Source organism: Peromyscus maniculatus, chromosome 3 (assembly GCF_049852395.1).
Source record: "Peromyscus maniculatus bairdii isolate BWxNUB_F1_BW_parent chromosome 3, HU_Pman_BW_mat_3.1, whole genome shotgun sequence".
Lineage (NCBI taxonomy): Eukaryota > Metazoa > Chordata > Mammalia > Rodentia > Cricetidae > Peromyscus > Peromyscus maniculatus.
The window spans coordinates 88,983,183-89,127,361 of NC_134854.1; the positions used below are offsets into that span (position 1 = coordinate 88,983,183).

General features: G+C 38.7%; 3 pseudogenes and 1 gene segment (V, D, J or C); all 4 read left to right on the forward strand.

Annotated features, from left to right (window-relative positions):
• The first annotated feature begins 1,663 nt into the window (after positions 1-1,663).
• Positions 1,664-29,478, forward strand: LOC143272220 (serine/threonine-protein phosphatase CPPED1 pseudogene; annotated as a pseudogene).
• Positions 29,479-30,286: 808 nt separating this feature from the next.
• LOC107399958 (immunoglobulin kappa variable 2D-29 pseudogene) lies at positions 30,287-56,798 on the forward strand (annotated as a pseudogene).
• Positions 56,799-57,047: 249 nt separating this feature from the next.
• Positions 57,048-71,881, forward strand: LOC102910224 (immunoglobulin kappa variable 2-112-like). The segment is given in 3 exon segments: positions 57,048-57,124; positions 71,043-71,178; positions 71,550-71,881. Coding segments are annotated over 3 exon segments (507 nt in total).
• A 22,032-nt stretch (positions 71,882-93,913) lies between these two features.
• On the forward strand, positions 93,914-94,418 carry LOC102913135 (immunoglobulin kappa variable 1D-13 pseudogene; annotated as a pseudogene).
• The last annotated feature ends 49,761 nt before the right edge of the window (positions 94,419-144,179 follow it).

Consider the following 144,179-nt stretch of genomic DNA (forward strand, 5'->3'; position numbering starts at 1 on the left):
TTTAATCCCAGCACTTGTGAGGCAGAGCTAGGCATATCTCTGTGAGTTTGAGCCCAGCCTGGTCTACAGAGCGAGACCCAGGACAGGCACCAAAACTACACAGAGAAACCCTGTTTCAAAAAACCAAAAAATAAAAAGTTTAAGTCAATGTACAAAACCATGAGAAATTAAATAAAAAGATGATTAGACATGTAAATTCATATGGAACAAACATATAATAATTTAGTTATGTTGTAGATTGGTGACACACCAGAGCTCATTGTTAAGTAGCACAAGAAAATTAATTTATTCAATACAGAAAAAAAGGATTGCATTCAATATGTGTGTTAGTTAGTGTTATTATTACTGTGATGAAAGACCCTGGCCAAGCCCAAGTTGGGGAGGAAAGGGTATATTTGACCTATGCTTCCATATCACTGTATACCATTGAAGGAAAAAAGGACAGGGACTCTATCAGGACAGGAACCTGAAGGGAAAAGCTGATAATGTAGCCATGGGAGGCCTTTATTCCTTATGGCTTACTCAGCCTGCTGTCTTATAGAAACCAGGACCACCAGTCCAGGGATGGCCTTACCTACAGTGAGCTAAGCCCTTCACCATCAATTACTAAAAAAAAATATCCATAGGATTGTATATAGCATTATCTAATGGAGACATATTCTCAATTGAGGTTTTCTCCCCTCAGATGACTTTAGCTTGTGTCAAGTTGACATAAAACTAACACCATGGTGTGAAATAAAACAAGAAGACATATTTGATGGGGAATTTGTAGGTTTGTAGATCAGAGTTACTACAAGGATAGACTTTGTTGTGTATAACATGCCTTTGCTTCTAACAAGGAAAAGCTTGAATAAGAAAGATAATGAATGGTTATCCCAGAGTGTAGAAGACACTGATTTGGGAATTATTTAGTGTTCTTAGAGAAAGAGACATGACAGAGTCTTCCAAAAGGCAGAGGACAAGTAAGTTCCCTAAACTGGCTGAGTGAAAAAGGTTCTTAAGAAATAGAGGACAACACTTACGTGAGGGTGACAATTTAGTTATGACACTCAGTATCTAGGCCCTCCCCAGCAGATCATTAAACTATGTTTATCAAAGGGTATTTTTACATTGTGTTACTTTACCATAGAGCTATAAATGTATGCATATATGCTGACCTCCTTTTATTACCTTTATACATCTAACTTTCAGTCAAAATTAAATCTCTGTCCATCACTTGTCCTGATGATTTATCACATAAAACCCCAGAGAAGAAAAAAGACAACACTTGGCCTCAACTTAAATTTGTTGCAATTTCCAAAGAATTAAATCTCCAACTGTCCATCTTATATTCAAAATTAAAAAGAAAAATATTTCATCTGTGTAGTGAGACACAAAACAAAACAAAACGAAACCACTCTATTTAAGGGCACTGGACTAATTATATCCTGTAGTCCCCATGGGGAAACACTTTCTCAGCACCCAGTATGTGTCTCCCAGGTCTGGTGGAGGGTCCCTATAGACTGTAACTTCCTGTGTTACTGAGCTGAACAAAGCCTGCAGCTGTGCCTAGACCTGAAAGACTTTGCTGATTTGCATGTGCCCAGAGCATATCCCACTTAACTGACAGATTCTTAGCTGGCTGTTCAGTGTCTGAAGGAGTCAGTCCAAGTCAGGACACAGCATGGCCATGAAGGCTCCTGAACAGATCCTGGCAATTTTGCTACTCTGGCTCTCAGGTAAGTTGCACAGCATAGAAAATTTGTTCAGCCTGGAGTAGCCATCACTTCCCTACTAATCAAGGAATTCCTACTATAACATTGTTAATTATGTTATTTTGTTTGTTTGTTTGTTTTTTTATTGTCAGGTGCCAGATGTGACATTCAAGTAACACAATCTCCATCCTCCCTGTCAGCATCTATTGGAGACAGAGTGACAATCACTTGTCTGGCAAGTCAGGGCATTAGCAATAACCTAAACTGGTACCAGCAGAAATCAGGACAAGCTCCTACACTTTTGATCTATTATGCAACTAGTTTGCAATCTGGTGTCCCATCAAGGTTCAGTGGCCAATACTCTGGGAAAAGCTTTACTTTAACCATCAGCAACCTGGAGCCTGAAGATGTTGCAACCTATTATTGTCTACAGCATTACAATGCTCCTCCCACAGTGATACAAGCCATGACATAAACCATGGGGGGAAGTAGAAGTTGGAGGCTGTGCTACCCCAGCTGCTGCTCCTTGTTTGAGTGCTCAGACTGCTTGCATATCAAGAAATATTTGGCCGAGCGGTGGTAATCCCAGCACTTGGGAGGCAGAGCCAGGCAGATCTCTGTGAGTTCCAGGCCAGCCTGGGCTACCAAGTGAGTTCCAGGAAAAAGGCACAAAGCTACACAGAGAAACCCTGTCTCGAAAAACCAAAAAAAAAAAAAAAAAAGAAAGAAAGAAAGAAAGAAATAGTTTGCTTCAAAGTGCCCAGATATCTGCATAGTAATCCTTCTCTCTGTGGTCCTCTTCCAGCACTCAGTGTGCATCTACCACAACAGGGAATAAACTGCCTAACCATGTGGTCCTTGGATAGGTCTGGGAAGTTCAAGGAGACACTGTTGATGCTTCAATCTGCATGTGACATAACACAGGAGAGGCTCAATCCTTGTCTCATATGATTTATCATAGGTGCCTATGGATGGGAAAATCCTTTCCTTTGACTTTACATTTCAGCAAGGGTCTTTATTGAGCAACTCTACAGGAAACCAGAGGAAGTAAAGACTAACAGACAATACCTCTCCAGAATTATTCTGAGGTCATTTCCAGAGATGAACAGGTCATGAGACATCCATTGTAATTAATGGAGTAATCCCTTAGTTGTTTTATCATATGAAGGCCTTGTGGAGAGCTGGTGAAATGTACAGGACTGGGCTTGGTTGGAACATCATTTCCCTACTTTGGGGTTTTATTCTTGATTGATGTGTGTTGACCTGACTAGGATCAGAGCTCACAGCCTCTTTTGTGTCATGGAGTTTATTGCCTCTACCAGGTGCTTACACAATCACAATATTCTGCCTCAGAATGTGTCCAAATTTACAAATCCATTGTAGGTTGAAAATTTTAAAGTGCTTTTGGTCATGTTTTTGCACATCTGGAGGGTATATTAACATGTAGTCCACTTGTGCTGTCTTCTATCCATTTGCTCAGAGAATGAACCTCAAAAACATGGTTGTTTTTGCTCATCTGCATCATTAAGGATATAATTGTTTGCCAATTTATTCCTTATTTATTATTTGTGTTAGTAATTTATTAAATATTCCTCACAGGAGGCACCAAAATGTGTCTCTTAACAGATCAAAGAAAACTCAGAGGGCAACCAAAATGCATTGTTGACTCATTAAGGAATGAAAGTAGAAACTTCCTTTTTGGTGCAATCACTTATCAGACGTACCAGGGCCAGGGAAAGGTATAATTCTCTCACCTGTATCCCACTAATGAGTGAACGTCTAACACCTTAAAGACAACAGAACCCACCAACCTAGCATCTGAGCATTTTGTTTGTGTGTAAAGGCACTCACCAGCAAGCAAAGAATTTGGCCACATTTCAGAATACAAAATCAATATCCAAAAATATGCAGAGCATTGCTACATGACAGCAATGATGGAATGAAAGAAATAAAAAAACAAATAAACAAACTATAGGATTGAGAAAAAAGGGGCAAGGGGAAGAGTAGAGGGAGGCTTAGAAATATATTTAATCAAAGGAGAAAATGCCTTGTTCCAGCTATATTCTGTTCATGTGATAAAAATACTGACTGACCAAAATCATTTTCGAGAGGAAAGTGTTTATTTGACAAATATATTTAGATGGGCTTATGGCTCATCATTGAGGGAAGTAAGGGAGAAAATCAAGACAGAAACTGAAATAAAACAGGAATTAAAGTTGTGACCAGGGAGGAATGCTGCTCACAGCCGTCCCTCATTGCTTGCTCAGGTTTCTTTCTTGTACATTCCAGGGCCACCTCACCAGAGACAGTACCGCTGCCAGTGAACAGGGCTCTCCCACATCAATTACCAATCAAGAAAATGTTTCATAGACTTGCCCATTGTTGTTTTTCATTAAATCTCAATCGTTTGATTTTATCAATAAAGACTCAGGAGCCAGGTGCCGGGGTGAAAGCCTGATAGCAAACAGGGCAGAGCAAGCACCCAGGTGCTTTCTCCTCTCCTGCCATCACAGAAAAAGCTTTCTCCTATGGCAGTTCAAAAGTCTTCCAACTGACAGGATGTCCCTCCCATCTACTTCCTCTCTCTCCCTCTCTCTCTCTCTCTCTCTCTCTCTCTCTCTCTCTCTCTCTCTCTCTCTCTCTCTCTCTCTGTGTGTGTCTTCCTCTCTCCCTCTCTCTCTCCCTCTCTGTCTTCCTGACTCCCTCTTACATGATATTCAGGCACAACCTGGCAACATATTTACCCACCCCAGCTCTGAGAAGTTGCTGATGGCATGCTGTGGTACGCATTTCCATTTAGACTCCCTCCAGGTAGCATGCCAGCTACTCTATGCTTAGATATATGTACCTGATCTGGGACACCAAATGTTGTTTTTAACTAAGTCATTCTATTTATTAATAAAGACTCAGGAGTCTGATGTTGGGGTAAAAAACCTGCTATATCAGAGAGGCTGAGAGGAAACCAGCTGACCTCCCTGTTTGGCCAGAGTGCCCAGAAGAAAGCATCACTCCAGCCATCCCAAACCAAAAAAGCCTGTGAAACTCTAAGTCCATCTGTAATCCTTCCTGGGCATCTCCCTACCCTGTTTCTGGCTCCTCCATACTCTCTAATGCTAATTCCTGCCAACTAGTTGCTGGCCCCACCCCTGGTCCAAGGTTGATTTTATTAACACAGTCTTGGAGTTTCACAGTGTGATCAAATATCCCACAATAAATGGTACGAGAAAAGGGGGAATTCAGCTTCCAAATTTCCCTTCCTGCACATACCACAGATAAACAAGGGTAAATGAGGCAGAGGGGTGGCAATGTCTAGAATGAACGAGTCAGCTCTGAGTTCCTGGGAAGGGAAGGATGAGGTTGAATCAACTTGTACAGGGAGCACTCAGTAATTCTCCTTACACACTACCTCATCCATAGTGTCTTCAGACCTTCCTCTATTTGCTAAAGTCACATCTTTGCCATTTCATGAGGATCATAAATCTCAGACCATTAATTTGGAGAGGAGTGGGTTTACTCAGCTTACAGTTTATAGTCCACCACTGAATTAAGTCAGGGTAGTAATTCAGTGCAGAAACCTGTAGGCAGGAACTGATGCAGGGACAATGGACTATTACCTAAGACCACCTTTCCAGCAGTGGCACCACCCAGAGTGGGCTGAGCCCTCCCACATCAATCATTAATGAAGAACAAAGTTGCTCATAGGACAATCCAATGGAGGTAATTCTTAACCAAATTTCTCTCTTCTCATATATATCTATGTTTGTGTCAAGATGACAAAATATAACCAGTACACTTAAGCATTTGAGTATGCTTAGGTCTACAAACGGGTGGAAGAAGTAATAATTGCATTTTTCATGATTATACCTGCTTATCCTCTGGCTTCTGGAATCCATTTTATGCATAGTTCTGGGGAATTAGAAAAGGATAAAAGATGTAAGAAGATATATTGTTAGTAGATATAAGAAATATCATGGTAAATGGTTGTGCACACTGGATGAAAATAAAAGGGCTGCTAATTAGCACTAAGGAGACAGATTTCTGTTAAGCTTGCATAAAGGCTCATTCTGTCATCACTTTGACCATGTCTCCAGCAGGGGTCGCCATGAACACACCAGTTAAAGGTTCTCCAGCAGATGTGTCTGTCAGTGAGCACAAAGGAGGACACAGTACACATGGGGAGGGACTGAATCACAGCAATACAAAGAGCAGCTTGCATTTAGCTTTCTTGAAGTCTTTCTCTCTGGAATTATCTTTTATGTCAGTAATCTCTTTAATGCATATACATATAAGTTGAAGATTGTCTGTGTGTCCTTTTGAATACGTATTGATTTAAGTGAGTATATTTTGGTCATGAGATTGGAAACATTTCCATTTCATTTCTCACACTGCAACATAAACAAAAACTTCCAAGGAAAAATCATGATTTAAGATAAATCTATTCATAGTCTAGGGTGTAATAGAAAATGCAGGGGAAATTTTTATATAATCATGTTCCTTTGGTGTGAAAATATTTTTTTTACAATATTCACAGAAATATTTGAGATTTGAAATAATTAAGTCATCTTTCTCTTACCTTTAAGTGCAAATAGTTGTCTCTGCCACAACTCTCACATAAACATGAACTTGATATTCAGTAAGTGCAGAAGAAAATTGATTTTGAACATATATGCAAACATTTTTTAGATAAAAATCAGTTCAAAATTGATGCTAATAATGATCCATTCAGTTGTCATAGCAATATTTTTTTTATATTATGCAAGCACTTCTCAGTGTAGTTTTCTTTGTGAGACATACAATACTTCCTTAAAGGAAAATATGTTGCCTTTTAATGGAGCTATTAGTAATAAATTTAAAATACAGAAGTTAAAAGACAACAAATTAGACTTGCTTACCTAAGAGATAGCACTTGATTTATCACTAACACACAAGGCAGAGTATAAGCCTAGAAGCCCAGCTTTCCTAATCTAGGCTGTGCACACAATACAACAAATGTTTGAGGTCAGCACTTGAGGATTTGGGTACTGGTAACGTTCTATATCCTGATGTCCTGTTACAAATCAAATCAATATCCTGCCATTCAGTAAATGGCTTTGATATTAAATGCCCTTTTAGACAACTAAGTCTCAGGGGAGCATTTCTGAACTGAGATTTCCTGTTAATCACAATCCAGGTTTAGTTTCAAAGCTGCATTTTTAGGTCAGTGGTAAAAAATGATAAATTTTATCTTCTTGGGGATATTAAAATAGAAATTTCTAGCACAGGATTGTTATTACGGAACTCAAACTTTTAAATTTATTTCTAGAGGTTCATCATATATATATATACATACATATATATATATATATATATATATATATATATATATATATATATATATATATACATTTCCATCGAATTGTCCCATGACTAGCCAGGGATAATCATTACTTTATTTTTATGAAGCATAGATAATCAATGAATAACTATTGATGTTTCAGTAGTAGCTTGTATAATATTAATAGAAATGGCAGTTTTGGTACAGGATCTGGCAGGTCCTTAAATCAAGAATTGATTCTCTCCAGTGGCAGTTGTTGTTAATGAGCCCTATGACTTCAGACCCTGGTGTATCTGGATATTACTCACCCACAAGGCAAGGTTTTCCTGTCCACTGACAGTAACTTTCTTGTTCTTATAGGGTAAAGAAGGATACTTAGTGTCATCTGAGAGCCCTGCTCCTCCTTCTTCAAGGTTCAATCCTGTACTTTGAATGGAGAGCACACCCATATGCTCAACTGCCTTGCAAGGACACTCTCCTCAGTCCATTGCTGCTTCACATTCTATGATCTGTTTATCCCTCCACCTCACACAGAGGATGTCTCTTCACACACTGATCAAATACTCTTTCTTGGATTCCCAAAGAGATCTTTTCCAAGCTGTTTGAGCCTGGCTGATGTTAAGAACTGGATTTGCTGTAGTTTTCTGAGACCAAAGCCTTGGAATACTCAATATTGTTGTCATGCCTTGTCAACAATATACAGTCACTCATTACCTTGCTAACTCAGGGTTTCCCCTGCTTTATATATATTTTTACAAAATTCTACTTTGTGAACTGTTGGAGGGTCAGTCACACACCTTAGTCTGGCATTAAAAACTGCTTGTATTATTATAAGGCATGGGCCACAGAGTGATGCACAGCTTTGTTGAACAACATATTTTCTAGCATTGCTGAATCCTTGCCGTGAGTACATCAACTTCTGAGAAGGTATTGTGGTTAGCAGGAAGAATCACGAACAGCCCCATAAGAGCTCATGAGTCATTAAGACAGGACATTCATTGTGGCCACAGAGCTAGAAAGTAGCTTATACATCTTTCAGGCCTAATGGCAGAAAATCCCTGATACTGATTACCTCAGCCAAAAGGAGTGGGAAAGAACATTTAAATAAGAAGGGCAATAACCAGTAGTTATTAGAAAATAATAAGTGGACAATGGTATATGTTCTTATGGCTGGTCCCTACTGGGAATGTATAGTACAGTTCTATATATATTACTTGTTCACATATTTTTATCTATTCAAAATTTAAAAGCATATTTTTATCTTATTAATAACTAAGTTATTCTATTATCTTTATATAGGTTTTTTGACAGGGTTTCTCTGTGTAGCCCTGGCTATCATGGAACTCACTTTGTAGACCAGGCTGGCCCCGAACTCAGCATTCTGCCTCCCTCTGCCTCCCAGTGCTTAAAAATTAAAATTAAATTAAAAGCCTGTGCCACCATCCCTGGCTCCTTTATATATATTACAAGACAAGGTTTCTCTGTGTTGTTTTGGTGCCTATCCTGGATCTTACTCTGTAGACCAGACTGGCCTTGAACTCACAGAGATCTGCCTGGCTTTGCTTCCTGAGTACCGGGATTAAAGGCATGTGCCACCACTGCCCAGCTTATATATTTTTTCTTATTATTATTATTAAGAAATTTTCTATTTACTTTATATACCAACCACAGATTGCCCCCTTCTCTCTTCTCACACCCCAGCCATCCACCCAACACCCTTCATGCCCACATTTCCCAAGTCAAGGTCTCCCATGGTCAGATATTTTTAATGTAATTTTTAAAGTACCCTTTGGAATTTCTTGCATGCTACAATGTATTTTGATTGCATTCACCCCCACTCCTTCTCATATTCTTCACCCTCACTCTCTTCAGACTTTATAAACCCTCCCCCCTTTTATGTAACCCACTGAATCCAGTTTGTACTTCCCTTATTTACATTGGTGTGAGACTAACCTACCAGGGACCAACCCCTAAAGATTCTGATTCTCTCCACTCTAACAAACTTATTGAAATTTTTTTTTTAAAGATACAAAGCAGGTCTCAAAAACATAGGAAAACTAAAGTAACATTACATTCTGTTTCACCTGAGGAGGTATAATAATGACCAGTCTTATAAAGCATGCCAACTTTAACAATAGTGGCGTAAAAAATCATGGAATAACCAAATACTTTCTGATTGGAATTAAGGCCAATTAGGTAAGACAAAACCAATACTTGACACAATCATGGGGCGAGAACCTGTAGCTAGAAAAGTCATAGATCCTATGATAGGAATTGTAAATGAAGACACTTGGGCAAAGTAGTGAACAAAATAGACAACAAACACCACAGTAAAGAAACCTTGTTCCTTAGTTACAGTGCCTTCCCAAGAAAGTATATAAAAGAGTGCAGGTAACTAATGATTGCAATTTTGTAACTTGTTCAAGAGCTGAGAGAATAAATCCAAATATTTATTCATACCTTAATCAATGGAAAACAATTTCTTAGAAAGTAAAAGTTTTCTTTACACTCATGGCCACTCTTTTATGGTTGATGTATGTTTAGTACCAGGAGCAGGAAAACTCATTTCTATTTGCCTATTTTGATACTAGAAGAGCTTCAATTGAAAATCATTAATTTTAGGGCTCAACTTGATAGAAATAAATTGTAAAGTCCTAGTCTTGTGAAAGCTGCTAACATTGAAAACTGTTAGGGAACACAAATTGATAGTCATTCATACCTAATAGAGTCCTCAAATACTCAAGAGATCTGAGAATATGGCATTTAAAATGTTTAATAAAAAAGCTTTTCATGAGACACAGACATGTTGGCTCCTGGTAGCTCCATTATTTCCTCCAAAGAAGATGAGTGGGCACAGAAAAACCTGCACCTGAAACTTGCTCCAGAGTGGCAACACCAGCTACTGAGCAAAAATTGCCTTTCACCTCAACTGCTGCCAGGGCACTCTTTAGACCATGGACAACAGGACTCTGGGGAATCCATTGCCTCACCTTTGCCTAGACAAGGTAGTCTGGTCCTCCCCACAAGTTCCTACCCCACAACTATTGGATCTGCTGAGGCCTGGCAGGCCTAGGACTGGCAGCTGAAGACTGATGTTGTTGCCCTGAGACCTCTGCCTTCAATGATCATGGAATTCCCTGGGATGACTGTCTAGGTAGCCAACAAGTAACTTTCCATCTCTTCCATTGCCAACTCAGTGTAGCTTTAAAATGCTTATTAAATAAGCATTGTTTTTAAATTCTATCTTTTCTATTCCTAGCAAAGATGGCTGCCAGACATGAAACTGACTAAAAATGGTGACAATCCAAAATGGAATCGTGCCATATGTTTCCTTTAATTTAAATCCATGCATAGATTTTTAATTATCAATTATTTGGCTGAGTTAAAGATTTAATAGTCCCTCCTCTGTTGTATATTCATTGTCAGTCAGATATTGGTCTATATTACCATTAATATATATTTGAAATATATGATTCCAAAAAGAGCTTATGTACAATAGAAATTTTCAAAGAAAACTCCAAAATATAATTTTAAAATAAAAACATGAATTCTCCATAGGAATATGTGTGGTCTGACCATGGGCATCTGGAGACACAGAACTTGTGCTCAGTTACTGAGATGAGCAAGCCTTGCAGCTGTGCCCACCCTAACTGGTTCCCAATGATTTGCATGCACTCACTACACAGCCTTGAGGACTTCTTCATATACCAGTCACACCCTGTACAGTTGTCACTGCAGTCAGGACTCAGCATGGACATGAGGGCCCCTGCTCAGCTCCTTGGGCTCCTGCTGCTCTGGTTACCAGGTAAAAAACAAATATAATGAGAATTTTGCTGTAATACTGTAATTGTTGTTGACAGAAATTTGGGTGTAGTCTTTTTTTTTTAATTTCACTTAACTATGTGGATATATATTATGTCTCCATTCCTAGGTGCCAGATGTGACATCCAGATGACCCAGACTCCATCCTCCTTGTCTGCATCTCTGGGAGACAGAGTCACTATCACTTGTCGGGCCAGTCAGAGTATTACCAAATATTTAACCTGGTACCAGCAGAAACCAGGGAAAGCTCCTAAGTGCCTGATCCATTATCCAAATAGCTTGGCAGATGGGGTCCCATCGAGGTTCAGTGGCAGTGGGTCTGGGACAGATTTCTCTCTCACCATCAGCAGCCTGGAGTCTGAAGACATTGCAACTTATTACTGTCTGCAAGTTTCTAATGATCCTTCCACAGTGATACAAGTCATAACATAAACCTCCATGGAAGCAGAAGTGAGAGGCTAGACTGCCTCAACTGCTGGGACCTCATGACTCACTCACTGAATCTGTTTCTCAGATGTCACAGGATTGTTACAAAATCTCACAGAGAGACATTTGTTTTTGTAGAAGAGGCTAAACAGTCCTCTCTGTACCATATCATCTTTCCTTTTTATTTCCAGCACAACAGAATAACAATGCCTTTTCTGCCATACCAGAGGACACAGTCATTCCCTGTGAAGAGTCTGAATTGTGTCTCCAGAACTTGGACAAAAGAGTAGAAGCTTCTGTGGACATTCCAAGCACACATTATTTAAATGCAATGAATTTGCTTCTAAGCATCAATATTTAAATGGCAGGGAAATAGTGAGAGAAGCTGAGAGTAAAAAGAATTCCTGCTTTTCTCAAAAAAGCTAGAGCACCTGTGTCAGAGAAAGGGAAATTGGCTCACCATGATCTTCTGTTGTGCCTTGAAATTGGAGGCATGGGTGCTGATACTCTCAGGTGTCTTCAGCACTTCACCTAGGATTCTTCTGGCTCCAGTGTCCATTATTCTGCTTACAAGTATCAAACAAAATTGAATCACCCTCATATGACTCTCAATCCCACCATGTGAAGTGCAATGTACATTTGTTTATATGAAATTATATAGAGTAAAGGGTTGTGTAGCACAAATATTAAAGAGTCTTATTAATAAAAACAAACCCAGAGCCAGGTATTGGAATGAACGCTGAATGGTCAGAGAAACAGAACAAGCCACAGCTTCCTCACCTCGCCAATTCCTCAGCTGATCCTGTTTCCTCAGACTGGAAGCATTTGAGTCCTCCTCCAAATGGATCTCAGCTGAACTGCTGCTCAAAGCCTAAAAGCTTAACCAGCTCTAGTTCCTGGTTTTCATGCCTTATATACCTTTCTGCTTCCTGCCATCACTTCCTGGGATTAAATGCGTGAGTAACCATGCCTGGCTGTTTCCAGTGTGGCTTTGAACTCACAGAGATCCAGCTGGATCTCTGCCTCCAGAAGGCAAGAATTAAAGGTGTGAGTGCCACCATTTTCTGGCCTCTATGTCTATCTAGTGGCTGTTCTGTTCTCTGACCCCAGATAAGTTTATTAGGGTGCACAATATATTGGGGGAACACAATATCACCACAGGGTTGTTTTTCTTTATTTAAGAAAAAATTTATTCATTTTACATATCATCCACAGTCCCTCCTCCCATCCTTCCTCCTGCTCTACCCCTGCAAACTCCCCGACTCACCCACCATCCTCTTCTCCAAAAGGGTAAGGCCTCCCATGGGGAGACAGCAAAGCCTGGTACATTCAGTTGAGGCAGGTCCAAGCCCCTCCCCCATGCATCAAAGCTGAGAAAGATGTCCCACCATAGATAACTGGCTCTGAAAAGCAAGCTCATACTCCAGGGATAAATCCTGATTCCACTGCCAGGGCAGGGGCCCCTCAAACAGATCAAGCAACACAACTGTCTCCTGCATGCAGAGGGCCTAGTCTGGTCCCATGCAGTCTCCACAGCTGTCAGTCTAAAGTTCATGAGTTTCTTCATGCTTGGTTCAGTTGTCTCTGTAGACCTCTGTGTCATGATCTTGACACCACCACTCCCATATACTCATATAATACCTTTCCCCTCTCTTTGATTGGAGTCCTGGAACTCAGCCTGGTGTTTGGCTTTGAATCTCTGCATCTGCTTCCACCAGTTCATGGGTGAAGGCTCTATGATGGAAGCATATTCATGGGGACTAAATGTTGTCCTAACAATATTCTAACTTCTCCACATCAATGGAGTTCTAATCAGTTGTCTGTATTTGTAGACAAAGCTTCTTTTCAGGACTTTTTTGTCCATACCTTGTCTTTGTTTCAACATCTGGAATGCAGACATGTCAATTTGATGGCATTTTGTTATTACTATTTTTTAATCTTCCATATATATGTGTCTCCAAAGTCAAAATTCCAGAGGCACAATATTCCAGAGGAGTTTCCAGGGATGTAGCTGCTGTGTCTATAACAGACGTAGTTCACATAGTTTACCCCATAGCTTGGTGTAGTGGATGTGAGACAGACTCCAGGCTCACATTTCACACCTTGGTTGGCATAGTGATAAGGCTAATGATCATCATTTTGTCAAACGGTTTAATATGGTAAATGCTAAGAGTATGGTACTAGAAAAATAGAAGATAAAATTAAATATGTAGTTCTTCACTTACACTGGTTATATTTTTAACATCATAGACATATGTGACTAAGACTGAGATATCACATGGAAGAAGTGTAGGCATTTTTAACATTTTAAAAACTGAAGGGAGAGAGAAAAGCTCTCTATCTAGGACCCTGGTTTCACTGTGGAGGGGAAGTGTAGAGTTCTTTTTGCTGACTTTACATCCTTCAGCAGAGAGAAAACTGGCTTGTCCCTCAGCTGTGAAATCTTCCTCCTATTTGAGGATTCTCACAGTTGTCAAAAACATTTCAGGCACTTCTGTTGCCCAGATGGAGACAAACGTTGATCACACTTGTGCTGCTTTGTTAACCCTCAACGTCAATACCCATTTTGCTGTGAACAGATTTTGCTGAGGGTCATTTAGTCACTTAGGTCACCTAGGGGATTATGTTACAGTCAAAGACAGAAATTTTTACTTAGTAAATTATTTCTCATATTTGTGGAAAATAGAAGTCTGATATTGACATCTTTCTGCATGTGACCCAACATCCTTTTACTTATCAGTAACTGTAAGAAGATACTAGAAAACATCAGTCATGGTTATGTAGTGCAGTCACACGTTAAAAACATAGTTCTTGCTGTTGTAATGCACTCCTACCACGTCTACTTTCTCTTAGTGTATGCCTCCCCTTCTGAGTTTAGTTTCCGCTTTTGACAAGAGCTAAAAATTAGAAGAAAATGAAGAGGTAATGAAAGACAAATGCCATAGGAACTGATGTGGAAACTAAGACAGGTAGTCTCCTAGAAGTTAACCTTGTAATGGTTGTCATCAATGCAGGTTCCTGGGTTGGGAAGAATGGTTGAAGATTTATCAATAGCAACTCGATTGCAGTTTAACAGGAAGAAAGGCACTGCATAACTCCTGAACAGTGTGTTAACAACAGTCAGTTATTACATATAAATGATCCTAAAAATATAGAATAGAGAATCTTTGACGTTTTTTATCACTGAGAACTGTGGATAGATGAACAGAAATTATGCCTTACTCATATATTTATTTAATTTTGTGCTCCTATAGAGACAAATTCAATAAACTTCAGGAAACACAGCTCCTAACTTCTACATTTACCATTAGTAAAAAGAGGCATTTCTCTGTAAAACTGATGAAAGAGGAACAAAATCATAAATATTCAGCTCATAGGGAATGATTGTGTACATGTCTTCATTTTCACTTCTTCTAGTGTTTCTGTAATGCAACACATATTGAATGTCTACTGTAGTACAGACTGACATTTTAGCATGTTTTTTTTCCTATCAAGCCCTGCATTTTGTTTTATTATTGTCACCAGGACACAGAAGATATGTTATATGACTTTTGCAATCATGAGAAGCCTCCAGGACTCTTTCCTATATCTATATTGAAACACTAACACAGGACTTTTCATATTGCTCCCTAGGGAGAGACTACCATTGCGAGTCTGAGATAAAAGATCAGTTGGCATCCTGTGACCACTGATCAGTCTCCAAACACTGCCTCCTCAAAATGACAATGTCTTTCAGCTGCTGGTGCTGCTGGTGTTCTGGATTCCTGGTGAGGACAGGGGGAAGTGAGAAGTGAGAAAGGAGAATGCATATGAACGATGAGCTCAGGGAACCACTGCTGATTATATGTATTTTGTCCATTTATAAGAAGAGAGAGGGGTCTTGTCCTCCAGGATGGGGACTGTGAGGTTTACATCTATTAGAGGGAGGTTTCAGATAGAAGAGAACTTGTTTTATAATGAAGATTATGGCACAGAAGTAATGGGATGGTATAATTCTTGCCTTGAATCATCTTAGAGTTTTCAATCCACTTGGTTTGCCAATAAGGAAATTTAATGTATGAAGAATTGTATATAAAAATAAACATCACATTTGAAATAAATATCCGAAAAGAATACTTAAAGATTGTTCATGAAGTGTGTTCTTAACTTTGTACTTCTCTGTCTTTATTTTAGCTTGAAGAAGTGACATTGTGATGACACAAACTCCAACCTTCCTTGCCTGTCAGCCTTGGAGATGAAGATTCCATCTCTTGTAGGTCTAGTCAGAGCCTCCTACTAAGAAGTGGAAACATGTTTTTGGAATGACACCTGCAGAAGACAAGACAGTATCCACAGCTCCTGATATACAAGGTTTCCAAGAGATTTTCTGAGGTCCTGGACAGGTTCACTGGTAGTGGTTCAGGCACAGATTTCACACTCAAAATCAGTGGAGTGGAGCCTGAGGATGTAGGAGTATATTACTGCTTCCACGGTTCACATAATCCTCCCCCAGTCATGCAGACCCTAATAAAAACAGCTGCTAAATATGTTACTTATCTCTGTGAAAGATTACTGCTGAGGAACTCAAGATTATTGCTTGCAGCTGAGGCACTTGGAGCATGAGCACCTGTCTTGGCTCCACCTCAAGGGTCACGAATCTCAGTTGTCTTCAGCTGCAATAACAATGAAATTGCCTCCCAAGAATGGTGAACACATGCATTTTCAGCAATGAGGCACGATGGGGTAAAGCTGTGTGAAAACCCATTCTGATCCAACAGCCCTTGTCTGCCTTCATCATTCAAAATTATCCCATAAAATAGACAAGAAACTAAGGCATTTTTCTTTGTTAAACTGTCTCCTTTACTGTATAATTATTTCATTTGTCACATTTTATTTTATTTTTTTTCTTTTTCTTTTTTTTTAGTAAATTTATTTTACAACATCATTAATATCATTTAGTTCAGCATAATAGCCACAGATTCCCCTGTTCTCCCACTCTCGCCCCCCTCCCCCTCCCCCCACCCCACCCCCCATTCCCACCTCCTCCAGATCAAGGTCTCCCCCGAGGACCGGGATCAACCTGGTAGACTCAGTCCAGCCAGGTCCAGGCCCCCTCTCCCAGACCAAGCCAAGCGTCCCTGCATAGGTCCCAGGATTCAAACAGCCAACTCATGCAACGAGCCCAGGACCCGGCACCAACACACAGCTGCCTCCCAAACATATCAAGCCAAATGACTATCTCACCCGTTCAGGGGGCCTGATACAGTTGGGGGCCCCTCAGCCTTTGGTTCATAGATCCTGTGCTTCCTTTCATAAATTCTGTTTTATTAATACAAATATTATATATTCTACGTTCTTTTTTTTAGTAAAATATGTTCATTGACTCCCTAAGTTCAGGTTATATTATTCATGAAGTCTTTCTTTTCTAATGAGCAAATAGTTGTATTTATCTCCATCCAACTTTTCTTACTATTTTGACTCCATATTTTATTCAAAGTATATACACAGTTAATGATGGGTAGGAACATATCCATTCTAGAATTTTCTGGTTGTTTTTAATATTTTCCTTTCATTGTTCCAAATTGTTTTTTGTTTTGGTGATTTTAGGTATTGATAAAATTTTATATTTTGGACTTCCTGAGACTTAGAGACCGGCCCCCAGCTCCCATCCTGCTCCGGACTTCCCTTCTTGACCAGAGGTGAGTATCCAGGTCCAACCCGGACCCCATCCCTGGGCACCAGCCACTCCAGGAAGACCCACCCAACTCGGCCCCAGGCTCTGGCCACCAGGCAGGTCCCCTTCTAGCCCCATCAGGAGGGATTCCCTTTTCCAAGCCCCCCGGCAGCCCCTGCAATCTCCACGCCTTGCCCCCACGCCCATCTGCCCGAGACCCCAGCCACTTCCTGAGACTTAGAGACCGGCCCCCAGCTCCCATCCTGCCCCCGACTTCCCCTCTGGACCAGAGTTGGACAAGAGAACTCCCTTTTGGACAAGAGATAGAGTCTTCCTGAATTTGTCAGCTCTTTCTGAAACAAGTACACTGATAAGACCAAGAAGGAACCACAAGGAGATGGGCAGACGTCGAGGCAGAAGTACATACAACAAAATGAAGAGCAATACAGCATCACCAGAACCTAGCCCGCCTCCAACATCTAGACCTGAACACCAAAAATTGGAAGAAGCAGAAGAGAGTAGCCTTATGAGTAACTTCATGAAGAAAGTACATGCTTGTGTAGAGGAAAAGACAAGAAAATTGGAAGAACGCTGTAAACAACTAGAGGAAAGGGCAAACAAATTAGAAGAAAACACTAAAGCCCTCCAAGAAAAAAATAAAGTCCTGGAAGAAAACAATAAAGCACTGAAAGAAAATCATGAAAATGCAATGAAACAAACAAAGGAAACAGTCCAAGAACTGAAAAGGGAAATTGAAAAAATAAAGAAGACACAAACAGAGGGAATGCTGGAAATAGAAAACCTGAGTAAAAGATCGGGAACTTCAGATGCAAGTATAACCAACAGAATGCAAGAGATGGAAGAGAGGATTTCTGGCATTGAAGACACAGTAGAAGAAATAGTTTCATCAGTCAGAGGAAACACTAAAGCCACCAAAGTCATGAACCAAAATGTCCAAGAAATCTGGGACACCATGAAAAGACCAAACCTACGAATTATAGGGATAGAAGAAGGTGAAGAATACCAACTCAAAGGCACAGAAAATATATTCAACAAAATTATAGAAGAAAACTTTCCCAACTTAAAGAAGGAAATGCCTATGAAGATATAAGAAGCCTATAGAACACCAAACAGACTAGACCCCCCAAAAAAGTCCCCTCGACACATAATAATTAAACAACTAAATGTACAGAATAAAGAAAGAATATTAAGAGCAGCAAAGGAAAAAGGCCAAGTGACCTATAAAGGTAAACCTATCAGAATAACACCCGATTTCTCAATGGAGACTTTGAAAGCCAGAAGGACCTGGACAGATGTAATGCAGACACTAAGAGACCATGGATGTCAGCCCAGACTAATATACCCAGCAAAACTTTCAATCATCATAGACGGAAGGAACAAGACATTCGAAGACAAAGCCAGATTTAAACAATACCTATCCACAAACCCAGCCCTACAGAAAGCACTAGAAGGAAAATTCCAACTGAAGGAAGTCAGATACACATTCGAAAACACAGGCAATAGATAAAGGCACAACAGTAAACCCCAAAGAAGGGAAGTACACACACACTACCATCAAAAATAACAGGGATGAACAATCACTGGTCATTAATATCCCTTAATATCAATGGACTTAATTCACCTATAAAAAGACATAGACTTACAGAATGGATACGAAAGCAGGACCCATCTTTCTGCTGCATACAAGAAACACATCTCAAATTCAAAGACAGACACTACCTAAGAATAAAAGGCTGGGAAAAGACTTTCCAATCAAATGGTCTTAAGAAACAAGCAGAGGTAGCCTTCCTGATATCCAACAAAATAGACTTCAAACTAAAATCAATCAAAAGAGATCAAGAAGGACATTACATCCTCATCACAGGAAAGATCCACCAAGATGAAGTTTCAATTCTGAACATTTATGCCCCAAAGACATGGGCACCCACATATGTAAAAGAAACATTACTAAAGCTTAAACCACATATAAAACCCCACACACTAATAGTGGGAGATCTCAACACCCCACTTTCACCACTGGACAGATCTCCCAAATCGAAACTTAACAGAGAAATAAAGGACTTAACTGATGTCATGACCCAATTGGACCTAATAGATATCTACAGAACATTCCATCCTAATAAGAAAGAATATACCTTCTTCTCAGCACCCCATGGAACTTTCTTTAAAATTGACCACATACTTGGCCACAAAGCAAATCTCAACAGATACAAAACAATTAGAATAACCTCCTGTGTTCTATCAGACCACCATGGTTTAAAGTTAGATTTCAACAACAACAAAAACTACAGAAAACCTACAATCTTATGGAAACTGAATAATGCTAAACTGAATCAACAATGGGTTAAGGAAGAAATAAAGAAAGAAATTAAAGACTTCCTAGAGATCAATGAAAATGAAGACACCACATACCCAAACTTATGGGACACTATGAAAGCATTGCTAAGAGAGAAATCCATAGCACTAAATGCCCACATAAAGAAGTTGGAGAAATCCCACACTAGTGACTTAACAGCACATCTGAAAGCTCTAGAACAAGAAGAAGCAAAGTCTCCCAGGAAGAATAGATGCCAGGAAATTATCAATGTGAGAGGTGAAATTAATAAATTAGAAACTAAGAGAATAATACAAAAAATTAATGAAACAAAGAGTTTGTTCTTTGAGAAAATCAACAAGATAGACAAGCCCTTATCCAAACTAACCAAAAGACAGAGAGAGAGAATCCAAATCAACAAAATCAGAAATGAAAAGGGGGACATAACAACAGACATTGAGGAAATCCAGAGAATTATCAGGTCATTTTTCAAAAATCTCTACTCCACAAAACTGGAAAACCTAAAAGAAATAGACATTTTTCTGGATAGGTACCACATATCTAAGTTAAATCAAGACCAGATAAACTATTTAAATAGCCCAATAACCCCTAAGGAAATAGAAACAGTCATTAAAAGTCTCCCAACCAAAAAAAAAAACAGCCCAGGACCAGATGGTTTCAGTGCAGAATTCTACCAGATCTTCAAAGAAGAGTTAATACCAATACTCTCTAAATTGTTCCACATAATAGAAACAGATGGAACATTACCAAATTCCTTCTATGAGGCTACAATTACCCTGATTCCTAAACCAAACAAGGATGCTACAAAGAAAGAGAACTACAGACCGATCTCCCTCACGAACATTGATGCAAAAATACTCAATAAAATACTGGCAAACAGACTCCAAGAACACATCAGAACAATTATCCACATGATCAAGTAGGCTTCATCCCAGGGATGCAAGGGTGGTTCAATAGATGAAAGTCCTTCAAAGTAATGCACCATATAAACAAACTCAAAGAAAAAAACAACATGATCATCTCACTATATGCAGAAAAGGCATTTGACAAAATCCAACACCCCTTCATGATAAAAGTCTTGGAGCGATCAGGAATACAGGGAACATACCTAAACATAATAAAGACAAAATATATCAAACCTAAACATAATAAAGGCAATATATTGCAAATCAACAGCCAACATCAAATTAAATGGAGAGAAACTCAAAGCAATTCCACTAAAATCAGGAACGAGGCAAGGCTGTCCACTCTCCCCATACTTATTCAATATAGCACTTGAAGTTCTAGCCAGAGCAATAAGACAACATAAGGAGATTAAGGGGATACAAATTGGAAAAGAAGTCAAGCTTTCCCTATTTGCAGATGACATGATAGTATACTTGACTGACCCCAAAGATTCCACCCAGGAATTGATAAAGCTTATAAACACCCTCAGCAACATTGCAGGATACAAGATCAACTCAAAAAAATCAGTAGCCCTCCTATAAACAATGGTAAAAGAAGCTGAGAAGGCAATTAGAGATACATCACCCTTTACAATAGCCACAAATGACATAAAATACCTTGGGGTAACACTAACCAAGCAAGTGAAGGACCTATATGACAAGAACTTTAAGTCCCTGAAAAAAGAAATTGAAGAAGATGTCAGAAAATGGAAAGATCTCCCATGCTCATGGATAGGCAGGGTTAACATAGTAAAAATGGCAATCTTACCAAAAGCAATTAACAGATTCAATGCAATTGCCATCAGAATACCAACATAATTCTTCACAGACCTGGAAAGAATAATACTCAACTTCATATGGAAAAACAAAAAACCCACGATAGCTAAAAGAAACCTGTACAATAAAACAACTTCTGGAGGCATCACAATCCCTGATTTCAAGCTCTACTATAGAGCTACAGCAATAAAAACAGCTTGGTATTGGCATAAAAACCAACAATTGGACCAATGGAATCTAATTGAAGACCCTGACATTAACCCACACACCTATGAACATATAATTTTTGACAAAGAAGCCAAAAGTGTACAATGGAAAAAGAAAGAATCTTCAACAAATGGTGCTGGCATAACTGGATATCAACGTGTAGAAGGCTGCAAATAGATCCATATCTGTCACCGTGCACAAACCTTAAGTCCAAGTGGATCAAGGACCTCAACATAAATCCAGCTACTCTGAACCTGCTAGAAGAGAAAGTAGGAAGTAGTCTTGAACGCATTGGCATAGGAGATCACTTCCTAAATATAACACCAGTAGCACAGACCCTGAGACAAACAATCAATCAATGGGACCTCTTGAAACTGAGAAGCTTGTGTAGAGCAAAGGATATGGTCAACAAGGCAAAGCGACACCCTACAGAATGGGAAAAGATCTTCACCAACCCCACATGTGACAGAGGACTGATATCCAGAATATATAAGGAACTCAAGAAATTAGACATCAAAACGACCAACAGTCCAATTGAGAAATGGGCTTTAGAATTAAACAGAGAATTCTCAACAGAGGAAACCCAAATAGTTGAAAGACATTTAAGGAATTGCTCAACATCCCTAATCATCAGGGAAATGCAAATCAAAAAAACTCTGAGATACCACCTTAAGCCTGTCAGAGTGGCTAAGATCAAAAACACTGAAGACATTTTATGCTGGAGAGGATGTGGAACTAGGGGAACTCTCCTCCACTGCTGATTTGAATGCAAGCTTGTACAACCACTTTGGAAATCAATATGGTGCTTTCTTAGAAAATTGGGAATCAATCTCCCCCAAAGTCCAGCTATACCACTCCTGGGCATATACCCAAGAAATGCTCAATCATACCACAAGAGTACTTGCTCAGCTATGTTCATATCAGCATTGTTTGTAATAGCCAAAACCTGGAAACAACCTAGATGCCCTTCAACTGAGGAATGGATAAATAAATTGTGGCACATATACACAATGGAATACTACTCAGCAGAGAAAAACAATGACATCATGAGGTTTGCAGGCAAATGAATGGATCTAGAAAAAATCATCCTGAGTGAGGTAACCCAGACTCAGAAAGACAAATATGGTATGTACTCACTCATAGGAAGATGCTAGATGTGGAACAAGGATGACTGGACTGCTACTCACATCACCAGTGAGGCTACCTGGAAAACGTGACCCCAAAAAAGACACGGAGAAATGGATGAGATCTACATGAACAGCCTGGTCATGAGTGGGAACAATGAAGAGCAACTGTCGAGGGAAACAGAGTGGGAGATCCTAGCTGGATCAAGAAAGAGAGGGAGAACAAGGAATAGGAGACCATGGTAAATGAAGACCTCATGAGAAGGGGAGGAAGCAGAGAGCTAGGGAGGCCCACGGAGATCCACAAAGATACCCCTGCAAAAGACTGCTGGCAATGGTCGAGAGATGGCAGGAACTGACCTACTCTGGTGATGGGATGGCCAGACACCCTGTTAGTTGTGCCATAAACCCCATCCAAGGACTGAGGAATCTGGATGCAGACATCCATGGCCGGGCCCCTGGTGGAGCACTGGGAGTCTAATTAGTGAGAAAGAAGAGGGTTTATATGAGCGAGAATTGCTGAAGCCAAGGTTGGATAAAGCACAGGGACAAATAAACAAATGAATGGAAGCACAGGATCTATGAACCAAAGGCTGAGGGGCCCCCAACTGGATCAGGCCCCCGAATGGGTGAGACAGTCTTTTGGCTTGATCTCTTTGGGAGGCAGCTGTGCGTTGCTGCCAGGTCCTGAGCTCGTTGCTTGAGTTGGCCTTTTGAATCCTGGGACTTATGCAGGGACGCTTGGCTGTGTCTGGGAGGGGGGGACTGGACCTGCCTGGATTGAGTCTACCAAATCGACCCCAGTCCTCGGGGGAGACCTTGATCTGGAGGAGGTGGGAATGGGGGGGTGGGCTGGGGAGAGGTGGAGGGGGGCGAGATGCGGAAAACAGGGGAATCTGTGGCTATTATGTTGAACTGCATAGTGTTGTAAAATAAATTTAAAAAAATTTATATTTTGTTCTATAGTTGTGTAAATTTGGTGAATTTAATGCAAACCTATTTTCAGCTTAAATTACCTTTCTTTTGTTCCCAGAGAGTTCTTATTTTTCTTTCATTTGTGAAATTTATTGCTAAATGTATTTGGGTGCGGCAGGAAACAAATTTTGCTATTGTTTCTTGCTAGAACTTTGGCTATGTTACCCAGTTACCTCCTACCGCTTATATTTTTATTAAGAAATTAGTGTCAGTGTAGTAGGATTTCCTTCAATGTAACTTATCTCTTCAATGTAACTTCTCTGTCTCTGTCTCTCTGTTTCTCTTCCTTTTTTCCTGAGAACTGGTTTTTAGACAGGTGTTTTTCATTGAATTTATTTGAGAGTCTTTGATTTCCTGATCTCTCTAAGACCTTTATCATGAAGGAGTGTTGGATTTTGTCAAAGGCTTTTAGCTTGTAGGACCTTTGTGTTCACATAGAACTTTATTAACTATGTTTTCTGTATGTTCACTTTTCTTTCCTCTTTCCATAAGCCCCAAAATGTAAGTTTCTATTTATTCAGTGGTGTCCTATATATATTTTAAATTTTGTTTTATTTTAATTCATTAAATACTTTGGAGATTTTAAAATGATTATTTTATATTTTTATTTTTATTCCCAATTATCTTCTTCCCTCTTACACTGAAACTCTTATTCTCAACAACCTCCTCAAACTGCAATGATTTTTTTGAGTCAGTGAGTTCATTTTCTTTGCTTGCATGAACCTGAGCTGGGTCTTATATACTGGAACAGAGCAGCTTGTTAATGGATAACAGCAATAATGGCTACACACTGAAGAGAAGGGCACAGCCTTTCCCAGAGACATTAACTGTTAACAGTCTGTTAGTGAAGAGTAGGAACTCGTCAGGCTCTCCTCCATTCATGATAAAATGTTGATGGATCCAATCAACATTTGTGCAGGGAACCACAGCAATGAGTTCACAAGTACAATGATCATGCCCAGAACCCTCTGTTTCACAGAGTTCCTTGCAATCCTTTTGTTGTTAAAATGACGGGGTGATATATACATTCGTTGAGGATAATTGTGAACACACCATAGTTATTCTTAGCACTTGCAAAATCTGTGAGCTTCTAGAATAAGTATCACCCACCACATAACAGAGTTTTTCTGATGAAGGTGATAACATCACTAATCTATAGTTATAAACATAATAATTAAGAAGACAATTTGACACAATGTCTATTCAGAAAAAAAAGTTGTGTGTTATCTCATTATTTGTATGCCATTCCTAACCATGGACTCTGGAGTGGATTTGCAATATCAGACACTTGATCTCTGCCAGTGAGTGGGTCACAGATCTAACCAGAAAGTTCTAGATTGGCCTTTGATAAGGATCATTGAGGCAGTTAGCATCCTGCCAAGCAGAAGGCCATCATTCCAGGTTATGAAGTACAAGCTGAGCAATACATTTGATAACTTGTTTCTACATCAGGGCTTTGCCGAGCAATCCAGAACTGAAAAATATAACCTCCCAGGAGGAGCCTTACAGCTGAAGTCCATCACCAGTTCTCTATGTTCTGCACCCAAAATGTATAGTGTCTTTATCAGTAGTATTTGTCATCTAATTTTAGTGGGCAAGAAATAAAAAACTGACAATGGCCTGTATTGTTTTGTGGTCTGGGGCCTCTCTCATGATGAGCATTCTTATACATGGACACTAGGATCTTTGTTTTATAACTTGTGTTTTATAGAGAAGGATTATCTGCCATGCATTGTGCTTCCTTGATCATTGAATTTCCTTTTTAAAATAGAGTAATAACATACGGTCTTTCCATAATTTTTTCTCATATATATATATTCTCTTATTTTTGGTTACTCAAAATCTTCTCGTTTGCCCTAATTCCTGCCTTATTCTTATTTAAACTTTTTGGCTTGTACTATCCTTACTGTCTTCTTTCACACCACACACATTCTACTATTTTCTCCCCTTATGTTCTCTTCTCAATCATTCTCTGATGTGACCTTTCTAATTCCAACCTTACAGTCTCCAGTTTAATCATTCAAATCTGACAGTTCAAAGTTAGAATTCACTTATAAGAATGAGCATGTGGTTTCATAACAACTAGTTGTTCATGGCTGCACATATTTGTTTGTGGGAGTCACTGACTCAGAGTTACTGGGAACTGATTTTCTTTAGGAACTGGAGTCAGCGGCAGATGACTAATGGGTGCCAAGGTGGATGCTGTATTGACTGGTTTTGTGTGTCCACTCAACAAAAGCTAGAGTCATCAGAGAGAAAGGAGCCTTACTTGAGGCAATGCCTCCATGAAATCCAGCTATAAAGCATCTTCCCAGTTATTGATCAATGGGAGAGGGCCTAGCCCATGGTGCCTGGTGCCATCCTTTGGCTGTTGTTGCTGGGTTCTATAAGAAAGCAGGATGAGAAAGCGAGAAAAAGCAAGCCAGTAAGGAGCCTCCCACCATGGTCTCTGCATCAGCTCCTGCTACTAGGATCCTGTAATGTTTGAGTTCCTGTCCTGGCTTCCTTCAGAGATGAACAAAAGTTGAAGTATAAGCCAAGTCAACCTTTACTCCCTAATCTTGCATTTTTATCACTTATTTTTGCCACAATAGAAACCCCAGCTAATACAGTTATCTAGCATAAAATGGGTTTTGAGACTCCACCATTGCTCATCCATGATCTGGGTCATGTGTTGGATGAAGTCTGGATCATTTTTAGATTTTCCTGTTGTAACATTTCCTATGCAGTAGCTCCCTTCTTAGAAGGGTCTAAATGTGGTATTGACACTCCTCATTTCTCTATCATTTAATTTCACCTGGCCCTTCACAATTCATTAGGGATCACACCATTCTGATTATCTGCAGACATTTGTCTTGTTTCAGTCACCACCCCCACAACCCTCTCTTTCTCTCTCTGTATTTCACTGTCTCCTTGAGATGCTATTGTTGGTGGTGTTTACTTAATTCATGTTCAACATCTCATTTCCTTGTTTTGGTAGTGTGAATCCTGTTATTTCTAATGGGTTTCTCATTATCTGCCCTTTTTTCTCTCTACAAGTCTTAATTATGTGAAGCTAGAGTCATGAATACTGAATTGAATTTAAATTAAAGGAAAGTACTTCTATGGAAACTTGAAACCTTATTGTTACTAATTCCAAAAAGTTGTTATTTTCATTTGGATTGATCATCTAGAATGTTATTATGTACAAGGAAACAGGTGTATTAATTTATCTGATAGTATTAATAATTCCTCATTTATTTCCTTGAAGTTGTGGAATTTTGGAACAAACTTGTTGTCATTGGAAGATTATATGCACTGTCACAATTATCTGATTTTTCACTTTTTTTTCCTTTGGAAATGTTGTTTTAAAAAATCAAAATACTCTCAGCTTAAATCTTCTTTGCAACAAGAGAAACCCATTAAACAAAATTTTATGGAATGCATACCTCTCAGCCATTGCCTTTTTCATGGAGCCCATGAAAGTGAAATGTTTGTAATTTAGATGCTACTGATGGAGGAGAAAGGTCTTACATTTGTATTTAGCAATTTGAGCCTTAAGGCAACTCTAATTAAGATTAGACAACCATGGACTTCAAACGTTATTTAAGAAATGCAACTGTGGTCCAAGAGGAGCAGTCTCCATCCCTAGCTGACAGGAAAACTTGACAGCATCATTCATATGACAGTGTGGAAACCAAGAAAATACAGGATTTGGGGGGACATGGATTCTTCTCTGCAGCTTCAGAAAGCTTCAGAAGCCAGATATCCCTATGACAGGGTTAGATTCCCTGTCATGAAGCCCTGAGGGGCCCATCATAAAGATGTAAAAATGAAGCCTGATTTGCAACAGAGACCTCAAGATGTTGGACCTGGACTAACAATACAATGTCTGAAAGGCAGGGCTAGCATACAGGGAACAGAACTAACATTAGTGAGAGGAACTTTAAACACTAACTGCTGCACCCCAGTGGTGAAACCTCTGCATTTTGAAGGCTTTACTCTTCATGACTAGTCCACCCCCTTAGTAAGATTTCTTAATGCTGACTTCATAAAAATGTCCCAAGAAAAAACGCTGCCCACTCTTGTGGCTTAGCTCCAATCAACTCTGTGAAGAAAGACCCTGAAACCTCAAAGCTCAGCCATATTCTCTTTTCTCCTGAGTTCTGTCTGTATTTATCCACACAATTTGTGTAATTACAGTAGGATAAAAATGGCTGTCCATGCTCTTAACTGCTGAGCCATCATTCCAGTCCCTTTTTAATGGTTTCTCTTAAAGTTTTTTAGATTGGTCTTATAGTTGAACTATTTCATTGCTTTTATTTTCTGCAACATGTGTTACAATGCTTTAAATATTATTCTTTTTTTTTGTAGCTGAAATTTTCCTGGTCCTGCCTGGCCCACGGTCAGGACAAATCTCTCCCACTCGAGTCCCCCTAACACACAGAGACTTATATTACTTATAAACTCTATGACTGTGGCAGGCTGCTTGCTATCTGTTCTTATATCTTAAATTAACCCATTTCTATAAATCTATACCTTGACATGTGGCTCATGGCTCACTGGTGCTTTACATCCTGCTTCTCATGGTGGTGGCGGCTGGCAGAGTCTTCCTGACTCAGCCTTCCTGTTGCCAGAATTCTCTTTTCTGTTGTCCTGCCTATACTTCCTACCTGGCTACTGGCCAATCAGCATTTTATTTATCAGTCAATCAGAGTAACACATTCATAGCATGCCCAGCACTTTTTATTGATGTAATTTGTTCTTTGACAATTTTATACATGCATATATTGCATGGTTATTGCTCTCACTCATATCTTGTCTTTTCTCTTCACCCCACAATTCCACTCTCAATATTCATATCTATTGTTTATTTGTTTTATTTTGTGACCACTGAGTTTAATTAGGATGTTTCTTTGATTTTGAGTTTAGTTTGTAATTATCTGTTTGAGTTTAGTGGACTCACTGTTGAATACACAACTAAAGACAAAGACAGTATTTCAGTAGCCAGTAATTCATCCTGAACTCCCATAGTGAAATATTCTCTTCACAGTATTCTACCATACACAGTCTTTTGTCACTTTCTCATGTACCCAACAGTGTGATGTTCTTCCCCATACTCCATTGCTCATGCAGTACCCTGGCTGCTTACCTTCCCAAGTACATAGTTACTTGGAATTGCTTCTGAACTTTCTTGGATGGCATGTTCAATATTCAGCCTTTAAGGACTGCTTTCAGGACCCTAAACTTTTCCAGCTCATGTGCCTCCCTCTCCCAATTTCTCATTCCCATATAAGCCTATTATTTTGGTCATGCTTTCTCTTTTGTCTTCTCCCGTGATCCTTTCTCTTGTCTCTGTCTCTTGGTTTCCTTTGTATATACTCTCTTTGTATTCCTCTCTTGTTACCCCCACCCCATGACCTTGTTTAGTCTGCTGGCTTGTTTAGTCAACTACTTTCTCTCCTTATTCTGGATATTCCAGATGACTCTTGATGTATTTTTCATTAATATACAATAAAAATATTCTCCTCAGTCATTAAAAAACATTGCTTTCATGGACACTGTTCAGGTGGTGTTACAGGGTGCTGTGGAGTAGGTCTGTTCTCCCATACAATGTGCCCAGGCAAGGCTAGAAAGTCGCTAGCCATCACAACTGCTCTATAGAGGTGGGGAATGTTTTTCACAGAGCCTGGGGCAGGACCCTGAATTCATTTTCCTCAGAAAAGGAGGGGAATGGAAAGGCCCATTCTATCTCATCCAAGGTGAGGGTACCCAGTTTGGGTTGATGAAGGCCTGGTCCACTGGGGATTGAGACAATGTCAGTGATGAGTGGGAGCAGGAGATCCATCTCCTGCTTTTAAGGCCACTAGCAAGCTGAACCAAAACCCCAAATTCTTTGTTCTCTGTGGTGACCACCTCCAACCATGCCAAGAACTCGCTGGCAGAAAGTACAGACTAAGGACCTGCAGCAAGTACTAAAGGCTGTTGACCAAGATATTGCATTGGTGCTGGTCAGTCACAACCATGCCTTGGGTAATGTTCCTACTGCTAGACCATGGAGGAGTTCTGCCAGATGTGCAGAGATAACTACTTCAGCTTCTGGTTAGGGGATTCATGCTCCTGGTGCCCAGTTCCTAGTTCTTCTATGATGCCTCTACATGTCCTGCACTGAACTGCATAAACTGGCTGAATGAAAAATGTCCTTGAGAAATAGAGGACAACACTTATGTGAGGGTCACAATTTAGTTATGACACTCAATATCTAGGCCCTTCCCTACAGATTATTAAACTGTGTTTATCAAAGGGTATTTTCACATTTTGTTACTTTACCATTTAGCTATGAATGCATGTATATATACTGACCTCCCTTGGTTGCCTTTATGCATCTAACTTTCAGTCAAAATTATGTCTCTGTCCATCACTTCTCCTGATGATTTATTAAATAAAACTGCAGAGAAAAAAAGACAACACTTTGGCCTCAACTTATATTGCTTGCAGTTTCCAAGGAATTAAATCTCCAACCATCCTTCTTATATTCAAAATTAGAAAGAAAAATATTTCATCTGTGCAGTGCAAAACAAAACAAAGCAAAGCAAAGCAAGGCAAGGCAAGGCCAGGCCAGGCCAGGCCAGGCAAGGCAAGGCAAGGCAAGGCCAGGCAAGGCAAGGCAAGGCAAGGCCAGGCAAGGCAAGGCAAGGCAAGGCAAGGCAAGGCAAAGCAAAACAAAATGAAACAAAACAAAACCACTCTACTTAAAGGACACTGGACTAAATATATCCTGTAATCCCCATGGGAAACACTTTCGAAGCAGCAAGTGTGTGTCTCCCAGGTCTGATGGAGGGTCCCCATAGACTGAGACTTCCTCTGTTACTGAGCTGAGCAAACCCTACAGCTGTCCCTAGGCCTGATAATCTTTGCTGATTTGCATGTGCCCAGAGCATATCTCCCTTTACTGACAGATTCTTAGCTGGCTGCTGAGTGTCCCTGCAGTAGTCAGTGACAGTCAGGACACAGCATGGCCATGAAGGCTCCTGCTCAGGCCCTGGCAATTTGGCTACTCTGGCTCTCAGGTAAGTTACACAGCATAGAAAATTTATTCAGCCCAGAGTAGTCATCACTATCCTTCTAATCAGGTAATTCCTACTATAACATTATTAATTATGTTATTTTTTGTTTGTTTGTTTTTCTATTGTCAGGTGCCAGATGTGACATCCAAGTGACACAATCTCCAACCTTTCTGTCAGCATCTCTAGGAGAAAGAGTGACAATCAATTGCCTGGCAAGTCAGGGCATTAGCAATGACCTAAACTGGTACCAGCAGAAATCAGGACAAGCTCCTAAACTTTTGATTTATTATGCAACTAATTTGCAATCTGGTGTCTCATCAAGGTTCAGTGGCCAATATTCTGGGAAAAGTTTCACACTAACCATCAGTAGCGTGGAGCCTGAAGATGTTGGAACTTATTATTGCCTGCAGCATAACAGTGCTCCTCCCACAGTGATACAAGCCATGACATAAACCACTGAGGGAAGTAGAAGTTGTGCTGCCCCAGCTGCTGCTCCTTGTTTTTTTTAATGTGCTCAGACTGCTTGCATGTCAAGAAATAGTTTTGCTTGAAAGAGCCCAGATATCTACATAGTAATCCTTCTCTCTGTGGTCCTCTGCCAGCATCCAGTGTGCACCTAACACAATAGAGGCAAAAAACCCCTGCCTAATCATGTGGTCCCTGGATAGGTCTGGGAAGTTCAAGGAGACACTGCAGATATTTTAGTCTGCATGTAACATAACACAGGAGAGGCTCAACCCTTGCCTCATGTGGTTTACCACAGGTGTCTATGGATGGGAAAATCCTTTCCTTTGATTTCATATTTCAGTAACGATCTTTATTGAGCAGCTCTACAGGAAATCAGAGAAATTAAAGACTAGCAGACAACACCCTTCCAGAAATATTCTGAGGTCATTTCCAGAGATGAACAGATCATGAGACATCCAGTGTAATTAATGGAGTAATCCCTTAGTTATTTTATCATATGAAGGCCTTGTGGAGAGCTGGTGAAAAGTACAAAACTGGACCTGGTTGGAACATCATTTCCCTATCTTGGGATTTTATCCTTGGCCTTGATAGGATGAGAGCTCAAAGCCTCTTTTGTGTCATGGAGTTCATTGCCTCTACCAGGTTCTTACACCATCATAATATTCTGCCTCAGAATGTCCAAATTTACAAATCCATTGTAGATTGAAATTTTTAAAGTGCTTTTGGTCATGTTTTTGCACATCTGGAGGGCATATTAATATGTATTCCACTTATGCTCCCTTCTATCTATTTGCCCATAGAATGAATCTCAAAAACACGGTTGTTTTTGTTCATTTGCATCATTAAGGATATGATTGTTTGCAAAGTGATTCCTCATTATTTGTGTCAGTATTTTATTAAATATTCCTCACAGGAGGCACCAAAATGTGTCCATTAACACATTAAAGAAAACTCAGAGGGCAACCAAAATGCATTGTTGACTCATTAAGGAATGAAAATAGAAACTTCCTTTTTGGTGCAATCACATATCAGACGTACCAGGGCAAGGGAAAGGTATAATTCTCTCACCTGTATCCCACTAATTAGTGGACATCTAACACCTTAAAGACAACAGAACCCATCAACCTAGCATCTGAGCATTTGGTTTGTATGTAAAGGCACTCACCAACAAGCAAAGAATTTGGCCACATTTCAGAATAAAACTCAACATCCAAAAATACACAGAGCATTACTACATGACAGCAATGATGGAGTGAAAAGAAATAAAAAAAAACTAATAAACAAACTATAGGATTGAGGCAAAGGGGTGAGGGGAAGAGTAGGTGAGGGAGGCTTAGACATATATTTAACCAAAGGAGAAAAATGCCTTGTTCCAGTTATGTTTCTGTTCATATGATAAAAAACTGACTGTCCAAAACCATTTTGGAGAAGAAAGAGTTTATTGAGGTTGCTTGTCCAGATGGGTTTACAGCTCATCATTGAGGGAAGTGGAGGCAGGAACTCATGTAGTAAACTGGAAACAGCAATTAAAGTAGTGACCACATAGGAATGCTGCTTAAGGGCTATCCCTTGTGGATTGCTCAATTATCTTTCTTTTTTGGAGAGGGGGTGGGGGCTAGGAATGCTACTTAAGGGCTATCCCTTGTGGATTGCTCAATTATCTTTCATTTTTTGGGGACGGTGGGGGCTATAGAACTAAATAGAGAATTCTCAACAGAGGAAACTCAAATGGCTGAAAGACATTTAAGGAATTGCTCAACATCCCTAATCATCAGGGAAATGCAAATCAAAACAACTCTGAGATACCACCTTATGCCTATCAGAATGGCTAAGATCCAAAACACTGACGACACTTTATGCTGGAGAGGATGTGGAACTAGGGGAACTCTCATCCACTGCTGGTAGGAATGCAAGCTTGTACAACCACTTTGGAAATCAATATGGTGCTTTCTTAGAAAATTGGGAATCAATCTCCCCCAAGATCCAGCTATACCACTCTTGGGTATATACCCAAGAAATGCTCAATCATACCACAAGGGCACTTGCTCAGCTATGTTCATATCAGCATTGTTTGTAATAGCCAAAACCTGGAAACAACCTAGATGCCCTTCAACTGAAGAATGGATAAATAAATTGTGGCACATATACACAATGGGATACTACTCAGCAGAGAAAAACAATGACATCATGAGGTTTGCAGGCAAATGGATGGATCTAGAAAAAATCATCCTGAGTGAGGTAACCCAGACTCAGAAAGACAAATATGGTATGTACTCACTCATAGGAGGATGCTAGATGTGCAACAAGGATGACTGGACTGCTACTCACATCACCAGGGAGGCTACCTGGAAAACAGCACCCCAAGAAAGACACGAGGATTGCCCAATGACGGAGAAATGGCTGAGATCTACATGAACAACCTGGACATGATTGGGAGTAATGAAGCGCGAAGGTCGAGGGAAAGAGAGCTTAGGGGAGCTGGAGATCCCAGTTGGATCAAGAACAGAGAGGGAGAACAAGGAATAGGAGACCATGGTAAATAAAGACCACATGAGAAAGGGAAGAATCAATTATCTTTCTTATACATTCAAGGGCCACCTGACCAGAGATGGCACCACTGCCAGTGCACAGGGCTCTCCCACATCAATTACCAATCATAAAAAGGTTTCACATATGTGGTCTTGCCCATATGTTGTCTTCAATTAAATCTCAATCATTTGATTTTACCAATAAAGACTCAGGAGCCAGATGCTTGGGTGAAAACCTGATAGTTGACAGAAGCAGAGAAAGCACCCAGCTGCTTTTTCATCTGCTGCCATCCCATAAAGAACTTTCTCCTATGTCAGTTCAAACAAAATTCCTCCCACTGACAGGGTGTTCCTCCTATCTACTTCCTGTGCATCTCCCCTCTCTATATATATTTATATGTATATTCAGACTCTCTCTAACATGTTATGTTTTTTTATTTTGTCAACTGGTTGCTTGCTTCTCTTCCTAATTGATTTTATATAATCCTGTTTACAATTTTCAGCTGTAAGCTTTTGGACTAAATGCGTGTGCTAGGGCTGAACCACACCACAAATAGAAGCAGGTTTTTCCAGTAAATAATGCAATCTTGGAATTCACAGTGTGATCAAGTATTCTGCAACATGGATAGGTAAATCTGATGGAATCAAGTCCATTGTCCAGGCTCTTTTCTCCCAGATAAGCCCAGCTTGTTTTAAGTTGATGATTAACCAGCATATGACTATACCATTTAATACATGGATGCAAAATCCTAAAGTATAAAGATAGAGGAAAGACATGTATAGCTAGAGTTTCCCTGTGTCTCAGCCTGCCTATTGTCAGAACAAATCTGTCACACCTACCAGACCTGCAGCTGCTTGGACCCAAGTAAACACACAGAAGCTTATATTATTTACAAACTGTATGGTCATTTGCTCAAGCTTATTACTGACTAGCTCTTACACTTAAATTAACCCATAATTCTTATTTATGTTTAGCCAGTTGATTTGGTATGTTTTCCTGGTTCTCCCTTCACATCTTGCTTCTCATGGGGGTGACTGGCAGTGTCTCCTGATGCAGCCCTCCTGTTCCTAGAATTCTCCTCTCTCTTTGTCCAGCCTATACTTTCGGCCTGGCTACTGGCCAGTCCGCACTTTATTTATTAACCAATCAGAGCAACACATTCATAGCATACAGAGATCCACAGCAGACATGTGTTATTAACAGATTGGAAGAGTCAATACTATTAAAATTTATGTACTATCCAACATTATTTACAAATTCACTGCAATTTCTTTCAAAATAATAATACTATTTACAAGACTTGTTAAAACAAGCTAAAATCATACATAATTACAAAACACTCTAAATGTTCAAAGTAATTTTGAGTACAAATAACATACCAGGAGACCTGATTTACTGTACCTGTAAACATACTGCAAAGGTGTAGTAAGTCAGTATTGTACTGACATAAAACAAACACATAGACTAATGGAGTAGATTAGACAGGCTAGAAGTATTCTGTCACATGATTTTTGTTTAAGACCCTAAGACCTCACTGTTGGGGAATGGGCAATCTTTTAAAAATGAATTAAATTTAAATATTTATTATCTTTTAGATTTTGAGCATATGTCTCTCTGTGTGTGGGAACACGGGTGTGAAAGTACCCACAGATGCCAGAAGAGGGCACTGAATCCATTGTAGCTGTTGTTACTGGTAGGTGTGAGCCACCAAATGTGGGCTCTGCAAAACAAAATCAGGTGTCTTCTGGAAAAGCTTCAAGCACTTTTAACCACTGAGTCATCTCTCCAGCTCATATGCATTCACTTATAAATTATATTAACTTATTGTGTGTTTGAAGGGTACACATGTCCCAGCACATATATGGGTATCAGAGGACTCCTCTTTCTAGCTGAGCCCGTTCTCTCCTTTCACTTAGTTCCAGGTATCAAACTCAGATCTTCAAACTTGGCAAAAGTGTTCAAGTTACTGGAAACTTATCTTTCAGGGACTGGGGTCATGGACAGATGGCTAATGGGTGCCAAGATTGATGCAGTACTGACTGGTTTTGTGTGTCAACTTGACACAAGATAGAGTCATCAGAGAGAAAGGAGCCTTAGTTGTGGGAATGCCTATATAAGATCCAGCTGCAAAGCATTTTCTCAGTTAGTGACCAATGGGAGAGGGCCCAGCCCATAGTGGGTGGTGCCATCTTTGGGTTGATGGTCCTGGGTTCTATTAGAAAGCAGGATGAGCAATCCAGGAAAAGCAAGCCAGTAAACAGCTTCCTTCCATGACCTCTGCATCAGCTCCTGCCTCCAGGATCCTGCGCTGTTTGAGTTTGTGTCCTGACTTCCTTCAGTGATGAGTAACAATGTTGAAATATAAGCCAAATGGAACCTTACTCCCTAAACTTTTTTTTTTTGGTCATTTTTTTTGCAGCAATAGAAACACTAACTAAGACAGGTGCTTAGCATAAAATTGGCTGTGAGACACCACTGCTCATCCATGATCTGTCAGTGTGTGAGATGGCAGCTAGTGTTCCAGTATGGTTCTGTGGGTTTACATATGTGACTGAGAGAGAAGACAGAATGAACCAGAATTTGTGTTCTGGTCATAAATCTGCCATGGATAGAAGACTATGATACATGTTAATTCTGGAGCATGCTTTATAATTTGTAAATCTCTGTATTTTCTTCTTTTTGAATGAACTACTTTTTAGAATATGAATCAAAGCTTTGAGCATAATCAGTAGGAAATAAAGAATAAGAGCAAATAATTTGTAAATATTTTCTATGTCTGCATATTAAATAACATTTTTCTCTTATTATACTTTTAATATCCAGGGCTAATATCATGATAACCCAGATTGTGCTCACTCTGCCCTGGAGAAGCGGTTTCCATATCTGTGTATCAAGTCAGTCATGATCTTCTACAGATTAATGGAAACACAGTTTAGATTGGTACATGCTGAATCCAGTCCAGTCTCCCTAGCTCTATAGAGTCTCCTACCAGTTTCTTGGCATCACAGACCACTTCCATGACAGCAAGTTAATGACCAGTTTCATACTGCAAATCAGCTGAGTGAGCCTGAGTTACTTGGAAGTATATAGTCGGATGCATACTATGTCTGTTTCTACCACTGTGATACAAACTCCAACAAAAATCTTGCCTTAGATGGCTCAGGTACCTAATGTGTTTTTAGTTTGGGTAACAGTACAGCAGGATGTCCAAGCATGTATAGGAGGATCAGACTGAAACTTCCAGGGAGTAGGTTAAACTTGAGACTGGTATACAGAACAGACATGGCTATTCCTTAGGAACCACCTGCCAATACCCACATTCTTTCATTATGTAAGAAGCAGCAACCTGATGAGGGATCAAGGGCCTTCAGATCAGCTGAGCATGAAGAGAGAAAAGCTGACTTTATGTCTGTTCGCACCCTCTCTACCTGTGTAAATACAGTGACAAATGTGTACAGTGAGAGCAAGTGGGGACCAAGTATTCAAACACTTGAACTTCTGGAGTACATTCTCATTCAAACCACTGCAGTTCCTAAGAACAATAAAAATCACCCTCACTCTTTTGGGGCTCTTCAGTATATCTCTGACCAATGTCTTGAAGAGAAGTATCCCAAACTTGGCTCAGGGTTTTTTTTTCTTCAATCTACAACTTCTGGGATGAGCATAATGTCCAGTGTAGGCTAAATATACTGAAACCCTTTTATATTAGTAAGGATACATATGTAAATTATCAAATAATAGATTATATTATGGCTTTTTTTTTGTTTTTTCTCGACAAGGTTTCTCTGTGTAGTTTTGGTGCCTGTCTTGGACCTTACTCTGTAGACCAGGTTGTCCTCGAACTCACAGAGATCCCCCTGGTTCTGCCTCCCAAGTGCTGGGATTAAAGAAGTTTGCCATCACTGCCAAGGCATTTTATGGCTTTTTAAATAATTTTGATTAATGATAGTTTTCCCTTCCCTAACTCCCTCAATAGCCTCATCCTCCCATGCATCTCCACACTTCACACTGTCTATTATTTCTTTTCCCTTTCATGTCACCTGTGCACTCTCTCCCCGACTTAGCATCTTCCTTTCCCTTCCCCACCACAATGGTTTCTCAGATTCTTCAGTACTTCAAATTAATCACACAAATCTAAGGATTACCTTACATGATATGATCTTTCCAGCTATGTCTATTTTCCTAGAAATTTTATAATTTTCCATTCCTTTGTATCTAAATAAAGAAATTGATTTTTAACAATAAAGAAAATGAAGTTATCGTGATTGCAGGAAACTGAATGCAAATGAAGATAATCATATTACTTGAATTAAGTGAATACTAGAATGGAAACCTTCACATTCTTGCTCTACTTCGAGTTTACCATTTTTATATAGATACGTATCATCACACGTGTGCATATGACACAAATTGGACATCAAACTTTCTAGATGAACAAGTTTTTAGGTTTTGGGTGTGGCATTATGGTTTTAGAGTAAACTGAGATGAAGAACTGAGGTCTAAGTTATTTATTATACTAGTTATTCATGCTGCAGACAGACAAACCAAGGGAAATAGCATGGTGGAGTATTGCAGGGAGAATTTAGTTCCCAGGACCAGAGACAAACACCATGGCAGGGTCTCTGCAGGGAGTCCCACCTGAGAGAAGTGGGACTTGTTTCTGAAGACTGGGGGAGGTTTATAGCAAAAGCCTGCAGCCAAGCTCTGATTCACAGGTAAAGAAGAGAGTGAGGACCAGCATGTGCCTGGTGCCAATACTTTAAGACCAGCATCATTTTATTTTATCCCATTTCCCTGCTGAGAGCTCCCATCTTCAACGACCCTGTAGAGCACAAGGTCAGTATCCACGAGTGTTTAGAGCGCTGCTCTAAAGCTGCCACTGGATTCAAACATCACATGTTTGTAGAAAAGAGACTAATGGGAATGGGGAGAAAAGGTTATATGGAGGAGACATAGTACGAAATAACCTCAATGATAATATGTGCATGAATGAAAATTTATCAACTTATCTATAAATTTCGTTTTGTCCCTGTTAACAAATGTCACACTACCTTCTCTCAAGGAGCTATGTAGTTCTGAACATCATATATTTTCCCCTAGGGAGATCCATCCAGGCAGGTCTAAGAGCAAAGCTCAGCTTTAGACTTGACTTAACCGTCCATGGCTCCTCAGTTTCAATATTAAGATTGAGGCATTCAGCCTTGATTCTGGGACTGCTGATATTCTGATGGTTGATAGAATCAGCAAACAGGACCAAGGAGAATACAGAAGGAGGGACTCCTCCTTAATGGGACATTGTATTTTTGCCCTTCCCGGACTGCCTACTGTAAAATCTTCTGCAGAGGTCTCCATGGAGTCCCTGCTATCTCCTCTTAGAGGAGAAGAAAAGTACAACTTGCCCCTTTCTCTTTCTATCTCTTTCCTAAGCCTCCATATACTCGTTGGCTTTTCTCATTACTGTCTGAAGTTCCTTTCTTCCTTTTGCCACATAGCTGCTAGCTGACCTCCCTGGAAACTTGAAGGGCTTGGCTTCCTCTCCACCTTTTTTCCATTTCTCTCTTGTCAGCTACTGAGACATACAATTTACTTACTGTGTTGATGGAGTCTCCAATTCTAACAAGACTTCTTTCCAATATATTTAAAAGTATTTTATTAACAAGACTTTGAATACAAAGGAAAGACTGCAGATTTCACTAGTTCACAATACTGGATATTCTATAGTTTCTATTTCTGATTTCTTGTAGCACACATAAATTCTCTAGTAGGGTGCTTTTACCACTACGTAAATCATTCAACGGCATCACTTGTTTTTCAATATTTTAAGTGTTCTTTGACATTGGAGTTTTTTAAAAGCTACAAAAAATATTGTCAAAGAACTTTAAACATTCTACACAACAACATATTAATATGAAACATTTTCTAAAATTTCTAAGAAGGATTTTTAAAATGAAAAATCAAGTCTGTAAGTCTGGTGTGGTAATCAGACTTACACATCAAATCTTTAGTGGGCAATAAGAAAAGTGCGGATTTATTTTTAAGAAAAAATGAATCAGAAAACTGGATAGGTTTTTAATAAGTGAGACCACGGTATACACCTAGTCTGGCATTGTTTAGTACCGAGCCTGTAGCTTACATGTTTTGATGGGAACCAGTGCTGCAGAGCCTGCTCTTCACTGTGTGGTTCTCACTGATCTTCAAGGTCCAAATCCAAAAGGCCAGGAAATGATACCAGGCCAGAATAAGGTCTCAGCTCAAGTGTGTTTCACTTAGGGAGGACAGCAATTGTGAAAAAGAAAAATAGACATTAGGCCCACTGTAATCAAACAATTATTAAATTATTACATTAAATAATTATTTTATTGTTCTTATAACATATTATTACTAATTCTAACAAAATGTGCATCATGATTAGTGACCCACAATAGTGACATCACCACGTATTGTCCCACTGAGCCTAAGTTTTAAGAAGGGGACACATGACCTTTTCCCCCTGTGGACAGACCAGGGAGTAGCTGTTCATTGCTGAGGAGTCAGAGACTAACAGGGACATGCACTGAAGCTGCCATCCCTTGATTCCTCCCAAACCTTGCCCTCTGTGAGGCACATATCCAGTGTTTCTCTAGTTCTTTCCTCCATCCTGAGACCCTCCACTTGTGTCAGTGTACACATATACCTGTATCAAACAACTGAAATAAATCATTACCCTTAGAAAACCCTTATTTGCTGGGTGGTGGTGGAGCATGCCTTTAATCCCAGCACTTGGGAGGCAGAGCCAGGCATATCTCTATGAGTTCGAGACCAGCCTGGTCTACAGAGTGAGACCCAGGACAGGCACCAAAACTACACAGAGAAACTCTTTATTCAAAAACAAAACAAAAAAAAAAAGGAAAAAAGAAAACCCTTATTTTATCCTGATGATTTGTACATGTCTACGTACACATCCAGAGACCAAGAGAGATGGACTGGTCTGAAACAGCTCCTGTTAGTCTATGTGCAAGAAGGCTGATTCTCCTCTAAGTGAACTTTTAGGGAGAATCTCCTACTTACCATCTTATGCTCATTTATAACATCTGTGACATTATTGCAGTTTACAGGTCATCAGGAGACCCAGAGACTTCAGTCGTCAAATAATGAAGCAGATGCAGATTCCCAAAGCCAAACATTAGGCCCAGCTCTGTTAGTCCTGAGGAAGATGGAGAGGAAATATGAGAGGAACCAGAGAGTTCAGGGACACCATGAGAACATGGGCCACAGAATCAACTGACCAGGATTCAAGAAGGCTCAGAGAGATCAGGGAGCCTGTATGGGTCTTACATAAATCCCCCACATATATGTGATGACCGGTAGCTTGGTGTTCCTGTGGGATTCCTAACAGTGGAAAGAAGGGCTGCTTCTGACTCTTTTGACTGCCTGTGGTACTTTTCCTCATACTTGGTTGCCTCATCCATCCTTGATGTGATGGTACATGCCTGGTCTTATTGTAGCATATTGTGCTGTGTTTGCTTGATGACCATGGGAGGCTTGCTCTTTTCTGAGGTGGTAGGAGTAGACTGAGGGGATGGGGAGGAAAACTGTGGTTGCAATGTAATATATGAGAGAAGAATAAAATCTAAATGGTTCTGATAAATTTTTCTTCTAATTTGTAGAAATGACCACTCCTAGCAAACAAATAGTTCACAAGGAGGACACAGCATTTTTTAACTGGTAGGAATTATTTGAGTAAGTTAAAGCTTTAATAGTCCCTCCTCTGTTGTATATTTATTGACAGTCAGATATTTGTCTATGTTACCATTAACATATATTAGAATTATATTATTAAAAAACTGATTATGTACAGTAGAAAATTTCAAAGAAACCTCCAAAATTTAGAACTTAAAAAAGAAATGCAATAAAGCAACCCTTGGAGGCATCACCATCCCTGACCTCAAACTCTACTATAGAGCTATAGTAATAAAAACAGCTTGGTACTGGTATAAAAACAAACATACGGACCAATGGAATCGAATTGAAGACCCTGACATTAATCCATGCACATATGAACACCTGGTTTTTGACAAAGGAGCCAAAACTATACAATGGAACGAAGAAAGTATCTTCAACAAATGGTGCTGGCATAACTGGATGTCAATATGTAAAAGATTACAAATAGATTCATATCTGTCACCATGCACAAAACTCAAGTCCAAGTGGATCAAAGACCTAAACATAAATCCAGTTACACTAAACTTAATAGAAAAGAAAATAGGAAGCACTCTTGAATGCATTGGCACCGGAGACCATTTCCTAAATAAAACACCAACAGCACAGACCATGAGCACAACAATTAATAAATGGTACCTCTCGAAACTGAGAAGCTTTTGCAGGGCAAAAGACACAGTCAATAAGACAAAAAGACAGCCAACAGAATGGGAAAAGATCTTCACCAACCCCACATCTGACAGAGGATTGATCTCCACAATATATAAAGAACTCAAGAAACTAGACATCAAAGTAAAAATTGGAAACAGTCCAATTAAAAAAAATGGGCTAAAGAGCTAAACAGAGAATTCACAAAACAAGAACTACAAATGGCTGAAAGACATTTAAAGAAATGCTCAACATCCTTAATCATCAAAGAAATGCAAATCAAAACGACTCTGAGATACCACCTTACACCTGTTAGAATGGCTACGATCAAAAACACCAATGACAACCAATGTTGGAGAGGATGTGGAGCAAAGGGAACACTCCTCCACTGTTGGTGGGAATGTAAACTTGTACAACCACTGTGGAAATCAGTATGGCGGTTTCTCAGAAAATTAGGAATCAAACTACCTCAAGACCCAGCCATCCCACTCTTGGGCATATACCCAAGGAATGCTGATTCATACCATAAAGATACATGCTCAGCTATGTTCATAGCAGCACTATTTGTAATAGCCAGAACCTGGAAACAACCTAGATGCCCATCAACGGAAGAATGGATGGAAAAAATGTGGTACATATACACAATGGAGTACTACTCAGCAGAGAAAAACAATGAAAGCATGAAATTTGCAGGCAAATGGATGGAACTAGAAAAAATCATCCTGAGTGAGGTAACCCAAACCCAGAAAGACAGTTATGGTATGTACTCACTCATAGGTAGATTCTAGATATAAAATAAAGAACAATCAGACCACAACCCATAGAACCATAGAGGCTATATATATAGCATGGAGGTCCCTAGGACGACTGTGGCTTATAACAAATTTCAGTTTTACTCAATTATTGAAAAAAAAGCCAAATGAATGGAAACACATGAACCATGAACCAAAGGCTGAGGGCCCCCCAGCTGGATCAGGCCCTCTGAATAGGTGAGACAGTTGATTGGCTTGATAAGTTTGGGAGGGTACTAGGCAGTGGGACCACGTCCTGTGCTCATTGCATGAGTTGGCTATTTGAAACCTGGAGCTTATGCAGGGACACGTGGCTCAGTCTGGGAGGAAGGGACTGGACCTCCCTGGACTGAGTCTACCAGGTTGTTCGAAGTCCTCAGGGGAGGACTTGTCCTGGAGGAGGTGGGAATGGAGGGTAGGCTGGGGGTAAGGGGAGGGGGTGGGAGGGGGGAGAATAGGGGAACCCATGGCTGATATGTAGAACTGAATGGTATTGTAAAATAATAATATATATATATATATATATATATATATATATATATATATATATGAGAAATGCATTCTCTGTAGGCATATGTGTCATCTGGCCTCAGGCATTTGGCAACACAGGACTTGTGTTCAGTTACTGAGATGAGCAAACCTTGCAGCTGTGCCCCACCCTAACTGGTTCCCAGTGATTTGCATGCACTCACTGCACAGCCTTGAGGACTTCTTCATATACCAGTCACACCCTGTACAGTTGTCACTGCAGTCAGGACTCAGCATGGACATGAGGGCCCCTGCTCAGCTCCTTGGGCTCCTGTTGCTCTGGTTACCAGGTAAAAATGGACTAAAATGGGACTTTCACTATTACACTGTGATTAGTGTTGACTGTCATTTGGGAGAGGTCCATTCATATCATGCTTAACTATGTGGTTATTTATTATGTCTCCATTCCTAGGTGCCCGATGTGACATCCAGATGACCCAGTCTCCATCCTCCCTGTCTGCATCTCTGGGAGACAGAGTTACTCTCACTTGCCAGGCCAGTCAGGGCATTAGCAATTATTTAAGCTGGTACCAGCAGAAACCAGGAAAGTCTCCTAAGCTCCTGATCTATGGTGCATCCAACAGGGAAGAAGGGATCCCATCGAGGTTCAGTGGTAGTGGATCTGGAACAGATTATTCCCTCACCATTGACAGCCTGGAGTCTGAAGACATTGCAACTTATTACTGTCAACAATATTATGATACCCCTCCCACAGTGATACAAGTCATAACATAAACCTCCATGGAAGCAGAAGTGAGAGGCTGGGCTCCCTCAGCTGCTCCTCATGACTCACTCACTGAAACTGTTTCTGAGATGTCACAGGGTTTTTACAAAATCTCACTGAGAGACATTTGATTTTCCAGAGGAGGCTAAACAGTCCTCTCTGTATTTTATCTTCCTCCCCCTTCATTTCCAGCCACACAGAGCGCCAATGCCTTTTCTGCCTTATCAGAGGACACAGTCATTTCCTTTGAGGATTCTGAGTTGTATCACCATCTGGAGCTCCTACAGAAGAGTAAAAGCTTCTGTGGACATTTCAACCACTCATCATTTAGATTCAATGAATTTGCTTTTAAGCACCAGCATTTAAGTAGCAGGAAAATATTATTGAGAGAAACTAAAGTAAAAAAGAATTCCTGTTTTTCTCACAAAAGCTAGAGCACTTGTGTCAGAAAAAGAGAAGTTACCTAACCGTGATCTTCTGTTGTGACTTAAAATTTCAGCCCTAAGTGTTGATACTTGCAGCTATCTGTGACAATTCACATAGGATTCTTCTGGCTCATATGCCCATTCACTTCCTGTATGAAACAAAATAGAACCTCCCTCCTCTGACTTTCAATCACACTGTGTGTAATGCAATGTAGATTAGTTGACATGAAATTATAGAGAATAAAGGGCTGTTTTGAACCTGCCTCCAAAAGTGGTATTATTGAAGAATTTATATCCCATAGCAAAGGTTTAGAAACAAAACAAAACACCAGCCCAATAATGGTGATCTATCTTCAATTCTGATTTTTTTTTTAAATTGTGAGTGGGTAAGATCTATTTCCTGTCCTTTAATGATGTCTCATTCATATATGCGTCTATTTGTGCATGTAGAGTACCCACAGACTTAATTACTTTGATTTTGAACAAAATAGAACAAGTCACAAGATATAATCCCACATTTCTGTACTTCATATTTTCCGTTTTATTGTCTTTGTATTTTCTGCATAAATTGTGGACTGAGTTAATCAACTTTAGAAACTCCTTCATGAGTATTAGTTTCATTACATTGAGTTTATGTGCAAATTGGAGAATAGATACATTTAAAAGTGGTTTAATGGAGCTGGAGAGAATGGCCAGTGATTAAGGGTACCTGATGCTCTTGAAAAGGACCTGGGTTTGATTCTCAGCACTCATATGGTGACACACAGCTATCTTTGACTTCAGTTCCAGGGGATAGAACACCCTCTTCTGGCCTCTAGGAGCACCAGACAGGCAAAGAATGTTCTTATAAACATGTAAGAAAAACATTCAGGCATGTGAAAATATTTTTTTAAAAGTGGTTCATGTTATGACACAGATAAAGTCTATATTAACTTGTATGCCTGTTAACATACAGGAGCTATTCCACTACCCTTTGTGTATGTATAGATTTTATTGTACTTATTTCTAAATATTTATTTTGAGACTCCTTATTTATAAATTGTATACTAATCTTATCAGCAAATATTTTATCTCATGTCCTTCATTGCTCATTTACCAATAGGATTGATGTATCTGTGCTATTATTTTATATACAAGTGGTGAGAGTGACATTTTGATCTTTTCTGTAATTTGAGATAAAAATGCTAATGCTCAATGTTCTTTCTCTCATTATAACTAAGATATTTGCCTGACCTTTATAGACAATACATGACAGTAAGGTATTTTTTGTGAGTATGTCTTGCTTTCTTAGAAGTTTATCATAAATATTGATTGACTCCAATAGAAATGATTTTGCAGACACTATAGAGATAATTGTATAGTTTTTCTTCTTAATTGTCAGAAGGATGACTATATCAATACTTTGTTAAAATGACTTTTGTCTTGTGAAATACATTTGACTAGATTATAATGCATCATGGGAGATGAAGACAGGGAGGAAAAGGCAGAGGCTAGGAGGAGGAAGAGAAGGAAGAAACACTAAAATAGCATTAACTTTGTTCTTTTCCTCTACATCCCTGTCTCACCTTACACATCCTTCAAAAATCTTTGTTATAAGACATTTTCAATAAATTATCAAAATTTCTTTATGGTGTCAGAGGTTTAGTGCTGACATCACTTCACCTCTGTTTACTGTGTGCACTCTCTGTGGTCCCAAACCATAACAACCAAAGGCTCACAGAATGAGCCTTTCCTTCTTCCAATGTTTCCATCTTAGTTCATAGTCATTGTTTTAATTCTTTAGCTATTTTGAAAGATTTGTGGTAGCCATCATAATAACTATGATGCTCATAATAGAATATCTTTTAAAGCAGATTCCAGAAAGAGATTCTTTTTCTGTAAGCCTTCATTGTTATCTTTACAGCAGATTTTAGAAAGAGAAGCTTTTTCTGTAAGCCTTCATTGCTATCTTTGAAAGCAGATTCCAGAATAAGGTTCTTTTTCTGTAAGCCTTCATTGCTATCTTTTAAAGCCTGTATCAGTCCCAATAATGACTCATCTTTGTTCTTATTATTAAACCAGTGTTTGAACACTGTGTGAATTATTACGATAAATGCCAAAATGGTACAGGCCAAATATGCCTGAGGAAGGTTGTATATTTCCAGGAGAATGTCATTCATCATACAGGCAAAAAGGTTTTTAAATTCTTGTGAGTTAATGTTGTCAGCCATATTACAAGAATTACTCAAAATTTGTTAGTCAATTTTAAAATATAAAATTATCAAGTACTTTTACTTGAAATAAGACACTAGCTTACCTTTCCGCGGTTCTGGGGATGTAGGACTTTTCAGTCAGAAGGTGGTGTTGGTACAGCTCCAAAGCTGGGCCTGCTGGCAACCTTGACCAACAACAGATGAAAGCAGGAATCCAGAGGGTGGGGAGCTGGAGCCGGTACGTGGAGCAGAGGAATGCCTCACTCACAGAGGTTTTTTTCCCTGGTCTTGGAGCTAAGCTAGGGAACTGAGATAGGACTAGTTGCACCCTTTTTTGGGAATGGAACCGTGTAGGCGTTCCCTGGTTATATGGAACTTTGCAGGTAGGTTTAGGTACCCACCAGCTGGGGAAGGAGCTGAAGGTGGGAGCCACCCAGACCTTTGTAATTTGCCCAACGTTGGGCGCCAGATATTGGTTAAATTATTATGGTCACTCCACGTAGTTAAAAGGAGATTTACTTAATGACATAACTTACAAATGAAGGAATAGGTAAGTTGAGGGTTCTGGGAAAGATGCAGCAGTAGTCCGACGATGCTCTCTGGAGAACTCTCCTCCATCCACCTCTAGCATCTGGGCTCCCAGCAGCAAGAGAGCACAGCACGTCCTGATCTTGGGTCTTCAGGCCCTCCCTTGGCCCTGTCTTGTGTGCGTGATAGTTACCGAAGCCTCAATGGGTGTTGGAACTTCTACACCAAAGCTGGAATGGCTACCCACTACAATTTTTTGATCATGTTTTTTTCTGAACTTAAATAACCTTCCTTGGATCATTGCTTTCTTTGTTTCATTCTTGTACAAGAGTACACTAAACCTGAAGCAAAGGTGTCTACATCATTGGACTGTAGTCTGCCCAATTCTTTGAGGTCCTCGGATCCCAGGTGCAGCAGACAAGATCTGTACAGGTCTATGAAAGCCTACATTGATGGGATTGAGAACTTCACAGGGAATTACTACAGTGAATCTCTATGTGGGGCTTGGAGGATTAGAGTTTTATTAATAATGGGTGTGGGAGGCTCTGATATAACACATACATTGAGGGATTTAAAATAAAAAAAATAAAAAAGAGAAAACATTGGGAGGATGTGGAATGGGGGAAAACATAGTCCAGTATGAGGAAGTTGTTTGTTGGAAGCCTGTTTCTGGGGACTAAGTATTGTCCTAACAACATTCTAGCCTCTCCACATCACTGTCATTCTTATCAGTCAGTCTGTGTTTGGAGACACAGCTTCTTTCAGGAATTTATGCTCATACCTTTTTCAACATCTAGAATGCAGACATGTCAATTTGATGACATTTTGTTATTACTATTCTTTCAATCATATATATATATATATACATACATATATATTATATATACATATGTATATTATAATATACACATATCTTCAGTGAAAAATCCTAGAAGCACAGTTTCCAATGATGTAGCTGCTGTGTCTATAACAGATACAGTTCATTCCTTAGCTTGGTGTGGTGGCTGTGAGACAGGCCCCAGCCTCATATTTAACACCTTGGTTGGTGTAGTGATAAGGCTAATCATTATGTTAAATGCTATAATATGGTAAGTTCTAAGAGTATTGTAGTAGAAAATTAGAAGTTAAAATTAAATATTTAGTTCCTCACCTACACTATTTATATTTTTAACACCATAGGCATTTGTGACCAAGATTAAGGTATCACATGGAACAAATATAGGCATTTTAAACATTTTAAAAACTGAAGGGAGAGGGAAATGCTCTGTGGCTAGGACCCTGGTTTCACTGAGGATGGGGAGTGGGAGTTCCTTTTGTTGACTTTACATCCTGCAACAGAGAGAAAACTACAGTGTCCCTCAGAAGTAAAATCATTTCCTGTTCAAACACAAGATGTTGGCAAGACCTACAGGAAACTCAGGAATAATTCATTCAGAATTTCATGAAGCAGCAGAAATCATGACCTGAATTGCAATGGGAGAACAGCAAACATCATGACAATTGTTGAGACAACAAGGCAGCTAGACCACCAACAAGGCTTATTAAAAACGACATGATGCCCATTTGAAGGAGAACCAACATCTTGGGGCAGGTATCCAAAGAACACTCCAGTTGGAAGATTATAAAATACCACAGGCCCTGGAAGGAGCAAGAGGGAGGCCTTTGGAGAAGTGCCAATTGTAGCTCAACTGGGATACCGAGACCCTGCTAAAGAGAAATGAGAACGAGAATGCAGAAGAAATCAATGTCTTTTAGAAGACTTGACTCAGCAAGATTTAACTACTCCAAACATAAAGTTGGTAACCAGGAAAATAAAAGAGCTGTGAGTATCTATTCTCCAAATCTCAGAATTCTAAAGTATGGGAAAGAACCAATGGGATAACCAAGCAGAGATATATACAATAAAACAATAATGGTAGAGAATTTCTGCATTTTACTTAGAAGTGCACAAAATACATCAGTAAGGGAAAGTGTGACATCATTATTTCTTTAACACTTTAGACCATTTAGACCTAACAAACTTAAAATTAAACACTCTGTCTGCAAGAGCTGGGTGCACATTTTCCCCAAGAACACATGGGCTATTCTCTGAGATATAGTATGCATCAGTCACAAAAAAATCTCAAACAACTTTAAAAGTTTTAAAATGCAAATCATATTCTTTTCATATGCACATGTAGGGTGCAACTAGTGAATATGTGTGTGCACACATGTGGGTGTACCAGCAAATTTGGAGGTTCAGTTCGACATTTTGGGTTGATCCACTGATGTATTTTACATTATTTACAATTTGTATTGTTTTTGAGAAAGGGGCTTATACTTGTCTAGAGCTTGCTGAGTAAGCTAGATGGGTGGCCAGTGAGGCCCCTGTCTGTTTCTTCCTGTTTCTTCCATGCTACAGGCTGGTATTATGATCATTTACAACTGTCCTTGGAATGTTTTTAGATGTGTTATAAGGATCAAATTCATGTGTTCATGTTGTACAGAAAGTTTTTTATGACCTGAGCTACTCAAATCTTCTTTTTATCAATGATAAAAATGGGATGTAATTGCAAGGGAAATCAGAAAGACACCTGAAAAACTAGTAAAAATAACAGAAATACTCCAGGAGCTCCACTTGGGGCCTGGCCGTGGATCTCTGCATCTGCTTCCATCAGTCATTGGATGAGAGTTCTAGAACGACAGTTAGGGTATTTGGCCATCTGATCACCAGAGTAGGTCAGTTTGGGATTTCTCTTGACCATTGCCACACAATCGGTGAGAAAGAGGAGGGATTGTATGAGTGATAATTGTTGAGACCATGATTGAAAAAAGCACAGGGACAAATAGCCAAACTAGTGGAAACACATGAACTATGAACCAATAGCTGAGGATTCCCCAACTGGATTAGGCCCTCTGGATAAGTGAGACAGTTGATTAACTTGAATGGTTTGGGAGGCCCCCAGGCAGTGGGACTGGGACCTGTCCTTAGTGCATGAGCTGGCTGTTTGGAACCTGGGGCCTATGCAGGGACACTTTGCTCAGCCTGGGTGAAGGGAGGAGGGGACTGGACCTGCCTTGACTAAATCTACCAGGCTGAACTCAATCTCCAGGGGAGTCCTTGCCCTGGAGGACATGGGAATGGGGCGTGGGATGGGGGAAGGGAGGACAGGGGAATCCGTGGCTGATATGTAAAATCAAATTAAATAAAAAAATAAAAAAATAACAGAAACACACACACACACACACACACACACACACACACACACACACACACACACACACTTCTTAGTAAATGGACCTGAAGAAGAAATAAGCAAGGAAGCTATAAAATATTGGAACACAGATGAAAATGAAAGGACTAAATATTAAACCTTATGTGAATAACGCAAAGGGCAGCTATGCAGTTTATATTAAGACAGTGCAACATTCTTAAATGAGATTCCGATTTGGAATTAAGTGCATTGTTATTGAGAGATATCAATGATTATTGATTGTTAATTCCTGTTATTTTGTTGTTGTTGTTGTTGGTGGTGGTGCTGGTGTGTGTGTGTGTGTGTGTGTGTGTGTGTGTGTGTGTGTGTGTGTGTGTGTGTGTTTGTGTGTGTGTCTGTAATTTCCCTTCTTTGCTTTTGCTGCTGTGAGATCATTTTCTGTGTTTTCATGGGGGTAGTTAACCTCCTTGGTTTGGGTAATCCCTTCTAGCATCTTCTGTAGGGCTGGATTTTTAGGTAGATATTTTTTAAATATGACTTTATCATGGAATACTTGTTTATAGTTTTGCTAGTTATGGCAATCTGTGCTGGCACTTGTGGTCTCTTACAGTCTTCAGGATGTCTGTCTAGGCCCTTTTGGCTTTTAGTGTCTCCATGGAAAAGTCAGGTGTAATTCTAACAGGTCGGCCTTTATATGTTACTTGGTCTTTTTCCTTTGCATCTTAATATTCTTTTTTCATATTGTTTAGTATTTTGATTATGTAGTGGGGGGGGGGCTTTCTTTTCTAGTACCATACATTTGGTGTTCTGTATGCTTCTTGTATCTTTAAAGGTATGTTCTACTGTATGTTAAAAAAATTTTCTTCTATTGTTTTGTTCAAAATATTTTCTGAGCATTTTAGCTGGGATCTTTCTCCTTTCTCTATTCCTATTATTCATATGCTCCAGATTCCCTGGATGTGTTGTGTCAGGAACTTTTTATATTTAATATTTTCTTCTACCCATATATTCATTTCTTTTATTGTATCTTCCATTCCTGTCCTTATCTCTTCCATATCTTATATTCTTTTGGTGAAAGTTGTCTCTGTAGTTCCTGTTTTCATTCCTAAATGTTTTATTTACAGGATTTACTCAGTTTGTGTTTTCTTTATTGAGACTATTTCCATTTTTATGTCTTGTACAGCTTTATTTGTTTCCTTCAATTGTTGTTAATTTTTTCTTGGCTTTCCTGAAGGTATTTATTCATTTCTTTCAATTGTCTATTTGTTTTCCTGGATTTCCCTGAGTGTTTTATCATTTCCTCTTTATATACCTCTATCATCTTCATATAGTTGGTTTTAAGGTACTTTACTTGTGTGTCAGGTATATTGGTATATTCAGAGCCTGCCTTGGTAGGATAGATGATTTCTGGTGGTGACAGTGTCCTGGGTGTTACTGATTGTGTTCTGTTGCTTGAAACTAGGCATCTGGGTTTTGGGTGATTATAGGTTTAGGTTCTGATTTGGGGATTTGTGTTGTTTGGGTGAGAGTTTTATTCCTTGGTTTCTGTTTTTATTCTGGAATTTCAGACAGTGTTGGTTGATTCTTGCCTGCTTTACTTGCATGCTATTCTTGTGTTCAAGGTGAAGGGGAAAGCAGGGAGGATAGTTGCTGGTTTTGGAGGCTGGGGAAGAGGAGACCAGGGAGAGATATGCAGATAGCATGGGCAGAAGTGAGGGGAAGCTGGCCCTAGTGTTATTTTGCATAGGTAGGGGTGACCCTGAGAATTGGGTTTGAGGTAATATAGAGTGGGGAAGGTCTTCTTGAAGCCTGCCTGGTCTTCAGGCAGGCTTGCTTGTGGTTAAGCAGGGGTTTGGGGGCTAGGACACAGAGATGAGGCCAGAAGGGAAAGGCAGTGGGAGATGGTCTGTGGGATCCACAGGAGATGTGTACAGGTGGGATGGGAAGCTTCTGCTGGTGTTCTTTTGCTGAGGTAGGTATGACTCTGAGAACTGGTTCTGGGGTAATAGAGTCAGGTTGGTCTGAAGGCCCTATTTGACTTTTCAAACATAAGAATCCTGAATAATTGTTCCTTTCTAAACTGCTGAATTCACCACTATATTTTCATATTGCTTCACAGGGAAGACCTTCCCTTGCTGGTCTGAGATAAAAGTAAATCAGTAATCTTGCCTTGACTGTTCAGTCTCCTAAGATCATCTTCTCACAATGAGGTGCCCTCTTCAGTTCCTGAGGCAGCTAAGGCTATGGTTCCTGGTAAGAAGAGAAAGAGGATACAGAAGAAAAATGGGAAGAGGGTGAACTTTCAGGTAGCCACAGTCCAAGTCTTTACTGTGGGAATATGAAATGTCAGATCCCATCTTCTAAGATGAACATGTGAGGCTTAGATCTGTGAAAATTATATGTTAAATGGGACAGTATCTGTGAAACTCAGAAGATTTGACACACATGTAATTGAATGGTCTGGTCTACATTACCTTGAGAATTCCTTTACAATGATGTACTAATATTTTTTTTTAAAAGTGTTTGCTGCACTGACAAAAATTTTATCCACAACCTGTAAAGATCTCACTTGAAATATATAATATGAAGATAATCTTAAATTCTGCTTATGCATTTTGCACATGATTTTGTACTTTCCTCTTATTATTTAAGCTTCCATTATTGATGTTGTGCTGACTCAGGCTCTAGTCTCCCTGTTGATCACCCACGAATGGACAGCCTTCATCTCCTGTAGGTCTACTCAGAGCCTTCTAGGTAGTGATGGTAACAAAAATTTGAACAAATACCAGCAGAAGCCAGGGCAGTCACCATACATCCTTATCTATGAGGCTTCTGTCTGGGAATCTGTGGTTTACAACAGGTTCATTGACAGTGAATCAGAGGCATGTTTTACATGGAAAATTGGCAGAGTGGAGGCTGAGGATGTTTGAGTTTATTACTGCAAGCAAGCTTCCCATTTTGCACCCACAGTGAAGTGACAAGACACTAACAAAAACTTTCTTTCTTGGTGTGTTCCAGCTTTCAAGTGTGTTGCTTTTCCCGAAAGAGAAGTGCAGCACATTTTAGATGTGCAAACATATTATTTTTGTCACAATTTGTTTTAATTTTAGTTTAGATTCACTGAGTTATTTAAAAGTGTTCTTTGTAATGTTAGTAGTTATTGTGTCCATTCATATATATATATATATATATATATATATATATATTTTCATTGCATTTTAATGATTATTTTGTCTATAGTTTAATATTTATTAATATGAAAGAACTGTCACCTATGTTAATTGTATTGGTTAGTTTTCATGATGAAAAAATTTCCTTTGCAAATGTTTTGGGGATAAAGCCTGGATACACTAGATTGGATTAGGTTAAAGCACAGTAGTCTATGCTACTCTTTTTTAATAATAAGTATTAGCAATATTGATGGCTGATAACTAAAAATTATTACAGACTATTGCATCTTTTGCTTTATAATACTTTTACATTTTTTTTGGGTCCTAAGCACAAAACCCATGATGTATACAATAAATTAAAATTTATATTTGAATATATATTTATACTTATACTATATTTTTATGTTATGGATTTGTGTTTTATACAATAAATTAAACATATATGTTTAAAAATATGACCATTTTGTTTTTATACTGAAAATTGTATATGCTATCTCCCTATTGTTTCAATTAATTTGTATTTTGTAATTAAATTATTCAATATTTTACACAGTTACACATTATTCTTGTTTCATCTGTTATTATGGTTGTTGGCCAGTAACTGTCCTTCTAAGCCACATGAAGTTGAAAAAATTGTCTAGTTCTATTTAGTTTGAAATGACCTGTATGGGCTTGAGTATCAATTGATTAACATGTTTTCCCCATTTGACGAGGGTAAAGCAGCAGACTCACTCTACTGAGTAGCTCTGATTCACCATCAAAATTCCAAGTGACTTTTGCCAAACGAAGACCCAGGGGACAGGGACAGGACACTCACAGATAACCGAGAGGCATTAAAAGAGTAGATTTAGTTTTTATTCACCTTGATGTAGACAACTGTGAACTTGGAATCCTTTGTTGTGGCTACAGAACACAGAGGCCTATAAGGGAAAAGAATCTCACTCAAAGTTAACAAGAATCTAACAGAATTTCATTTTCCTTATAGAGAAAACCTCTGGAGGGGAAGAGTTTTCCTAAGATTCAATATGGAAAAAATATGAAACTGTAACTGTTCATTCTTTCCTGTGCTCCTAAGAGAGTTGTCCTCTTAAGAAGCCTCTCTTACTAATTGGATATAGGAGACAGACGATAACTATGGAGGGCTGTCCTAGATGACTTTTTGTTGTGATAAACACCCTGACCAAAAGCAACTTGGGGAGGAAAGTAGGTCAGTTTACACATCACAGTCCATCATGAATGGAACTCAGCAGAACAGAACACATCAAGCAGGTCATGAACCAGGAGGCATGAACTGAAGTGGAGGATATGGAAGAGTGCTGTTTACTAACTTTTCACCATAGTTTGCTCAGCCTAATTTCTTATACCACCCAGGACCATCTGCCTAGGGGTGGCACTGTTCAAATTGGGCCAGGCCTTCTCACATCCATCATTAATCAAGACAATAACCCAGAGAATTGTTTAGAGGTCAATAAGATAGAAGTATTTTCTCAACTGAAGTTCCTTCTTCACAGATGCCCCTAGCCCGTATCAAGGTGATAAAAACAAGCAGGACAGGAGCTTTTATCAGACTGTAATAACAGCCTGTCCTGAACTCTATATTCCATTCATGAGGCATAAAAACTTTCCTTTACTCTTGTGTTTGCACAGAACTATTAGATTTCTATCAGTGAGAAAGGATTTTTCTTTTTTAAAAATTAAAAAAGTGTATACTTGCTGATATCTTTTTCTATGGCTTAACACACATGCATGTAGATAACTACATAGGACAGAAGGGTGTGTAGGGCCCCGTAGCTAGACTTATAGGCAATAGAGAGCAACTTGGTATAGGTGTTAGTTACTAAACTCAGGCCCTCTGGAAGAGCAGCCAGGATTCTTAACTGCTGAGCCATCTATCAAGCTCCAGAGAAAATTTTCTACTCTCAAAATATGATATTAAAATCAGTTCACTGAGTGAGCTGGTGAGATGTCTCAACAAAAGCTCCAGCCATTGAAGAAAACAAGTTGATATTTTCCCTGCATCATTATGGTAGGTGAGGACCATATTGACTTTCACATGTTGTCCCCTGCCCCCCTGCCTGTGTTCTAGGGAATGAACATTCCTTCAAACATACATACAAACATATAACAAATAAATAAACAAATGTAAAAAGATAATTTCACTCAGGTATAACTGCTGAATGAAAAGTTATATATATTTAATTAATAGAAAGCAAATGAGTTGAAATTCACCTATGAAATATCATTAGCCAAAACACCAGAGATCCATACCTCCATTCCAAAGTTTCATTAACTCATATTTCCTATGACAATTATATTTATTATCCATCAGTATACATTTTTCATGACAAACACTTAAGCTATACCTTCCTAGTACATTTATTTATTTTTGTGATTCCACAGAGAAAATTAAATAAACCACAGGAAAGACAGCTCCTAAATTCTACATTTAACATTCATAAAAAGGCATTTCTCTGTAAAATTCATGAAAGAAGAGCAAAAGCATATTTTTTTTACTCATAGAGAATGATTGCATACATGTCTTCATTTTCACTCCTTCAAGTGTTTCTCTAATACAGCACTTATTAAGTGTCTAATGTTATTCAGATCGACAGTCTGCAGCATTTTCCCATCAAGTACCACATTCTGTTTCAATATTGCCATTCCTGACATAGAAGATATTTATGTAGTTTTTGAGCATAAATATCCTTCACAACTCCTCTTTCTATCTGTATTGCAGCACTAACCCTTTCCTTTGCATATTCCTCCCTAGGGAGGACACACCCTTGCTACTCTGGGATAAAAACTCAGTCATCATCTTGCAGTGACTTACCAGTCTCCTTGGGTTACCTCCTCAAAATGAAGTTGCCTCTTCTGCTGTTGGTGCTGCTGTTGTTCAGGATTCCTGGTGAGGACAGAGGGAAGAGAGAAAGGAGGATGGGTAGGGAGCATGAGCCCTGGGTCCCACTGCTGATCACATGTGTTCTGTTCATGTATGAGAAGACAGAGGGGTCTTATCATCTAGGATGGTGCCTGTGGGGTTTACATCTGTAAGAGTGAGATTTCAGGTTGGAGAGAACCTGGGCTACAATGAAGATTATGACATAGATGGAATGGGATGGTCTAAGTTATGCTTAGGCTTTCAATTAAGTTATCCTTATGGCTGTCAATTCAGTTAGCTTGTCAAAAAGAAAATTTTGGTGCATCAACAATTGTATGTAAAAATAAACATCTCAGTTGAAATGAATATCAAAAAAGAATACATAATGTTTGTTCATGAAGTATGTCCTTAAGTTTGTTCTTTTCTGTCTTTATTTCAGCTTCCAGAGGAGATGTTGTGATGACCCAAACTCCATCCTCCTTGCCTGTCAGTCTTGGAGATGAAGCCTCTATCTCTTGCAAGTCTAGTCAGAGCCTCAAAGATAGTGATGGAGACACCTATTTGGAATGGTACCTGCAGAAGCCAGGCAAGTCTCCACAGCTCCTTATCTATGAGATTTCCAACCGATTTTCTGGGGTCCCAGACAGGTTCAGTGGCAGTGGATCAAGTACAGAATTCACAATCTAGATCAGCAGAGTGGAGCCTGAGGATTTGGGAGTTTATTACTGCTTCCAAAGTTCACATTTTCCTCCCACAGTGATTCAAACCCTAACAAAAACACCCTTACTTGGCATGGTCCAGTTGCTAAATATATTACTTATCTCTGAGACAAAGGGAGGTGCTGAGGAAGTCCAGATTATTGGTTGCAGCTGAGAGCCGTAGAGCATGAATGCCTAAGTTATTAACAGCTAACTAGCCATGCATTTCAGGCTTCATCAGGACAATAATAATGATATTGCATCTGCCTCAGGAGAATGGTGAACAGGTGCCCTCTCAGCAGGAGGAATGATGGGGTAACCTGAGTGAAAACCATTCTGGTCCAAGCATCCGTTTCTGCCTGTGTCACTAAAAATTAGCCAGTATGGAAGACAAGAAACTGAGACTTAATCTTTAACTGTCTCCTTTACTATACAATTACTTCATTTGTCACATTTTATGTTTTGACTTAAATTCTATTTTATTAATGTAAATATTGCATATCCTACTCTATTTTGTTTCCTATTTGTGTAAAGTATGTTCATTGACTCCCTAAGTTCAGACTATGTTTTACTAATGAAGTCTCTTTTTACTGATGAACAAATGGTTCTTTTTATCTTCATGCAGCTGTTGTTACTCTTTTGACTCCATGTTTTATTCCAAATTACATGCACAATTACTGATGGGTAGGTACATATTCATGCTAGTATTTCCTGGATGTTTGGAATATTTTCTTTCCTCTGTTCTTATTCATTTATAGTGTTTTTATGGATTTATAATATTTTAATTTTTAATTCTTCATTTGTGAAAATTTAGTGAATTTGTTGCAAACCTGTTTTCAGATTAAATTACCTTTCTTTTTTTTCCAGATAGTGTTTGTTTTTCATTTATTTCTGAAGTTTTCTGGTATTGGGGTGTTTTTTGGTGAGCAGGGAAATTTTGCTGTTGTTTCTGGTCACAACTTTGGCTGTTTTACCCAGTCATCTCTTACCTGTTAGATTCTTATTGAGACATTGCTGTCATTCTATCAGGATCCTCTTACATGTAACTTAGTGCCCCTTTTATATCCTGTTTTATTTTCTTTCTAGAATTTTATCTCTTGGAGAGGTGCTTTGCATTGAGTTTATTTGAGAGACCTTTATCTTCCATGACCTGGATCTTCATTGAACTTCATTAAATATGTTTTTCTCTATGTTGTCCTTTATCTCCTCCTGCTAGAAAGCCCAAAATATAAGTTTGTGTTCATTTAATGGTGTCCCATATACTGCCTATGTTGTTCATTCTTTTAATTTTGTTTTATTTTAATTCATCATATACTTTGGGAATTTAAAAACATAAAATAATGATTATTTCATATTTTTGTTTTTACCTCCAATTATCCTGTTCCCTCTAGCACTAAAACTCTTATTCTCAACAATTCCCCTTTGACTGTAAATTTCAGGATAAGTTTTATTAAACTTGCTCAAGAGTGAAAGCCTAGTGTGTAAATGTTTAGAGCAGTATCAGTCACAGCATGCTGAAATAAAATGGCTGTTATAAGAATTTCAAAGTAGGAGTTGGAAAAGGACAAGATTAGGAAGTAAGTGGAGACAGAATAGAAACAAGTGTCCCATAGATAGTGTCCTGGATAGATCTTAAGGAAAATAAAGAGTTTGAAGACTTTGGTTGAAGGTAGTAAAGAGACTATAAAATGCACACGTGGGAGTCAGTTATTCACATACTGAGTCTAAAACACACATTGGGTTTTGGAAGCAGGTGAGTCAGTGATAAGTGATGAACCAGATATAAACTGAGGTGTATTTCCAGTGGAGAATCCCAGAACTGCAAGTTATTTACTCTTGTAACTGTATGCTCAGGGACAGGTGACACATCACACATGACTTTGACTCTTAGTGACTGTGGTGGCAAAAACCTTCGCTTTCAGCCTCTAGCCACTCACTGATTTTTTCAGAGGAACTTTTACAATGTCCATTTACAACATGTACATTCTATAGGTGTATTATATTTTACCTTTAATATTGTAATATACTCTGTATCAATTGATTGTTTAGATATGCTTAAATCTATAGTTGTCTACATTGTACTATTACTGTGGCCAATAGCCAATATATTCATTTTATCTACAGGTGCCTTGCTTAGGAACAATGGCATGTAACCAAAGCCTGGGTGGGTAGAGAGCTTTATATTTTAGGCTTATATAAGTTACATCTGTGATTTACACAATTAATAAATTGTCTCACTGCCCAGACCCCATCCCTGGGCATCAGCCACTCCGGGGAAGACCTGCACAACTTGGCACCAGGTTCTGGCCACCAGGCAAGTTCCCTTCTAGCTCCACCGGGAAGGATCCCCTTCTCCAAGATCCCCGGCAGACACTGCAATCTCCACGCCTTGGCCCCATGTACATCCGCCCAAGACCCTAGCCAATTCCTGAGACTTAGAGACTGGCCCCCAGCTCCCATCCTACCCTGGAATTCCCTTCTGGACCAGAGAGGGCTCCCATCCTGCTCTGGACTTCCCTTCTGGACAAGAGCGCCCACCCTGCCCTGGACTTCCCTTCTGGGTAAGAGCATCCATCCTGACCCGGACTTCCGGTCTGGAAAAAACCTCCCCTCCTGTCCTGGAATTCCACTCTAGATAAGAGCTTCCATCCTGCCCCAGAGTTCCCATTTGGACAAGAGAGCTCCCACCTGGACAAGAGAGAGAGACTTCCTGAATCTGTCAGCTCTGTCTGAACCAAGTGCGCTGATAAGACCAAGAACGAACCACAAGGAGGTGGGCAGATGTCAAGGCAGAAGTACATACAACAAAATAAAGAGCAATACAGCATCACCAGAACCTAGCCTGCCTCCAACATCTAGACCTGAATATCAAAAATTGGAAGAAGCAGAAGAAAACAGCCTTATGAATAACATCGTGAAGAGGGTAGAGGCTTATGTAGAGGAAAAGACAAGAAAATTGGAAGAACACTGTAAACAACTAGAGGAAAGGGCAAACAAATTAGAAGAAAACAATAAAGTCCTGGAAGAAAACAACAAAGTCCTGGAAGAAAACAATAAAGTATTGAAAGAAAATCATGAAAAAGCAATGAAACAAATAAAGGAAACAGTCCAAGACCTGAAAAGGGAAATAGAAAAAATTAAGAAGACACAAACAGAGGGAATGTTGGAAACAGAAAATCTAAGTAAAAGATCGGGAATTTCAGATGCAAGTATAACCAACAGAATGCAAGAGATGGAAGAGAGGATCTCTGGCATTGAAGATACAGTAGAAGAAATAGATTCATCAGTCAAAGAAAACACTAGAGCCAACAAAGTCGTGAACCAAAATGTCCAAGAAATTTGGGACACCTTGAAAAGACCAAACCTACAAATAATAGGGATAGAAAAAGGAGAAGAATACCAACTAAAAGGCACAGAAAATATATGCAACAAAATCATAGAAGAAAACTTTCCCAACTTAAAGAAGGAAATGCCTATGCAGATACAAGAAGCCTATAGAACACCAAACAGACTAGACCCCCAAAAAAGTTTCCTCGCCACATAATAATTAAACAACTAAACATACAGAGTAAAGAAAGAATATTAAAAGCAGCAAAGGAAAAAGGCCTAGTGACCTATAAAGGCAAACCCATCAGAATAACACCCGACTTCTCAATGGAGACTTTGAAAGCCAGAAGGACCTGGACAGATGTAATGCAGACACTAAGAGACCATGGATGTCAGCCCAGACTAATATACCCAGCAAAACTTTCAATCATCATAGACGGAAGGAATAAGACATTCGAAGACAAAGCCAGATTTAAACAATACCTATCCACAAACCCAGCCCTACAGAAAGCACTAGAAGGAAAATTCCAACTGAGGGAAGTCAGATACACACTTGAAAACACAGGCAATAGATAAAGCCACAACAGTAAACCCCAAAGAAGAGAAGTACACACACACTACCACCAAAAATAACAGGGATGAAGAATCACTGGTCATTAATATCCCTTAATATCAACGGACTTAACTCACCTATAAAAAGACATAGACTTACAGAATGGATACGAAAGCAGGACCCATCTTTCTGCTGCATACAAGAAACACATCTCAAATTCAAAGACAGACACTACCTAAGAATAAAAGGCTGGGAAAAGACTTTTCAATCAAATGGTCTTAAGAAACAAGCAGGGGTAGCCATCCTGATATCCAACAAAATAGACTTCAAACTAAAATCAATCAAAAGAGATCAAGAAGGACATTACATCCTTGTCACAGGAAAGATCGACCAAGATGAAGTTTCAATTCTGAACATATATGCCCCAAACACAAGGGCACCCACATATGTAAAAGAAACATTACTAAAGCTTAAACCACATATAAAACCCCACACATTAATAGTGGGAGATCTCAACACCCCACTTTCACCACTGGACAGATCTCCCAAATCGAAACTTAACAGAGAGATAAAGGACTTAACTGATGTCATGACCCAATTGGACCTAATAGATATCTACAGAACATTCCATCCTAACAAGAAAGAATATACATTCTTCTCAGCACCCCATGGAACTTTCTCTAAAATCGACCACATACTTGGCCACAAAGCAAATCTCAACAGATACAAAACAATCAGAATAACCTCCTGTGTTCTATCAGACTACCATGGTTTAAAGCTAGATTTCAACAACAACAAAAACTACAGAAAACCTACAATTTCATGGAAACTGAATAATGCTCAACTGAATCACCAATGGGTTAAGGAAGAAATAAAGAAAGAAATTAAAGACTTCCTAGAGATCAATGAAAATGAAGACACCACATACCCAAACTTATGGGACACTATGAAAGCAGTGTTAAGAGGGAAATTCATAGCACTAAATGCCCACATAAAGAAGTTGGAGAAATCCCACACTAGTGACTTAACAGCACATCTGAAAGCTCTAGAACAAGAAGAAGCAAAGTCTCCCAGGAAGAATAGACGCCAGGAAATTATCAAAGTGAGAGGTGAAATTAATAAATTAGAAACTAAGAGAATAATACAAAAAATTAATGAAACAAAGAGTTGGTTCTTTGAGAAAATCAACAAGATAGACAAGCCCTTATCCAAACTAACCAAAAGACAGAGAGAGAGAATCCAAATCAACAAAATCAGAAATGAAAAGGGGGACATAACAACAGACATTGAGGAAATCCAGAGAATTATAAGGTCATATTTCAAACAATCTCATGGAAACTGAATAATGCTCAATCGAATCACCAATGGGTTAAGGAAGATATAAAGAAATTAAAGCCTTCCTAGAGATCAACAAAAATGAAGACACCACATAACCAAACTTATGAGACACTATGAAAGCAGTGCTAAGAGGGTAATTCATAGCACTGAATGCCCTCATAAAGAAGTTGGAGAAATCTCACACTAGTGACTTAACATCACTGAAAGCTGAAACCTGAAAGCTCTAGAACAAGAAGAAGCAAAGTCTCCCAGGAAGCATAGACACCAGGAAATTATCAAAGTGAGAGGTGAAATCAATAAAATAGAAACTAAGAGAACAATACAAAAAATTAATGAAACAAAGAGTTGGTTCTTTGAGAAAATCAACAAGATAGACAAGCCCTTATCCAAACTAAATAAAAAACACAGAGAGAGAATCCAAATCAAGAAAAACAGAAATGAAAAGGGGGACAGAACAACAGACATTGAGGAAATCCAGAGAATCATCAGGTCATATTTCAAAAACCTCTACTCCACAAAACTGGAAAACCTAAAAGAAATGGACATTTTTCTGGATAAGTACCACATACCTAAGTTTAATCAAGACCAGAAAAACTATTTAAATAGTCCAATAACTCCTAAGGAAATAGAAACAGTCATTAAATTCTCCCAACCAAAAAAAGCCCAGGACCAGATGGTTTCTGCGCAGAATTCTAACAGATATTCAAAGAAGAGTTACTAGCAATATTCTCTAAATTGTTCCACATAATAGAAACAGAAGGAACATTACCAAACTCCTTCTATGAGGCTACAATTACCCTGATTCCTAAACCAAACAAGGATACAATAAAGAAAGAGAACGATAGCCAATCTCTCTCATGAACATTGATGCAAAAATACTCAATGAAATACTTGCAAACAGACTCCAAGAGCACATCAAATCAATTATCAACCATGATTCATCCCAGGGATGCAAGGGTGGTTCAACATACGAAAGTCTGTCAATGTAATACACCATATAAACAAACTCAAAGAAAAAAAAACACATGATCATCTCACTAGATGCAGAAAAGGCACTTGACAAAATCCAACACCCCTTCATGATAAAAGTCTTGGAGCAATCAGGAATACAGGGAACATACCTAAACATAATAAAGGCAATTTACAGTAAGCCAACTGCCAACATCAAATTAAATGGAGAGAAACTCAGAGCAATTCCACTAAAATCAGGAATGAGGCAAGGCTGTCCGCTCTCCCCATACCTATTCAATATAGTACTTGAAGTTCTAGCCAAAGCAATAAGACAACATAAGGAGATTAAGGGGATAAAAACTGGAAAGGAAGAAGTCAAGCTTTCCCTATTTGCAGATGACATGATAGTATACTTGAGTGACCCCAAAGATTCCACCCAGGAACTGATAAAGCTTATAAACACCTTCAGCAACATAGCAAGATACAAGATCAACTCAAAAAAAATCAGTAGCCCTCCTATATACAATGGACAAAGAAGCTGAGCAGGAAATCATTGATACATAACCCTTTACGATAGCCACAAATGATACAAAATACCTTGGGGTAACACTAACCAAGCAAGTAAAGGATCTATATGACAAGTACTTTAAGTCCCTGAAAAAAGAAATGGAAAAAGATGTCAGAAAATGGAAATATCTCCCATGCTCATGGATAGGAAGGACCAACATAGTAAAAATGGCAATTTTACCAAAAGCAATCTACAGATTCAATGCAATCCCCATCAAAATACCAACACAATTCTTCACAGACCTGGAAAGAATAATACTCAACTTCATATGGAAAAACAAAAAACCCAGGATAGCCAAAAGAATCCCGTACAATAAAACAACCTCTGGAGGCATCACGATCCCGGACTTCAAGCTCTACTATAGAGCTACAGTAATAAAAACACCTTGGCATTGGCATAAAAAACGACATGTGGACCAATGGAATCGAATTGAAGACCCTGACATTAACCCGCACACCTATGAACATAATTTTTGACAAAGAAGCCAAAAGTGTACAATGGAAAAAAGAAAGCATCTTCAACAAATGGTGCTAGCATAACTGGATATCAACATGTAGAAGGCTGCAAATAGATCCATATCTGTCACCATGCACAAAACTTAAGTCCAAGTGGATCAAGGACCTCAACATAAATCCAGCTACTCTGAACCTGCTAGAAGAGAAAGTAGGAAGTAGTCTTGAACGCATTGGCATAGGAGATCACTTCCTAAATATAACACCAGTAGCACAGGCACTGAGAGAAACAATCAATCAAAGGAACTTCTTGAAACGGAGAAGCTTTTGTAGAGCAAAGGATACGGTCAACAAGGCAAAGTGACAGCCTACAAAATGGGAAAAGATCTTCACCAACTCCACATGTGACAGAGGACTGATATCCAGAATATATAAGGAACACAAGAAATTAGACTACAAAATGACCAACAGTCCAATTAAAAAAATGGGCTATAGAACTTAACAGAGAATTCTCAACAGAGGAAACTCAAATGCCTGAAAGACATTTAAGGAATTACTCAACATCCCTAATCATCAGGGAAATGCAAATCAAAAAAACTCTGAAATACCACCTCATGCCTGTCAGAATGGCTAAGATCAAAAACACTGAAGACACTTTATGCTGGAGAGGATGTGGAACTAGGGGAACTCTTCTCCACTGCTGGTGGGAATGCAAGCTTGTACAACCACTTTGGAAATCAATATGGTGCTTTCTTAGAAAATTGGGAATCAATCTCCTCCATGATCCAGTTATACCACTCTTGGGCATATACCCAAGAAATGCTCAATCATACCAAAAGGGCACTTGCTCAGCTATGTTCATATTAGCATTGTTTGTACTAGCCAAAATCTGGAAACAACCTAGATGCCCTTTAACTGAAGAATGGATAAATAAATTGTTGCACATATACACAATGGAATACTACTCAGCAGAGTAAAACAATGACATCATGAGGTTTGCCAAATACATGGATCTAGAAAAAATCTTCCTGAGTGAGATAACCCAGACTCAGAAAGGCAAATATGGTATGTACTCACTCATAGGAGGATACTACAATTTGAACAAGGATGACTGGACTGCTACTCACATCACCAGGGATGCTACCTGGAAAACAGAACCCCAAGAAAGACACGAGGATCACCCAATGATGGAGAAATGGATGAGATCTACATGAACAACCTGGACATGAGTGGGGGTAATGAAGGGCGAGGGTCGAGGGAAAGAGAGCTAGTGGGAGCGGGAGATGCCAGCTGGACCAAGAACAGAGAGGGAGAACAAGGGATAGGAGACCATGGTAAATGAAGACCACATGAGAAAAGGAAGAAACAAAGTGCTAAAGAGGCCCACAGAAATCCACAATGATACACCCACAAAAGACTGCTGGCAATGGCAGAGAGACAGCTGGAACTGACCTACTCTGGTGATGCGATGGCCAAACACCCTAATCGTTGTGCCATAAACACCATCCAAGGACTGAGGAATCTGGATGCAGAGATCCACTGCTAGGCCCCGGGTGGAGCGCCAGGAGTCTTATTAGCGAGAAAGAGGAGGGTTTATATGAGCAAGAATTGTTGAAACCAAGGTTGGATAAAGCACAGGGACAAATAGCCAAACAAATGGAAACACATGAACTATGAACCAAAGGCTGAGGGGCCCCCAACTGGATCAGGCCCTCTGCATAGGTGAGACTGTTGATTGGCTTGATCTGTTTGGGAGGCATCTAGGCAGTGGTTCCAGGTCCTGTGCTCATTGCATGAGTTAACTGCTTGAAACCTGGGACCTATGCAGGGATGCTTGGCTCAGTCTGGGAGGAGGGGACTGGACCTGCCTGGACTGAGTCTACCAGGTTGATCTCAGTCCTTGGGGGAGGCTTTGCACTGGAGGAGGTAGGCATGGGGGGTTAGCTGGGGGGAAGGGGAGGTGGGCAGGAAAGGGGAGAACAAGGGAATCCATGGCTGTTGTAGAGAACTGAATGGTATTGTAAAATAAAATAAAAGGGAAAAAAATTGTCTCATGATTCATTAGATGCAATTCATTTTTTTATTAAGCAAGGTATGAATGTATACTGATATTTCTATAATTCATTGTATTGTCTATTACAGAATTTCTTTATCCCTTCTTTGCCTATAATGATGTAAACAGTAGGGTGCAAACTTTCACACTGCTTTTAAACTTCGGTTCTCCTGAATATACCTTGGAGTGGATTTGGTCAGACAAATGGCAGGCATATCCCTTGAATTCTATGGTCCCTACATCATTTCCATGCCCACTAACAATTTAACGATTTATGATTTCTCCATTAGCTTCTTATTAGTTACTGTGAAGTAACATTTCATTATGATACTGATTTTGAGTTCCTTGTATATTGAACAGCCTGTCAAGGAATTAGAATGAATCTTTTTTCTTTCATAGGTTTGCAGAAGTAACCTCCAGCACAGTCAAGTCTGCTTGTGTTTCATATTTTATTTCAGCTGCAGCAGTGCAATTGTGTAGACCTAGTCTCTATTCTCTGTGTATAGCTTCAGAGGATAGGACTGCCATCCTTTTCAGGCCAGTCAAGTCACAAGCTGACACTGGTTCCAGCAGAAACTGGATCAGCCTCCAAAGATCTACATGCCATTTTCTGTACAGCCTTTCTCTGAAATTCTCTCATGGTCAGTGCACATTTCACATTCAGTTTACCCATCCTGGAGCCTAAATATGCTACACCTCACTACTGTAATGGAATCCCCATTATTTCCTACAATGTACTATATAATACAAGCAGCTAAAAAGGTAATCAGAAAATACCATGTTTTTCTAACTTTGGAATGTGTACATGGGGTCATGATCTGAGCAATATGGGGGAGTCTGGATCACCTCTGACAAGATCCCTGGAACTGAAACCCAAGTCACTGTTTCATATCTTAGTTTCAACTTTAAGCATATTGATTTTTCAAAGTAAATGGATATATTTTGAAGATAAACATATTTCTTTCTTCTACAGTTTTAAATATTATGTCCTTTCTGAAGCCATTATCTAGACATTTTTAAAAGGTCTTTGTGGTAGTGGATCTCATCTGGAAATGGTATAGCTGCAATAGACACATACAACTTTATTTTGTGGTCATTATTGTCATTCTTGCCTTAGCAAGTTCAATGAATGCAGAGTCCTCTGTTGAAAGTCTAGGGAGTAGTTCAGGACTTTAGGACTAAGGGTACTTAAATCAGGAAACTTCTATTGCCAAATGAGAGACTCTTGCCCAAAAATTGAAGAAGCAGATCAGTAACCAGTGACCATGGATTTGAGAGACAAAGTGAGGCTGACAGTTGGAAAGATCTTCCCATTCTTTGTTTTGATATGCATATGAAATGTGGTAGAACTACCTGCCCCTAAACCTGAGCATCTCTCATTGATCACCAAGTTGTTAGAATGTGTTCTTCCTCATCTCACTGAGATGTATAACTGCATTTTGTAATCTTCCCTTTGAACTCAGAATTCCCATGTGTCAGGATCATTATACATTTAAGGGTTTTAAGAGGACAAAAGGGTTTTCCTTCACGGTTTTGAGTACTTATTTATACAATGATAATTCCTAAGCTTCATCTGAGCATTGGGAATGGGTATTTTTATTAGAGTTGATACCATCTACTTATAGATGTTACATATTTGTACATGAAAAGTTGCAAACAGTTTTCAAGTGTTTTTGTTCTTTTATTTTATTATAATGCATTCTGTACTATCGTGGATAAACATGTTTGTGAAGTGACACTGAATTATTGGCCACAGGAAAAACTCCCAATGAATTTTTCCATAGAATAGTTTCAAGTGGGAGAAAATCATTCAGAGGAAATTCCAGTTGAGTATCTTGTTTGTTCACTCATGCTGAGGAAGGATGGAGCAAAATGACAGTCGTATCCTGTACAGTATGTTCACGGTCCATCTTCAAGTGCTTTGAAATACATTCTTACAATCTCTCCCTCCTACCCCATGCCTGTTTAAAAGATTAAGTAAAAATTAATTGTAATTAGTGGTCCTGATATATGGTGGCAGCACAATTTAATTCTCATTGCCTCCAAAGGACTGGCTCCTCCATAGCTTCTATGAATCTCTACCACTATGGAGATTTTGCTTCCTCCTTTATTGAATGATAAGCCTTCACTATTGAACATTTCACACAGGAAAATCTTTATCTTATTCAAAACTGTTTTATTTCTTTTGTAAACTTCTTTTAGATTTTCCAGTTATAAACATGACATGTCATGAGTTAAACGAAAAGCAGTATTTTTTGTATTAAGATACGCAGAGATAGAGACTAAATTGGAGGTATCCATTGAAGACAGACATGCCCGTTAAAAATTGGGAAGCCCTGTGGAAGAGCGGGGAGGAAAGGCTGCATAAGTCAGAGAGGATGGAGGGCATTAAGAGAACATGGCCACTGAATCAACTAAGCAGGGCTCACATGGGTTAACAGAGACTGAAAATTCAGGTCTGGGGCCTGCATGGGTCTGCACCATGTTCTTTGCATATATGTTAAGGATATCAGCTTAGAGTTTTTGTAGGACTCCTAGCAGTGGGAGCAGGTGTATCTCCACCTCTTTTGCCTGCTCTTGAGACACTTTTCTTCCTATTGGGTTTCCTTGTCCAACCTTGATATGAGGGTTTTAACCTTGTCTTACTGTATCCTGTTTTGTACTGTTTGGCTGGTGTCTTTTAGAGACCTGCTCTTTTCTGATGAAGAAATGGAGAAGGATTTGATATGGGGGAGAGGGAATGAGGGGAAGCTAGAAGGAGTGGAGGAAAAGGAAACTATGGTTGCAAAGTATAATATGATATAAGAATCTATTTTCAATTAAAAATATTTTTCCTGGCTGTGTGATATGCATGAGTGTGGTGCAGTGTTGGTAATAAAAACGTGACGTTTAGAACCTTCCACTCAGTCTCTTATTGTAAGCACTTTGAATGGTTACATATCTTTGCGTTGAGTGCTATCTGTTGCAAAAAGAAGCTTCTCTAACTGAGGTTATGAACAACCAAGGGCAGTGGGTATAAATGTAAGTATTCAGAAAGCAATTTGCCAGCACAACTATTTAGTAAATGCCAGCATCATGCAGTCACAGCTGCTGTTCTTACCTGCACACGGTCAAAGAAACCAAAATTTAGCCATGCATTTGGGAAGTGCTCTCCAGCCTCCATACCTTTCTGAGAATTTCTCCTGGCAGTTGAATGATGCTGGCAGAGGGAGATTCATTACTTTTAGAGTGTGTCCATTGGTAGGTTTCTCATGATCCAGTGTATAGGCCTACCCCCATGACCATATGGAATGTAACACTTAGACTTAATGGGTTAAAAAGAAACAACACTGTAGATGAAATTCTAAACAGTCTTAGTAAATAAGAAACACAGAGCCAAATACAGAGTTAATAGCCAAGATCAGAGAGCCACGACTATCTTATCTTACCACCTTGCCACGTTGCTTCCACAGAGAGAGCTTTTTTCTGTCTGACTTGTTTTTTTATTGCCTTTCTGCTCTGCCTTCTCATTGGCTCTAAACCCAACCACATGACTTCCTCGTCACTGCCTGTCTATACAGACCTTCAGATCTATGGTTGGTACTGCGATTAAAGGTTTGGGTCACCATTTGACTGTGTCCTTGACCACACAGACACTCTGCCTGCCATGTGATCAGATAAAGGGCATGTGCTACCACTGCCTAATTCTGCTTATGGCTCGCTTTGACCTCTGATCTTCAGACAACTTTATCTATTAACATACAAATAAAATCACGTTTCAGCACAAATAAAATATCACCATACAACACGAAACAAAAAGAGAAGACATAGTACTAGGAGGTCAAGGAATTAGAAAAGCACATGGAGTAGAAAATGGGGAAGAGATATGATCATGTTTTATTGCACACATGTTAGAAATTGTCAAAGGAAAAAAAAACTTCCAGACCAGACTGAAAATATCAAGTAAAAAGCTCACTGAACCATGTGTGATATGTCCTCTCTCCATGCCCCAAAATTTCCAACATGTGATGAAACATGTTTTCTATAGCAATAGAGGCATACACTATTGCTTCTTATATAATAAGCACAAAATTTATAATTATATAAATTTCTAAAAGATAACACTATATAGATTTGAACACATATTCTTTAGCTAAGCTAAAGTCAGGACTTGAGTCTCAGAAAATTTGTACCAATTTCTCAAGTTCTAATATGGAACAAATAACATTTAAGTCTTCAAACTGTATTAGCTCATGGATTGATGTGTTTGCCTATTTGAGTCCTATAACTAAATGTTAGAAATTCAGTTTATCTAGCTAAGATTCGACTTAAATAACAAATTCTATTGGGAATTATATATGTGTTTGCATAAATACATTTTTCTTTTTTACTTTGTAATGTTTCAACATACTTGTAAATGGCCATTAGAGAGTCCTTTGTCATGTAGAAATGAAGATTACTTGTCTCTTTAGTTTTCTTTATCAGTTTCTAACAAAACTAAAACAAACAAACAAAATCAGATAGGCTAAGACAGGAAGATGCTATGCTGAAAACTTTGGCAAATACAAAGAGTGTTGAAAAGATTGCCTTGGTTCTAAAGTGCTCTCTTGGCATGCCCTGGGCATTTAGACCATGTATGTTTCCATTCACACAGATCCAAGTTTTCACAGTGCAATCTATCTGACCCCTGGTATAGACAGCGGAGACTGTATCCATTTTTCTATAAACATAGGACACATCTTTTGTCTCTTCTTTTTCTTTTTTCTTTCTATTTTTTTTTTGAGACATGCTTTCTCTGTATAGCTTTGGCGTCTTTCCTGGAACTCACTCTGTAGCCCAGGCTGGCCTCAAACTCACAGAGATCCACCTGGCTCTGCCTCCTAAGTGCTGGGATTAAAGGTGTGTGCTTTCACTGCCTGGCCTGTGTCTTCACTCTTAATAGTGGTCTTTTCTGTCTCTTGGTTCTTTTCACACAGCTGTACTAACCTCATGATTTGCATCTTGCTCCTTAGGGAGGACCTCTCCTTGCAGGTCCAGGACAAAAGCTAGCCCCTCTTTCTGCCCTCATTATTCAGGACTCTTCAAACCAAGTTCTCAGAATGAGGTGTGCTTCTCAGCTCCTGGGGCTGCTTGTGTTCTGGATCCCTGGTAAGGAAGAAACAAAGATGAAGAAGGAGATTGTGGGGGGAAATGGGGATTTCAGGGACCCTACTGATGCAGACACATGTTCTGTACATGTGTGAGACTGCCAGTATTATACTCCAGGAAAGTGCTTGTGAGGTTTAGAGGGCGAAGGTAGGAGAACTTGTGCTCTTGTGGCAACTCTGACAAGTACCAATGCAGATGGTACCGCTGATTTCTAGGTAGTTTCTATGCTGTCTCTACATAGGTATTTCTTGTTAAACAGTTTTAGAATATAAATAAAATTTAAGAATACAGTAAGTAGAAAATAATAGGAAGGAAAATTATTTTATTGTATCATTTTGTCTGCATATAACCTTTCATTTCTGTTATTTCAGGGGTCAGTGGGGATATTGTGATGACCCAGCCTGCACTCTCCAGTCCTGTCACTCTTGGAGAGTCAGCTTCCATCTCCTGCAGGTCTAGTAAGAGTCTCTTATATAGTGATGGCAACACTTACTTACATTGGTACCTGCAGAGACCAGGCCAGTCTCCTCAGCTCCTGATCTATCTGATGTCCAACCTTGCCTCAGGAGTCCCAAACAGGTTCAGTGGCAGTGGGTCAGGAACAGATTTCACACTGAAAATTAGTATAGTGGAGCCTGAGGATGTGGGTGTTTATTACTGTCAGCATAGTATAGAATATCCTCCCAGAGTGATACATCCCTGAACAAAAACCTCCCTGCTTGAATTGATGAAGCTGCCACATAATTTCCTTGTTTTGGTGCAACATGGTGCAGTCAACATGGCTGAAATATGCTTAAGACACATTTGTTTTCCTCTGACTTTCAGCTATCACATAATGAACCCCTGGGAGAGGGGGGTGTAGATGTAACCAATCGGCTTATTAAATAAGAAACACAGAACCAATGTAAAAGAGAAAGCCAAGAGGTCAGAGCTCAGAGCTAAAATCTCACCCTTCTTCCTGTGGTGGTCCTAGCTTCCCAAAAGAGATCTATTTCCTCTGTGTAAGTCTTTTCATAGTCTTTTGTTCTGCCTTTTCATTGGTTGTAAACCCAAACACGTGACTACCTCGTCACTGTCTGTATGTACAGACCCCCAGGTCCAAAGGCATATGTCTCCAATGCTGGCTGTATCCCTGAACACACAGAGATCTACCTAGCTCTTCTACCAAGTGCTGGGATTAAAGGCGTGTGCCACCACCGCTACACTCTTGCTATGGCTCTAATAGCTCCGACCTCTGGCCAACTTTATTTATTAACATACAATCAAAATCACATTTCAGTACAATTAGAATACCACCACAGGGGGTTTTCAGGAGAATTCATGCTGGGAGAAGGAGTGGCAGCAGCTTGGATTCTAAAAGTATAGTCAGTTATGGAAGATGGTAGACGGGACTGCATCTTGAGAAGGACCGCTTCAGTGTGCATATTTTTTGCCCAGTGTGTGCAATCTTTCATTTCTTTTCATGACTGCACAAGCCTCAGATAGTTCTATGGATGTATTTGTCCCACTTTCCAAAATGGTCACATTGCATAAATTTTTTTTTTTTACTTTAATTTCAAGTTTGCTTATTGAGGACAGTTTGATAGGATAGGCCTGGGACACAGTATATTATTCCACATTATGGAGCAATAGGAGATGCTTTGAGACTGTGTAAGAGGGAGCTGATGAAAGATTAAAACTAAGGAGTAACTGAGTCTTCAGAACAAGTGGTACTTATGTATTTAACAAGGAATTATTATCTAAAAACAGACAAAGAGCTAAAAATACAACCATGAATATGAACATGAGGGGACATGATGGTTGAGCAAGGGGAAGAACAGAGTGGGAAAGCAATGAGATACCTTGATAGAGGGAGACATTATGGGGTAAGGGAGAAACCTGGTGCTAGGGAAATTCCCAGAAATCCACAAGGACGACCCCAGATTAGACTACTAGCAACAATAGTGAGGGTGCCTGAACTGGTGCCTACCCTAGTAATCAGATTGGTGAGTACCCTGTCACCATAGAGCCTTCATCCAGTAACTGATGGAAGCAGATGTGGAGATCCACAACCACACACCAGCCCAAGCTCTGGTGGTCCAGTCAAAGAAAGGGAAGAGGGTATGAGCAAGGGGCTTGTTTGGGTGGGGCAAAAACATGATGGGGAAATCCACAGAGGCAACAGAACCAAGCTCAAAATAACTCATGAACTTGAGACCAATAGCTGTGGAACCTACATGGGACTGGGCTAGACCCTCTGCATATGGGAGACAATTCTGTAGCTAGATCTTTTTTAGGGATCCCAGGTAATGTGATCAGAATCTATTCCTAGTGCATGAGCAGGCTTTCTGGATCCCATTACCTATGTTTGGACACCTTGATCACCCCTGATAAAGCAGGGAGTGGCTTGGTCCTGCCTCAGCTGAATGTTCCAGGCTTGGGTTCCCCCATGGGAGAACTTATCTTGTTGGAGGAGGGAATGAAGGGTAGGGGAGGAAGGCGGGAGTTGGGAGGGGCAGGAGGAGGGATGAGAGGTGGATCTGTGGTTGGTATGTATAATTTATAAAATAAATAAAAAATGGAAGAGGCATGGAGGGGGAAGTCAGAAGAGGGGGGACATGAGGGAGAGGAGGGAGTTGAACCAGTGATTAGGATGTAAAATAAATAAAAAGCCAAAAAGGTTGTATTACCTGTAAAATCTTCCACAAAATACAACAATGTAGTACTAGTTTTATCTTCCTAAAATGAAAAAAAATCTGAAAGAGTGAGTTAATGATTTAGTAGCCTGTGATCTCCTGTAATTCCACTGAAAATATTCTCCTTATTTATTGTTAACAATTAAATATTATGTCAACTAGTGCTATGCTTTCTACAAATTTAGAAAATAGTCTCAAAAAATGTCTTTAGTAGAGTAGAACCTTTATAGAAGAAATACATCCTCTGGAGACAAATTTGGATTGTCCTGGTCTAGCCTGCAACACTTAGGGCACAAGCCTGCACTGAGTTACTGAGATGATAAACATTTCTGCAGCTCTACCTAGATCTGATGATATTCTGCTCTTTGGCATGTGTCTAAAGCACAGTCCACTGTTACAAGGACTAATTGATTGGCTGGTAACACAATGGGTAAGTGTTGGCCCAGACAGAACATGGCATGATCATGATAACTCCCTCTTTTTTTTTTTTAAGATTTACTTATTTATTATGTATACAGTGTTCTGCATGCATGTGTCCTTGCAGGCCAGAAGAGGGCACCAGATCTCATTACGGGTGGTTGTGAGCCACCATGTGGTTGCTGGGAATTGAACTCAGGACCTCCGGAAGAGCAGTCAGTGCTCTTAACCACTGAGCCATCTCTCCAGCCCGATAACTCCCTCTTAATTCCCAAGGACTACTATAGGAAATTAAATGTGACGCTGTGATCAATGTTGCCAGGTTCACTTGGAAAGTCCTTGTTCACTGTGCTTAATTTTGTTGAAATTTATTACGTATCCAATCCCAGGTGCCAGATGGACCCAGTTCCATCCACTGTGTCTGCATCGCAGAGTCACCATCATTTGCTAGCCAATCAGAATATTAGCAACTATTGGAAGTATCACCTAGCATAAACTTAGTGAAACACTTAAATTCCTGGTCTATTGTAATCCAGCCTGTAGTTCAAAGACTGAGACACACATGCAGACTGGCTATTCCTGAATCAGGATGATGTCTCCAGTTACTGCTCAAGACATATCAGTGAAACATAGGGGAGACATGCACTGAGTAGTAATGTTTTCTGTTGTGGTATTTACGTCTGTCGTTACTAGTCAGTCCATGCTGAGGAATTCTGGAAACAGTAGCAAATGACAGAAAAGTGGCCAAATATGGAGGATCCTAAACTGAGAAAAGGGTGAAATCCATATAAATCTGGGGGATATGAAAGTACTTTCATGTTCACTTGGAGTCAGAAGTTCAAGTAACACAAGTTGTTGGGATCAAAGTGCTATATGTGCACATACCGTGTACTTCTCTTTATACTGTAGTAAGTGTGGTTAAGTCTGCTAAATTTTACCTTTCAATTCACTAAAAGAGGTTTTGTAAATTATTATTTTATTTTAAAAAAATGATTACTCAAAAAACACAAACATTTTTCAGGGAGAGTACACAGTTGTTTTGTTTTGTTTTTGTTTGTTTGTTTGTTTGTTTGTTTGGCTTTGCTAGATGGGGTTTACTACCTCTGGTTGTCCTGGAACTCATTCTGCAGAACAGGCTATCCTTGTACTCAGATCCACTTGCTTTTGCCTCTCAAGTGCTGGGATTAAAGTCATGCACCACTACCACCCAGCCTTAGTATTTTGTTTTAATCTATAAGAATTATTTAAATGAGTTGAAGATTTAGTAGTCCCTTCTTTGTTGCATATTCCTTGGCAGTCAGATATTTGTTTATATTACCTCTAGTATATCTTTGAAATATATTATTTAAAATAGAGCTTAGGTATAGTAGAAATTTTCAAATAACTTACAAAATGTCACCTATAATTTTAAAACTTTAAAAAAGAAATACAGTCTCTGTGGGCATATGTGTGGTCTGACCTCGGGCATCTGGGGACACAGGACTTGTGTTCAGTTACTGAGATGAGCAAGCCTTGCAGCTGTGCCCTGCCCTAACTGGTTCCCAGTGATTTGCATGCACTCACTGCACAGCCTTGAGGACTTCTTCATATACCAGTCACACCCTGTACAGCTGTCACTGCAGTCAGGATTCAGCATAGACATGAGGGCCCCTGCTCAGCTCCTCGGGCTCCTGCTGCTCTGGTTACCAGGTAAAAAAATGACTATAGTGAGAATTTCACTGTTACACTGTGATTATTGTTCACTGGCATTTGGGGGAGGTCCTCTCTTATCAGCTTAACTATGTGGCTAATTATTATGTCTCCATTCCTAGGTGCCAGATGTGACATCCAGATGACCCAGTCTCCATCCTCCCTGTCTGCATCTCTGGGAGACAGAGTCACTATCACATGTCGGGCCAGTCAGGGCATTAGCAATTATTTAAGTTGGTACCAGCAGAAACCAGGGAAATCTCCTAAACTCCTGATGTATTACACAAATAGGTTGGTAGAAGGGGTCCCATCGAGGTTCAGTGGCAGTGGGTCTGGGACAGATTATTCTCTCACCATCAGCAGCCTGGAGTCTGAAGATATTGCAACTTATTACTGTCAACAGTATGATAAGCGTCCTCCCACAGTGATACAAGTCATAACATAAACCTCATGGAAGCAGAAGTGAGAGGCTGGGCTGTCCAAATGCTCCTCCTCATGAGTCACCCACTGAAACTGTTTCTCAGCTGTCACAGAATTTTTAGCAGAGCTCACAGAGAGACATTTGTTTTTGTAGATCTAATGTGTTGTAGTTTTGGAGAACTAGAGAGATGCTCAACAGTTTTCTTTTTATCATAACTATCTTTCTCTTCATCTCCAGCACTACAGAGTACCAATGCATTTTGTGTCTTAACAGCGGACACAGTCATTCCCTGTGAGGCATCTGAGTTGGATCACCTGTTGGGACTCATATAGTACAGTGGAACCTGCTGTGACCATTCCAGCACACATTCTTTAAAAAGAGAAAATAAACTTCTAATCTCCAGTATTGAACAGGAGGGAAACATTACTGAGAGAAGCTAACAGTATAAAGGTTTCCCAGCTTTCTCAAAAAAACTAGAGCCCATGTGCCAGAGAAAGAGAAGGCTGCCTAACTGTGATCCTCTGCTTGGTTCTGAAATCCTATCAGTAGGGTATTGATGCTCTCAGCTGTCTGCAACACTCACTTAGAATTCTGATGGCTCCTATGTCCACTGTCCTGATTACAAGTATCAAACAAAATTGAAAAAAAATCATATGACTTTTAATCACACTGTGTGGAGTATAGATTTGTTTATATGACATCACAGGGAGAAAATGGTTATCTTAAACAGGCTCCTGTAAGTGTTATTAATGATTAATTGATATTCCATAGCTTAGCTTTAGAAACTACAGTGATCTATACTCCATTCTGTTGTTTTTTAGATACTGCATGTGGATAAGATCTATTTCATGTCTCATTGTGTGGTTCCATCCATCTGCTTGTCTATCTGTGCACCAACAGTACACACAGACTTAATTACTGTAGGGTTAATATAAGAGAGAGCAATCAATTTAGAAAATATAATACCACTTTTCTAGCCTTCTGATTTTCTTAGTGATGATATCCCTTGATTTTCTACATGAATTCTAAACTGAGTTTATCAATTTTAGAAACTCTTTTAGGAATATGAATTGCATTACATTGCCTGACTGTGCAAATTGGAGAAGATATACTTTTAAAAGTGGTTCATGGAGCTGAAGAGAATGCACAGTGGTGAAGAACAGCTGATGCTCTTAAAGATGGCCTGGGTTTGATTCTCAGCACACACATGGTGACCCCTAGCTATCTTTAACTTCAGTTCCAGGGTCTTCTGCACTCTCTCTAGCCTCTGAGGAAAGCAGACATGCACATATTTTGCTTAAAAACATGTAGTTAAAATGCTCATTAATATTAAAGTATTTTTATAAAGTGGTTCACATTATGAACACAGATATATTCTATTTTCACTTGTATGCCCATAAGAGCAATAGGATCACAGTATGAGCATTTACTACTTCCAATGTTTCAATCTCAGTGAATAATTACTATCTTAATTTCTTAACTATTTTCAAAGGTAGAACTATGAGGAAGCCATCATGATAGCTATGATGCTTATAATAGAAAAAAACTCCAGACAACACTGTTTTAAGCTAGGAAACCTCTGATTCTGGAACTTCAAGTGCACACATGTGTATAGATAGACAGACAGAAAGATAGGTTATAGATAGATAGATAGATGATAGATAGAAAGATAGATAGATAGATAGATAGATAGATAATCTCTACCTACACATGCAACTATCCACCTATAATAAAAAACAGACTGTTAATGCATAGAAAAATAACCCATTATTATATTCTACTTTGTTGTATGTTGTTATCTTACTCAATATTATGTCATGTAAGTACCCTGCTATGACTCCTTAGATTCATTAAGGAAATTAATGAATGTGGGGGGTGATGGATATTTAGTGGTTTCTGACCTATGACATTATGGATAATCAAGGACAGCTGAGTAGAAGAGAAAAGGGAATAAAGAGCACTTGAATTCTTAGAAGAGATAAGAAGAGCTAGAGAAATGCCTCCACAATTAAGAGCACTGGCTGTTCTTGCTGAGGACATGGGTTCACTTCCCAGCATGCATCTGGTGGTTCATAACCATTTGTAACTCTAGTTCCAGGGAATCTAATGACATCTGATTACCTTGGACATAGGTAGGCACTGTCATACATAAATGCAAGAAAAACATTCTTATCCACAAATAAAAACAAAGCATCTTAAAAAAAAAAACAAAGAAAGCTGAACATCAAGAGGCTGACAGAATACAGAGTTGAAAGTGGGAAATAATCTGTAACTCAAACAAGAATGAGAACTCTATTTGTGGGATTCAGTACTGGGAGCACCACAGGCTAAAGCAAGCAGCCCTGCTGAGAACAAACTGTCATTCTTACACACAAAAAAAGCTCACAGCTCTTTTAATCTTTAGCACCATTGGTGGCATTTAATGTTTTAGTAGTTCTTGAATGCAGGCTGACCTTCAAGGAGAAGTTGATTCTATCACTCTTTTATTCTTTTTTTTTTTATTATTATTATTATTATTATTTTACAACACCATTCAGTTCAACATAATAGCCACAGAATCCCCTGTTCTCCCCCTCTCGCCCACCCCTCCCCCCAGCGCACCCCCCATTCCCACCTCCTCCAGATCAAGGTCTCCCCCGAGGACCGGGGTTGACCTGGTAGACTCAGTCCAGGCAGGTCCATTCCCCCCTCCCAGACCGAGCCAAGTGTCCCTGCATAAGTCCCAGGATTCAAACAGCCAACTCATGCAACGAGCCCAGGACCTGGCACCAATGCACAGCTGCCTCCCAAACAGATCAAGCCAACTGACTGTCTCACCCGTTCAGGTGGCCTGATCCAGTTGGGGGCCCCTCAGCCTTTGGTTCATAGATCCTGTGCTTCCATTCATTTGGTTATTTATCCCGGTGCTTTATCCAACCTTGACTTAGAGACCGGCCCCCAGCTCCCAGCCTGCCCCCGAAGACTTCCCTTCTGCACTCTTTTATTCTTAGAAACTGAGCTAGTCTGTAGATCTGGAAACAAGCAACAGGAACAATTCAGGGGGCCAGAAGCAACCTCTACTGATTTTCTCATGGGTAGTAAGAAGGCTAGATGAGGAAATGCTGATAATTAGTGGAAGCAGGGGGGGGGTATCAGTCCATGGATGACACAGAGGTCAGTGACCTCATCCACATTGGTAGAAGATCAAATACTATCATATGAGAAGGACAACAGACACCAACAATCTTAATCTAATGAACTGCTTACCCTCTTCTGTTCCATGCCAGTGTTGTATTGTCTCTTGTGATATTAACCCAAGTCTAGCAAATCACTTAATTCTGGAAATATCCTCTCTCCTACAGGGTAGTGTGTTGATGAGAAAGATCTGAAAGGATTGAGACCTAAGGCACATTTCCAGATTCACTGAGATACACAAATCCATTCTATAATTTTTTAACTGAATTTGCAGCCATATTCCTGTGGACTGGCTGTGGAGTGTGTGTTTCAGACGGTGGGTGGGAATGAATTGTCTAAAGTGAATGCAATGCTGAGCAGACTTTTGACTGACCAGAGCTCAGTAACAACTCCCCTGATGAAAAAATAGTCTTTTGTACATTACTCTCAAACCTCAAAGATTCCACTTAGGGGACTGGGGAAAAATCTACCTCAAATTTTTGTGTTTCTAATTTTTTCTATATTCTTTTTTTTCTTTTAAATATATTTAATGTTGTTTTTACCTTGTTATTGCCACCCTTTAGAAAGATAAGAAGTCACGTGGAAGCTCTGCCTCTGGTAGAACTCATACTGAACCAAGAAAAGTCCAGCTCAACTCATCTGTCTCCAGTTATTCTGTATCCCAGATAAGGGCAAATTTTGATCATTCTACAAGATTATGTAAACTCAGTGTTGAGTTCATCATCATTCCAAATCAGCTTTGCAAGCACAGAATCTAAATCCCATTGTAAATCACTGAGCCTTTTTTGTGCAGCACAACAAGTGATCTAGATTTCAATGGTGACTTTTCTGTTTTATTTCCAATCTCAGACAGCAGATAAGCTTTATTTACATGCATCATTCTCTCTGTGTTGGAGAAAGAGCCTCTGTCACCTGCAGGGCCACTCAGAGTGTCGGGAGCTACTTGCTATGGTACCTCAAAAATCCTGTCCATGCTCTTAGTTTCCTCATCAAAGATGCAGCACAAGAGTCAATGAAGTCCTAGCCTGCTTCTGTGGTTGTGGGTCTCATATAGCTTTCACCCTCACAATCAGTAGCCTGGAACTTGAAGATACTACAGTCTATCATTGTTATCAGTATGGTCAAGAATATTCCAAAGTGATTAAACATGAAAAAAAAAAAACTTCCACATGACTGTTGTTTACCTCTGTTACAGTTGCTTCCTTTCTGAACCACAGCTGCCCTGCTCACTCTTCACTTTTAGCCCTTCTTATCTATTTTGCTATCTTGTTTCTGAAGAACAATTTGCTGACAATATTTTCTCTGTCATTTCTGGATATTTTAATCAGACATATTTGAATGGATAACTTTGAAGGTATTCATGCCATGACAATGTGAAGCCTTAACAGCAAAGAAGAAATACAAGAAAGCAAGAGGGAAACTATCATTATTCATAGGTGAGAAAATTTTGTACAGGAAAAAATGGAAATTTGTCTACAATAAATTTACTAGATTTAACAACAGGATATCAAGTCTTTGCATTCAAATTTATAAATAATAAGGTATTAACACTGAGGAATTTTTACTACCAATTCTTAGAAACGTCTACCAACATCTCCAAGTAAATTAAGGTAGCCATTTTATCTGCTAGGATCTAATGGTAAAACTACTCCTTCCACCTTATAGCTAACTATTGTTTAGCTCAATCAAACTGTCATCTTGGGCAAGCCTAACATTCCCAGTTTTGGCTGAAACTTAAAATTCACAAACACATCTAAAAGGACACCGAAGCCTGGAAGCTATTATTTTTTCTGAGTAAAGAACTATTGGTTTGTGTTTTATGATGATGGTATCGTGTTTCTCTAAAATCACAGCAGTTGATATTGTGACTCTTGATTAAAGAATTTCACAAAGTCCAGACCTAATCAAGACATTATCCTTATAACAAATGTGCCACAGGTTGGTTAATGGGACAAGTGAAATGCCATTACTCAAAACTTAAACATGTGGAGTTGTCCTCTCCTGATCTATTTTGAATCCAATTGGGTCTTTTAGATGATGTGACACATCAATCAATCCTATGTATTAGGTATGAGTTGCCCACATAACACTCTGAGTAATTCTCAGTGGTAAGATATACAAGATACAATATTAGTTTTTTTTTCTTTTTAAATCTGGCATAAGTTAAAGGGACATTTTTGACATCTGAACATCGGAAATTCTTCTCCAATGGCACAAATCTACAAATTTCAGATTTCTGTACCAACCTCTAGAGAATATAATTCTGAGACACAGGAATTCTTGCAGTTTTTTTAATTCATTAATTTTAAATACATAATGTTATCATCATGCTGCATGGTAGGATTCTTTATGGAATGCTTGGTTAATTAAATATTTGCCAGCCAATAGTGTGAAAAACTGCAAGGAACTTCACTTAAGCCTGCACCGGGTCAAGAATATCAGGTGCTGTTCTTTCAGAGAGGTGCATATTCATCAAAGACTGTATTAGATTGTTCATTATGCTCAGACTTCCTCTATCTGGAGAAGCATGCATTCTATCTGGAGAATCATGTCTATAACCTTTGCCATTGACAGGCAAAGGGACACACTGTAAACTCAGAGAAGGGACCAGGGATTCATCTTATTTTCTCATACTGTTTTTAAACTGAAATAGTTCAAAGTCATTTACATAAGATGTAACTATACAGAAAGACTTATAGATGTTAGAATAACTTCACAATGTAAAATGTCTTCTCAGTTTATAGCAAATAATTCATTTATGAATATGTATTATGTATTACTTATCTAATTTGGATATTGCATCTAATGTTCTCTTATAGACTAAACTCTCTGTACCAAAAAATCAATTTATAAAACACAAATAACTAAATAAATAATTAATCAGTAGTGATATTATAGATCCTCTGACCTAGCTTTTTTGGAGAGCTAGATTTAAACTGGTTTCTCAACTAATAACCAATTCTTGTCAAATTTATTTTAGCTTTTTCATGGGTCCTATTTGGTTGACAAACATTTCTCTCTCTCTTACAACATTATATATTATAATATTACCCTTCTTATTTGAGCGAAAAGCTTTAGTACTTTTTAAAAATTGATTGCTTTCTCTGGGATGATTAATAGTCTAAATTTAAAGGTTATTAATCTGAAGTAGGCAGTGATTTACTTGGGATCCCTAATACCATTGTGGCCTCCTGTAGCGCAAGAGTCTTTACCTGTGAATTTTTCCATGGAGAAATCTCTCTTTTCTCATCTGGGATATAGGATTTTCCTTCTTTCTTCTTTCTTTCTTTCTTTCTTTCTTTCTTTCTTTCTTTCTTTCTTTCTTTCTTTCTTTCTTTCTTTCTTCCTTTCTTTCTTCCTTTCTTTCTTTCCTTCCTTCCTTCTCTCTCTCTCTTTCTCTCTCTCTCTCCCTCCCTCCCTCTCTCAACACCTTCCTTCCTTCCTTCCTTCCTTCCTTCCTTCCTTCCTTCCTTCCTTCCTTCCTTCCTTCCTTCCTTCCTTTTTTCTCTCTCTTTTTAGAACAAATGTTGTCAGGAAAACTGACCAGTTACAAGCAACTTATTAAATATCAAACTAAGGACTTACACCTAAGATACATAATTATGAAATAATACTAAAAAATAAAAAGTTGAAAGGCTTCAGGACATTATATTTTCTCACACAAGATTTTAAAAGCACAAGAAGAGCTTTATGTTTCCTTTCCTTCTCTCCTATTCTTTTTAATGCATGTCTTTTGTAGACTGCCTCAGCATGTGTCCTGGACATCTTGAAGTTACCTGCAAATACCCAGAGAAAGGAGTTTGCTGTTCTGACTTGGCCTTTGTAGGTAATCATTGGACATGTCTTCTTCTTTCTGCTCTGGTGCCATTAATCACAGAATTCCCTAGAATAAATTGATATTTGTGATGGCCAAATAAACACTCCCCCAGCTGAGTCACTGATAATTCAGTCAAAGCTTCTGTGCCTACTTCCATGTTCATTTCTTTAAATGAAAAATAATTGGAATGTTTTTCTGAGAGGTGTGATCATAACTATCACAAATTTGATGATCAGGGTCATATTAAAAGAAACAAATGTCAAAAAATGTGGGGTAGTAAACAGGCTCCCAAAGTTAACTGAGGCCTATTCCTTCACATGCCACACAAAACTGGAGTACATGAATCAGAGGGAAGGCAACAGCTGAAAGGGAAGTGTCAGCTCTGGGAAAGTTTCTAGGTTAGCTCAACTTGCACGAGGGGCACTCAGCATTCCCTAATCATCATCACCTTACCTGTAAGTGTTCTAAGAACTCCCTCTATTTGCTGAAGTCACATCTTTGCTATTTCATGAGGATCGCAAACCCTAGCCCTTTAATTTGAAAATAATAGTTTTTATTCAGTTTGCAGTTTATAGTCCATCATTGGGTTAATCAAGGTAGAAATTCAGTTCAGAATCCTGTGGGCAAGAACTGAAGATAGGACAATGGACTTCAAACTAAGACTGTCCAGCAGTAATAGTACTCACTGAATCCTCCACATCAATCATTAATAAAGAACAAACTTGCTCACAGGACAATCTAATGAAAGTAATTCCTTAAACAATTCCCTCTTCTCAAATGGATCTATGTTTGTGTCAAGTTGACAAATATAACCAGTATACTGAGGCACTTGAGTGTGATTAGGTCTGCAAATGGACGCAAGAAGTAATACATACATTCTCCATGATTGTAGCTGTTTACCATCAGGCTTCTAGAATCCATCTTACACATAACACTGGAGAAATTATACAAGAATAAAAGAAGGGAGAGGATGTATTATTAGTAGATATAAGAAGTACGTGGGAAAGGGCTGTGAACACTGAATGAAAATAAAAGGACAACAGATTTCAGGTAAGCTTCGGTAGAGCTTATTCTGCTCTGCCTTTTCTGTGATTCTGAAAATCACTTTGCCAGTTTGACCACTAGGGGTTGCCATGAACACATGAGTCTTTTTATTTATTACTAAACACCTGTTCAAATGAAACAAGCTAAAGCCTCTGCCCTTTCTTTCTTGTCATCAAGTAATTTTGGCTCATTGGTATTCTCTGATTAGAAGACAATATGCAGTATTTTTTTTATTTTGGTTTTTGGAGACAGGGTTTCTCTGTGTAGCTTTGTGCCTTTCCTGGAGCTAACTTGGTAGCCCAGGCTGGCCTTGAACTCACAGAGATCCGCCTGGCTCTGCCTCCCGAGTGCTGGGATTAAAGGCGTGCGCCACCACCACCCGGCAATATGCAGTATTATAATAGTCTCAATAATATGCTGCAAGTGCTCTTGTACTAGTATGTGAAGCTTTCAGATGTCAGAATGTCTTATCAGATGCTTTCTTCAGCAAAAACAGACAAATTTAAATATTGAGGAAGGGAATGAAAACTCCTCTTCCCTGTCCATTAAGTATATATAATATTTTATAACAATAAAAGGAAGAATAATTTAAATAATCTAAAGAATGTAGCTTAGATATAGGTATTGAAGTCAGCATTCAAAATAAACTGTACAGTTTGGTGATATAATGTGTACCCTAATAAACTTGCCTGAGGATCAGGGGACAGAGCCAGCCACTAGATTATACATAAAGGTCAGGCAGTGGTGGCACACACTCTTAATCCCAGCACTTGAGATCTCAAGCATTTGCTTGGGAAGCACACATACATTTAATCCCAGGAAATAATATGGCAGGACAGAGAAAGGTTTATAAGGGTTGAGGAAACAGGAACTCACTCTCTTTAAACTGAAGATTTTGTAGAGGTAAGAACTAGTGGGTGGCTGTATTGCTTCTCTGATCTTTCAGCTTTCACCCTGATATCAGTGCTATATTGACTAGATATGGAGAGAGTAGAAAGCTGTGTCTTGTTCCTGAATTTAATGTAATTGCTTTGAGTTGTTCTCCATTTAATTTGATGTTATCTGTTGGCATGCTGTATATTACTTTTATTATGTTTAGATATGTTCCTTGTATCCCTGATCTCTCCAAGACATTTATCATGAAGGACTGCTGAATTCTGTCTCAGACTTTTTCAGTATCTAATGAGTTGGTCATGTGGTTTTTTTCCTTTCCATTTGTTTATATGGTAGATTACTCTGACAGATTTTTCTATGTTGAAACATCCTTGTATCTCTAGGATGAATCCTACTTCATCATAGTAGATGATTTTTTTGATGTGTTCTCTAATTCAGTTGGTCAGTATGGAGGATTTTTGCATCAATGTTGATGAGGGAGATTGGTCTGTAATTCTCTTCCTTTGTTGCATCTTTGTGTGGTTTGGGTATCAGGATAACTGTAGCCTCATAAAAAGAACTTGAAAATGTTCCATCTGTTTCTATTGTATGAGACAACTTGAGGAGTATTGCTATTAGTTCTTCTTTGAAATTCTGGTCGAATTCTGCACTGAAACCATCTGGCCCTATGCTGTTTATGCTCGGGAGACTTTTAATGACTGATTCTATTTCCTTAGGGGTTATAGGTCTATTTAAATTGTTTATTTGGTCTTGATTTATTTTTGGGAGGTGGTATTTACCAAGAAAATTTTCTCTCTGCCTTTTAGCTTGATTGGGTAAGGGTTAACATATCTTGTTGATTTTCTCAGAGAACCAACTCGTTGTTTCATTGATTCTTTGTATCATTCTCTTTGTTTTTATTTTATTAATTTCATCCCAGAGTTTGATTATTTCCTGCTGTCTATTCCTCCTGGAGGAGTTTGCTTCTTTTTGTTTTAGAACTCTCCAGTGTGCTGTTAAGTCCCTAATATGAGATTTCTCCAAATTATTTTTATAGGCACTTAGTGCTATGAACTTTCCTCTTAGCATAAGTTTGGGTATATTGTGAATTCATTTTCATTGAATTCTTAACATCTTTAATTTCTTTCTTTACTTCTTCCTTGACCCAGTGGTAATTCAGTTGAGAGTTGTTCAGTTTTTCATGTTTGTAGTCTTTGTGTAATTTGTGTTGCTGAACTCTAACTTTAATCCAAGTTGATCCGATAAAATATAGGGGGTTATTCCAATTGTTTTTATATCTTTTGAGATTTGCTTTGTGACTGAATATGTGGTCATTTTTAGAGAAGGTTCCATGAGGTGTTGAGAAGAAGGTATATTCTTTTGCGTTTGGGTGAAATATTCTGTAGATGTCTGTTAAATCCATTTGAGTCATAATGTTTGTTAGTTCCATTCTGGATGACCTGTCCATTAGTGTGAGTGGGATAACTCTCCCACTATTAATGTGTGTGGTTCTATTTATGATTTAAGTTTAGTAATTTTTTATAAATGTGGGTGCCCTTGCATTTGGGGCTTAGGTATTCAGAATTGAGTCATCATTTCGGTGAATTTGACCTTTGATGGATATGCTATGTCCTTCCCCATCTCTTTTAATTAATTTTGGTTGGAAGTCTATGTTTTTTGGATACTAGAATCACTACAAGAGCTTGCTTCTTGCATGTGTTTGTTTGGAGAAACTTTTTTCAAACCTTTACTCTCAGGAAATGACTATCTTTGATGTTGATGTGTATTTCCTATATACAGTAGGAGGATAATCATGTTTTCACATCCATTCTGTTAGCCTATGTTTTTATTGGTGAATTGAGTTTATTGATATTAGGAGATATTAATGACCAATGATTGTTAAGTCTTGTTATTTTGTTGGTGGTGGTGGTGCTAGTGTGTTTTTTTTTTTTTTTTTTTTTTTTTTTTTTGTGTGTGTGTGTGTGTGTGTGTGTGTTTCCCCTCTTTGTTTAGCTGCTGTGGATTAGCTATTTCTTATGTTTTCATGGGCGCAACTAACTTCCTTGGGTTGGGGTATTTCTTCAAGTACTTTTTGTAGGGCTGGATTTGTAGACAGGTATTTTAAAATCTGGTCTTGTCATGAAATATCTTGTTTTCTCTGTCTGTCACGATTCAAAGTTTTACTGGGTATAGTAGTCCAGGCTGGCATCTGTGGTTTCTTAGTGTCTGCAAAACATCTGTCTAGAACCTTTGGCTTTTAGAGTCTCCATTGAGAAGTCAGGTGTTATTCTGATGGATTGGCCTTTATGTTACTTGGCCCTTTTTCACTGCAGCTGTTAATAGTCTTTCTTTATTCTGTATGTTTAGTGTTTTGAGTACTATGTGGTGAAGGGGACTGTTCGTTGGTTCAGTCCATTTGATCAATGAATCTGTTTCCTCTGTAGTATGTTCAATGCCCGAGAGTCTATGTTCTATTTTATTCTGTTGGTGATGCTTGCATCTGTAGTTACTATTCACTTACCCAGATTATCAATTTCCAGTATTCTCTTAGTTTGTGTTTTCTCTATTGCTTCTATTTCAATTTTTAAGTCTTAAACTATTTCTTTCACCCATTTGATTGCTTTTTCTTGGCGACTTTTAAGGCATTTATTGATTTGTTTCAATTTTTTGTTTGTATTTTCTTCAATCTTTTTAAGGGATTTTTTCATTTCCTCTAAGGGTCTCTGCTGTGGATATCACTGTATAAATAAAATGTATAAATAAAATGCTGATTGGCCAGTGGTCAGGCAGGAAGTATAGGTGGGACAAGTAGAGAAGAGAATTCTGGGAAGTGGAAGGCTGAGGCAGGGAGACACTGTCAGCCACCACCATGACAAGCAGCATGTGAAGACTCCAGTAAGCCATGAGCCACATGGCAAGGTATAGATTTATAGAAAAGGATTAATTTAAGATATAAGAACAGTTAGCAAGAAGCCTGCGACAGCCATACAGTTTGTAAGCAATATAAGTCTCTGTGTTTCCTTGGTTGGGTCTGAATGGCTGTGGGACTGGCAGGTGACAGAGATTTGTCCTGACTGTGGGCCAGGCAGGAAAACTCTAGCTACAGGTCTCTATTATCGTCATAAAATTATTTTTAAGGTTGTTTTCTTTTGCTTCAGATGGAATGGAATGTTCAGATCTTGCTGTTGTAGGATGACCAGGGGACTGGTGGTACAATATTGCCTTCTCTGTTGTTGAATGTATTCTTACACTGACTTTTGTGCATCTGGGTTTGGGATAATTATAGGTATGGGTATTGATTCTTGTGATGTCCTTGTTGGATAGTTGTTTTGTTCCTTTATTATCTGTTTTCTTTCTTGTTTTCTTTCCTGGATGGCCAAAAGTTCTGATAATTGGCAAATCTCAGGTCCAGTAGGTTTATCTCAGCAGAGGTTTCCTGGGATTTGGGTGTATCCTCCTGTTCTTCTGACTGATGTGGGCTGTTCTTCCAACTACCCTGAGTTGTGCCTGTGCTTATGGAGTCTGCTGGAGTTCTCGGGAGGGCTGGCCACTGGGAAGATGATGAGGTTGTTGGGGTTGGGTGGCTGAGTGGATCTTGGGGAACAGAATCCAATGGATTGTAGTGGCAGTGGCGGTGCAGCCTGCAGGCAGGTTTCTCATCTTCTGGCCCGCTGCTGGGTACTGCACCCGAGTAGCAGAGTTCAACCAGAGTTGGGAGCAGAGCCCAGCTGCCTTGCTGGTGTTGAGGTGGGAGAGAGAGTGACAGGATGTACCCTGGGGCTTAAAATCTGGAGGCTGGGGCAGTTCAGCTGGGAGGCCAGACACTCGCCTCTTCTCCTAACTGCTGTAGGTTGTGCCTGTGTCTATGGAACCTACTGGAGTTGCAGGGGGTGTCTGACCATGGGGAAGATGATGAGGCAGGTGGGGTGGGCAGCAGAGTGGGACTTGGGGGAATAAAACCCAGTGGGTGGCAGCAGTGTTGGTGCAGCCTACAGGCAGATCTCTCACCTGCTGGCTGGCTGCTCTGTGTGTTCATTTAGTTTTTAAATGAACGCTGTCAGGAAAACAGCATTTACAAGCATCTTACTAAATATTAAAATAAGGACTAATACCTAAGATATATAAGTATGAAAATAACAAAAGAAAACAAAGCTGAAATGCTTCGGGGCATAATTGTTTTCTTAGACATGATTCTAAAAGCACAAGAAAAGCTTTAGTTTCCCTTTGCTTCTTTCCTTCCCCCTTTGATGAACAACTCTTCTGGACTGCCTCATCATGTGTCTTAGACATCTCTTCCCGTCTTCAGGTTAGCTGCAAATACCCAGAGGAAGGACTTGGCCTTTGATGGTGAGCATTGGATATCTCTTCCTCTTTCTACTTTGGTACCACTAATCACAGAGTTCCCTGGAACGAATTGATATTTGTGGTGTCCAAACAATACCCATTACAGATGAGCCACAATTAGTTCAACCAAAACTTCTATGCCTCACAGTTATAGCCATTCTGTACCACCTTCCATGTTCATTTTTAAAAAAATAAAAAATGATAGGAAATCTTTACTGGGAGGTGTGATAAAAACTATCATAAGTTTGATGATCGGGGACATAGTAAAGGAAAAAAAGTGGTACCAGAAAAGGGGGCATAATTGGACTCCAAAATTTAACTGAGGCCCTTTCCTGCGCACATCACAGAAAAACTGGGGTAAATGAATCAGAGAGATGGCAATGGCTGAAACAGGAGAATCAGTTCTGGGGGAGTTTCTGGGTTGGGAAGGATGAGGCTGGATCAACTTTTACTGACGCATACAAGGAGTACTGAGAATCTCCTATTCCCAATCACCACCTTACCTGTAAGTGTGCTCAAGCCTGCTTCTATTGGCTGAAGTCACATCTTTGTCATTTTATGAGGCTCAAAACCCCACACCATTAATTTGGAGAAGGTTCATTCAGCTTACAGTTTATAGTCCACCATTGGGGTAAGTCGAGGCATGAATTCAGTGCAGAAACCCATAGGCAGGAACTGAAAGAGAGACAATGGACTCTGACCTATAATCACTCATCTAGCAATGACACTGCCCATAGTGGGCAGAACCATCCCATATCAATCATGAATGAAAATCAAGCTTGCTCCTGGGGCAATCTGATGGAGGTACTTCCTCAACCAAATATATATATTTGTTTCAACATGACAAAAATAACCAGTATACTGGGACTCTAAAATATGCTTAGGTCTGCAAATGGATGGAAGAAATGATAAATACATTCTTCAATATTATTAAGCTGCTTATCTTCAAGATCCTAGAATCCATTTTATGCATAATACTGGAGAAATTTGAAATGGATAAAAGAAGTAAGAAGATTGTTAGTAGATATGAGAAGTACCATGGAAAACGGTTGTGAACACTGCATGAAAATAAAAGGACAAGTAAGTAACACTAAGGACATAGATTTCAGGTAATCTTGAATAATGAGCTGGTTTTTCCATCCCTTTGCCAGTCTGTCCAGCAGGGGTCACCATAAACACGTCTTTCCAGTTAAGGGTTCCCAGAGCTGAAGGGCCAGTCAATGAACACCAACAGGGAGAGGGTATACACATGGGGAGGAACTGAATTACAGCAATACAAGAATGGCTTGGATTTAGCTTTCTTGAAGACTTTCTCTGAGGAATTATTTTTGGTTTCAGTAATCTCTTTAATGCATGTAAGTTGAGGTTTGTGCTATTGTCAGTGGGTCTGTGTTGAATGTGTGTTGATTTAAGTGAGTATATTTTGGTTATGAGCTTGGAAACATCCCCATTTAATTTCTCATCCTACAGGATAAACAAAAAAGACCATGGAAGAGCCATGCTTTAAAATAGATCAACCCTCAGTCTAGGTTATTACTTAAAACCCAGGACAAAATTGTATATAATCATATTTCCTATGTATGGAAAATATTTTTTCACTATAGTAACAGAAATATTTGAGATTTGAAATAATTAGGTCCTCTTAGCCTGACTTTTAATCACAAATAGTTGTCTCTGTCACAACACTCACATAAACAGGAACTTGATATACAATCAGTATAGAATGAAAATGGACTTGAGCATACACAAATATTTTAGATAAAAATCAGAGCAAAATTGCTAATAACAATGGTCTATTGGGGCTGGCATAGCAATGTTTTATACAACATAAGCATTTCTCAGTACATTCTTCTTCATGAGATATACAGGACTTCCTTCAGAGAAAATAAATTACTTTTAGGTGGAGCTATTACTAATAAATTTAAAACCTCAAATGTTTGGTGTATTGTGTGCACAGCATAGACTAGGAAACGTTTGAGGTCAGCACTTGAAGATTAGGATACTAGTCATGTTCTACATCTTGATGTCCAGTTTTAAACCATTGTTCCGCTATTGTGCAAATGGCTTTAGAATCAAATGATCTTTTGGATAGGTGATTCTCAGAAGAACATGTCTGAATCAAATTTTTCTGTTCCTCACAATCCAGGCATAGTTTCAAAGCTGCACCTTTAGGTCAGTGGAGAAAAATGATAAATTTGATCTTGGGGATATTCAAATAGAATTTTCTAGAACAGTGGTGTTATTATAGAATCCAAAACCTTTACATTTAAATTCAGAGGCTTACCATGTTCATCTCTATTTCCCTTTCCAGGACTAAACAAGGCTAGTTCTAAAATTCATGCTCATTCCTTTATACTGCAATCATGATTTTATTGTGACAAAAATACAGATAGACCATCAATAACCATTGAAATCATACTAGTGGATTGTAGGATACTAAGAGAAATGGCAGTAGTGATATGGGATTTAGCATGCTCTTAAATCAAGAATTGACTCTGCCCACTGGCAGTTGTTGTCAATGAGCCCTATGATTTCAGACCACGGTTAACATATGGATGCTACTCATCCCCAGGACAAGGTTGTCTTGTCCATTGGCAGTAAATATCTTATCCTTATATGGTGAGGAAGGGTATTCTGTGCTTTATAAATGCCCTGATCCTCTTTCTCCAATGTTCAGTCTTCTACTACTGAGTGGAGGGTGCCCCTATATGCTCTACTGCCATGTAGAGACACTCTCTTCACCCCATTGCTGCTTCATATTCACATCTCACAATCTGTTTTTCTGCCTATGTCATAGAGAGGATGCCTTACACACAGTCTTCGTTCCAGTACCCTGTACCATGTGCTAGACCAGCACAGTTTGGGTCCTGGAACCGGACTAGGGGCAGTGAGGGAATGAAGAAAGGACAGACAGACAGACAAACAGACAGACAGATGGAATTCTGCTTCCCTCCACAACCAAGAACCTCAGCATATTTATTAGGTAAAGTATAGAAGGAGGAGTTAGCTGGTCTCCACAGGACATCTCTGTAGGCCAGAAGCCTCAGGCTATGAAAATCCAGGGGTAGGAAGTTCTTTCACACACTGCTCAATTGTTCATAAAGACTCACACTTAGATTCCCAAGAGGATCTTTGCCAAATCTCTTGTGCCTGACCCATATTAGGAATTGGCTTTGCCAATGTTTCACAAGCTCAAGGTCTGAAACATGACCATACTCCCATACCCGTGTAAACAATACACATTCACACAGAACTTCACTAACTCAGGGATTCCTCTGCTTTACATAATATTTTTTCTTTGTGAACAGTTGCAAGTTTCAAGTGGGATGGTCACACACCTTAACCAGGCATGAATAACTATTTTTTAGTAGGAATTATAAGGGATGGCCACAGAAAGATGGGTAGCTTTGAGGAATGAGGTATATTGTAGCACAGCTGAACACTTGCTGAGAAAAAAAAAGAAGAGGAAAGAACATTAAAAAGGGAGGAAAACTACCACAGTTTGAAGACAATGTGTTCATAGTGGTATAAGCTCTATGGCTGGTCCCTACTGGGAAGACTATAATAAAATTTTGCATATATTATTTGTTCACATATTTTTATCTTTTTCAAAATTTAAATTTGTGAGAAGAGGTCTTCTGTGTAACAGCTCTTGCTGTCCTGGAAATTGCTTTGTAGACCAGGCTGGCCTCGAACTCACAGAGATCTACCTTTATCTGCCTCCCGAGTGCTGGGATTAAAGGTATGAGGCACTAGCATCAGGCTAAAAGTATATTTTTATCTCATATTTCACCACTGATTGGTGGTATACAGGGGTAAAAATAGTACAGAATTCTGGAATATGGTCTAAAGAGCTCTCTATGGTCTCAAGAATATCCACATGTCGAAATGAAGATGACTCCTAAAACATCTTCCAGTTTCTGGAATCGCCTTTGGGAATGATGGATGAATATGTAAGGCTAGCCAGAAATTCATGTCACAAATCATGTAGAAACAAAAAATAATTCACTCTCAGGATATCAGAGTCAGTCTTTCTTCTGAGTTGTGGAAAGAACCAAATTTGTGTAGAAAATCCCACAATGTCTTAATCTGCCCCAGAACATAGGGTCCTGAGGCTGGCATAGAGTTAGTCCCTGAGGAGAGACAACCCTGTAGCTGTGACCACATCATCTAGCCCCTGCTAATTTGCATGTAACAGAACATCCCATGCTTCTGAGGATTTCTTAATAGGCTGATAATACGCTGTGTAGGAGTCAGTACTATTCAGGACACAGCACAGCCATGAAGGCTCCTGCTCATATCCTGGGACTTCTGCTGCTCTGGATCCCAGGTATGGAGAACAGCAGTGCTTATCTCAGTGCAGTCAGAGCTGCCTGGCTTGTTGGAAACTCTACACATTGAACTTTAAAGGCAGCATTATATATTTTTGGTTGTGTGTTGTATTTTTCTTTCTTTCTCAATGCTAGGTTCCAAATGTGACATCCAAATGACCCAGTCTCCATCTCAGACTGTATCACTAGGAGACACAATCACCATCAACTGTCAAGCCAGTCAGAGCATTGGTGCAGCATTAGCCTGGTATCAGCAAAACCCAGGGAACTCTCCTAAGCTCCTGATCTATGCTGCATCCAGTTTGCATGCGGGAGTCCCATCCAGGTTCAGTGGCAGTGGGTCTGGGACAGATTTTACCCTCACCATCAGCAGTTTGAAGCCAGAAGATATTGGAACTTATTACTGTCAACATTACAGCAGTTACCCACCCACAGTGGAACAAGTCATAACATAAACCACTCAACAAAACAGAAGTGCAAGCCAGGCTGCCTCAGCTGCTCCTCCTGGTGCTTCCACCTGCTGAGATCATTATGCATATGAAGTTGGCATTGAAGAGCTCTGAGTGACTTTGAATAAGAGACTATGAAGGTTACTCCTGTTCTTAAACTCTAGCAGCAAAGGCTCAACGAGGTAAATTCTGATTTGGTAATACTGTTCAGGACTCAGAAGGCTTCTGGGTTATGACATCTATTTGAATTTACACATCAAAGAAAAAATTCAAAGGAGATTTACAAAAAGATGGAAGAAAGGGAATAAGTGTCTACAGTCTTCTAAAAAGATTTTTTGGAACATACAATCTTGTGAAGGATTAGGAGTTAGACAGGTCACTGATAAGCAGAAAGACAAAAACGGGGGCCATAAATAGATAATAAAAATGATAAATATCCAGATGATAAAGATGGTAAACTTCTGCCCATTTTCTGATTTGACAGGTGGCAAAGGTCTAAAGACATGGCAGGCTTTTTCTTCTGCCACCAGGAACTGCTGTTCAAGTTCAAGGCTGGATCAAGACACATTTGCCTCAAAGTTGTGAGACTGTCAGCCTCCCTGTACTAGTGAAAGATGATCAATCATAAACTGGCGGCGGGGGCGGGGAAGACCCCCCAGACATTCTTAAAATGCAGAGCCCTCAGGGAGACACCGGGATTCCTGAGTCCTCCCTCTGCTCTGCAGAGGCTCTTCTTCTCTGTGTGCTGTGTGCCTTGCTGTGTGTTTCACCCCTTCATCTATTGATTCTGTTGCTGCAGCTGATGTTTTCCTTGCTCCTAGTTGTTTTGCTCAAGACTTTTCCTGCCTTTTAATTCTTTAACTGGCAGTGAAAATGAACTCTATCAAGAACCCTAGACAATAATCCATGCACCACTTAGTGGTCAAATTTTTGTGTTCCAAACAGTGAGAGGGCTGCATTCCCAAATGTTGAAAATATAGCCACAAGTAAATAGTAAATTAAATTAAAATGATTATATTATTACCTACACAATGTTTGGGAATATGATAATTCGTACAAATACTAATAACAGGGTAATTGTCTGATACTTCACCTGTGGCCAACCAGTATCTGTCACCCAAGATCTAAACTTTCTTGCCATCTAGCTCGTAGACTTGGCTGAGAAGACCAAATGTGACAAAGCTGATTGCTCAGCTGCCTGGTCAACTCTCTGGAGATTATCAATCTTCATCATATGCCCTACCTTCTATCCTGATGGAATAGTATTGGGTTTTCTTCTTTTAACTCTCACAGAGGCCTCCCATTGAACACATTGTTAGGAGAACAAATAGGACAAAAGAAAAGTGAAACATGTGGTTCCAGAATTATTTTCATGCTGGCAATTAACACCTTATGGTCCTTTGTGATCACCATGTCCCAGCATGAATTTTGGCAGTTAGATGTTAAACCAAGATAAACTTGTGATGACTACTCTTCTTCATCAACTTCATTACATCTGGAATTAACTAAACCTCAAACTTCTAGGTATACCTGTGAGGAATTCGTGATTATATCATTTGAGGTGGGAAAGCCTTCCTTAAATCTGGGTCAACCCTTCTGGTAGCTGCCTATATAAAGACATGGAAGAAGGAAGCTCTTTCTCTACCTGTTTGCCTGCACTGTTGTTAGCAAGTTAATTATTTCTCTGGTGTTTGAGTCTACTTCTTTAGGATGATGATGTATGAATTTCTCTCCAGCTCTTGCCGCTAAGTCCTATGAGTCCCAGAGCCCACTTATAAAATAAACACACAGACTCTTATATTATTTAAACTGCATGGCCATTAGCTCAGGCCTATCATTGTCTAGCTCTTACTCTTGTAATTAGCCCATTTCTATTAATCTTTACTTTGCCATGTGGCTCGTGGCTTACCAGTACTTTACATCTTCCTTGTCCTGGCAGCGGCTCCAGGGAGTCTCCCCTATCCTTCCTCCTTCCTCAATTCTCCTCTCTCCTTGTCCCGTCTATACTTCCTGCCTGGTCACTGGACAATCAGTGCTTTATTTATATAGAGCAATATCCACAGCAAATGTATACAATGTATACTGAAGACCAGCCAGACATCCATCCTCATGGATTGAAGGGGCAACTATTGGATTTTTTTACTTACTCTCAAAAGAGGTATTGCTGAACTAACTAGCTGGACCATGTAGTGGGTAGCCATTCCAGCTTGGATCTGGAAGTTCCAACCACCATTGAGACTCTGGCAACTGTCACGCCTACGAGGCGGGGCGAGGGGAGGCGCCTGGAAACCCGAGAGCTGGATGGGCCAGCGCTCTCTGGGTGCGCTCTCTGTGCCAGGACGCTGAACGGTGAAGGTGGACTGTGCAGAGCTCCGGAGAACACTGCTGGATTGCAATACACCTTCCCCAGACCCTGCGACCTACCTTTCACTTAATTTGTGAGTTACGCCATTAAATAAATATCCTTTTAACTACGTGGAGTGGCCAAAATAATTTCTCCAATAGGACCACATCTTGTAATCCATTTTAATAAATCACACACACACACACACCCCATACATATGTACAACATGTATACATAAATGCACATATATATTCATTCTATCAGTTCTGCTTCTCTAGAGAACTTTGGTTAATACCAAATTTGGGAACAGAAGTTGTTCTAGAGCAACAGAAGTGTAAGGATGAGGTATTCCAAATTTTATTGACCATTCTGGCATAATATCAAAAAAAAGTTCATTGATATATAATAAATAAAATAATGAGAAATTACTACAAATACAAATAGTAATCATTTGGCAAACACATTGAGGAGTGTGACCTTTATTTTAGTTAATACAAAAAATTTTAAACCCAAAAGTTAAATGAAGCTATCAACATACTTTCTCTCTATGTATATTTGTGTGCCCAAGGCAATTAAAATAGCAGAATCATGCCATTAAATGTTGATCACTACAAATGTAAGCAGAGACCTACCTTAGACCAAGTAATTGAAAATTTCTACTTAAACAAGGTGAAAAGAATCCACCGGTGGTTTAAGCAGCTGTACTTTAGGTGATATTTACTTTACCTAATGAAAGTTTTAGGAAATATATTTCAGGTCACATGTTGAAAACACATTTTACTTCATTCTCTAAAAGTACAAAATTAAATACTCTAATAATGCAAGTTCAGATTTATGATCACTTCTCATGGTTATAGCTTCATGCTTTCGATAGGTTAGTTATTTTCTCTACTACTATGATAAAATTATAGAAATAACGTAAGGGAGAGAAAGCTTATTTGGCTTCATTGTTGGAACTCACAGTCTTTCATGCCAGGAAAAACACAGTAGCAAGATCTGTAGGCACCAGCAAGTCACAAAGGCTTGTGTTAAACTCACTTTTTCCTTTTCATTCAGTGCACATCCCAAGCCACAGGATGAGCCGGCCACATTTAAGGAGGGTTTTCCTACTTCAACTAACCTACAAAGAAATGCCCCACAGCCATGCCCTGAGGTTAACAATCTACACAATCCTTCACATATGTGCTCAAAAGTGTCTCCTTGGTGCTTCTATATTCTGTTATGTTAACAGTCGACATTAACACTCACAGCTTCTAAGAATGGTTTTAGTAATTTTGGAATTACTCAGTTAAAATTTGTTCTAAAAAGCAAATTTTGTGTCACAATTAGAAGATTTATGATTGTTCATGTAGTTTGAACTCAGGGTTTACTCATTACCCCAAGTTGTCATTCTTAGTTTTGTCTCTGTCTAATTAAATGAATCACAGGATAGAGATTGGCTTGGTTACCATTTATAGAACTAATCACTTGAGCCCTGACAGCATGAGTTGAACCAGTTTAAACATGCATACCTGTTACCATGCATAGTAGTTATGTTCTCCCATCACTATGACAAAAGAAACTGATTAAAACAACTTAAAGAAAGGACTTAATTTAAATCAGCATTTAAGAAGGAAGACATACTGTCTATCATGTGTTAGATTCTAGGGAGGAAGAGGAGAGGTTTGACAGTGAAGGATGCAGAGATGGAGCATCCTTTAAGGAAAGGGCTTTATTAAGAGTTGTTAACACCATAGACAACATAGGCAAGGAGAGAGAGGGAGGGAGGGAGAGAAGGAGGGAAAGGGGGGGGAAGAAGGGATAGAGACAGAGAAAGGGAGAGAGACAGAGAAAGAGAGACAGACAGACACACACACACACACACAGAGAGAGAGACAGAGAGAGAGAGAGAGAGAGAGAGAGAGAGAGAGAGAGAGAGAGAGAGAGAGTGAGACTGACTTCAGTCCCTGTCCCAAAACACAATTGGGTACTTACTCTTAAGTGTTTCTTAGGAAGAGAGATGTCCTACACTTTAAGTGTCTTATACAAGAGGATCTAGAGCCGAACATTTCCAGCATTATAGCTTATATTAAAAACAGCTTTGTAAGAATGCATGGAAAATAGATAGGAAAGGGCTTATGGGATTAGTGAGACTCAAAATTCATCTGGTTCCTTCCTATTTAATTAGAGCACTATTGGGCTAGACAGAATGCAGCCATATCTCATCCTGTGATAGGTAGTCAGGCTTTGGTTATGATCAGAATTCTGATGGTTGTGGGGTGGTAGAATATAACAGATACAGCACTGGATCATTTTGGGTTCTGTTAATCCCTTAGACAGGCATTTATTGTCTAATTCTTTGTGTGACCTAACTTGTTTATGACTATTATGTAAGTGAATTTTCATGTATTAACATATACACAGCTTCCACTTGCCCCAAAGTTGAGAACGTCATCATATAGCATATGGGTCATGGACAGAACTTTCTTTACTTTGATATAACCTCCTTACGTGATATCGCTACCAATGCATTTAACAAATACATACCTAAAATATGTGGATTTACTTGTTCCTTTGCTATAATGTTACACAAACTTCGTGAACTATGGACCCTTGGATGTAGCTAGTCCACATAGAGAGTAGATGAGAGACTGAGTTTCTTCCATTGGGCAGAAAAAAATAAACTAAACCACATGATTCTACATGAAGACCACTCAGATGCACTATTCAAACAAAATAAGTAAAAACCTTCTTAATTATTCTAAATCACTTTCTAGAAGGAGTTCTTAAGAAGTGCTTGAAAGTATTCATTACATACAAACACAATGAAGAAGTATGACAGAGGGTTACATTGTTAAATTTTTACATGGAATGTATATTTGAATTCTGTGGGATAAAATAATTTCTACTGTGCCTCTTGCCTTGCAAAAGGCCATGAGCTCTCCATGTGTAAATCTCTCAAGTCCTTTGTCATTGAATTCTCTTGAATTGTTATATTTAGAAGTCTCATGGATAGACAATTTCTAAACATTTTTGAACACACTAAAATAATTATCCTTATGACAAAAGATATCAGATCATACTTCAATGAGCTCAAGCCATAATAAGGCTCAATGAAAGTTCAACAGAAGCATCAAAATCTCATGTTTGTGTGTGGGTGTTATATTTTAGTGAAAAAATAACTGTGAACCACACAGGGTAGTCATTTTCCTCTGTGCGATTGACATGAGTGTCCATGCCAGTATGGTTATGTCTAGTGCTGTCTCAGGATGGAAGGGGTGTGTGCATCATGTCCTCCCACAGATCAACACTCTTACTCTGGAGTCCTTCTTTCAACTGCTGTAGTACTATGGACTGCACTGGTCTTCTCCAAACACAGGTGACACTTGACCATTTCCTCATGAGAGATTTCCTTAATTCTCTTTGGCTTTGAATACTGTTGTGCTTCTTCTAAGGGGTTGGCATGTTGTTTGATAGGGAGGACCTTTCCTTCTATTTTCTTTCCTTTATTTGTAACCTCACAGATAAAGCACTACACAAGATGAGGTGCCCAAGCCAGCTCCTGGGATTGCTGATGTTATGGATCCTTGGTAAGTGAAATGAGAATGGGTGGATGTTTCATATTTCTTGACCCTTCACTTTCAGTGGGTGTTCTGTGTACATGTGAAATATGTGGGGTATTTTCTTTAGAAGGAGCATGTGGAGAGTAGATCTATTGAGGTAAAAGAAATGTCAGAAGGATCCAGGATACATGTTCTGGGGTATACTCTGGCACTGATAGATGGTGACAGCCAGCATAGAAGATACCTAAAGACCCTCTTCATTTGTAAACATATTCTTTTATATTAAAAAATTTCATAGAGTAAAGATATAAATGAAGAAAATAATGAAAGAAAAATCATAAAAGTATCTTTCTGTGTTTATTTCTTACCTCACGTATTTTCTGTTTTTATAATACCTGCAGCAGGTATTAGTTGCAAATAGCTTCTTGGTTAGAGATGGAACTTTGTGTTCACTTTCCCTTACCCTTATCCCTGCTAGAATTTTGTTTGGTTTGAAGTTCTGCAAGTTTGGGTGCACTATGCCAGTCTTTGTGAGTTTATGTGTATATCAGCCACATGATGGAATGAAGTCACTACCATCTCTGGCCTTTACAATCTTTCTGCTTCAAGAAGGGAGCTCTTTCCATTTTTCTGACATCTTCAATTTCTTTTTTCAGGGACTTAAAGTTCTTGTCATATAGGTCCTTCACTTGCTTAGTTAGAGTTACCCCAAGTGGATCAAATACCTCAACATAAATCCAGTTTCTCTGAACATGATAGAAGAGAAAGTAGGAAGTAGTCTTGAATGCACTGGCATAGAAGAGCACTTCCTAAATATAACACCAGTAGCACAGACACTGAGAGAAACAATCAATCAATAGGACTTCTTGAAACTGAGAAGCTTTTGTAGAGCAAAGGACATGGTCAACAAGACAAAGTGACAGCCTACAGAATGGGAAAAGATCTTCACCAACCCCACATCTGACAGATGGCTGATATCCAGAATATATAAAGAACTCAAGAAATTAGACATCAAAATGTCCAACAGTCCAATTAAGAAATGGTCTATAGAGCTAAACAGAGAATTCTCAACAGAGGAAGCTCAAATGGCTGAAAGGCATTTAAGGAATTGCTTAATATTCTTAGTCATTAGGTAAATGCAAATCAAAATGACTCTGACATCTTACACCTGTCAGAATGTCTAAGATAAAAACACAGAAGACAGCTTATGTTGGAGAGGATGTGGAACAAGAGGAACACTCCTCCACTGTTGGTGGGAGTGCAAACTTATACAGCCACTTTAGAAATCAGTATGGAGTTTTCTCAGAAAATTGGAAATCAATCTTCCTCAAGCCCCAGCTGTAATACTCTTGGGCATATAACTAAGGAATGCTCAATCATACTACAAGGTATGTAGTATGTAGTATACAAGGTATACTACATGCTCAACTATACTCATAGTAGCATTATTTGTAATAGTCAGAACCTAGAAACAACCTAGATGTCCCTAAACCAAAGAATGGACTAAGAAAATGTGGTACATATACACAAAGGAGTACTACTTAGCAGAGAAAAACAATGACATCATGAAATTTGTAGGCAAATGAATGGAACTAGAAAATAATCATCCTGAGTAATGATATATTTTTGGCCCTGTGTTTAAACTTTAATCTCATTTCAGGATTGCAAAAGACTCAGATAATTCTATGGTTATATTTTTCCCACTCAAGAATGTGCCCACATTGAATAAAATTTTATTTTCTGATTTTTACTCTCAAGTTTGCTTGTTAAGGACAGACTTCTAGGCCAGACTCAGGGCAGATTACATGATCCAACATTATGTAGCAAGAGGAGATTCTCTGAGACTTTGTAAGAGGATGTTGCTGAAAGTTTCCACTAAGAAGTAGCTGAGTCTTCAGAACAAGTGGTACTCATTATATTCAAAAAGGAATTATTATCTAAAATAGACAAAGAGCTAAAAGTGCAACCAACTCATTAATCAACAAGAAATCTAACAACCCAATCCATAAATGCATGAATGAAATGACAGTTCTCAAAAAATAAAATACAAATGAACAATAAACAATCTCTGTTCTTACAATCTTTCTCCAACCTCTTCTGTAATGTTTCCCTAACCTTGGAAGTGAGATCTGATATAGATTCCCTATTTGTAGTTGAGCATAGCACTGAAACTTATTCTCTGCACTTTCACCATTTGTGAGTCTCTGTCTGAGTCACCATCCACTGCAAGAAGAAACATCTCTACTGAGGTCTGAAAGATGCACTAGTATATATGTGCATAGATATAAATTTGGAAGATAGTTTGACACTGAGTCTATTTAGTAAAATAGTAATAGTTGGTTGGCTCTTGAGGCCTGTGATCTCTGAAACATTTGGAGCGTGGGCAGATTTGCATCACCAGGAATGTGTTTCTTCCTGTGGGGCAGGCCTTAAGCTGAGTTTAAAAAAGCTTTGGATAACACATAACATATGTGCTAATGTTGGTCAAATGATCAAGTCTTACATCCAGGTCATTACTGCAGTTCACAGCATTCACAGTTTTGTAAGAATGTTCATTTATATTTTGCCCCTCAGCAGCTCATATAACACCTTGCACTACAGCAAAAACTAACCTCACTGTCTCCCTTCTCTCTTGTCAATACTGACTTGATTGCTCCACATCCTTTTACAAATGTGGGTAGTGTCTGTAGAAATAATATCTTACCATAAAATTCTGGTTGGAAACTGTCTTACTTTGAATACAGTATCTGTGATAAACATCATGACCACAAGCAATTTATAGAAGACATTTATTTTGATTTACAGTTCAAGATTAGAATCCATGATAGCAGAGAGCAGGTGGCTGGAGCAGCGGGTAAGAGCTCAATTCTTGAACTACATGTAGGAAGTAAAGAACAAAAATTGAATGATGTATAGTTTTGAGATTTCAATCTTGCCACCAGTAACATACTTCTTCCAGCAACCTGAAAACCCAGTATGTACAGTGAGAGCAACTGGTGACCAACCAAATATTCAAATACTTGAACCCCTGGGGTACTTTCTCATTCAAACCACTACAGCAACCAAGAACAATGGTAATCACCCTCACTGTTTTGGGAATCTTCAGTATGCTTCTGATGCTTCCCAAACCTGGTTCAGGGATTTTTATTTGGCAACCTATAGCTTCCGGAATGAGCATAATGCTCAGCGTAGGTTAACTACTTAAACTTTTTTATATTAGTAAGAATATGTATGATAACTATCAAATAATAGGTTATTTTATGGCCTTTTACAACATCCTTAATGATAGTTTTCCCTTCCCTAACTCCCTCAATAGTACCATCCTCCCATGCATCTCCACACTTCACACTGCCTGTCTATTATTTCTTTTCCCCTTTCATGTCACCTGCGCACTATCGCCCCGACTTAGTATCTTCCTTTCCCTTCCCCACTACAATGGTTTCAGAGATTCATCAACTACTCCACATTAACCACACAATTCAAAATATTACCTTACACAATACAATCTTTCCCAGCTATATCTATTTCCCTAGAAATTTTATGATTTCTCTTTCTCTGTATCCAAATAAAGAAATGGATTGTTAACAATGAAGAAATCAAGTTATTGTGATTGCAGGAAACTGAATGCAACTGAAGGTAAATATATTACTTGAATTAAGTGAGTACCAGAATGAGAACTATCACATTTTTTACTCTCATTTGTATTTATTATTTATTAAATAGATACATATAATCATATATGTGCATATGACACAATTTAGAAATGAAACTTTCTATATGAACAAATTTTTAGGTTTTGGATGTGGCATTTTGGTTTCAGAGTAGACTAAGATGAATAACCAAGGTTTAAGGTATTTACCCTAACAGTTATCAATACTGTGGACAGACAATCCAAGGGAAATAGCGTGGCGGGGTGCTGCAGGGAGAGTTTAGTTCCCAGCACCAGAGACAAACAGCATGGCAGGGTCTCTGCAGAGAATCAGAGCCCACCTGAGAGAAGTGGGACTTGTTTCTAGACTGCTAAGATTCACAGCAAGAGTCTGCAGCCAAGCTCTTTGATTCCCAGGTAAAGAAGACAGTGCTTACCAGCATGTGCCTGGTGCCAATACCTTAAGACCAGCATCATTTTATCTTACCTCATTTCCCTGGTGAGAGCTGCCATCTTCAATGTCCCTGTGGAGCACAAGGTCAGTATCCATGAGTGTTTAGAGAGCTGTTCTAAAGTTGCCACTGGATTCAAACATCACATTTTTGTAGAAAAGAGACTAATGGGAATGGGAAGAAAAGGAAGTACAGAGGAGGTATAGTAGGAAATAACATCAAAGATAATATAGTATGCATGAATTTAGCATATTATCTTTAAATGCTGTTTTGTTCCTGTTGTCAAATTTTATAGTACCTTCTATTTTTAGGCCTGTGTGTTCTTACAGTTAGATTTAATATGTCTCACAGAATGACTGTTTCTGAGATTTGTTGACCATATTGCTGAATGGTTATCTTGGGAGAAACAAATATCAGAAACCCTTTAAAGCTACAGTTCATGTTTTTAATGAATAAAATTCATTGAGTATCAATATGAGAGAGGGTGTGTGATTTGTATTTCTGTAGGTTAGGAGCACTCCACACAGATTTTCCACAGCCTTTCCAAACATTGTCCAATGCCTGTGTCTCTGATACTGTCTTAGAAAGCAATTGCTTTGTGCACTTAGTGCTCCTATCACTAATCCAGAAGTTCACCCTGATGTCCTTTTTGTCCAGTGCTGAAGACAAGAAGACATTTTACATTAATTTCCTCAGAAAGGTGGTCCTTATTAATGCTCTGCTTTTCTCAAAGAGCTGCATATGTGTGAACATTGAATATTTTTTCCCTAGAGTGATCCATCCATGCAAGTCTGAGACCAAAGCTCAGTTGTAGACTTACTTTGTCTGTCCATGGCTTCTTAGCTCCAATATTAAGATTGAGGCATTCAGCCTTGTTTCTGAGACTGCTGATATTCTGATGGCTGATATAACAGCAGACATGAACAAGGAGAACACAGAAAGACAGACTTCTCCTTAATGGGACAATGTCTTTTTGTCCTTCCCAGACTGCCCACTGTAAAATCTCCTATGGAGGTCTCCACGGAATGCCTGACATCTTTTCTTAGCTGCTAAGAAAAGTGAAAATTGCCCTTTTCTCTTTCTCTTTCCTAAGCATTCTTCCATTCACTCTTGGCTTTTCTCATTGTTGTCTGAAGTTCCTTTCCTTCTTCGGCCACAAAGCTGCTTACTGACCTCCATGGTAACTCAAAGGGTTTGGCTTCCTCTCCACCTCTTTTCCATTTCTCTTCTCTCAGCTACTGAGATACACAATTTACTTACTGTATTGTTTGAGTTCCAATTTTAACAAGACTTCTTTCCAGTATGTTTTAAAATTATTTTGTTAACAAGACTTCAATTACAAAGAAAAGACTGCAAATTATCCTGTTTCCTTCCATATTATACACACTATAGTCCCTACTTCTATTTTTCTCATAGCACATGTAATTCTTTACTATGATGCTTTCACCACTATGTATAACTGTTCAATGAAAATACTTGGTTTTCATATTCTAAGTGTTTTTTGACATTGGAGTTTTAAAAAGTTACAAAAAACTGTTGTCAAAAAACTGAATATTCTCAACTACAACATATTAATATAAAAGGGTGCATTTCAAATTTCCCAGAAGAATTTTAAAAATAAAAAATTAAGTCTGTAATTTTAATGTAGTAATCAGACTTATGAATCAAATCTTTAGTGGTCACAGGCAGATGGATATTGGGGTAGGGCATGGAACTTATAGATTGCAGGATCTGATGGGAGGTTTTGATGGGGGTTTTGGTGGGGGACTGACTGAAGGAGTTTTCCCTGCTGGTCAGCAACATGATTTGCTTGGGAGGGGGGCAGGCAATAGATTCAGAATCCATGCCTGGTGCATGCAGGGGCTTTTTGGAGCCCACTACCTATGATGGGACACCTCATGCAGCCTTGAGGCAGGGGGAAGGACTTGGACTTGCCTCTACTGGATGTGCCTTTCCATGGGAGGCCTTGTCTTCTAGTGAGGGGAGTAGGGAATGGGTTGAGGGGAGAGACTGGGGGGACAGGAGGAGGGAGGAGGGGGATCTTTGATTGGTGTGTAAAATGAATGAAAATTTTTTTTAATAAAAACATCTTTAGTGGGCAATAGAAAAAAGTATGTATTTATTTCTAAGAAAAAGTCAATCAAAAGATTGGAAAGGTTTTAGTTAGTGAGAACACGGAAGACACATAGTCTGGCATTGTTTATTACTCAGACTATGGCTTACATATTTTGATGGGAATCAGCACCTCAAAGGTGTGCACAGTTCTGCTGACCCTGCTCTCTAAAGTTTAGTTCTCATTGATCTTCAAGGTCCAAAGACAAAGAGGATCAGAAAACAATACCCTGCCAGAATAAGGTCTCAGTTCAAGTGTATTTCACTTAGGGAGGATAGCAATTGTGAAAAAAAGAAAGAACGAAACTCTAGACCCACTGTATATAAGCAATTATTAAATTATTATATTAAGTAATTATTTTATTGTTTGTATAACATATTATTACTAATTCTGACAAAGGAAACATCATGATTAGTGACCCACCATAGCGACATCACCACATATCCTCCCATTGAGCCTAAGCTTTATGAAAGGGACACATTACCTTTCCCTGTGGACAGACCAGGGAGCTGTTCTTTGCTGAGGAGTCAGAGACAAGCTGGGATGTTCACTGAAGCTGCCATCTCTTGTTTCCTCCCACATCTTGCCCTCTGTGAGGTACATATCCAGTGTATCTCTAGTTTTTTCCCACATCCTGAGACTTTCCACTTGTGTCAGGCTGCACATATACCTGTTTCAAATAACTGAAATAAATTATTACCCTTAGAAAACCCTTAATGACACTGATGGAACACAACCAGAACCCAAGAGAGATGGACTGGTCTGAATCATCTCTTGTTAGTCTATGTGCAAGAAGGCTGATTCTCCTCTAAGTGAACTTTTAGGGGAGAATCTCCTATTTACCATATTATGCTTATGCATAATATCTGTGTCACTATTGCAGTTCACAGGTCATCGAAGAGACCAGAGAGACTTCATTCAGCAACTAATGAAGCAGACACAGAGTCTCAAAGCCAAACATTAGGCAGAACTCTTGTAGTCCTGTGGAAGAGAGAGAATAAATCAGAGAAATCAGACCATTCAGGGACACCAGACAAGCATTTCTTATCAAATGAACTGACCAGGACTAATGGGGGTTCAGAAAGAACAGGGAGCCTGTATGAATCTTACATTGATCCTTCACATACATGTAATGACACATGGCCCACAGAATCAACTGACCAGGACTCACGAGGGCTAAGAAAGATCAGGGAGCTTGTATAGGTCTTACAAAGATCCTTTATATATATGTGATGACTGAGTAGCTTGGTGTTCCTGTGGGATTCCTAACAGTGGGAGCAGGGACTGTCTCTGACTCTTTTGTTTGCCTATGACACTCTTTTCCTCCTACTTGGTTACCTCATCCAGCCTTGACATTATGGCCCATAACTGGTCTTATTGTAGCATATTATGCTGTGTTTGGTTGATTAACCTGGGAGGCCTGCTCTTTTCTGAGTGTAGATGAAGAGGGGGGATGAACCTGGGGAAGAGAGGAGATAGGGGAACAGACTGAGGTAAGAGGAAGGGAAGAAAACTGTGGTTGAGATATATGAAAGAAGAATGCAATCTAAATGGTTCTGATAAATTATTCTTTTAATTTGTAGAAATGATCACTACAAACAAACAAAGAGTTCACAAGGAGGACACAGTTTTTTTTTTAATCCATAGGAATTAGTTGAGTGAGTTAAAAATTTAATAGTCCCTCCTCTGTTGTATATTCATTGGTAGTCAGATATTTGTCTATATTACCACTAATACATATTCGAAATATATTATTAAAAAGAGCTTACATACAGTAAAAAATTTCAAAAACCTCCAAACTTTAAAACTTAAAAAAAAAGAAAGAAATGCATTCTCCGAAGGCATATGTATGGACTGATCTTGGGCATCTGGGGACACAGGACTTGTGCTCAGTTACTGAGATGAGCAAGCCTTGCAGCTGTGCCCTGCCCTAACTGGTTCCCAGTGATTTGCATGCACTCACTGCACAGCCTTGAGGACTTCTTCATATACCAGTCACACCCTGTACAGTTGTCACTGCAGTCAGGACTCAGCATGGACATGAGGGCCCTTGCTCACCTCCTTGGGCTCCTGCTGCTCTGTCTTCCAGGTAAAAAAGGAGTACAATGGGAATTTCACTGTTACACTATGATTAGTGAAGATTAGATTTTGGGCAAGGTCCTGTTTTATCATGCTTAACTATGTGGGCATTTATTATGTCTCCATTCCTAGGTGCCAGATGTGATATCCAGATTACCCAGTCTCCATCCTCTCTGTCTGCATCTCTGGGAGAGAGAGTCACTCTCACTTGCAGGTCCAGTCAGGACATTTACAATAATTTAAACTGGTATCAGCAGAAACCAGGGAATGCTCCTAAACTCTTAATCTATACGACATCCAACTTGCACACAGGAGTCCCATCAAGGTTCAGTGGCAGTAGGTCTGGGACAGATTATTCCCTCACCATCAGCAACATGGAGCCTGAAGATATTGCAACATATTACTGTCTACAGCATGATGAGTTTCCTCCCACAGTGATACAAGTCATAACATAAACCTCCAGGGAAGCAGAAGTGAGAGGCTGGGCTCCCACAGCTGTTCCTCATGACTCACTCACTGAAACTGTTTCTGAGATGTTACAGGATTTTTACAAAATCTCACAGAGAGACATTAGTTTTTCTGGAAGAGGCTAAAAAGCCCTCTCTGTACCTTAAATATCTTCCTTCTCTTTATTTCCAGCACTATAGAGTAAAAACGCCTTTTCTGCTTTAGCAGAGAACACAGCCATTCCCTGTGAGAGTCTGCATTGTATTACCAGCTGGAACTCATACAAAAGAGTAGAAGCTTCTGTGGACATTCTAAGCACACTTAAGTTTAAATTCAATGAATTTGCTTCTAAGCATCAGCATTTAAATGGCATGGAAATATTACTGAGAGAAGCTGACAACAGAAAGAATTCCTGATTTTCTCACAAAAGCTAGAGCACATGTGTCAGAGAAAGGAGAATTTGCCTAACGGTGATCTCCTTGGTGCCTTGATATTGCAGCCCTGGGTGCTGATACTCTCAGCTGTCTGCAGATCTCCACCTAGGACTCTTCTGGCTCTGATACCCACTGGTCTGCTTACAAGTATCAAACAAAATTGAATCACCCTCATATGACCCAATCCCTCTGTGTGAAGTTCACTGTAGATTTGTTGATATAAAATTTTAGAGAGTAATGGGCTGTTTTGAACATGCCTCCAGAAGTGATATTGTTGAAGAGTTTATATCCCATTGCATAGTTTTAGAAACAAAACATCAGCCCAACTACAGTGATCTATCTCCAAGTCTTTTTTTTTCACATTGTGTTGGGTAATATCTATTTCCCGTGTTTTTTTTTTTTTTAATGATGTCTCATTCGTATATGTGTCTGTCTGTGCATGTAGAGTACACACAGACTTAATTAGTATGATTTTAAACAAAGGAGAGCAAGTCACAAGATACAATACAACATTCCTGGGCTTCACTTTTTTTTAAAAAAAGTATTGCTGCTTTTGGAATTTCTACATAAATTTTGAACTGAGTGAATCAACTTTAGAAACTCCTTCCAGAATATTAGTTGAATTGCATTGAGTTTATGTGCAAAAATGCGGATAATATACATTTAAAAGTGGTTTCATGGACCTGGAGGGAATGACCAGTGGTTAAGAACACCTGATGCTCTTGAAGAGGACCTGGGTTTGATTCTCAGCCCCCACATGGTGACCCACAGCTATCTTTGACTCCAGTTCCAGGAAATCCATGATGCTCTTATGGCCTCTTAGGGCAACAGACATGCAAACAATGTTCTTATAAACATGCCAGCAAAACACTTCTGCATGTAAAAATATTTTTAAAAATGATTCATGCTATGTCACAGATAATGATGTATTCATTTGTATGCCTATTAACATACAAGGAGTTATTTTTCTACCCTTTGTATATGTACAGATTTTATTGTAATTATTTCTAAATCTTTATTTTGAGATTCCTTATTTATGAACTTATATGAAATATTATCAGAAATTTTATTTCATGTCTTTCACTGCTCATTTCTGAATATAATTGGTGTATCTAGGCTATTATTTTAGATACAAGTGGTGACAGTAGACATCTTGGTCTTTTGTGTAATCTGAGATAAAAATGCCTTATGTTCTTTCACTTATGACTATGCTATTTGCCTAACCTATATAGACAATACATGAAAGCAAGATATTTTCGTGACTATGCTTCACTTCCTTAGAAGTTTATCATAAATAGCTCTTGACTCCAATAGAAATGATTTTTAAGACACTATAGAGATAAGTGTATAGTTTTTCTTCTTAATTGTCAGAAGGATGAACTATATCAATACATTGTTAAAATGACTTTTTTTGGTAAAATACATTCAACTAGGTTTTGATGCATCATGGGAGATGAAGACAGGGAGGTAAAGGCAGAGGCTAAGAGGAGGAAGAGGAGGGAAGGAAGAGGAGGAAGACACACTAATATAAAATTTATTTTGTTCCTTTCCTTTATTTGTTCCTTTCCTTTATATCCCTGTCTCATCTTACATCCTTCAAAACAACTTTGTTATAAAGACATTTTAATAAAATATCAACATTTCTCTATGGTGACAGCTGTTTTAGTGCTAATATTAGCTCATCTCTGTTTACTGTGTGCACTCCCTATGGTCCCTAACCATGACAAGGGAATCACTGGATGAACCTTTCCTTCTTCCAATGTTTCCATCTTAGTAAGTATTCACAGTTTTAATTCCTTAGCTATTTTAAAACATTTGTGGTAGTCATCATAATGACTATGATGCTCATAATAGAAAAAATATGTCTTGAGACAACAGAACTATTTCTATTTATTTAATTTAAACTATATATTTTTCTTTTTAATCCTTTTATTGAAAATAGATTTTTCTCACATGTTATAACCTCATTATGGTTTTCCCTTCCTCTACTTCTTCCAGTCCGTCCCCTCCTACCATTCCATCAGGATCCACGCCCTTTCTACCTCTCAGTAGAAAACGAACAGGCTCTGGGATGCAGCACACTTGAGTATGGTGTATGAGTTTTGATGTGTTCTTGGATTTGGATTGCATCCAACCTTTAGGAGAAGTAGAATCATTCAAAAGTCCCATGCTACTTTAAAGCATTGTCAACCTTGTGACAAATGAATAATAGGTACAATTTTCCAGCAGAGAACAATATGAACTGGTCTTTTCACAAGTGAAGGAAAGGAGAAAACAGTGCACATTTGGCCCCTTTCTACAATATGACACTACCACACACTGGACCCAACTAAAGCAGTTCGTTCAAACACCTCCTCTTGTGATAAAAGTTTCACAGAGTCATTATCCCATTTCACTGTGCAGAGGGAAGATGGGAGATGCAGACATGAACATGTGGCTGCCAGTATGACCAACTAGTGTTGTCTGTGTAGAGGTAATCACAACAGAGTTGATTATGTTATTTTGCTTCATTTGCATGTGACTAAAATATTAAAGTTACTATTTTCAGAGACAAAAGCAAATTCTATAAAACAGACAAGTTGGTGAGTTTTTGTAGCTTTCCTACTCGCTCATATTGCTGAATTCTAATAAAAATTTGAAGAAATAATACAAATATTCCTCATTTTATTATACAGCATCAAAGACAAAGAACACTCCTAAGTACATTTTACACAGTTTGCATAACCTTGATAGAAAACCTAGACAACTATGCAAAATAAAAGGACAAAAGGAAATATTATAGATCAGTATGCTTAATCAAAACTCAATCCTAACAACAAATAAATTCAAAATTGTGCAATAGATTTAAACAGCCATTTCTCAAAGCATACAAATGGCTAATAGGTATGTAACATTCTACTCAGGAAAATGAGGTTGCAAGAGCTCTTAATTCATAGCCACTGAAAGGTAGCTAACAAAGCTACTGGATGAATAAATATACAATGTTAGGGGAGAGTTACCATCCTTTGATTTATTGTCCAGGGGATCGATCCTTAAGGCTCCTCATATGATACAGGCCATTTACACTAATCTTAATTGTACACCAGAACTAGATGGCAATTCATTATGGTGGAGACACATTTGGTGAAGCAGGTAGAGAATTCAGATGGGGTCAGACCTGAAAACTTTACCCACATGGATTTTATAGCACAAAAAAAGGCTATGCAAACTCCCAATGCTTCCCTATTGTTATAAAAATAAAGAATATATGATTCATAGTGAAATTATGGCATGGCTATTATAAGTGTAACCCATTATTTTCAAATTAGATCTCTATATATGTATGACAGGGGATTTCAACCTTCTGTCACAATATAGTATTGAAAGCCCTTCACTGATTTATGACTTCCATATAAATACAATGTATATTTTGTGCATATAAAACAATGTATGAGATAAAGTTGTATAAACATTACCAGTGACCCCATAGAAGGTACGTTTCTGTAATTTCCCAGAGTTTTCTCAACTCTATTTTTATTGCTATTATTTCTAATTTTCATTTTTGCTTTTATGTTTCTGTGATAAACAATTAAGAAATACTTTTCTACTATTTTTGTTTACTTTTATAGTCACAAGAGAGTAATTCATTTCATTTTGAGTAATGATAGTCCCTAACTCCTTCAATTAACATTTTGTAAAGGTTTACAAGGTACCAGATTTGGAACAAAAACCTCTCAACTCTGTTGTTCCCATTCTGACTCCTCAGATCAGCCCCAGAACTAGGTTCAGCTCTTAATCTGTAAAATCAATTAGACAGCAGAAAGCATCATGGTTGCTCACCCCCCACAGACTGACCCGAAAACATTTTTTTTTCACCACCATTCCATCTCATCTATCTGTAACACATCACCAAGAGGAGTACTAGGGCCTCAGGTACTGTGTTTCCATCTTGACTATCTTTCAGAATTTTGCTATTAGGCATTCATGAGCCAATTTTACTCTTTTTGTCCCTGATATTCAAGCTATTCTATGTGACTTTTCAAACATAAGAATCCTGAATAATTGTTCCCTCTATCTACTGCTGCATCTACCATGATATTTGTATATAGGAGGACATTCCCTTGTTGGTCTAAAATAAAAGTTCATCAGTACTCTTGCCTTGACTGTTTAGTTTCCTAAGTTCATCTTCTCACAATGAGAGGGCCTTTTCAGTTACTAGGCTGACTATTACTATTTATGCCTGATAAGGATATAAAGGAGATAAAGAAAGAAAACAGAGAGGATGATCTCTAGGGTAGCTAAAGTCCAAGTCTTTACTACCCACATTTGAAATGGAAGGTCCTGTCTTCTATGATGGACTTGTGAGGTTTAGATCTGTAAAAGTAAGATGTCAGATGAAACAGTATATATAATACGGGGAGGATTTTGACACAGATGTAATTGAATGGTCTACTCTACATTAACTTGAGAATCCCTTTAGAATGATATACTCATGTGCTTTTCTAAAAAGTGTTTGTTATAGAGACAAAAATTTTATTCACAACATGTAAAAATCTCACTTGAAATTATGACATGAAGATAATATTAAATATTGCTTATGAATTTTCAAGATGATCTTATTATTTGAGCTACCATAATTGATGTTGTGATGATCTAGACTCTAGTCTCCCTGCTAATCACCTATGAATGGACAGCTTCTATCTCCTGCAAGTCTTTTCAGAGCTTTCTGGATAGTGATGGTGACACAAATTTGAAGTGATATGAACAGAAACAAGGCTTGTCGTCCTAGCTCCTTATCTATGAGGCTTCTGGCCAAAAATCTGTTTTTCCTGACAAGTTCAGTAGCAGTGGGCCTGTCTTAGTCATGGTTTCTATTGCTATGAAGAGACACCATGACAACAGCAACTCTTATAAAGGAAAACATTTATTTGAGGTGGTGGCCCACAGTTCAGTGGTGCAGTCCATTATCATCGTGGCAGGGAGAATGGTGGCGTGCAGGCAGACATGGTGCTGGAGAAGTAGCTAAGAGTCCTATATCTTGCAGGCAACAGGAGATGAACTGAGACACTGGTTGGTATCCTGAACATAGGAAACCTCAAAGCATGCCCCCACAGTGACACACTTCCTCTAATAAGGCCATATCCATTCCAAAGTAGCCATAACTTCTAATAGTCCCACTCCCTTTGTGAGCCATTTTTTTTCAAACCACCACAGAGTCAGAAACATATTTCACAGTGAAATCTGGACAGAGTAGAGGTTGAGGATATTTGAGTTCATTACTGCATATAAGCTACACATATTCCACCCACAATGACAAAGACACTAACAAAAACTTTCTTTCTTGGTATGGCCCAGATTTCAAGTGTCCCATGAGAAGCACAGCACATTGTGTATGTGTATCATAGCATTTTATCTCGATTTGGTTGATTTTACCTTTAGAATCAATGAATATTTAAAAAGGTTCTTTTTAAGTTTAGGAATTATTATGTTCATTCTGATATACACACTTATACCTTGAATTTTTAATTATTATTTTGCCTATAGTTTTATATCAATTAATATAATGAACTTTCACCTATGTTAATTGTACTCCTTTTAAAATAGAGTAAGAAAATAGTGTGTTTCCATAGGGTTTTTTCATACACCCTTATTTTTGGTTACTCAACCTCTTCTCCTCTCCCTTATTCCCTGCCATATTGCTACTTAAATATCTTGGCCCCTACTATTTGTACTGTCTACTTTCACACCATAAACATTCTACTATTTTCTCCCTTCATGTTCTCTTCTCAATCATTCTCTAATCAGATCTTTCTAAATCCAACCTTACAGATACCATATTAATTGTTCAAATATGACAGTTCAAAGTTAAAATTCACTTATGCATAAAAAGGTGATATCATAACAAGTAGATGTTCAAGGTTGCACATTTTGGGGGTGGGAGTCACTGAGTTAGAGTCACTGGGAACTTATCTTTCAGGAACTGGACTCAGAGACAGATAACTAATGGGTGCCAAGATGGATGTTGTACTGGCTGGTTTTGTGTGTCATCTTGACACAAGGTAGAGGCATCAGAAAGAAAGGAGCCTTAGTTAAGAAAATGCCTTGATGAGATCCAGCTATAAGGCATTTTCTCAATGAGTGACCAATGGGAGAGGTCCCAGCCCATGGTGGGTGATGCCATCCTTGGGCTGTTGATCCTGGATTCCATAACAAGCAGGATAAGCAAGTCAGGAAAAGCAAGCCAGTAGCAGCTTGACTTCTGCATCAGCTCCTGCCTCCAGGATCCTGCTCTGTTTGAGTTTCTGTTCTGACATCCTTCAGTGATGAACAACAATGTTGAAATATAAGACAAATAAACCCTTTAGTCTTTAAACTTGTTTTTTGTCATTTTTTTGCCACAATAGAGACACTAACTAAGACAGATATCCAGAATAAAATGGGCTATGAGACTCCACCACTGTTCATCCATGATCTGTTAATGTATGAGATGGTAGGTAATGCTCTAATATGGATATGTGGGTTTGGTTATCTAACTGAAAGAGGTGCCAGAATGAACAGGAATTGGTGTTCTTGTCATATATCTGCTATTGATGGAAGAGTATGATAGAGGTTAATTCTGGAGCACATTTTATGATTTGTAAATATTAGCATTCTTCTTTTTGAATGCGCTTCTCTTTATAATATGAACCAAAGCTCTGAACATGATTAGTAGATAATAAAGAATAAGAGGAAATAATTTTTAAATATTCTGCTATGTCTGTATATGAAATAACACTTCTCTTTTATACTTTTAGTATCCAGTGGTAATACCATGATAACCCAGACTGTGTACACTCTGCCAGTTGGCCCTGGAGAAGCTGTTTCCATATCTGCAGATGAAGTCAGGATCACATACAGAGTAATGGAAACACAATTTAGACTGGTGCATGCTAGAGCCAGACCAGTTTCCTTAGATCTTCAGCAATAGACTTTCCAACATGTTTCTTGGTATCATAGACCAATTCAGTGACACTGAGTCAATGACTAATTTCAAAGTGCAAATCAGCTGAATGGATTCTGAATTGCCTGGAAGTTTATAGTCACAAGCGTGCTATGTGTATTACTACCACTGTGATACAGACTGCAACAAAAATCTTGCCTTACATGGCTCACTTGTCTCACGTGTTTTAATTATGGGAACAGTGCAACATGATTCTCAAGTATATGTAGGAGGATCAGACTGAAACATCCAGAGAGTAGGTTAAACTTGAGACTAGTAGACAAGAACAGCCTTGGCTATTCCTTAGGAACCACTTGATAATACCTACATTCTTTTATTATATAAGAAGCAGCAACATGAAGAATATCCTAGGACCTTCAGATCAGCTGAGCATGAAGAGAGAAAAGCTGACTTTATGTCTGTTTGAATCCTCCCTACCTTGTATAAATAGTGACAAAATTTGTTTATGAGCCTAGCTGCATAGCTAAGAGGTAAGATGGTTCATGGTAGCCAAATTTAAAAATATATAGATATAGATGTAGATAAATAACTTTTGGTGTGTTATTTTTGGTCAAGCAATTTTATCTGGCCCCGGTTTATTATGAAATCATTTGATGTAACTAAAATGTTACCAATCTTTCCTCTTCAATCCTTTTATTTCTTCTTTCTCTTAGTATATACTTAAACTGAAGTTGTCCCTCTTAGGTGGGACTATGTGGAAAGATTTCCACAATCATAGGGCAACCTGCCTCTCAAAGTAGTATGAGGGTTTATCCCTCACCCCCATATTTCTCCAGAGTACTCTTGAGTAGGAGCAGCAGGAAATATTAGATAGAAGGATAGAGGGAGGAGAAATAGATAGAAAATACAGGATAGACTTGGGAGGGCCTGGATCCTAGTCCACTGGGAATCCACTGTCTCTGGCCTAAGGTATTTAAAAACTATATTTTAAGTTTACTATGTGCATTTTTTAGCTGAAAAGTTTTTCCAGGCAACACTGCCATCTTTAGCAGAAAACTACCTTTCCCAGAATGCATTTCTCTTATATCAGCCTGCTGTTAAGAGCTACCTTTCGGACTTTATTTCTCATAGTTCTTTTCAGGCCCAGGAGTCAATTTCCTGTTCCCTTTTAGGTTTGCTTTTGTATTGAAAAGTCAAGAGTAAATGAGCTTTTTTTCTTGACTACATGAGGTTTCTTGAGTCAAAAGATTTTTTGTTCTCCCTGAGCTGGGCTCAACAGGTGTTTCTCTTTCATCCAACACTGGCCCCAGATCACACCTGCCTTATTAGTGCATGCTGAGGTAGGCATTACTAATTCTAAAATTGCCTCAAGGCTTGTTCATTTGCCTCAGCCAGACAGTGAAAAGAAACAAAAGCACTTAAAGCAAAGCTTGCCTACAGATCCTTCAGAGAGACTTTCTCTTGTCTAGAATTAGCATGTCCTTGCTGGTACAGAACATCCCTAACTGTTTTTCCTTGCAATGCTGCTGCCATGACTATCCCTTGATTGTCTGATGGGCCTTGCTGTGGGATGTCCTGTATGCTGTGAATATATGTTGCTATGATTGATTGATAAATAAAATACTGATTGGCCAGTAGCCAGGCAGGAAGAATAGTGTAGGCAGGACAAGGAGAGGAGAATGCTGGGTGAAAGAAGGCTCAGTCAGGCAGCTGCCACAAGGAGAAGCATGATGTAAGATACCGGTAAGCCATGAGCCACATGGCAAGGTATAGAATTATAGAAATGGGTTAATTTAAGATATAAGAACAGATAGCAAGAAGTCTGCCACAGCCATACAGTTTATAAGTAATATAAGTCTCTGTGTGTTTACTTGGGGGACACAATTGGGAGAGATTTATTCTGACTGATGGCAGGCAGGGTCACAGGAAAACTTCAGGCCCTGTGTCAGAACAAAGTTGGATATAGTCAGAAAAGTTTCCCTTCTTTCTAAAAGAGCATATTGTGTTCTGGCATGCTGCATTGGCATTTTCATATGTAAGTTGTTTTAAAAGTAAAAGTCCAGCTTCTGAATCACTAATTAATCTGCCTGACATTTGCATTAATCTGGAAACAAAATCTTAAAGTAACTCATCAGGCCCTTATCCTATTTTAGACAGATCCTCAGTTTGTCTTCCTGATGGCAGAAGCGTATTCCAAACTCTCTTGGCCGTAACATTAACCTAAGTATACACTGGTATTTCAAAATTTGATTGTTGATCTGTCTCACCATAAGGGACTTCCCTAGAAAGCATATAAAAGGTGTTGAGAATCTGTTGTGCCTGATTTATTTCAGCTGTGGCCTGACAATGCTCCACAAACTCACTTTCCCACAGCAGATAGTCACCTCCAGATAGGTATGCTTGAGCCATTTGTTTCCAATAACCCAGGGGCAAAGCATCTAAGGCAAGGATTTTTAACAATGCTGTTGTGAAAGGAGTGATTGTGTCACTATATTTACTACATGCTGTTTTTAGCTCCTTAAGCTATTTGAAAGGAAATGGAACATGATCTCTTATAATATTATCCTGGCCATCCTGCTCTTCCAGGACAGGGCACATTTGAAAACTTTGAATTTCTTCCCCCTTACTAGCAGCTTCCAGAAGGCTAGCTTGAAGAGGAGGTGCAGTGTCAACAGAGAGGGTTCATATTGCTTCAGAGGATCTTTGCACTAGGACAATTACAGGTGGCTTTTACATTAAAAAAGATGTCACCCCAGGTCAGTCTAATTTCACCCATATAGAGGGAAGAGGAGAGACTTGAAGAGTTTCTAATTTTTTGAGTGAAAGAAGTTACTAAGCTTTTCAAGCGTTTCAGTTCCTCCCTTGTCTTATCCCAAGACTTCTTTCCTTAAACTTAGCTTCATGGCCAATAGAAACTCTGTTTAAACAGTGTTGTAAAAGGGTTTTCAGGTTCTGATGGCAGAGCAGAGGGTTTTGTCTTTGCCTTGTCTACCTTAGGAAAAGATCCCTCCTGCTTTTCAAGGTTTGGATCTAAATTGTCCTGAATCAATGCTCACAGGTCAAGGAATTCCATTGGAATTTTTTTCAGGCCCATGTTCTCCACAATATTTTTGCATTTCAACTCCAATCCCCGCTCCCAGGAATCTTCCTTCAGCTTCCCATAATCAAACAACCAAGGACACAATTCTTCTACAAACTTTAAGAACCTCTGTACTTGTTGTAGTTCCACCTTAACCCCTTTATTTTTAATCTTTCTACAAGTGATTCTTTGAAGATTTGCATGCTATTTGCATGCCCCATTTTAATAAAGAGGTCTTTCTTTTTTCTTAGAACTAATCAGTTTTTTTTCCCATATGAATATCTCAGATGATTCTTATTTTTGTCCTTACAGAAAGAATATCTGAGAGAGAAAGTTTTGAAAGGCTTTTAGTTTTTAAAAGGCAGATTAAGTTTTTTTTAAGAAAGTTTTTGTTTGAGAGAAAGACCACCAAGCTTTCCCAAAACTTCCAACTTTGACTTATTACACCCACATTTTGCTTCAGGAAGAATTACTTTCTCTGGGTGCTTGGGACCAAAAGCTTCCCACGGGGATCTTTTTTTCTGCTGCATAAGCTCAAAGAAGAGCTTTTTTTCATCCATTAAGCTCAGAGGATTGATTTTTCCAAGTTTGTGCTCATAGCTAGAAAATTACAAATTTAGTTTCTCTGTTGTATCCCAAGTTTCCTTTATGCTATTTTACTAAATTTTTCTGTACTACCTTACTCTAAATTTCTTCCTTATTTTTCATAGATAAAAATTAAGAGAGACCAAAGGAGAGAAATCTTGATAGAGAAGATTCAATGCTGTAGCTTTGGACATCCTTCCAGCTCATTTTTTTTCTTTTCTCCTGAGGATGAAACCCCCTGGCCTATTTAACTTTTTTCACTATAACACTGACCTGGTACCTCTTCAAATGGCAGACCCTAACTTTTACTTTCACCAAACTCTGGTTATTATATTAATAATAATAATAATAATAAATTAATAAATATATTAATATATATTAATTAATAAATATAAATATAATATATTATTATATATTAATAAATATATTATTATTATTTTCTTAGTCTCTGTTCAGTGGTGCCATCTGTGGGGGGTTTATCCCTCACCCCCACATTTCCCCAGAGTACTCATGAGTAGGAGCATCAGAAAATATTAGATGGAAGGCTAGAGCGGGGAGAAATAGAGAGAAAACACAGGATAGACTTGGGAGAACCTGTATCCCTAATCCATCAGGCCTTGACTGTCTCTGCCCTAGGGTATTTAAAGAAATGCCAAGGGGTGGAGCAAGAGACCTCCCCCCAGCACAGCCAAGTGCAGGCCACCTCAGACACCTGTACTCAGGCCTGTGGTCCAATCATCCTCTCTACACAGACCTGCTGGGTAAAGCCACAAGGAAACCCAAATGGGTTCCAACAAAGAGGAAAAGGACATTTAATTCATCTGTTTTCTGTATCTTCTGTGATAAATGACTACAACCTCACCATCTTCCAGAATCAGAAAGTGATGATCTCCTAGTTCTGTTTCTGAGCTAAAAGCAGACCAGGATGAATGCCCTCATAAAAGAATCAGTTTCTGCCTTCTCTTCTCTAAGATTCCCCAAACTCTGTTCTAAGGTCCTTTTTCCTCACTACAACATGCCTTTTCACTGCCCTTGTGATGACAATTCTCCACCAGTTGTATGAGGACCTCATAAGTATACTGATCTTAACTATGTGTTCAAAATATGAAACTACTTTATGTTATATATCAAATTCCTTTTTATATTATAATTTAATACTAATTGAAATTCAGCATTCCTAGTTTCCATACATTGTCATAGATATATTTTGTGATAGAGATTTTATAAATTTCTTTCTTTAGCTTAAACACTTGTTTTGAAATTAAAATATAAGTATAGAAAGCTTCCTCCAAGTTATTTGTATTTATGGTTCCAGAAGGTGCTAAGCAAGCTGACAAGAAAGGGAATCCACCTTGACATTACAATAGTCCTATCAGTTGTGATGACTATGAACTAAAACAGGTGCAGTACAGTAGTAGTCCACATACCTTGGAGGTTACCAGCAGCTTTTTAGTTGAGTATAAGGCCCACTAAACAAAAAGGAAATCATGTCTGGTAGTGAAAACCTATTCAACTTCCTGGAGCTAGTTAGGTCACCTTGGAGAACATAACAACTTGCCCTTAACTAAACCAGTGTAATCCCTAACCACATTTTCAATATTTCTCGTTATACTCACATCACCCCTCATCAAAGAAATATCTCCTTCAACTTTTAATGTGACAAAGGATCTCTAAAGAATAAAATAATTCAAAAAATCATGTGGGATTTTAATATGTATGGAAGATGGATGAATGTGATTTGTGACCTTTGATCTATTTGTTGCAGTGGCTGAGTGATTCCTACACAGATTTTTGCTTCTTGCTAAATGCTTCCCCCTTGTGGAGAGAGTAAAAATAAATTTCTGTTTTAATTCACCGAAAAGCTCCTAGTGGAGAAAAGCAATCAATAGTCCTAATCATCTCCTGTCCAGCTATAACACCAAGGAAGAGGGGAGGAAAGTTTGTAAGATACAGATGATCAAGAGTTCTGAGAGACGGTCTTTTCATGACACACAGGTATACACACACACACACACACACACACACACACACACACAGAGAGAGAGAGAGAGAGAGAGAGAGAGAGACAGAGAGAGACAGAGAGAGACAGAGAGAGACAGAGAGACAGAGACAGAGAGAGACAGAAGCAGAGAGAGACAGAGAAATAGACTTTGAAAATCTTTTTGAATTATTAAAAATATTATTTTAAATGAGCAATTGTTAACTGCACATGAAGCCTTTTTAGAGTGATCTTATGCATTTAGAAAAGGAGGAGCGACAGTTCAGGTCATAGATTTTCTGTAAGCATTAGGATAATTTATAATCGGGTGTTGTTTTATTGTCCTCACAGTGGCTGCACCTGAATCTACTGCTATTTCAGCTACTGACTATGATTCCACAATCACTGCTCCACTGCTCATGTAGATGCTGAGTGAATTTAAACATCCTGCCAGAACTGCCTATGCCTCTCTAGGCATATTTAGTTTTTAACTAAGTCTCTATCATTCTATTTTACCAATAAAGATCTGGGAATCAGATGCTTGGGTGAAAATCTGTTAGCTCAAAAAAGCAGAGAAGCAACTAGCTATCTTCCTCCTTAGATAGTGACCCAGCAAGAAGGATTCTCTTCCATAATACTAAACCAAAAAAAGATGGCCAAACTCAAAATTCCTCCCTATGACTTCCTGTGTGTTTCTCTAACCATTCATTGGACTCCCTTAACTCTGTATGGCTACTTCCTGTCAATTAGTTGCTGGCTCCACCTTCTGACCCAAGGATTTATTTAATTAACACAAATTCATGGTTCACAATGTGATCAAATATCCCACAAGATTGGAGTGGTATCTAAACCAAGTCCTCTTAACATGAGTGTGAAAGAGTCCTGCAGTTTGAATGATGGTGGGTCTGTCTGTCAGTGATGCACTTGCTGATGGAGCATGTTACTGACTCAGTCTCTCACTGTGTTATATACAGCTAAGGTGCCATGAGGGGAGGGGAAACCCAGTAGTCTTAGCTGAAAATTCTGCAGAGTTTTAGGAGAAGGGTTTAGCGAACAAATATTCACAGCCACCATAAACATCCCTTGTATGAAGAGGGACCAAGGCTGGGTCAAGATGGTCATAGAGCCTTTTTTCAGGTACCCACAAAAGCTTTTTCCCTACAAACATTTCAAGAAATGGTTGCAATGTTATTTGGAAGCAGCTCTAAATATTACTAGGTCATGTACTGGCTGAGGTCGGGATTATTTTGAGATGATCTCACTTCTCTGATTATAACATTTCCTCTGCAGTAGCTCCCTTCTTAGAAGTGTCTAAATATGGTCTGACCTTGGGTATCAAGGAAGCATGAACTTTTGCCAAGTTGCTGAGTTGAGCAAGTCTTGCAGCTGTGCCCACCCTAACTGGTTCCCAATGATTTGCATGCACTCACTGCACAGCCTTGAGGACTTCTTTATATACCAGTCACACCCTGTACAGTTGTCACTGCAGTTAGGACTCAGCATGGACATGAGGGTCCCTGGTCAGCTCCTTGGGCTCCTGCTGCTCTGGTTTCCAGGTAAAAAAGGACTAAAATGGGAATTTCACTGTTACACTGTGATTATTGTTGACTGGCATTTGGGTTCAGTTCTTTCTTTTCATGCTTAACTATGTGGGAAATTATTATTTCTCCACTCCTAGGTGCCAGATGTGACATCCAGATGACTCAGTCTCCATCCTCCCTGTCTGCATCCCTGGGAGACAGAGTCACCATCACTTGCCGGGCCAGTCAGGGCATTAGCAATGATTTAAACTGGTACCAGCAGAAACCAGGGAGCGCTCCTAAACTCCTGATCTATTATACAAATAGGTTGGTAGAAGGAGTCCCATCGAGGTTCAGTGGCAGTGGGTCTGGGACAGATTATTCTCTCACCATTGGCAGCCTGGAATCTGAAGACATTGCAACTTATTACTGTCAACAAGGTTATACACCTCCCACAGTGATACAAGTCATAACATAAACCTCCATGGAAGCAGAAGTGAGAGGCTGGGCTGCTGCTGTTCCTCCTTATGAATCACTCACTGAAACATTTTCTCAGATGTCACACGATTTTCAGTAAAGTTCACAGAAAATCATTTGTTTTTGTAGAGGAGGCTAAACAGTCTTTTCTGTACAATAAATATCTTCCTTCATCATCTCCATCCCTACAGTGTACCGATGCCCTTCTGCTTTAACAGAGCACACAGTCATTCCCTATGTGGAATCTGAGTTATGTCTCCAGCTTGGACTCATAGAACAGTAGAAACTATTCTGAACATTCCAGAATACGTTATTTAAATACAGAAAATTAGTTTCTAAGCGCCAGTATTTAAAGGGAAGAGAAATACTATAGAGAGAAGCTGACAGCAGAAAGCATTCCTGGATTTCCCAGAACAGCTAGAGCACAAATGTCAGAGAAAGAGAAGGCTGTCTAACCATGATCCTCTGCTGTGTCTTTAAATTCCAGCAGTGAGTGTTGATGCTCTCAGCTTTCTGCAGCAATTCCCATAGAATTCTAATGGTTCCTATGTCCACTGGTAGCTTACAAGAATCAAATAATATTGAACCTCACTCCTATGGCTTTTGATCCCACAGCATGAAGTAGAATATAGATTTGTCTATATGACATTGTAAGTGTTGGAAAGGGTTGTCTTTCACATGCTTTCCAAAATATTAGTGAATAATTGACATTTCAGAAGATAATTTTAGAAACAACACTACAACAGTGATCTATTCTCTATTCTTTTTTTAGGGGTGTAGGATCTATTCCCTGTGTCTTCATGATCTCCCTTAATCTACATACCTATCTATATGTCTACAGTAACCTGCAGACTTAATTCCTATAGTTTTACATGAAACAAAACAATCAGTTCAGAAGATATAATACCACTTTTAAATATTCAGATTTTCTTTCTTATGCTGTTTGATTTTTTAGATAAATTCTATATTGAGTTAATCAACCTTAGAAACCCCTTCAGGAATGTTAGTTGTGTTATATTGAGTTTATATGCCAACTGGAGAATATACATTTAAAAGTGGTTTGTTGAGCTGGAGAAAATTCCCAGTGTGTAGGAGGACCTAGGTTTGATTCTCAACATCCACATGGTGAACCACAGCTATATTTAATTTAAGTTCCCAGGGACCCAGCACCCTCTTCTTGCCTTTGAGGGCACCAGACATGCACAGAATGTTCTTATAAACATGCAAGCAGGTAGACATATAAAATATTTTTTAGAATTGGCTCATATTATGAACACACATATATTCTCTATTCACTTGTATAATCTTTAATATATAGGTAATTTGGCTATCCTTGGTGTATGTAGAGTTTTTTTGCAATCACCTATAAATATTTATGTTGAGATTCCATTTTTTATTAATTTGTGTACTAAACTTATTAGCAAATATTTTATTTCATGTCTTTCCTTGCTCAATTCTTACTACATTCTGTGGAGGGGCCCTATGGATCCAGGTGCTAGAAAAGATGGCTCAGAGGGAAAGTGTAGAGTGTGGAACCCAAGTTGTTTACAAAAAGATATGATTGGAGCTTCAGGTCAAGAAAGATGATATCAGTACATGATTCTCTCATTGGCAACACTATAAATACCTTAGAGTAGGCACATGTTTGGGTAACCCTTAAGCTGATTGGCCCAACAGGGCATCTACTCCCCCCAGCCTTCTTTACTTTATGCTTGAAAAGAGCTTGTTTTTAAATAAATGAGTCCTTGCTTGACTTGGCTCCCTGCTGCATCTGATTGTCTCCCAGGGGAAAAAGGGAGGCTAGGGAAAGGGCAAGTGGTGCACTTACCATTCCTTGGTCCCAGGTCCCTTATCTGGAGAGTGAGGCATGACCCCCACACATTTCATACATTGTGCTATTGGTGTTATTGGTTTAGATACAAATGGTGACCCCAGACATTTTGATTTTTGTTGTTGTTTTTTTTTTTTTTTTTTTTGTAATCTGAGGTATAAAATGTCCAACATTTTTTTAACTAGGCATTATATTTTCCTGAGCTTTATAGACAGCACATGACAGTAAGATAATTTTGTCACTATGCTGTGCTTCTTTAGAGATTTATCATGACTACCTATTACTCCTGTGGTGGTTTAAAAGAAAATGGTCCCCCAAAGCAGTGGCATTATTAAGAGTTGTGGTCATGTCGGAGTTGATGTGGTCTTGGAGGAAGTGTGTCAGTATGGAGGTGGGCTTGAAGGTCTCATATATGCTCAAGATGATGTGCTCAGTCAACTTTCTGTTGCCTTCTGATGAAGTTGTAGCCAGCACCATGTCTGCCTGCATGCTACCATACTCCCTGCCATGATGATAATGGAATGAACCTCTAAACTATAAGCAAGCCATCAATATTAAATGTTTTCTTCATTTGATTTGCTGTCATCATGGTGTCTCTTTACAGAAATAGAAACTCTAAGACACTCACATAAAATGGTTTTTAAGACACTATAGAGATAATTATATGATTCTTTTTTTCTTTATTTTATTTTACAATACCATTAAGTTCTACATAACAGCCACAGATTCCCTTGTTCTCCCCCTTCCTGCCCTCCTCCCCTTCCCCCCAGCCCACTCCCCATTCCACACCTCCTCCAGGGCAAAGCCTCCCACAAGGACTGAGATCAACCTGGTAGACTCAGTCCAGGCAGGTCCAGTCCCCTTCTCCCAGAATGAGCCAAGCGACCCTGTGTAAGTCCCTGGTTTCAAACAGCTAACTAATGCAATGAGCCCAGAACCTGGTACCACTGCCTAGATGCCTCCCAAACAGAGGGATAGCTCAGCCGTTAAAGGCTAGGCTCACAACCAAAAATATAAGAATTGTACAATTCTTAATTTTCAGAAGCATACTATGTGGATACATTGTATAATGTTAATATGTCCTTTGTCTTGTGAAATATATTCAACTAGGCCATGATGCATCATAGGTAAATAAGGTGGTAAAGGTGGAGAATCAGAAGAGGAAGGGGAGGAGCAGAAAAATGAGGAAGAGATATTAAAATGAAATGTCTTCTTTTCCATTACATACCTGTCTCACTACACATCAAACTACTTTAGTAGAAAAGATATTTTAAATAAAATGACAACATTTTTCTATGGTGTCAGAGGATAATAGTAATGATATATGCTCATCTCTAAGGGGAGCCATATTGGTTTTTGTTTACTATGTGTACTTCTTGTGGTCCTTAACCATAACAGCAAGAGGATCACAATATGAGCCTTTACTTCTTCCATTGTTTCCATTTCAGAGAATGTTTGTTGTTCTTCTAATTTTCTGTGCTAACTAATTCCTTAGCTATTTTCAAAGCTAGGGCAATGTGGTAGCCATCATTACAGTTATGATATTTATAATAGAAATAAGTCTGAACACCTAGAGACAACATAACTATTTTTTAAATTAGTAACCCTCAGGTTCTGGGACTTCCAGGGCACGCATGTTGACAAGTTACAAGAAAGATAGATAATGTCTATTTCTCTGTCCATCCAACTATCCATCCATAAAGAAAAGCACATAATTAATCTATGGAAAACAAGCCAAGATTTTCTATTCCATTTTGCTATAGGTTGTTATTAAATTTTATGTCATTATGTGCCTTGTTATGACTCTTTAAATTCATTAAGGTGATTAATGGGACTCCTGGGATGATAGAAATTTAGAGGCTTCGTCAGAATGTGGCCCAATGAATAAGCAAAGTTAAATTTATTATATCAGTGATTTATAAAAAACCTTATTTTATGAAACATTGTGCTATAGAATTGCCCATAAGTATAATATATGATAAAATCATAAGGGAATTGTTTGAGGAAACCATACAATGTATAAACCAGAATGACAATGGTCACTTTTCAGTAACACAAGCCATGGGGTTGAAATCAGTGAAAGATAAGAATAAAAATCTGAGTAAAGAGTGTGTAAGACAGGAGGACAATGTCACATGTCACTTTCTGAAGATAGAATTTTGACAGTACATTAATAAGAAGATACTTGAGAAAATCCAAGATTGAATGCCTGTATGATTTGTGAATTAAAGTAAAATCACTAGAATGATGACCTCCACCACAGCTATGGATCAAAGATACTTGAAAACTACAAAAGTATACTACTAAAGAAGTGTTACTATTTTCATAGTTTCATAGAAGTAGAAACTAACACAAAGGAGATTAATGACACTTCAGGAGGAAGATAGACATTTGGAAGTTTTTGACATGTGACATAATGAATAGCTAAATATAGTTACATTCAAAAGAAAAAGGGGGAAAGAACTTGGAAATTTTCAAAGATAAGTAAGAATATATAGAGATGTTCCATAGTCAAGAGAAATTTGCTAACAAGATTTTCTCTGTCATTCTTGGATATTTTAATCAAATATATTTGAACAGATATCTTTGAAGGTATTCATGCCATGATAATAGAGTAGCTTTAACTACAAATGACAAATATAAAAAAGAAAGAGGGAAACTATCATACTTTACAGGTGAAAGGATTATGTATATGAAAAATGCAAATTAATCTATAATTAAATTATTAGAATCAACAAGAGAATATGAAATCATTTGACTCAAAGTTAAAAAAGTGATTTCATGTAACTACAATAAAAAGTAAAATTATAATTATAAATACAGAGAATTAAATATCTCATATTTAATCTTAGGAAAAATGCAATTAGACTATAGTGGAATTGGTGAAATAAAACTTAAAAACTTCACATAATTATTTAAAAATCTTGGGTTGGGGATTTAGCTCAGTGGTAGAGTGCTTGCCTAGCAAGTACAAGGCGCTGGGTTCGGTCCTCAGCTCTGAAAAAAAAAATCTAACAAAATAAGTAGCATTTATTTAATTCAATAATTGAAAACTTCAAAATTCAGAATATAATTTTGATGTGGTCAGTATTGTTTTTTTGCTTTTCAAGACATGTTCCTTTAAAGTACTTTGCACTCCTGTCTCAATACAGACAGTGCCACCAAGAGTAGTTGTCTTCTAACATTTCCTATAAATATTACATACCTTTCCCCTCATTTTTTAAGCGTAATGAAATTATTGTGTAGAGATTTTATTAAAAATAATTAATACCAATATTCTATAAGCTATATAAAATAATGACAAATTCAAAAACCAATGGGAGACAGTAAAATCGATACTACTGTAAATTAAAAATAAATTATAAGTCTGGGCGGTGGTGGCACACATCTTTAATCCCAGCACTGGGGAGATAGAGCCAGGTGGATCTCAGTGAGTTCGAGGCTAGCCTGGTCTACAGAGCAAGATCCAGGACAGGCATCAACACTACACAGAGAAACCCTGCCTTGAAAAACCAATAAATAAATAAATAAATAAATAAATAAATAAATAAAAAACAAATAAACAAATAAATAAATAAAAATTGTTTTATGTGCATCAGTATTCTTCCAGCATGTGCAGCACATGAGTGCCTGGTGCCTGTGAAGCCCAGAAGAGGGTGTCAGAACTTCTGGATGTGAAATTATAGATGGTCATAAGCTATCAGGTTGGTTCTAGGAAGAAAATACAGTTCTCTTAACCACTGACCCATTTCTCGCGCTCCCTAAATGGAAATTTTACCATGATAGGAAAAAGAAGAAAGATTTACAGTTTTTAGAATAGGCCACCTGCTTTTATCATAGTTGCTTAGAACCCAGAACGTGTTCCACCAACCTGCAATTATCAAATCTCTCTCTGTTCCTTGGAATTCTTTGCCATCTTCTGAAAGTCATTTTACTGAAGTGTGGCTACATGAGTAGAATATATATATATATATATATATATATATATATATATATGTATATATATGTATGTATATATGTATATATACACACACATATATATATGTCAAGTTCACAATGTGATGGAGTTTGGAGGACAGTGTACAAGTTCATGAAGCCATCACTACTGTCTATGCCAAAATCCAGACCTTAGTTCCAATTGTTTCCTGTGTTCACATTCATTCTGATACTCCTTTACTTATTGATTTTCTTAATCAAACAAAAACTCTCTTTTTAATTTAAAGATAACATTCATTGAGTCCAGAGATGGTGATGATGAATTTGAATATCTATTCAACTCTAAAGGAGTGTGGTTTGGGGCAGTTTGGTTGCACAGATTCCACTTAACCAAGTTTATCCAATGCACAGTAATGTTATGTAAACCAGCCAAACCTGCCTGTGTGAATTTGATTGAGTTGACTTATTTCCAAACTACCATTATAAAATTCAAAACATACAGGTCTAGTTATTGCTTACAAATGTCCCTAAATTTGACCATTAATTATTTAGGCACAGTTTGGTTTATAGAGTAAGGAAACCTCATCCATATTTCTAAGCAACAGAAAAGCCTTAGCGTCCGCCTTGGCAGGGGCGGGATTGGCAGACTTGGCAGACAGTCTCTCGGAGCACCGCTTGGGCTCCGCCTTCGCCACTCTGTCCGTGCTAACCTTCCTCTTGGGCATCGTGGCCGCGCTGGATGGGAGGCCGTCACCCCACGAACTCATGTAAAACATCTTAAATTAATATTCCATAAGACAAAACCAATACCTGACACAATTATTGGGGCCAAGAACCTGTAGCTAGAAAAGTCATAGACCCTCTGATAGGTTGCATACATCTCTTCATTACTCCTTCCAGGGTTTCTGTAATACAGCACTTGTGTCTATTGTCTTCCAGATTGACAGGTTTGAGCATTTTCCCACCAAGCACCACATTTTGTTTTACAATTGTCACCCTTGAAATAGAAGATACTTTCTGTGGTTTTTGAAACCATGAAAAATCTGCATCAGTCTTCCTTCTATATCACAGCACTGACCCATCCTTTACATATTGCTCCCTAAGGAGGACACACCCTGGCTACTCTTGTATAAAAGCTCAGTCATCATCTTGCAGTGACTTACCAGTCTCCTCAGGCTTCCTCCTCAAAATGAAGTTGCCTGTTATGCTATTAGTGCTGCTGTTGCTCTGGATGCCTGGTGAGGACAGAGGAAAGTGAGAAAGAAGGATGGGTAGGGAGAGTAAGCCCAGGGTTCTACTGATAATCACATGTGTTCTGTCCATGTATGAGAAGATGGGTCTTAACCTCCAGGATGGGGCCTGTGGGGTTTACATCTGTGAAAGGAAGGTTTCTGACTAGAAAGAACCTGTTCTATAATGAAGAGTATGATACAGATTGAATGGGATGGTCTTAGGATTTCAATTCACTTGCTTGTCAAAAAGAGAATTTTAGTGTATAAAGAATTATATGTAAAATAAATATCTCAGTTAAAATAAATGTCAAAAAAGAATCCAAAAAATTGTTCATGAAGTATCTTTAACTTTATACTTCTCTGTCTTTATTTCAGCTTCCAGAGGTGATGTTGTGATGACCCAAACTCCAACCTCCCTGCCTGTCAGCCTTGGAGATCAAACCTCCATTTCTTGCAGGTCTAGTCAGAGCCTCCTACTAAGTAGTGGACACACATATTTGCATTGGTACCTGCAGAAGCCAGGCCAGTTTCCACAGATCCTGGTCTACACGGTTTCCAAGAGATTTTCTGGGGTGCCAGACAGGTTCAGTGGCAGTGGGTCAGGCACAGATTTCACACTCAAGATCAGCAGAGTGGAGCCTGAGGATGTATCAGTTTATTACTGCCTCCAAACTTCACATTATCCTCCCACAGTGATGCAGACTCTAACAAAAACATGCTTGCTTTGGGTGCCCCAGCTGCCACATATGTTACTTCTCTGTGTTAGAGAGAAACTCTGAAGATCTCCAGAGTATTAGTTGCTGCTGAGGGCCTTGGGGCATGGGCTCTTTGGTTATTAACACCTCACTGGTCATCCATTTCTGCCCTTATCAGCTGCAACAACAATGATATTGTATCTGCTTCAGAGAATGGTGAACAGGTGCCCTCTCAGCAGGAGAAATGATGGGATAAAGAATGAGTGAAAACCCATTCTGATACAACAGGCCTTGTTTGCCTTCATCATTCACAATTATTCAGTAGACAGGAAACTGAGAAATATTCTTTGTTAAACTGTTTCCTTTATTATATAATTACTTCATTTGCCACATTTTATGCTTTTGACTTAAATTCCATTCTATTAATATAAATATTGCATATCCTACTACAGTTTGCTTTATATTTGTAAAAGTATGTTCATTGGTTCCCTAATTTCAGATTATATTTTACTCATGAAGTGTTTCTTCTCTGATGAAAAAAAAAATAGTTCTTTTTATTTCCATCCTGTGGTGATATTTTATTTTTATGTTAATAAATAAAGTTAGCCTAGAGATCAGAGGTAACAGCAAGCCATTAACACAAAAGTCAGGCAGTGGTAGCACACACCCTTAATCCAATCACTTGGCAGGCAGGGGCTCTGTGTGTTCAAGGACACACTAGGGAACAGCCAAGTGTGGTAACACACGCCTTTGATCCAAGTGCCAACCGTAGAGACCTGGAGGTCTGTACAGACAGGCAGTGACAAGGAAGTGAGGTAGCTGGGCTAAGAGCCAATGAGAGGGCAGAGCAACAAGGCAATAAAGGCACAGGTTAAATAGGAAGGAGTCCCTTTTGGTAGCTTTAGTAACTCTAAATTATTTATTTATTTTCTCTCTGATTTTTTTTTCTAAAATTTTAAACATAATTCTTTATTGATTCTTTGAAAATTTCACACCATTCACCCCAATCTCACTCACCTCCCAGTCTCTCCATAACTGTCCTTTGCCCCTGCACTATGTCCCCCACATTAATTGAAAGCAAAACAAAACAAAGAATCAAAAACCCACCGCACTCCTACATCTTTCAAATACTTCTTCATTCATCAGAGTGGCATTTTGAGCTGTGGTTTATTACTCTATATACCCCTTTTTTCCAATCAGCCCCACCCACAAAATGTTCATTGCCATGATTCATTCATCTGGTTCAAGGCCTCTTCTTTCTAGCGCACCATCATCACTGGGACCTCATCAAACTCCTCTAGGATACCCTGTTGTTGCCTCAAGTCATGGAGATTGTGTAGTTGCTGTTCTGCAGGACCAGACCACTTGAATACCCCAGCATATTGTAGAGAGAGTTAGGATGGTCAATCCAAGGCCCAGGATGTGGGGTCTGGGTGGTAGCTGAGGTGTTCAGTCTGGGCCGTAGAGACCACCCTCTCATGTGAGGGGCAGAGCTAGCTCTCCTAGGTCCATGCCAGCTCTCCCACACCTGACTTTAAATTTTTTTAAATGCTAGTGAGAAAGGAATGACAGCTATGGTGAGACATTGGATAGTAGAGAAAAAAAAACTGTTGAATTAAATTATCCTGTATACTTTAAAGATGAGTTGACCTCAGGATAGAAAACAGGTTATGTGGTATGTTGGGGAAGAAGTTTTGCTTTTGTTTCTACAGGAGAAGAAAAGATATGGATACTATCAAGATTGATAAAGATTAGATTTAAACAGGAGAGACCTCTTCATTAGAAGGGGTACTAATTCATCAAACAGTTTGGCCCCTCAATCTAAACTAACTTAAGAAACTAACAAATGCTTTTTATTTAATCAGATATAACCTGCCAAAATTGAATTCCCAAAAGTTAGGGTTGGGGCAGGATGTGTGTGTGTGTGTGTGTGTGTGTGTGTGTGTGTGTGTGTGTGTGTGTGTTTATAGGAAAATAAAAGGATTCATTTAAAGAATTGGAAGACAACTGAGCAAATGAGACATTGGAAGAAGGGCAAAACATCAAGGAAAATGTTCCATGGAAAAGAATAAATTGGCCCAATAGTATAGCACACTTCCAACAGGATAAATTTTCATACATCTTGTCAACTGTTTGCTTTTGCTGTTCTCTGTAGACATATAGGGCAAATGGTCTTTTTGTAGTCTCAAGTCAATTAAAAATTAAAGCTGGCTTTGGAATTGTAGTGTGGCTCTCTTCTTTTCTAAACCCAAGCATGTTTGTTAAATAAAAATCCAAGATCTCTGTCTCATGTCAGAAGAGCCATCTGGTATGGGACAGCAGAAAAATCAACATTAAGGGACTATTCTATTGCCACTAATCTCTTAATCTTTTGGTTTTATTTTGATTCTTTAAAATTTTTTTAAGGTATAAGTATTATCTCAATATTTATAAGACTAATATATACATATATATGTTTATATATATTTATATATATTACATATATATTACATATATAAACACACACACACACACACACACATATATATATATATCACATCACTTTCTGATGTGATACTTATGGGCATATAGAATACTAGCTAATTCTAGAAATAGGCTTCATTTAGCTTCCTGTATGTGATTTTTGGGCTTGTGTCTGAAACAGGTAACTAGGAACCACGTTTTTTACCCCTAGATGTGTTTAACAAATTGTGATCCTTTAACCTCTCTAAGATCTGCTGCATATGGCAGTGAACAGGTTTAAATTTTCTATAGTGAACTGTAACCATTTCTGACATTTGCCATGGAGGTCCCCAAGAAGCAGATGGGACCCTGAAATGACAAATTTACCTGGACGGTGATAACAGCGTTCAGCGGTCAAACACCATCCAAAGATGAACTTTGGACTACAAACTGTTCACGACAACTTTAAAGCCATTAGCTAAAATGGTCCAGCCTCATAGTCTACTTCAGGCAGGACTTCAAGTAAGCCTTACACTTTGCCATCACATCACGACTGGACAGCAGCTAGCTCTCCCAGAATTTGACCATGATCTCAATTTTCTCAGTATCTCTTAAAGATACCATCACCCCCAGGTAAAAGGAAGTTATTTTAAGAACATGATATCCATATTCCCAAGAGGTAGGGTGGGTGGTTTTTGGTCTGCTGGTGGGTTTTAGATGTTCATCATTATTTAGGGGGGTTGGTTGCAAGGTGTTATTCGTCACGGTCAGGGAAGAAACTAAGCAAAAGTTATTATATTCAGGGATTTTGTTCTGAAAAGGAAAAGTGGGGATATAGGAATGATAGGACAAAGGGTAGATTATTGAATCTATTTTTAAATTAAAAATCAACTATTAATCTTAAATATTTTACATTGGTATGGATTTTTGTATATTGACACAAATTTAAAGTTATTTTTGTGAGAACATACTGTATATATGTTTCTACTCTTGTTTAAGGTGTTGTGCCTATGCAGATCATTTAAAAATGTAAAGTTCTAGTCCTTAAAAGCTATTTAGGAAAATAAAGAATTGCAGGTTAGTATTCATCTATAACACCAAATATATAGTCATATTAGGGATGTTTTCAAGGTCAAACAGTTATATTTTAGATAGATAGATGGTCTTCAAACACTTCAGAGATCAACAGAACATGACATTTAAGATTTTTTAAATAACATAAGGCCTTTCATGACAGTGAGACATGTATGCTCCTGGCAACATCAATTTACTTCACAAAAGGATTACAGATATTAAAGAACCTCCATATTTGGTTTGCTTTTATTGTGGCAAAGTTAGCCAATGGGCAAAAACTGCCCTTGCCTCGACTGCTGACATAATGCTGCCCAAATTGAACAAGCAGGACAGAAAAGAAGGCAATTGCCAAACTGTGCCAAGACAAGGTAGAACCGTCCTTTAAACATTACTGCTTCACAGAAAAATCTGTCAGGTATTCTAGGCATGTAGGTCAAAGATGGATGCCTTAACCTTACACAAGAAACTTGGATGACTGTCCAGGCAGCCAGATATCTCTGCCATTTCTACAGTTTTGGAAGTTGTTTGCTCTGCACTTTCATTTTACTCAGGTAATATTTTTTTCCTTCCAAGGTCTCTTATGTGGTGGAAGTCTAGATAGTTATAGTTACAGTTTTCTTTGTTAAGAAATTTAAAAAAATTCACAAAAGAGTTGCAAAATGTGTATGGTTGAGAGATATAAAAGCTTAAGTTATCTGAGAAAATGTTTTAAGGTCTAAAAATATATATATTTCTAGGTACGATAGAAAGTTAATAGGCACAAAACTTTGAACTCACCAAGATAGGATAGATAATAGAGTATTTTCTCTGAATTTGCCAACTACAAATTGGCTGAAATTTGTATATGTAATTCCTTCATAATAATTGTTTTTTACAGTATTTAATTTTGTGTATTAGAGTTAAAAACCTTTTATTTTTATTTAGACAAAAGTGGGAAATATTGTGGGATATTTGTTTGCATTGTCACTCTAAGACTATCAATAAAGTTTACCTTAAATCTGAGAGCAGACTCAGCATTTGGCTGACCAGAATTAGTCATAGAGGTTTCTGAAGACCCAAGATAGATACATAGAGACACAGGAAGTAGTAGGGAATGGCTTGGAAAGATACACAGGCCCTTTTGGATCAGAGAAGGTAAGAGAGAGAAGGTCACTGGTCACTTTTCCACTGCTTCTGTGATTAACCAACTTTTCAACCTGATATTTGACTATTGAGGTTTTATTAATAATAGAACACTCACTTTCTGGAATTGCGTTTATGAATGATGGACAAATATGTAAGGCTAGCAAGAAATCCATGTTACAATCCACGTAGAAAACCATTCCACTCTTGACAGCAGAGCCAGTCTGTCCTCTGAGTCCTAGCGAGAAACAAATTTTCTTCAGAGAACCCCACAATTCCCTGATATGGTGCAGAACATGGGGTCCAGAGGCTCATACAGGGTCAGTTCCTGAGGTGAAGACTGCTGTGCAACTGTGTCCATATTATCTAGACCCTATTAATCTGCATTAAAATCCCCCTGTTTTGAGAACTTTTTAATAGGATGGTCCACACCCTGTGAAGTCAGTTTCAATCAGGACACAGCACAGAGGTTAGGGCTCCTGCTCATCTCCTGGTGCTGCTCCTGCTCTGGACCCCAGGTATGGAGAACACAAGTGCTTACCTCAGTGTGGTCATTGTTGATTGACTTGTAGGGAAATTCACATAAATTAACTTTTGAAGGCAGCTTTATGTAGTCTTTGTTGTGTGCCTGCCACCCAGTCACAGGTTCCAGGTGACCCAGTCACTGTTCACATCAGGCTGCATCACCAAGAGACACAGCCACCATCAAGTGTCAAGTCAGTCAGAACATTGGCAGGGAATTATCCTGGTATCAGCAAAAACCACAGTCCTCTCCTAAACTCCTGATTCATGTTACAACCTCATTGAATTACAGGGTAGGTTCAGTGGCAATGGGTCTGGTCAAGATATTACCCTCACCATCAGCACTATGGATCCAGAAGACATTGTAACATATTACTGTGAAAGTACAACAGTTTCCCACCCACAGTGGATTAAGTCATAACATTCAGCAAATCAGAAGTGTGAGGCTGGGTTGCCTCAGCAGCTCCTCCTGGTAACTCTATCTGCTGAGATCATTATTCAGATGAAGTTGAACTTTGAATTGCATGGAGTGGCTTTGGAATAAGTGGCTAGGAATGTTCCTCCTCTTCCTCTGTCCTAGAGGCAAAGGTATAACAATATAAATCCTGATTTAGTAAAGATACATTTCAGTACTTGAGATTTATATGGATCATGACATCTATTTGGATACAGACAGCAAAGAAAAAAATCAAATTAGACTTAAGAAAGAAAGAAAGAAAGAAAGAAAGAAAGAAAGAAAGAAAGAAAGAAAGAAGAGGAGGAGGAAGAAAAGGAATAAGAGTCTATAGCAAAGCATCCTGAAACGATTTTTATTGGCACATACAAATTACCTATGTATGCATGTGAGGGATTAGGATTTAGACAGATCCCTGATAGACAGAAAGATAGGAAAAGTGGTGACAAATAGACAATAAAGGTGACAATCTTAATGATGATAAAGATAGCACACTTCCAGTCCCCTTCACATATGCCTGATGTGACTTTAGGCAAAGGTCTAAAGACATGGGAAGCTTTTTCTTTTGTCATCAGACTTCCTGATTGTCCTTCAAGTTAAAGGCTGGATCATGACACATTGGCTCTGAAGTTCTGGGCCTATCAGCCTCCCTGTCTTTGTTCAAGCTGACTAATCCTAAGTTAGGGGGTGAAAACTACTCAAAGTTTGTTAACCACTTCCAACCCTCAAGAAAATACCAGGATTCAAATTCAGGTTATCTGACTTGGAAATGGATGACTTTAATCACTAAGTTTTTTGTCAGCTGTCAAATTCATTTATTAACTTTTGTAACTTATTTGTTTATAATTAGTAGTGTATTGTTGTATTTTTTTAGTGGTTGAGTGGTCTGATCAGTATTTTGTATACATGTAGCAGGGAAACTTGTTAAATGCTGTTTTCATCAAAATCTCACTTGTAGCATTATACCAAAAGCCAGATGCTGGGGTGGAAGTCTGCTAGTTTAGAGAGATAGAGAAAGCACCAAACTGTCCTTCCTCTTCCATCATCATCTCAAAAAAAAAATAGTTTCCTCCTATCCATCTCAAGCAAAATTCCTTGAATTGAATGTCCCTCCCTTCTACTTCCTGTGTACCCCCTTCTCAGTCTTCCTGATTCCCTCTCAATCTCTATGGTTATTTCTTATAAACAGGTTGCTTGCTCTGCCTCTTAGCTTATGGTTGATTTTATTTAATCCTATTTATAATATTCAAGTAGAAAGCTCTTAGATTAAGGGTGTGTGATAGAGTTGAGCCACACTGCAACTAGAAGCACGTTTTTTTCCAGGAAATAACACAATCTTGGTGTTCATAGTGTGACCAATATCCTGCAGCAGTTAAAATTCCCTATTGAGACAGAAAGATTATAAGGGTCAGAGGTGGTGGGTGACTCCAAAGAAACAGTATCATCCAATCACAATAGGACTGATACACATATGAATTCACAAAGATTGTGATAGAACACATAAACCTTCACAACTTCAAACTGGACAAAATCCTACCAGAGATAAGGGTAAGTGGACAGTAAGTCCTGTCCCTAACTAAGAAGCTATTAGCAATTTTTACCTGCTGGCAAAGGAAAAAATTTGTTTTCTTCATTGTAGTGTCATAGTCTCCTCTGTACATTCACAATGGTATACTGCAAAAAAAATATTACATTTCATCAACAGTTATTAATTACTTTTAAGACTTTCTTCTCTTTCCTTTACAAAGTTGTCTATAAAAAGCAAATCAAAACAAACAAAACAAAAATACAAACAAATGAAAAAAAAGAAAAAGATCTTCTTCTCTACTCCATCCCTCTTTCTTCCACATTCTCTTACTTTCTTCCTTCTCTAGTATAAAGGAGGTACAATACTGGATTCTGCTGTCCTCAGGCATCAAAGGGGGAGAATTCTGTCCATATTGGTTTTAACATTTCAGGATAATTCATTAAACTTGCTCAAAAGCAAAAGTCTAGTGTCTAAATGTTGAGGGTATTATCAGTCACAGCATGCTGAAATAAAATGGCTGTTATATGAATTTCAAAGTTGGAGTTGAAAAAGGACAAAATAAGGAAGTAAACTGGAGACAGAATAGAAACAAGTGACCTATCCAGTAGAACTGGAATGAATAAAAGCTAACACAAAACTTGATAAATCTCAAGGAAAATAAAGAGTTTGAAGACTTTGGTTGGAGGTAGTAAAGAGAACATGGAATGCCCATGTGGGAGGCAATGAGTCTAAGACACAGCTGAGTCAGTGATGAGTGATGAATCAGGAAAAAGCTGAGGTGTATTTCCAGTGGAAAATCCCAGAACTGCAAGTTATTTACTCCTGCAACTATAAGTTCAGGGACAGGTGACACATCACACATGAATTTGCCTCTGAAGTGACTATGGTGGCAAAAACCTTCACCTTCAGCCTCTAGCCACTCACTGATTTCTTCAGATTAACTTTTATAATGTCCATGTGCAAAATATAGATTTTATAGGTGTACTATATTTTACCTTTAATATTGTAATACCACTGTATCAAGTAAGTAACTGTTTAGACATGCTTAAATCTATAGTTATCAACATTATGTTATTACCAAGACCAATAGCCTCTATTTTGGCCATATGACCAAAACCTGGATAGGTTTTATATTCTAGGCTTTAAAAAGTTTCCTCTGTGATTTACACAATTACAAAATTATCTCATGATTCATTAGATACAATTCATTGTTATTATTAAGCAAGGTATGAATATATACTGACATTTCTATGATTCATTATATAATCTATTACAGATTTTTTTTATCCCTTCTTTGTCTATATTGAAAAATGTTAATGTAAACATTAGTGTGCAAACTTTCACACTGCTTTCAAACTTGACTTCTCCTGAATATATACCTTGGAGTGGATCTGGTCATATAGGTGGTAGGCATATCCTGGGATTCTATGGGCCCTACATTATATCCATGCCCACTAACAATTCAATGATTTACGATTTCTCCCCAACTACAATGCTTGTCATTTTTCCCTTATTTTCTTATTAATTACTGTGAAGTAATATTTCATTATGATACTAATTTTGAATATCTTATATGTTGAATACCAATCTGTCAAGGAATTAGAATGAAAATGAAGCTTTTTTTGTTTTGTATGTTGGCAGAAGCCGCTTCCAGCACAGTCATGTCTGCTTGTGTTTCATATTTTATTTCAGCTGTACTTGTGCAGCTGTGAATACCCAGTCTCTAGTCTCCGTCTGTTGCTCCAGGGGATAGGGCTGCCATCCTCCTCAGACATGTCAAGGCATAAGCTGTCACTGGTGCAAGTAGAAACGGGATCAGGCTCGAATTTTTTATACAGTCTTTCTCTGAAATCCTCTCATGGTCAGTGGAAGAGAAATCATTGAAGATTTCACTTTTAGTTTAAGCACCCTGGATCCTAAATGAGCTACAATTCACTACTGTCATGAAATCTCGAGTATTTCTCACAACATGCTATAGCCCTGTACAAAATACAACTCAACTTGCTAGAAAGATAAACCAGAAAATGTAGCTGGAGCTTTTTCCGTGTCCTACCTGGCCCTAAATCCCACAGCCACTTATAAAATAATTACTCATGGGGTTATATTAATTACCAACTGCATGGCCTATGCAGGCTTGCTATCTAGCTCTTTCATCTTAAATTAACCCATTTCTATTAATCTATGTTTTGCCACATGGCCATTAACAGTCTGCTGGCATTTTACTGTTCCTTGGGTGACTTGCTCGCATCTCCTGGACTCTCCTTTCTTCTCCTCTCTCCCCAGTTAAAATGTACTGCCTAACCTTATTCTGTCTTCCAATTGGCCAAACAGCTTTATCAACTAGTCAAGTCAGAGCAACAAACATTCACAGCATACAGAAAGATATGTTACAGAACTTCCCCTTTTCTACTTAATCAAGAAGGAAACTTTTAACTTTAACATAGTAAAACATATAACAAAGTAATCAAGCAAACATCACAGTTACACTATCTAGTCCATTAGCATTTGGCAAAATTAAAAAAATATTCTATCATCTATCCTATTTTTGTGAGTATAAAGTTTCATAACTAATTTATCTTTTATCATAACTAAGTAAAATTATAATTATAGCTATCTAGTCTTCAAGTCCATCAAAGACCTGATAAGGATATAATATTACCTAATTAAAGAAGAAATGCATTGCAAACAACTTCCACAATTCTAGAAATGACAGAGACATTTGGCTGCCTGGACAGTCACTTTAGGACTAAGGATACTTAAATGAAGAAACTTCTATTGGCAAATGAGAGACTTTTGCCCCAAAATTGAGAAAGAAGATCACTAATCAGTGACAATGGATTTGAGAGATGAAAGAACCTCTCATTTTATGTGATGATTTACATATGATGTGTGGTAGAACAACTTGCCCCTAAAACTGACCATCTTCCATTGATCAACTATCAGGGCCCAGTGTTGGGATCCAGCCCCAACCTATCAAACGGTCTCTTGAAGTGGGGAATGAGGAATTGAGAAATAATAGGAAGAAATACAACATAGACGGAAAGAAAGAGATATGGAATAGCTTCAGGAGAGTCGTGGATCAATATTCATCTGCCTCAAGTTTATTTCTAATGGGCTTTTTATGCACTAGCAAGGAGAGAGGCAAAAGACCCCCACATTTCAAGATCAAAGCACAAGGTACAGCAAAATGTAGACCATTAAAAACAACTGGTATCCATGTTCTGTGGCAAAGCAGCTTGTGATTAGGTCTTGAAGTATAAGACACCTGGTAACCATGCCTTTGCACCCTATTATGCAGCTTTGAGGAATAACATAAACTCTGATTCTCAAACCTGGAAACAAACTACAAGTTGGAATCTTTGTGGGCTCCCACAATCACCAAGTTATTAGAATGTGTTCTCCCTCATCTCACTGAGATGTAAAACTGCATTTTGTGATCTTTCCTTTTAACTCAGAATTCCAATATGTCAGGATTATTATACTTTTAAGGGTTTTAAGAGAACAAAAGGGTTTTCCTTCATGTTCTTGAGTACTTATTTATGCAATGATATTTCCTAAGCTTCATCTGAGCATTGGTCTTGGATATTTAGATTACAGTTGATGCCATCTACTTACAGATATTACAATATTTATACATGAAAAGTTACAAACAGTTCTCAACTGCATTTGTTCTCTTGTTTTATTTCAATATGTTTTTGTACCAAGGTGAATAAACATGTTTATGAAATGACACTGTATTAATGGCTACAGGAAAAACTCCCAGTGAATTTTTTCATAGAATGATTTCAAGTGCGAGAAAATCACTTAGAAAAAATTCAAGTTCATTATCTTGTTTGTTCATTCATGTTGAGGAAGGATGGAGCAAAATGACAGTTGTATCCTCTTCAGTATGTTCATAGTCTATCTTCAAGGGCTTTGAAATACATTCATACTCTTGCCCAATGCCCCCATGCCCATTTCAAAGATTAAGTAAAAATTAATTGTAATTAGTGGTCCTGATATCCGATGACCGCTCAAATTTAATCTTGTCATTGCCTCCTAAGGATGAACTCCCTCATTTCCTCCATGAATCTCCACCACTTTGGAGATTTTCCTTCCTCCTTTGTTATATGACAAACCTTCACCATTGAACATTCTACAGAGGAAACTCTTTATCTTATTCAAGGCTATTTTATTTCTTTTGTAAACTTCTTTTACATTTTCCAGTTATAAAAATGATATGGCATGAGTTAAATGAAATGCAGTATTTTTTGTTTTTAATATATGCGTAGATAGAGACTAAATTGGAGGTATCCATTGAAAAAATGAAGATTGCTGGTCTCTTTAGTTTTCTTTATCAGATTCTGACAAAAGCAAACAAACAAAATGAGATAGGCTTAGACAGCAAGATGTTCTGCTGAAAACATTAGTAAAAACAAAGAATGTTAAAAAGATTGCTTTGGTTCTTTGGTGCTGTCTTGGCATGTTCTGGGCATTTAGACCATGTATGTCTCCATTCACACAGATCTAAGCTTTCACAGTGGAGTCTATCTGTCCCCTGCTATAGTCACCAGAGACTGTATCCATTTTTCTGCAAACAAAGGAGACATCTTTGGTCTCTTCATTTTTCTTTTTTTGAGACAGGCTTTCTCTGTGTAGCTTTGGCACATTTCCTCGAACTCATTCTGTAGCCCAGGCTGGACACAAACTTACAGAGATCCACCTGCCTCTGCCTACCGGGTGCCTGTCTCTTCACTCTTAAGACTGGTCTTTTCTGTCCCTTGGTTCTTTACACACAGCTGTAGTAACCTCATGATTTGCATATTGCTCCTTAGGAAGGACCTCTCCTTGCAGGTCCAGGACAAAAACTAGCCCCTCTTTCTGCCCTCATTATTCAGGACTCTTCAAACCAAGTTATCAGAATGAGGTATGCTTCTCAGCTCCTGGGGCTGCTTGTGTTCTGGATCCCTGGTAAGGAGAAAGAAAGATGAAGAAGGAGATTGTGGGGTAATGGGGATTTCAGGGACCCCAATGATACAGATACATGTTCTGTCCATGTGTGAGATTGCCAGTATTATTCTCCAGGAATGTGCTTGTGAAGTTTAGTGGGTAAAAAGAGGAGGATCTGTGCTTTTGTGGCAAGTTTGCCAAATACCAATGAAGATGGTTCAGGTGATTTCTAAAGAGTCTCTCTGCTCTCTCTACATAGGTATTTCATGTTAAAATTTTTAGAATATAAATAAAAGTAAAAAACACAGTAATTAGAAAATACAGGAAGGAAAAATTATTTTATAGTATTATTTTGTTTGTACATAACCTTTCATTTCTGTTATT